The 116,011-nt window shown below is 48.4% G+C and overlaps 6 protein-coding genes across 12 annotated transcripts; all 6 read left to right on the top strand.

Annotated features, from left to right (window-relative positions):
- The first annotated feature begins 1,678 nt into the window (after positions 1-1,678).
- On the top strand, positions 1,679-36,264 carry LOC144735489 (uncharacterized). Its single transcript, XM_078617889.1, has 10 exons — positions 1,679-2,475; positions 2,802-2,942; positions 3,795-5,345; positions 6,239-6,289; positions 16,137-16,479; positions 17,086-17,664; positions 27,929-28,072; positions 28,568-28,680; positions 30,130-30,273; positions 31,121-36,264. The coding sequence occupies exons 1-10, from the start codon at positions 2,346-2,348 to the stop codon at positions 32,623-32,625; spliced, it is 4,701 nt and encodes a 1,566-aa protein (XP_078474015.1). The 5' UTR covers positions 1,679-2,345; the 3' UTR covers positions 32,626-36,264.
- LOC144735543 (uncharacterized) lies at positions 5,353-18,099 on the top strand. Of its 3 annotated transcripts, none has more exons than XM_078617970.1 (5): positions 5,353-7,541; positions 8,680-8,785; positions 10,944-11,027; positions 11,463-11,600; positions 13,071-18,099. In XM_078617970.1, the coding sequence occupies exons 1-5, from the start codon at positions 7,431-7,433 to the stop codon at positions 14,147-14,149; spliced, it is 1,518 nt and encodes a 505-aa protein (XP_078474096.1). In that variant the 5' UTR covers positions 5,353-7,430; the 3' UTR covers positions 14,150-18,099. The 3 variants fall into 3 exon arrangements, with proteins under 3 accessions (XP_078474096.1, XP_078474097.1, XP_078474098.1); XM_078617972.1 differs by lacking the exon at positions 5,353-7,541 and adding an exon at positions 7,548-7,743; XM_078617971.1 differs by lacking the exon at positions 10,944-11,027.
- Positions 36,265-38,733: 2,469 nt separating the features above from the next.
- On the top strand, positions 38,734-53,807 carry LOC144735564 (uncharacterized). The gene is made up of 4 exons (XM_078618006.1): positions 38,734-39,263; positions 40,418-40,555; positions 41,780-43,023; positions 52,438-53,807. The coding sequence occupies exons 1-4, from the start codon at positions 39,101-39,103 to the stop codon at positions 53,050-53,052; spliced, it is 2,160 nt and encodes a 719-aa protein (XP_078474132.1). The 5' UTR covers positions 38,734-39,100; the 3' UTR covers positions 53,053-53,807.
- A 3,352-nt stretch (positions 53,808-57,159) lies between these two features.
- LOC144735526 (zinc finger MYM-type protein 1-like) lies at positions 57,160-74,383 on the top strand. Of its 5 annotated transcripts, none has more exons than XM_078617935.1 (5): positions 57,160-57,284; positions 58,652-58,763; positions 59,803-59,937; positions 62,113-62,247; positions 69,972-74,383. In XM_078617935.1, exons 2-5 carry the CDS (start codon positions 58,652-58,654, stop codon positions 71,066-71,068), a joined length of 1,479 nt encoding a protein of 492 aa, XP_078474061.1. In that variant the 5' UTR covers positions 57,160-57,284; the 3' UTR covers positions 71,069-74,383. The 5 variants fall into 5 exon arrangements, with proteins under 5 accessions (XP_078474061.1, XP_078474062.1, XP_078474058.1 ...); XM_078617936.1 differs by having other exon boundaries at positions 57,173-57,284; positions 59,827-59,937; XM_078617932.1 differs by lacking the exon at positions 69,972-74,383 and adding an exon at positions 64,424-69,248 and having other exon boundaries at positions 57,173-57,284.
- Positions 74,384-77,253: 2,870 nt separating this feature from the next.
- LOC144735488 (uncharacterized) lies at positions 77,254-90,073 on the top strand. The gene is made up of 8 exons (XM_078617888.1): positions 77,254-80,064; positions 81,043-81,180; positions 81,879-83,422; positions 85,101-85,214; positions 86,750-86,861; positions 87,674-87,760; positions 88,459-88,593; positions 89,223-90,073. Exons 1-8 carry the CDS (start codon positions 79,959-79,961, stop codon positions 90,071-90,073), a joined length of 3,087 nt encoding a protein of 1,028 aa, XP_078474014.1. The 5' UTR covers positions 77,254-79,958.
- A 153-nt stretch (positions 90,074-90,226) lies between these two features.
- On the top strand, positions 90,227-114,699 carry LOC144735562 (uncharacterized). Its single transcript, XM_078618003.1, has 5 exons — positions 90,227-92,503; positions 93,170-93,284; positions 93,772-93,954; positions 96,184-97,070; positions 110,015-114,699. The coding sequence occupies exons 1-5, from the start codon at positions 92,273-92,275 to the stop codon at positions 110,687-110,689; spliced, it is 2,091 nt and encodes a 696-aa protein (XP_078474129.1). The 5' UTR covers positions 90,227-92,272; the 3' UTR covers positions 110,690-114,699.
- Positions 114,700-116,011: the final 1,312 nt, after the last annotated feature.

Raw genomic sequence — 116,011 nt, 5'->3', positions numbered from 1 at the left:
AAACATATTCTTGGTTCTCTCGGTAAAGTCACGTAGAAGGGAAATAATAAAATAATATAAATACAAATGTATATTATTTTATTATTTCCCTTCTACGTGACTTTACCGAAAGAACCAATAATATGAATCCCTGCAGTTACTAAAGCATTAAATCAAAATAAAAAAACATGTTTACCAGGTAAAGCCGACTGGCCCTCACAAATGAGAGCTTCAACGAAGTGCCAACTTCTCATCACCATCATCCTGTGGAAAGGTTTATCAGCGGCCAAATAACTCGAAACACCGTGACGTTGAATCTAAATGTGGCGGGGGGGGGACGCAGACTCCAAATCTACAGCAGCAGGCATCGTAAGGGTCGGGATCGCACCCACGACCTCGTGCGTACCAGGCGAGGTAGTTAACATCTCCTAACCACCGTGATGATGATGAGAGAGACGCAGACTCCAAATCTACAGCAGCAGGCGTCAGGGTCGGGATCGAACCCACGACCTCCTGCATACCAGGCGAGGTAGTCGACATCTCCTGTCTCGAAGTTCGTCTTGTCCCGCATCTCGCCGCGCTGCTGCGTGGTCACTGCTGCTGCGTTGGAGCGACCTCGCAGTTTGGTGGTGAAATTCACTCAAGACGCAAGGTGAATTCACACTCACACCGCCATTCACCCTCTCTCTCTGTGTGTCTCTCTCGCACCGTGTTCACTGTTGTCACGAGAGGTGAATTTAGACTCGCACTGCGATTCACGCGCTCTTGCATTGCGCTCACTTCTGTTACAAGAGGTGAATTCACATTCGCACAGTGATTCACTCTCGTGCCGTGTTCACTGTTGTTACAAGAGGTGAATTCACATTCGTACAGTGATTCACTCTCGTACTGTGTTCATCGTTGCTACAAGAGGTGAATTCTCATTCACACAGTGATTCACTCTCGTACCGTGTTCACTGTTACAAGAGGTGAATTCACATTCGTACAGTGATTCACTCTCGTACCATGTTCACTGTTGTTACAAGATGTGAATTCACATTCACATGCGATCCACTCCCTCGCACCGTGTTCAGTTAGCTACAAGAGGTGAATTCACATTCACACAGTGATTCACTCTCGTACTGTGTTCACTGTTGTTACAAGAGGTGAATTCACATTCGCATTGCGATCCACTCAGTTTTCTTCATTGCATGGCCCGCCCGGGGCCACTGGCAGCCCCCCCCCCTCCCGACAATACAAAGACAAAGATCCCCCGTGTAGCCTGTAACAATGTTGGGCCAAGTGCTGTTAGCGAGCACCTACGAAGGCCAGAACGGGACACGAGGGGGTGGGTGGCCAGCACCACGCCCGGCCGCCTTTGTCTCCCCAGTGGCGATGTTTACTACACACCGCACCAGGCACTCGTTTGAGGCTGAGCCGACCTATGGGAGGCTCGAGACTGGTTACAATAATTGTTACCGGTGTTGGCCGTGAGCGGGAATCAAACTCGGCTCGCCAGGCTCACAGCGCAACGCACTAACTGCTACACCACCGCTCCCTGACAATACAACAACAACAACCGCCATTCACCACTAAGTGGCGGTGACGTGACACCACGACGCTTGTGCCAGGCTAGGTGCACGTTGAGGCCACGTGAAGTGTCGAACGCCCGCCGGCAGGAGGTCAAGGGGCAGACCCAGCAGGTACCATGGGTCGACTGACTGAGATGACTGGCCGATGCACCACCTGTGCCCCCTACTGTGTCTGACACATACGCGTTAGATGCGTTACTGGCAGAACGCGCGTATCTCATAATCGCGTATATCAAAGGCAATTTTCCCATCAGAAATAATGATAAAGGAGGGGGTTAGGGGATTCCACTCACACTCGCAGAAAAAAATTATCCTCTTATATCAATACAATATATGTACACACAATATAATCCTTCAACATTTTTAATAAATCATGTAAACTCTACTATACTTCCTGTAAAATACAGATAAAGAAATGCAGTATTACTTGCTTGTAACCCACGCCGCACTGGCTGCTGGCAACGCCGTTGGGGTCGCGGTGCCAGGCGAGGGTGGTGGACGTCGCGCTGCGGATGACGTCGTTCCGAAAACTGTCTCGTGCGTGTCAATAAAAGGGTCTAAATACAAAGCGCGCTTTATTCCAAAGTGACAAAAGCGCGTAAACCGAGGATTGCCTGAACAACACCCCCCCATCATCATCATCGTCGTGCTTCTGTCAAACCCCCCAACAGTTTCAAATCATGTGTGGCGACACCCTGACTCACGCACCGCAGATGAGGATGCAGTCTTCTTATCGGCAACGGTGGCACACCACCACCACCTCCTCTGAACAACTAGCGACGGACACCGCTCTCGATGTCCGTTGCCCCTCAGATGAATCCTCACCCCGACGTGGCGTTCATCAAGCAAGAGCACGACGACGGCGCGTGTCCTGGGACGTGGCCCGACTTGACGGTAAAGCGCGAAGACGTCGTCGATGCTGCCGGTGAGATGGACGGAGCCGCCTCTGTGTGTCTCTGAACCCCGTCCCCAGTGAGATGGACGGAGCCGCCTTCTGTGTGTCCCTGAGAGTTGGTTAAGTAATCTACGTCACCTTGCGTCGCGTGCGATAAATACACGAACCCTTGTCTTGGCTTTCACGAAAACCTCACTCCAGTCTCAATGTACGTACGTGTGTGCACATTGATCTTCTGTCGCACCATCGTACGTAGCCGACCACACTAATCGAAGGTGCGGGGGGAAGGACAACAAACTAAAGCGGTTCTAAAGAAATTCGTTTTCAATGGAGCTTTTTTTTTTCCCAAATCACAGTTCAGGATGTTAAGATCGTCAAAGCTGAGGGACCCACTGTGATGATGCCAGAGGAGACGGGGAGCCCCCACGGAGGATGCCCGGCCACTGCAGATCGGAACTTCATCGAGGTGGAGTTGCTGGAGGAAGATGTTGGTCAAGGTGAGTTCCACTATGGTTGCAGAGAAAAATGCAATGTTTTCCTGCTGAATCATTAATCAGCATCTCCGTCATGCTACGGTGAATGAGGTGGACGAACAATTTGTGTTCTGGAGGTTCTGACGTATTGAGACGGGTGATATGATATTATAATGGAAGAAGCAGCAAATAAGTAAACTATTAATTATTTGAAAAAGCAGAAACAATTTTTTTTTTACCAAATGTAAGGCCCACTGAGCTGTGTAGCTCTTGTTTCAGAAGCCACCTGGCCACAAATGATAGCTCAACGGAGGTGGCTTATGACGTGGAAATTTATAGCAGCCAAATAGTCTCTAAATGCTTGACGTTGATTCTAAACGTGGAGGGAAAAACCGCAGGACCCGAAGAAAAATCCACGCGACCACGAGGAGAGAGAGACACGCAAACTCCAAATATACAGCAGGCGTCAGGGTCAGGATTGAACCCACGGCTTTCTATATGCCAGGTGAGGTAGTTAACATCTCATAAGCCACCATGCCACCCTTCTTCTATCCCACAAGCTGAAGAAGACCGCCACCTTCGTTTAGTTGACAAACCCTGCCCTAGTGCATTAACTGAAGATGCAGCCCAAAAACAGACGGCTCTCGTCTAGTTAGATACCCAATGGAGGCTCCGTCTCTGCGCTGTCTGTTGCATGGTCGATTTTGTGCCTGCTAATCAAGCCTTCGTAGTGACATCCACCAGCACTGCCATCGTGCTCCCAGTGATATCACCGCGGTGATGTTGATTTTAAAAATACCGGAGTTGTGCCACACACACCACGGACTGTTTTGCCGCGTCACGCTTTTGCATTATTACATTTTTTTTCGTGTGCAGCAGATGAAGGAAGTTCAACCGGACTACTTTGCAGAGCGTGCCAGACGGATCGTGGCCGACGGTTAAGAAGGAAGGTGGATGAGGCACAAGGCATCGGCCAGGTCCTGCGAGGCTGCGTGCGGTGCGGGAACAAGCTCGGAGGCTCTGCGCCACGCACGAACAGGGGGAAACGGAGCGGAGAGAAGCCGCGCCCGAGTGTGCCACGCGGGAAGGATTCCGCATTGGCGGAGGAGTCAAGAGGGCTCGAAGCGACGGACGCTGTTGGCGATAAACCGCACGTCTGCAAGGAGTGCGGGAAGGGGTTTTCAAAACATTCCACTTTAAACATGCACTCCAGAACGCACGCCAGCAAGAATCTGCACGTGTGCACGGAGTGCGGGAAGAGGTTTTCAAAGAGTTCCAGTTTAGAGACTCACTCGAGGACGCACACGGGCGAGAAGCCGCACACGTGCCAAGAGTGCGGGAAGGGGTTTTCAAAGCGTTCCAATTTAGAGACGCATTCGAGGACGCACACGGGCGAGAAGCCGCACACGTGCCAAGAGTGCGGGAAGAAGTTCTCGAAGCGCTCCAATTTAGAGGCTCACTCTCGGACGCACACCGGTGATAAGCCATACGTTTGCAAGGAGTGCGGGAAGAGGTACATACAGCGTTCCAGTTTGGAGATGCATTCGAGGACACACACCGGCGAAAAGCTCTACCTGTGCAAGGAGTGTGGGAAGAGGTTCCCGCAGCGCTCTCATTTGGAAATGCACTCCAGAACGCACACCGGCGAGAAGCCGTACGTGTGCAGGGAGTGCGGGAAGGCGTTTTCGCAACGCTGCGCCTTAAACACCCATTCCAGGACACACACGGGTGAGAGGCCGCACGTGTGCAGGGAGTGCGGCAAGGGGTTTGCGGCGCGCACCTACCTGAACAAGCATTCCAGAACGCACACGGGCGAGAAGCCGAACGTGTGCAAGGAGTGCGGGAAGGGCTTCGCGCAGCCCTCCGACCTGAAGACCCACTCGCGGATACACAGCGGGGAGAAGCCGCACGCGTGCAAGGAGTGTGGCAAGAGGTTCACCCAGCGCTCCAACCTGGAGACGCACGCCAGGACGCACACCGGCGAGAAACCGTACGCGTGCGACGAGTGCGGCAAGAGGTTTTCGCAGCGCTCCAATTTGGAGAAACACTCGAGGACGCACACGGGCGAGAAGCCGTACATGTGCGAGGAGTGCGGAAAGAAGTTCACGCAGCGCTCCAATTTGGAGAAACACTCCAGGACGCACACGGGCGAGAAGCCGCACGTGTGCAAGGAGTGCGGGAAGGCATTTTCGCAGAGTTACAATCTAGAGACCCATTCTAGGACGCACACCGGCGAGAAGCCGTACGCGTGCAGGGAGTGCGAGAAAAGGTTTACGGAGCGTTCAAATTTAGAGAAGCATTCCAGAACGCACGCCGGTGGGAAGCCGCACGTGTGCAAGCAGTGTGGGAAGGGGTTTGCAGCACTTAATGAGTTAAATAAGCATTGTAGAACACACGCGAGGGAGAATCCACATTTACTAAAGGAATGTGAGAACTGAATTGAAGGCATTTTAGAACGCACCCTAAGGGAGAAGCAAAACGTGTCCAAGGATTGTGGAGAGGGTTTTGCATAGTATGCGCATTTAGACTTATTAAGCAGTCCCCCTCCTTAACCCCCTTCCATTCCTCTCTCAAAGCCTCACCTATTCTCCATCGTTCATTCCCTTCCTCTTTCCCGCCTCTCCCCTCTAGCCCCTTTCGTGATCCTCCTGAAGCACCCCTCCATCGCTGCTGTTACGCAGTTGTAAATACCCTCATAGTACTTCCCCCGAGTGCCAACAACATCCATTCTGCGTCGCCATTTCATTCGGCTATGTCAAAGAGAGCGCCTTGATTGAAGGCGCTGCCTCTATGAAGATACAATTAGATTAGAATTGGCGAGGTGCCACACAGTCGTACAAGGAGAGTTGGAAAGAGTATTTTGTGTGTGTCAATCCCGGTTAAAAGACGAAAACCAGAACACGCATTGTGCAAAGGATTGTGGGACGCGGTTTTCATTGGACGATATTGTGAACAGCCATTCTATAGAACACACTGTTGTAGCGTTTTCTTTTTTAATGTAAAGCGACGTTGATTGTTTTTGAATGCTCTTTTATTTCTGACTGCGGACACGACAGTGCTGTAACGTTTTTTTCACAGGATATAACAAACAAAAAACTATAAACATCAATTTGAAGATCATTCCAAAGCGCATGGTCTGATGCATGTATGCTTAGCGTAAAAAAATGTATTTCACACCTGAATTGTTACATTCCGAATTAATGTTATTGTTAATGGCTGCCTATCATCAAATCATATACTTGTGAAAAAGTCTACAAAACATGCATAAATGTCTTCTCCATAATCTAACGTTTTCTCTGTGATATGCCTTACATATGTAGTGACGCACTCAGAGACACTGGGAGTAGAAGGCACTCCACAGCTCACAAGAGGTAACTACGACTCTCAGTCAGGACAGCTGGCAGACTGCCTGACTGACAATGCCGAGAAGGTGAAGACATCGACGACGACGAAGACCCTAGCAGCACAACAGGATCCCAGTCCAAGCAACAGCCCCGAGCCTTCGCCCGGGGTCCCCTTTTATTCTCCTAGCGTCGCCTCGCTCCGCCCTGGCCACGTCCCCTTTATCGAACCTACTCGCGGGCTCCCGGGCTTACTACCTCACTTGCCCCCTCTACATCCCTCTCTCTGACTTATCACATGACCTGCCGACAGACGGGGCTGCTGCAACTGCAGATCCCTTTCTCTGCCAGCAACCCGCGCTATACTACGTAGTGACCCATTCCATGTCACTACACATATTTGACCATTGCATTTCCCTCCCGATCTGAAACCACGTTGATTTTCCGCAGTTTATTTTCTTTCATGCCAGCCGTGGATTTGTCAACCGCAGTTTCATGTTATTTCACGGTTTTGTTGTTTGTATAACAATTTACTAACCGTGGCCTGGCAAATTTGAGTATCCACGAGTAAAGCATGGGTTTAATGAAGTCACGTGATGAAGGCAACGCGTCATATGCATTTCAGCTTGACGTCATTGTATCGCGTGACGTTGTTGCAAATTTCACCGGTGTGTTGGAGAGCCAAGCCACAACATTTACAATCTGAGTACGACGTTTCGCTAGTAATTACAACTAGCTTCATCAGCCGACAGCCAGATTTGTGGAGAAGTCCACCCGTTTCGTTCCTTATATAGAGGCGTAGATGTGGTGACCACACTTCTGCGCTCTTTTAATATGTATACATGTTTTTTTTTATCCATAATAGAGGTATTTTGGGTTAGATCGCGTAAATATATAAATGTGTCGTTAGAACCCGAAACCACCCGACGCAGCCAACGAGTCAGGGTTGTCGCGTCAACAGAACGTGGCCATTTTGGGTGCTCCCACCGCTGAACTTGGCACACCCACGTGACCCGCTCCAGGTCACGCCCACATGGCGGCCGGCACCGCCCCCTCGTTGGATCAGGGCTTCGTGGACTCCAATCGGATTCCTTGAGCAGGTCGGGCCAGGGATGGGCTCGTTTCGTTTTATTGCGTCTCGCGCTGCATCTTGTCGCTTGCTGGACGGTGAATGGGGGGCGGGGCTACAAGAAACACGAGGACAGAGAGACAGAGACGTGGAGAGAGACACAAACACAGATACGTGGAGAGACATAGACGTGGAGAGACACAACACGGGGTGGTGAGTCATTCAACTCGCCCTTAACAGGGCGTGAGGAAGTATGGTCAAATAACTTTAGCACTACCTCTGCAAGGCGTGGTTTGACACCCAGGCGGCTTGTAGAGCCGCAAAGGCTGAGCATTACAACTAACAAGAACACGTTTAAGAATCACAATGTCAGTTGTCCTTCCCCCACGTCTCTAGCGCGGTTTGGCTACGTACGGTGTGAAAGAAGTTCAATATACTACACTATACACTTAAGATGTACACTACATACACTACATTCTGCACTATGCTACACACTACACTCTACAGTACTATACACTACATTATACACTATAATACATACCACTACTATACACCACGTTTTACACTATACACTACATACTACACTACAATACACACGACACTATTATACACTACATTCTACACTATATACTACACTATACACTACAATACACACTACACTACATAATCTGTACGCTACACTACAATACAATATACTACACTATTATACTCTACACTACTATACTATACACTACACCATTTCCTCAATGGAATTTATTTAGAACTGATATTTGTGTTTAATTTGTCGTCCTTCCCCCGTGCCTCCGATTGGCATGGTTGGCTACGTACGGCCCGAAAGAAATGCAACATACACTACACTATACACTACACTATACACTCTACAGTACTATACACAGTTTTTCTCCTGCTTTTCATCACTGTTGGGTCACTTCCTCCTCACAGCCACCACCAACACCGGTGTGACGATTATCTGCACCGGTCCTGGGCCTCCTCCCCTAGGTCGACTCAGCCTCAAATGAGTACCTGGTGCGGTGTGCAGTAAACATCGCCACTGAGGGAGACACAGGCGGCCGGGCGTGGTGCTGGCCACCCACCCCGTCGTGTGCAGTGCCGGCCTTCATAGGTGCTCGCTAACTGCACTTGACCCACCAGTTCGTTGTAGGCTACTCGGGGGATCTTTGTCTTCGTGCGTGTCCCCATAATTTCCACGCGCTTCAGGGGGTGACTGCTTATCCACGATCTATCCCATGGGAATTTAGAGTTTTCCACGGAGAGATTCCGGCGCCGGGGACAACAGGGGCGGCTGTCAATGGGTAATCAAACTCTTCTGCGCTTCTCCGCTCTTCCTCAGATGGATTCACACTTCGAATTGCCGTTCGTCAAGCAGGAAAAGGAAGAGCATCCAAACCCAGGAGTGGCTCCTGACCTGACGGTGGATTGTGAAATTGCTTACGCTGGTGAGATTCTGCCTTCAAAACATCGGCTGTAAACCAATTATTATTTTTTTGTACGTAACTGTCACGGCGCTATTTGACAATGCAGCGAAACGGGCATTTAACCCCGAATGCAACTCTCGAAATACTCGAACGCTGTTCCAGGGATCTGCTCTGCATGCCTCGTGCATTCAATTAATGTTTACGTGTTTGCACAAGAGGGCACTGATACATCTAATGCACTGAGATGTATTGTATGGGCGACACCATGGCGAGATGTTAACTGCCTGATATACAGGAGGTCATAGGTTCGTCTGTATATTTGGTGTTTGCGTGTGTCTGTCTCCCCATGGTCGCGTGGATTTTTCTCTGGGTCCCTCCGGTTTTTCCCCTCCACATTTAGAATCAACGTCATGCGTTTAGAGTATATGTCGGAGAGTAAACCCACGACAACATTTACAATTCCAGTACCGTGAGTAGTGGGCCCAAGTTGCTGAGGAGATGGAATCTGTCTTCTCGGCCACGGTCATGCCCTTCCTGTTCCATCCTGGGTTTAATCAGGCTGGATTGTCTGAGGAGCTCACAAATCCTTGAAAGATCTGGACACATTCCTATCAGTGAGTTCCTCTGGCAGGCAAGGCTGCATTGACTGGGTCATGTAACCCACATGCCTAGCCACCGCATGCCCAAGCAGCTTCTGTTTGCCCACATAGAGGGGGACAAATGGGCATGACACGGGCTGGAGAAGAGATGGACTGATGCGGTACAGGAGGATCTGGAGTTGAGTGGACTTGCCAAAGATTGATACCAGCAGTGTTAAAATCTGCCACTATGGAGGAGGCTTGTGAAGGACATTACTGGGCAGTCGGAGGCAGTCACCCTCCAACAACAACTGAGGGCAGAGGAGCGAAGCTCACAACAATGAGTGGAGTGCCGGGCGGATAAAATACAGTAAGTTGGCAAAGTCGGGGGTACAGCTGATGCATCTATTAGTCATCTCAGTCAGCCAACCCATGGCACCTGATGGGTCTATCCTGAGACCTCCTGTCAGCAAACCTTCGACACTTCACATGGTCTCAACGTGCACCTGGCCTGGCACAGGCACAATAGTGAGGTTACCGTCACTCAGTGGCGAATGGCGAGTATTGGTATTGGTGTGTGTGCGTGCATGTGAACGGGAGCGGTAGTGTAGTGGTTAGCGTGCTGCACTACGAACCCGGCGACCCGAGTTCGTTTCCCACTCACTGCCAACACCGTTGACGATTATCTGAACCGGTACCTGGGCCTCCCCAAGGTCGAATCAGCCTCAGATGAGTACCTGGTACGGTGTGTAAACATCGCCAATAGGGAGACAAAGGCGGTCGGACGTGGTGTTGGCCACCCACCCCCTGGTCTGCTTTTTTTGGCTTCATCGGTGCTCGCTAACAGCGAGTTCAAGTTTCAAGTTCAAGTTCATTTGTTAGGTATAGCCCTGTGAACCATTCAGCTCTTGAATCGGGTGCAACCGCAAAAAACAAAATAACAAAACATGAACAAGAAAACATCTTAAAGTGACTATGTGACTGTGCAAACAGAAAATTCAAGAAAAGACAACAAAATTTTGCAGAAAAAGCACCGTACACCACCAACGCTGTGTGCAAAAGTCCCAGTGGGATGCAAGTAAAACAACAACAACCACAAGACAACTTCGATTAAGGCCTTAAGTATAACTCCGTACTACAACAAACAATAAATACATGGCCAAACCAAAAAACTTCGAAATCACCAAAATAAAGCCATAAAAGCAATGAAGCAGTGATCATAGGAACTGTGACCGAATTTTCACAATAAACGACATAAATAACATGTACCACCAAACCCTGCAGCCATAGCTGGCTGCATGCGTCACTCCACAACAGCAGGAGCATCAGTCGGAGTATCAAACATTTGCAATGCACCATTAATATCAGCACACTAAATCAAAACACAGGTCATACTTTGCAGCGATCATCCAGAGCGAAACATTTTATTTTAGGCCAATGAATGGCAGTGGCAGTTTGGGGTGTACAACTCCTCTAGAGCAGTTTTGAGTGAAGATCTCATAGGTAGTGATTCAAGTTGCAGTTTATTGGCGATAGCATTCCAGACCCATTTACCCAAGAGTCTGTTAAGGCTACACATGGATCTTTGTACTCATGCACAGGAGTAGTCGTGAAGCAAGAGGATGAAAGGAGCCCGGGCGCTGAGACACTGAGGATGGAGGTGAAAACCGAACCGGAGGAAGACGGTAAGACCCCTTCCTACAGGCAGGGAGATGCCAGAATCAGAGGCAAAACTCAGGCAAGTTTGTACGTACGTGTGTATGTATGTTGAATTTCTTTCGCACCGTTTGTAGCCAACCGTGCTAATTGGAGGTGCGGGGGCAGTGTTGAGTCAATGGGCAGTGTTGAGTCTATTGGTAGTGTTGAGTCAATGGGCAGTGTTGAGTCTATGGGCAGTGTTGGGTCTATGGGCAGTGTTGAATCTATGGAGAGTGTTAGTTTTTGGACAGTGTTGAGTCTACAGGCATGCACTCTCCTACCTCTCCCCTTTCATCTCTACTCCCCTCCACGCACTCTCCTACCTCTCCCCCGTCACTTACTCCCCTCCACGCACTCTCCGACCTCTCCCCCCCTCATCTCACTATACTCCCCACCATGCTCTCCCATTTTCAAAATCACAGCTCCAGATGTGAAGTTTGTTAAAGTCGAAGGAGCTGGCGAGAGCCAGCCGGAGGAGACGGGCGATTGCCGTAGACTTGCGGATGCTCCGGACCAGAACTTCATCGAGGTGGAGTTATCGGTGGAGGACACGAGTGAAGGTGAGAGTCCCCATCACCGACCATACGTCGTAGTCGTGCTACTTCTGGAAATTGCGGCGTGAGCAGAAGAAAAAGAACCACAATCACTCGCTGATCTCATCAAGGAGCATTCACCATCATCACCACGCCATCTCCGGTCATCCTCGCAGCAGCAGGGGCTTTTGGCTGGCCATGGAACAAAGATGGTGGTCACCGCATCATCAAGCAGCGCTTTCAGATGCACTCCTGCGGCCATCTGGGATGGTCTTCCTTCCGATATAAGGAAGCCACTTGGAGGAGCTATGATGCACTTTTAAATCATAATGTAGTTTGAAAACGAATTTCTTTAGAACTGCTTTTTAGTTTAGTGTGTTGTCTTTCCCCCACGCCACCGATTAGCACACTTGGCTGCGTACGGTGCGAAAGAAGTGCAACGTACATACACACTGGTGCCATCCCTTCTGGACATTGTACCTAAGTGGTCGTCGAACCCGAACTCAAATTACATTGCCCGTGAAAGCCTACGCGTACAGTGAACAAACCATACAATCTTGATTTGAAGCTTTCGTGACTGCAGGAATTCATACTCTTTGGTTCTTTTGGTAAAGTCACGTAGATAGAAAAATAACTAACAGATCACGACGTTTCGATAGCAACACAAGCCATCGTCTTCAGATGAAACAATACAGCAGGCGGACTGCTGAGGCAGGAGGAAATATAGCGAGAGAGCTACTGCAACCAGACGTTATACGTTTGTGGTGGGTACAACCCAAGGGTAAGTGGGCGGGGCTAGGGATAAAATTTGCAAGTAAATGTAAGATCGCAGAGCTAGCATACCTCGGCTAATCCGAGGGGGGGAGGGAGGGGAGGGGGAGGGGCTGCCGTAACGGGCGAGAGGGTGGGGGTGAAATTTTCAGAGGGAACAAGGTGAGAGAGAGAAAAAAGATATCAAACTTAGCAAATTTAGAAATGTAAAACTCAGAGAGACGGCCAACACAACAGTTAAAACTATATCTGGTTGATCAACGTCCTTCCAAAGATTGCTACATTTTGCATCCATCTTCTCGGTTGAAGTCATGTCCCCTCAGATTAGCCGTGGTATACTAGCTCTGCGATTTTACATTTACTTGCAAATTCCATCCCTAGTCTCGCCCACTTACCCTTGGGTTGTACCCACCACAAACGTATATAACTTATGGTTGCAGTAGCTCTCTCGCTACGTTTCCTCCTGCCTCAGCAGTCCGCCTGCTGTATTGTTTCCCCTGAAGACGATGGCTTGTGTTGCTATCGAAACGTTGTGATCTATTAGTTATTTTTCTATCTACGTGACTTTACAGAAAGAACCACAGAGTATGAACTCCTGCAGTCACGAAAGCTTTAAGCCATACAATGTTACCGGTGACCACATCTCACATTCATCGTAGGTTTTTTTTCCCGCACATCGGTTAAATCGAGCCGTTTGCACCGTTTTGTTAAACACGCGCGCTACAGCGGACGAAGTGATGGCGACGACAGAACTGCTGTGCGAGGAGTGCGGCAAGGGCAGAGGCCGCAGAACAACGACGGACAAAGCGCAACACAGCGACGATGCCGATGACAGGAACGACGACGACGACGACAAGATCGCGCGAGCCTGTGCGCGTTGCGGGAAGGCGCTCGAAGGCGCCGCGACCGCAGCCGCCACCACCGATCGGAGGAAGCCGCACGCTTGCCAGGAGTGCGGCAAGGAGTTCGCGACGCTCTCGAATTTGAGCACGCACGCGCGGACCCACACGGGCATGTGGCCGCACGCCTGCGCCGACTGCGGCAAGGGCTTCGCGCACCTCTCCAACCTGGAGAAGCACGCCAAGGCGCACGCGGGCGGGAGGCCGCACGCTTGCGCCGAGTGCGGCCGGGCGTTCGCCCACCGCTACAACCTCGAGCTGCACTCTGCGTCGCACGCGGCGGAGAGGAGGAGGCCGCACGCGTGTCCTGAGTGCGGCCGGGCGTTCGCTCGCCCCTCCGAATTGGAGGCGCATGCGAAGAGGCACGCAGCCGAGAGGCCGTACGCGTGCGAGGAGTGCGGCAAGGGGTTCGCGCAGAGCTACCACCTGGAGGAGCACCGCGCGTCGCACACGGGCGAGAAGCCGCACGCGTGCCTGGTGTGTGGCCGGGGATTCGTGCGGCGCTACCACCTGGACGAGCACGCGAGGACGCACACGGGCGAGTGGCCACACGCGTGCGACCAGTGCGGCCGCGGTTTCGCCCACCGCTCCGGCCTGGAGAGGCATGTGAAGGCGCACGCGAGGGCGAGGGCAGGCGTGTGGCCGCACGCCTGCGGGGAGTGCGGGAAGGGGTTCGCGCAGCTGTCCGGCCTGGAGAGGCACGCGCGGACGCACACGGGCGAGAGGCCGCACGTGTGCGAGGAGTGCGGCGCGGGCTTCACGCAGCGCTCCAGCTTGAAGGCGCACTACGGGACGCACACGGGCGAGAGGCCGCACGCGTGCCGGGAGTGCGGAAAGGCGTTCAGCAGGATGTCGGCTTTGAATAGGCATTCGGCGACGCACTCGAGGATGAAAACCTTGCTCTAGAGCAGGGCGGTCCTTCACCTTTACTGCAAGCCTTGCGCCCCTTTGGTTCTCAATCGTAAAAAATGTACAATGCTAATAAATACATAGGGTTTGATTAAACAAATTAGTTGTGCTCACGTGTGGCCGTGCTTAATTTGTGTTTTCGATTATTTACCTTCTGAAGAAAAATAACAGCTATGTCTCGCACCCCCAAAAAGGGCATCTCGTACCCACAGGGGGTGCGTGCACCCCAGGTTAAGCACTTTTGCTCTAGAGCAAGAGGGGGTCGGCCAACTTTTCAAAGAAGAAAGAGAAGAAGGAGGAGAAACATTTTTTTTGTAATTTTCCTTTGACCAAAATAGTTCCAAGAGCCGCATCACACACGCTGCAGAGCTACTTTTCACGCGTACGCAGCGGCGGGTATACAGCAGAAACAACATCTCATTCTGCGTTAATAAACAAATAAGTAATATTTTAAAAAAACTTTTTTAAAAATACGCTTTAATGAAATGTACCGTACGAGTAATAGCAGAATTCCACGACTCCAGGAAGTGGCGCCGAAGCTTACCATAACGTAAGGGACCGTGGTCAATTACAGCCAATGTCAGTTGAGCGTGGACAATTAGACCCAATCCGAAACATAAAAAAAATGTTTAAAAATATATTTTTTTATGATATAATATAGTATTTTCATCAGTAACATAAGTATACCAAGTTTTCAGTCGATACCACATTGGGAAGTGGGTTAAAATGGAGTTACAAGATTTGAGGATACAACAACAACAGAGTGAGTTCATAGAAAGCGTGTAATAAAAATAGGTTATGGAATTAACCTGCGTCATTTAGGGTTTTGTTCCACCCTTAGTTCTTCCTTAGCAATGCAGTTTGTGACCGTCGTACAATTTCTTGTAGTCACCAAGACATTTTACAGTAAAATAGAGGTTCACGTACATCCAAGTACGTCATCATACCAGGGGGAAAGGGGTTAATTGTGAGGTACAGGAACTCTACTTAAGAACATTTGACTTACGAACTTTCAGAGATACAAACAAATCTGTCCGTTTTTCATGCAGATGTAACATGACGAACCAGTGGCATATACATCTAAAGAACATGAAGAACCAGTAGCATCTACATCTGCAGCACATGAAAAACCAGTGGCATCTAAACGAGACTATACAACTTTTACAGGTAGGAACAACAGTTCCACACTGCCCACCAGGGATTATTTGTCTGTCGTGCATAGCCCTGCCCTCGATTTGTATTTCATAGAGCGCTTCGGGCGGGCTCAGCACCACGTGACGCGCCGCCCCACGCAGCTTAAGCCGCGTGACACGGATCGCACGAATGCGCTGTCCAACCAAGTTCCTACCTGCCCACTCCGAAGGAACGTGTTAAAGCCATTCCCCGTGTTGTTCCCTATAATACATTCATCGTGTTATATCCAATTTCCGTTATGAAAACAACATGCATTATTGGGCACAGACTGTAACGAAGTGTCGTGTTTTGTCCTCTCAAACCTCAGTCGATTTCCCAAACCACGACCCGTCGAGTGCACTAACCTGTTTCCATCTGTACGGGGATATAACGTGCCCTCATACACGTGAGTTTTCTCCTGGTAACCGCCAGAGAAAGAGTCCTGCAACTCAATGTGTTCATAAAGGTTTTTGGGTTAGGTCGCTTTAAGTATAAATGTGTCGTAACCCTCCATCACACGACACAGGTGGTAATTGTCACGTAAATAACGCGCCAATTAGTTACTAGCATAGTGTAGTATACTACTGCAGCCCACAGTTTGTGTGTTGCAGAGTAAATCCACAACATTTACAATTTGAAGACGACGTTTCGCTGGTAATTGCATCCAGCATCATTGGGCGAATTGCCAGAATAGTGAAGCCATCCACCTGCTTCTGGCCTTAAATAGAGCAAGACGACGACTTGGTACCACCCTCCTTATCCCTCCTCTTCCCCCCATATCCCTCTCTCCTCCCTCCGCCACCACCATCAGGACATCGCTGGACCATGGGTCAAACTTTGCCGCACTTTCCCTGCAGCGCCGCACTGCAGCCTCCTCTTCATCTGCCTCCTGAGTTCCTGGTCTCTGAGGCCGTAGACGAGCGGAATGACCATTCGGGAGGTCACGAAGAGCACCGAGTAGAGCAAGATCCTGCAGAGAGCGAATATCTTCGCGTTGCTCGTCACGAAGCTGAGGAGCAGCAGGAAGATCTCGTTGCCCAGCGCGCTGAGGTAGAGGACCAGCTGGAGACCATGGAGAGCCACCGTGTTGCGTGCCCTGCACGCGGAGTTCAAATCTCCTTCACCACCACCACCTGTTTGGGATTCCGAGTGAGGTGCCGCTGGGTTAGACTCCAGCTCGTTCAGAATGCAGCTGCTAGAGTGCTTATGCACACCACATCACGTTTGTGGGCACATCATCATCATCATCACACGCCCACTCTCTTGTCTCTCTGCACTGACTACCAGTCAAGTATGGAGTGGCCGACTATAAGATTCATCTGCTGCTGACTATAAGACTCTCAATGGCTTAGCCCAACGAGGTCACTGAGGTCTTTGGATCGCCTTCTCAGTATTCCAAGGTCAGGGTTTTGGTCCTGGTGTGATTGGGATTTTGCCACTTTTCAACTCCCAGACTGCTAAGAAGACAATCAGAATCGTGAGCTGTACTCAAGTCTATCTTTAAAACTCACCTCTTGAAACTCGCCTTTACCCCCCTATAGTTCTGGCTGTTTTCCCTGCAGGTTTTGTTTATTTCCTACTTCCCGCACCTCCGATTAGCACGGTTGGCTACGTATGGTGCGAAATAAGTTCAACCACATGTACATTTCCTTACACGGTGGTGCATTGGTGGGATCTACGGCACACACGCGCCGCTTCACAAATTTAAATTGTTATTTAAAAATTATTATTACCTCCGCCACCTCCTCCTCTGCCTCCAGACGCTGCACTCTTCCTGGCCGCCCTCACGATCTGCGTGTAAGTGAAGAGCATCACGGCGACGCTCATCACGAACACGACGCTATTCACCAGCTCCCGGAGCGTGATCAGCGCCGTCCGGTGGTGGAGCAGCATGTCGATCTGATTCGGCATGCATACCGACGTCTGGCTGAGGCTCGGCTCGTCGGAGCCTTCGCCGGAGAAGGCCAGGACGGCCTGCAACAGCGGGCACATGCTCACCACAGACCAGACGCAGGCGATGGCGCGGAGGGTGGCACGGGGACCGAACCAGCTGTGGTAGCGCAGCGGGTGGCAGACAGCCACATAGCGCTCGACGGACATGGCGGTGACGAAAATCGCGCCAGCGTGGTTGAGCACCGATGCGAGTATGATGTACATGTAGCAGGGCATGAAGGCAATGGTCACCCGGCGCCACACGAGGGTGGCCATCACGTTGGAGTTGAGGAGGAAGCAGCTGTCACACGCGAGGAGGTTGACGAAGAGGACGTAGCGCGAGCTCTCGCGGAGGGTGGCGCTGCTCAGGACGGTGGCAAGGGTGACGATGAGGAAGGCAACGGACGGTAGCGTCATGAGAATGTCGAATATCTGGACGAATGTGATGACGACGACGAACGCGTAATCGGCAGTGGTGGTGGCAGCGGCGGAGGCGTTGACGCCTGTGACGTTGCTCCACGTTGAATTGATTGGGTCGCTTGCATTCATCAGACGCTGCTGCATCTCGGAGGTGGTTGGATTCGAGTGGCTCAGAGGTGGAGAGCTCCGGAGTTGGCACTGCTAAAAATCGTCAGGGAGTTTCTTTTTTTTGTATCGCCCAACCACGGCGATCGCACCGATGTCACGGGTATGGTGAGCTGATGGCCTCAGCTCCGGTCACCAATGACTGCGCAGCAGCGAAAACAGCAACAAACACCGCATTAATTGTTTTTTCTGTGCTGAGTTTTCTTTTATCCCTCCTAAATTCGAGCTCTGGATTAAAATTAACCACATCAATTTCACCTCGACGGTTTTAGTGGTGGTCAGTGCGACGTTTAAAAAAAAAACCCACTTAATTGGCCGGGCACTGACCTGGCTTTCTTTGCAGCCGCCTTCCCCCCCCCCACTTTCCCTTCCCTTCCTCGGAATCAAAAGCTGCACAGGGGGGTGATGGGTCAACTTCCAGGATGCGAATTTGGAGAGAGCTTCGGGAAGGTAACCAACCACCACTCCCTCACTTCGGGCCTCGACTACATGGGACTGGAGTATGTGGGGATGGGGGGTAAGTACAACACCTCGCCTTGCTGCAGAGGGGACTAAAGCCAAAAAACTCCCCCAAATCTCAAGACCCACAGCATGTGGAGCCACCACCTACAACAACATTCAGAAAGCTGACTAACTGCAGCCCAGCTAGTGGGACACAACGCAGGAGGAAGCGGTAGTTGGCTCTCCCCTCCTTAACATCATCAGACTCCACAATTAGTGTTACTCCACGACCACGGTTCTCAGTAATAGGCTCGGTTACAGTACAACACTTATTAGCTAGGCCTTCCGCACTCTGTAAAAACATTTGCCAACCATCCCCTCCATAGGGGACTGCGTGACTCTCCACCCACACATAGTGACACAGATGCATAGAAATCTATGGAGTGGAAGATGGCAGCCTTCACGCGGCCCACTCTGTTAAGTAATAAATCACGACGAATGCCATCGATGCGGCGACTGAGTATATATCGATCATCGACTTCCCGGTCTCCTGAGCAACGACAACGTGCACAGATAAGCCCTGGGACAAGGATCCCCCAAATGAACATTGAGGGACTCTCCCGTGTGATGAGCAAGTATCTCGCGACCATAATGAAAACCCTTAACATTGATGTCATGGCGCTCCAAGAAACCCACGTCTTGGATGACCCCTGCATGCCGGTCGCTACCACATCCACGGATATAACCTCACGACGAGCCACTACCACACGAAATATGGCATGGCCATATGCGAAAAGAACACCATCGGAGAACTCTACGTCTTCCCACCAACTGAAAAAGAAGCCACCTACACCACCAGCATCAAAATAGGGGAGCTGAACATCACCAAACGTGTACAAAGCCTTTAGTTAAAATAGCCAAAGCCAGCGCTCCCGAGTGCACCAATCCCAATTCTATACGTTGGTGACTTTAACAGCCACCATACTATGTGTGGCTATGCAGTAGATGAGGCCAACGGAAAATACCTCGCTGATTGGATGTCCGCTGAAGATCTGCACCTGGTTTTAAATCCCAAGCAGCAATCAACTTTCCACTCTGCTCACTAGCAACACAACTGCGACCCGAGGCGATGGTTATTGCAATCCCCAAACTGGGTGAGCCAACCGACGACTCGGAAAGCTATAGGCCAATATCACTCCTATGCGTGACCTATACACCACTGGAATGCAGCATCCTCTGGAGAATCAGGCCTGTCGGTGAATTAGTGATCCCTTAATAACAAGCGCAGAATTCCGGCCTAGTCGCAGCTGCTGAGGCCAAGTTTTGGCTCTGGCGACACACATTGAGGCCGGACTCCAGAAACAATCCAAGACCGGCGCAGACTTTGTGAACTTATCATCATTCTATAAGAGTCTGGATTAAGGGGCTTGATGTTGAAGCTGGCAAGGACCATTCCCTGCCTCGAAACAATCCACCTGATATGGACGATGGCTGAGCAATAAGCGACTGCGTGTCTATATGGGTGACAAAGCCAGCTCAACCCGGTTCCTCAACAATGGATTGCCACAAGGTTCAGTAACTTGCGCCAATGCTCTTCAATATCTACACGAGCGGCATGCCAGCAACCGGGCCATGCACATGTTTTATATTCCGCTTTCAGCGACATCGCATCTGTGGGGCCCGACGTCCACCCCACCGTCCTCGCTGGGCAGGTGGGGCGTGAGTGACGGGGCCCCCCATGCTAACGTCCTCTCTGAGGGACATGCTCGTGCTGCTGGCATTGGAGCTACACGGGGTTAAAACACACGCCCGCACACACCGCGGCCCCGCTAACAAAAGGGGCTGCGAGCGCACTCACACCTGCGCAATTACTTCACTCGCGCAAACGTGGTAGCGATCCCGCGAACAGCACCCTGCGTTCACTCTCGCAGCACGTTCCCCCACCGCTACACACAAATCGCAGACACCACACCGCCAATGCTCTGTGCTGACCTTTATTCTCGGCGCCAACCAGAATCCCTTAAAGTAAGGTGCCCAGTCGGCACTACCCGGTGGGAATATCTTGCGAGAAAAGCCTAGCCTACTGCTGCCTACATTCTCAGTCACTCAAACGTCCTACCATGTACCTCGTAGCTGTACTCACGGCGTCACACGGACGCTGTGAGAGGCGGAGGGAAGAGGACGAGAAAGCCTTGCCTATCACTGCCTCGTAGCGGCACTCGCTGGCATCACATGGATGCTGCGAACGCCTGAAGAAGGCAGGACGGCAGCGGGGTCTTGGCAGCCAAGATGTTGAAGATCAACTGTTTGAACGGCCCCCGGTCTCCCCTTTTATCCCCTTGACTTCAAAAGCCCGGGGTCACGTCGTACCGCGCGGCCTTTCTCCACTTTTTTGCCCTTACATGGATCGCCGTGTTCGGTGCTTCTGCGATCGTTTGTCAGTCCTTCCGTAACTGAAGAATACATTACTCGCCCTCGTTAATCCGGAATAACACCCGACTGTCGAATACACACCCTGCGAGTGTGTCTTCGGTACGAGGGTCGGGGGGGGGTGGTCGTGGCGCTGTGCTCTCCTGATATCATCGTCTGCCTTTCTCGCTTTTTCCACCCCAGCTTCTCCCGATGTCGTGAATGACTCAGAGTGGCTGGCGCGGTAAACATTTTTACGACCCTACACTATTAAGCCAACTCAGGGGCACCGCGATGTGAATTGTCCTGCGAGGGTTGGCCAATCCCCTGGCACCGGGAAACCGTGGTACTTTCCTTATAGGGATCCTTCGGATTAAAACCCGTTGTGCCAAGCAATCCCACGCCAGGAGACTGCGTGTGTGCGCTGCGTGTGTGTACTCAGTGTGGGGGTCGGGGGTGGGGGTCGTGGCGCTTGTGGAGTGGCTTCGAAGCCATGGCATCACAAATCCATTCTGAGCCGAGATCTAAACACCATGGGGGAATATTTCTGGATATGGAGACTCAAGCCAAATCTCCACGAAACAATTAACTCAATTTCATCTTGATAATAGGAGCACCAAGCACACTCTGAAAGTGACTTTCTGCGGCAACACTACTGTGCGATACGACTGCACTCCAACCTATCTCAGAGTGAAGTCGGACCGTATGCTAACCTTCCACGACCACCTGAAAAAGATAGCCGCCAAGACCAAAAAAAGGGTCAACCTAGCCCAGCAACTGGTAAGCACAAGCTGAGGAGCATCATCACCCAGTGCTACGGACGTCAACGGTGGCCCTTGTGTACTCTATAGCCGAGTACTGTGCACCAATACGGACCAGAAATATTCACACCTGACTTGATGTCCAACTGAGCACTGCAATGCGGTGGTGTATCACTGACATTATCAAGTTGACCCCAACACCCTGGGCTGCCCATGCTGTCACCACACCTCTACCCACCCATCTGCCGCAACGCTGCCGGAAGTCCTTCAAATCGAGGAAAACAGTCGCCATTTCCCATTCACCAGGACCTCCATAACATCCCTCATCATTGCTTGAGGTCACGCCAGGCCCCTTTTGCAACCATGTACTTAACCTTCAACAATGCGTGTTCAATCCTGATGAAGCTTGGAAAGCTGAATGGGGTTCCAAAGAACTCACAAACACCTTGTTGCAAAAGACGCAATGCAAACGATCCCTGGTTTTGATCTTCCGATAAACTCATGGTCTACTCTAAATCGCATCTACTGCACAAACCATGGCAGCAGATACGGATACCTGATGCACAAATGGAAAATTTAAAAACCCCAGAAGTAGTGGTGCGACTGTGGTCATCCAGAACAGAGCAAACAGCGTATAACGACGCAATGCCCCGATCCACAAATACGAAGGAGGCATCAGAGTGATGATACACTACTCTGCGGCACCTGACGCTGTTGTCTGGTTTGACCACCTAAACGTGAAATTGTAGTTGCTGCTCTGAGTCTACATCAGCCATGCGGAAGGATAAGATAGAGACCCAAAGAGATACACAGAGACACAAATATATACACAGAGACATACAGATACGTTAAAGACACAAGCCACAATTGTGTGATTGTGGCCATGTAACCCAAACGATGAACTGTATGATAAACCCAGTGTAGCCTGCGCTCCTTCAACGGAGGAGCGCAGGCTACACTGACACAGCAGACGCAAAGACATAGAGACCCAGGGACACAAAGAGACCCACTGACTCACATAGGAGTCACAAAGACTAACAAAGAGACCCAGTGACACAGAGACCCGCCGACTCACATAGGAGACACAAAGACTCCCATAGAAGATCACTGACTCACATAGGGGATGCAAATAGTCACACAGAGAACCACTAATTCGCATAGAGACCCCTGACACACATAGAGACCCACTGACTCACATAGAGACCCACTGACTCAGACGCGAAGACTCACACAGATACTCACATAGAGGCCCACTGACTCACATAGAGACCCACTGACTCACATGGGAGCACACAAATACTCACATAGAGACTCACACAAAGATCCACTCAGTCATGAGATGCAACGACTCACATATAGACCCATTGACTCGCATAGGAGACGCAAAGACCCACATATGAGACCCCTGTCTCTCATAGAGACCCACCGACTCACACAGAGACCCACTGACTCGCATAGAAGATTCAAAGACTCACAGAAATTCACATAGAGACCCACTGACTCACATAGAGACCCACTGACTCAAATGGGAGCACACAAATACTCACATAGAGACTCACACAAAGATCTACTCAGTCATGAGATGCAAAGACTCACATATAGACCCACTGACTCGCATAGGAGACACAAAGACTCACATATGAGAGCCCTGTCTCTCATAGAGACCCACCGACTCACACAGAGACCCACTGACTCGCATAGAAGATGCAAAGACTCACACAGAGACTCACATAGAGACCCACTGACTCAAATGGAAGAACGCAAATAAATAGAAACTCACTGACTCACACAGAGATCCACTCACTCACGAGATGCAATGACTCACATAGAGATCCGCCGACTCAAATATAGACCCACTCACTCACATAGGAGACACAACGCCTCATATAGAGACCCACTGACTCACGTCGGAGAACACAAAGACTCCCATAGAGACTCACTGACTCACACAGAGATCCACTCACTCATGAGATGCAAAGACTCACATAGAGACCCTTGGACTCAAATAGAGTCCCACTCACATACGAGACACAAAGCCTCACATAGAATCCCACTCACATAGGAGACACACGGACTCACGTAAAAACGCTTAGACTCACAGAAACACATTGACTCAAATAAGGATCCAAAGACGCGCACAGATAGATACAGACTGACACGGAATGCATAGACTCACATAGGAGAACACAAAGTATCATATAGAGACCCACTAACTCACCTGGAAGATGCAAAGACTCACACAGAGATTCACATAGAGACCTACTGACTCACATAGGAGACCCCTGCCTCACGTAGAGACCCACCGACTCACATAGAGATCCACTCACTCACATGGAGACCCACTCACTCACAGAGACCCACTCACATAGAGACCCACCGACTCACATAGAGACCCACTCACTCACATAGGAGACACAAAGTCTCACATAGAGACCCATTCACTCACATAGAGACCCACTGACTCACGTAGAAGATGCAAAGACTCACACAGAGACTCACATAGAGACCCACTGACTCACACAGATACACACAGACTCGCATATAAACGCATAGACTCACAGAGATACATTGACTCAAATAAAGATCCAAAGACGCGCACAGATAGATACAGACTCATAGAGAACACATAGACTCACATAGGAGAACACACAGCCTCATAGAGACCCACTGACTCACATAGAAGATGCAAAGACTCATACAGAGACTCACATAGAGACCCACCGACTCACATAGAGACCCACTGACTCGCATAGAAGATGCAAACACTCACACAGAGGCTAACATAGAGACCCACTGACTCACATAGAGACCCACTGACTCACATATGAGACACAAGACTCACACAGAGACGCACTGACTAACAAAGGAGACCACTGCCTCACATAGAGACCCAATGACTCACATAGGAGACCCACTGACTTACATAGAGACCCACTGACTCACATAGAGACCCACCGACTCAAATGGGAGAACACAGATACATAGAAACTCACTGACTCAATCAGAGATCAACTCACTCATGAGATGCAACGACTTCCATAGAGACCTACCGACTCAAATAGAGACCCACTCACTCACATAGGAGAACACAAAGACTCACATAGAGACTCACTGACTCACACAGAGACCCGCTGACTCACACAGGGACCCGCTGACTCACATAGGAGACGCAAATACTCGCATAGGAGACGCAAATACTCGCATAGAGATCCCTTGACTCAGATAGGAAATGCATTGACTCGCATAGAGAACCACAGACTGACATCGGTGATAAAAAATACATAGAGACCCACAGACTCACATAGAAACGCATAGACTCACATAGATACATTGACTAACATTAGGACCCAGAGACTCACGTAGAAACGCATAGTCTCACATAGATACATTGACTAACAGTAGGACCCAGAGACTCACATAGACACGCATAGACTCACAGATACATTGACTAACAGTAGGACCCAGAGACTCACGTAGACACGCATAGACTCACATAGATACATTGACTAACAGTAGGACTCAGAGACTCACATAGACACGCATAGACTCACATTGAGACCCACTGACTCACACAGACACACACAAAACTCGCATAGAAATGCATAAACTCACATTTAGACCTATGACAATTTTTTATATATATAAATAGATCTCTCTTTCTCTACCGCTTCTGTACAACGTTGCATTCAGATGCAATATGGATCCAAACTGTGTTGTAAATGCACACCGCATATACTCACATACGATATCTGCTCTTATATATACAACACAGTGATGCAGGGGGGGGGGCGAGGCGTGCGTGTGTGATGGGTGGAAATTTGTGGGGAGCGGTGGTGCAGCGGTTAGCACGCTGCACTCACGGCCAACACCCAGTGACGATTATCTGAACTGGTCCTGGGCTTCCCCTAGGTCGTCTCACCCTCAAATGAGTATCTGGCGCGGTGTGTAAACATCGCCACTGGGGAGACAAAGGCGGCCGGGCGTGGTGTTGGCCACCCACCCCCTCGTGTGCCGTGCAGGTCGTCCTTCATAGGTGCTACTCGCTTACAGCACTTGCCCCTTACAGTCTGTTAAGGCTATGCGGGGGATCTTTGTCTTTGGACGCCTGTGCGAGGAGCCTACCCCATCCACGTGCGTGCTTTGGGGGACATTGTGATCCCACGTGGGCAACGAGTGGATGTCACGCAATTCCTAACGCCACCTCGACGAGTCCGCCCCTAAGTGAGCTCATCGCGTGCAAGTTTATCGCAGCCAAACACTCGAAACGCATTGTTGATTCTGAACTAAGCTGAATTGAAAAGTGTTTTTACACGCTTTTATTTAACTCACTCTGTCTGTTGTTGTCATATCCTCAAATATCGTAACTCAATTTTAACCCACTTCCCAATGTCGTATCGACTACAAACTTGGTATACTTATATATTACTGATGACAAGACTATATTCTATCATAAAAAAAAAATAAACATTCATTTTTATATGTTATGTTTCGGCTTGGGTCGAATTGTCCACACTCAACTCACGTTGGCTGTGGCAAGCTTCGGGGCCACTTCCTGGAGTCGTGGAGTTCTGCCATTACTACTACGGTACATTTCATTAAAGCGTCTTATAAAAAAGTATTTTTTATATTTGTTTCATTTTTTATTTGACCAGGTAAGGCGCCAATGAGCTATGTAGCTTATTGTTTTCTGAAGTGACCTGGCCATGACAAATGATAGGTCAACGAAGTGGCTTATCATGATCATCATCACCGTCATCACATGGACATTTAAGGCAGCAGCCTAATACTCTAAATGTGTGATGTTTATTCTAAGTGTGGAGGGGATACAAAACCGGAGGACCACGTGACCACGAGGAGAGACGCAAACTTCAAATATACAACAGGCGTCATGGTCGGTATCGACCTGACGACCTCCTGTGTATACCAGGCGAGGTTCCTACATACAGGATATAATCAGTATCGGTTAAGCGTCTCTGACATGGCCATTGTGACTCTACCATAGACACACAGACCCAGGGCTTGAACCCAGGATATCATCAGTACAGGCTCAGTGTCTCTGACATGGCCATTGCTACTCTACCAGAGACACACAGACCCAGGGCTTGAACCTAGGATATAATCGGTATCGGTTAAGTGCCTCTGACATGCCCATGATGATGATGATTATATATTTGGAGAGATACAAACAGTGGCTAGGAATAGGCTGTTGTTATTCTAAACAACACGACACACACGGTGGCGTGAAGTTTCGATACCCGTGGGGATAGAGGTGATACCTTGAATAATCTTCCGCTTGCTATTTATACATTTGTATCCACAAACAGTTGCCGCTTAGCGACACAAATCACGGGGATTATTTTTTAACGGAGACTAGGATTACGGAAAATCACAAAGCAAACCAGAAGTAGCAACATAATTTGTTCATATTTATAAGACGTTAGGAGGTTACATATTTCACGGATAGACAGTTTTAAACTGTTTTAATTTAATTTGACCAGGTAAAGCCACACTGAGCTGCTCTTTTTCAGAAGCGACCAGGCTTTCACAAATGATAGCTTAACCAAGTGGGCTTATCAATGCCGTAATTATAATAAATATTGGGTCGAACACATCCCCGCCAATATTCAAATATGCTCAAGATGTCACCCCCAATATTTTGCTATTAAAAAAAACTATTTGCTAAACCTTAGCCGCAATATCTGGACTTCATATAAATCAATGCATACATTTATGTTTATATGATTGTGGTTATGGTTGTACTTTATGAATCCCTTTACATACAATGAAACAAGAAATGGTAAAAAAAAGATACAAACAGAGCAATGTAATACAACACACTCTTAGACATTATTGTAAAAAAAATCTATCCCATGCGTTAGGGAATTTTAAAAATATTTTAGGCAGGAAATGAGTTTTCAAATTTAGATATTGTTTCTGGGTTGGGACCCCCAGACACCCTGCAAGATTTGGTCCCCTCAACGTTGACTCCATGGCTATGGCCTTGGGGCTTATTATCATCATCATAATCACGTGGAAATTACAGCAGCAGTCAAACACTCTAAACGCATTGATGTTGATTCTAAATGTGAAGGGGGGCAATCTGGAGGAGGACCCAGAGAAAAATCCACTCGACCACCGGTACAGAGATACCCAAACTCCAATTGTACAGCAGGCGTCAGGGTCGGATTCGAACCCACGACATCCTGCATACCAGGCGAGGTAATTAACATGCAACCTCCAAATCTACAGCAGCAGGCATCGTCTGGAGGGCGGTTGGGGTGGGAGGGAGGAGGGTTGGGGTGTGAGGGGAAGGGGATTGGAGTGGGAGGGGAGGGCGGTTGGGGTCGGAGGAAGGGGGGTTGGGGTTGGAGGGGAGGGGTGGTCGGGGTGGGAGGGGCGGGGCGGTCGGGGTGGGAGGGGAGAGGAGGGGCGGTCGGGGGTGGGAGGGGAGGGGAGGGGCGGTCGGGGGTGGGAGGGGAGGGGCGGTTGGGGGTGTCCCAACCTCGGGCGCGTCGTTTTGTTTTGCGTCTGTGCCGACATCGAGTCGCCGTCCCTTCGCGGCTTCTTTGCCTCTGTCACCACCACCGCCGCCGCTGCTGCCGCTGCCACTTGCCGAGAGGTCAATTCGCTATTCGCCATCAATGCCAATTTCTCTCTCTGGGCCCTCGCTGGCCTCAACATCATTCGTCTTGTTGTTGTTGGTGTTAGCCTGCGTGTAGTGGTGGTGGTGGTGGCACTGCGTGCGGTGTGTAAAAATAATCGCCACTGGGGAGACAAAGACGGCCGGGCGTGGTGGTGCTGGTGGCCACCCCCCCACACATCACCTCGTGTTGCCACATCTGCCGGACGTCATAGCCACTTGCCCCTGCAGTCTTGTTAAAGGCTACACGGGGGTGGCTTCCTTTCGAAATGCTTCATTGGCTTCACGCAAAGCCACCCAACTTGCATGCAATGCATCCAAATCGATGAATTCTGCCGTCGAAATAATGGCTTTCTACCTTTTTTGCGTGCAATTAAAAGTGTGCCCATTGAAACAAACTTGCTTGAGATGTGTGCTCATCTATTTTGGTGTCTTAATTTATATTATTTCCTCCCCGCCCTCCACTTCCTCCAGAATGGCTTCACAGATTGACTTGACGAACATCAAACAGGAATACGAAGAAGATGCGAGCCTTGGGATTTGGCCGGATTTGATGGTGAAGGATGAAGACACTGAGGCTGCTGCTGGTGAGGCTGCCCTACCTTGCCCCAAATGCCTGCACGCCTTCTTGTGATTGACATGGGACCGTCTCCCATGTCTTGATTTTCACGACCAATGAGAAGACCCCGCCGGGAAGAGGGTTTTTGACATCTAAGTTAATTTCCTTTAACATCTTCTTGGTTCTTTCGGTAAAGTCACGTAGAAGGGAAATGATAAAATAATAAAAATATAACATAATAAAATACAATTCTCACGACGTTTCGGCCACAACGCAAGCAGCCGTCCTCAGGTGAAGAACAGGTCTGTCGGAGAGACAGCATCTGAATGAACACCACCAAGCTTGGCAGCGTATATTTAAGCTGGGTTAGAGGAGGAAGGGCGCCTTGACAAATGAATTTGCATATCAACAGAGAAATTTAGCATATTTATGGAAATGCAGATATGGAATGAGTCACTACTTGTGGAATGCGTAGGAGGGGGGTGGGGTCTCAAAGTCATATTATGCCCGTGCATTATGTAGGATTAGCAGCAACAAAGGGAGGAGTAGGGGTAACAATAATAAAAGGAAGGAATTTTAATAGTAAGGAGCTGCCACGCTATTTACACTATAATAAGGCAGCAGACATCGCGGCTGTCACGATTTTCACCTGAAGACGATGGCTTGTGCTGCTATCGAAACGTCGTGATTTATTTTGTTTTGTTTCTACCTACGTGACTTTACCGAAAGAACCAAAGAGTATGGATTCCTGCAGTCACGAAAGCTTCAAATCAAGATCCAAGTAGTAGCTCCGTTCTGGACCAGGATAAGGGGCTCAGGTGTTGAGATCAAAGGAGCCCAGTTCTCGACCAGGACAAGGGGCTCGGGTTCTGTGAACCCCCAAGGAGGGTTTTGAGATCAAAGGAGCCCAGTTCTGGACTCTGAACCTCCGCTTGGGACAATCTGTGAAAAAAACCTTTACAGCTCATTGGATTCCTCCTCCGGGATGAATACATGTTCTGATTGAGGTCGGGGCACCACGGTGTCCTGGAGATGTTAACTTCCTCGCCTGGTATGCAGGAGATCGTGGGTTCGTCCCGACCCTGACGCCTGCTGCTGTAAATTTGTAACGTTCCGATCCCATGCCCCTTCTGGACATCTGTGTAAAAGAGCTTTGTAGCTCATCGGATTCCTCCAGTATAAATACATATTCTGACTCTTGATATTTGGAGTTTGCATGTCTCTCTCTCCGTGGTCGCGTGGATTTTTCGGTTTTTCCCCTCCACATTTATAATCAATTTACACGCATTTAGAGTATTTGGTTGCTCTAAATTTCCACGCAATGATGATGTTGATGAGCAAATTCGTTGAGCTGCCATTTGTGATAGCCAGGTCGCTTAAATCATCTTTTTTGTATGTGTGTGTGTATATTAGAATTGCCGTTCAAATCGGAAACGATTGTGTACTTTGTATTTTTGTCCTCTTTCCAAAATTGCAGTTCAGGATTTGAAGATGATTAAACCGGAGGTGGCCAGTGGGAGGCCAGAGGAGACGGGGAGTCCCTACCGGGGTTGCCCGGCCACCGCCGATCAGAACTTCATCGAGGTGGAGTTGTCCGAGGAGGACGTTGGTAGCGAAGAAGGTAAGAGGTCGTCGCATTAGCGGAGAAAGCCATTCGCATCCCCAGGAATGACGCCGATTGGAGAGCTTGGAATTGGACGGCCGATCGGTGTAAGGGGTTTGTGTCGCGTTAACAAAACATGGCCAATTAATTCACTATTTCAGCACGAACCGGTTGTTGTGTGCTGGTGAGTAAAACCCACAACAGCGTTTCCAATGCGAGTAACCGTGACGTTTCGCCGGTCGGCGGCGGATTTGACGACTCCTCCTGGAACTCTACTGGGCAGCACGTCCCACTGGGCAAAGACCCCAGGACCGGCTCAGGACACGCTGGCGGGACGATGTCGCTCGGCTGGCCTGAGAATGCGTGGGAATTCCCCAGGAAAAGCTGGAGTCTGTGTATAGTAGTGTATAGTGTAGTAGTGTATAGTAGTGTAGTTTATAGTAGTGTATAGTGTAGTGTATAGTGTAGTAGTGTATAGTAGTGTAGAGCTAGAGTCTGTCTCCAGGAAAGGGAGGTCTGGACCGCCCTACTCGACATACTGCCGCCGCGACCCTCATCAGGACATTCGGATTGAGAAATAAACGAATTTGGAATCTTTGTCCTGGAGGAATCCGGTGATGAGCCTATGGAGCAAATTTTTTTCCTCGAGCGTAATGCATTAAAAAATCTGGTAGATACCTCAACCGAGGCTCTTGTCTTCCACATTGACCGTCTGATTCAGTTTGAAACGTTGCGAACGGAGAGACACGCACGCGCGCGCGGATGATCCACCGAACCTTGCTGTAATTTTTTGTGTGCCGCACCTTAAAACCCCGCGTTCTTTTGCGTTTTGTTTTATGTGTTTGTGTCGGCACCCGCGCTGCAGACGAGGGAAGCGGCCCGGGGCTTCTGTGCGCAGACTGCGGGAGGGGCCTCGGCGGGCGACCGACGACGAGGGCGGGCCGAGGGAAACGACGCGTCGTCGGCCAGACGCTGCGACGCTGCACGCGCTGCGGGAAGAAACTCGGGGCCTGTGCCCCGGGCAGGAGGAAGCGCAGCAGGAAGAAGCCGTGCCCCGCTGGGGCACCTCCGGACGCTCCCGCGCCGGCGGCTAAGCCCGCCCGCCGTAGGGTCGTGGCGAATGCGAGCGGCGAGATGCCGCACGTGTGCAAGGAGTGCGGCAAGGGCTTCGTGCAGCTCTCCGTGCTGAAGAACCACTCGCGGACGCACACGGGCGAGAAGCCATTCGCGTGCGGCGAGTGCGGCAAGGCGTTCACGCAGCGCTCCAACCTGGCGACGCACTGCCGGGAGCACACGGGCGAGAAGCCGCACGCGTGCGCCGAGTGCGGCAAGCGGTTCTCGCACTTCTCCCAGCTGGACAAGCACTCGAGGACGCACACGGGCGAGAAGCCGTTTGTGTGCGGAGAGTGCGGTCGGGGATTCACGCAGCGCTACAGCCTGGAGATGCACCGCAAGACGCACACGGGCGAGAGGCCTCACGCTTGCGCCGAGTGCGGCAAGCGTTTCCCGGCGCGCGCCGACTTGAACAAGCACGCGCGGACGCACACGGGTGAGAGGCCGCATGCGTGCGCCGAGTGCGGAAAGGGCTTCCTGAAGCCGTCGGACCTGAGGGCGCACGCGAGGACGCACACGGGCGAGAAGCCGTACGCGTGCGCCGAGTGCTCCAAGAGGTTCTCGAAGCGCTCCCACCTGGAGACGCACTCGCGGACGCACAGCGGCGAGAGATCGTACACGTGCAGGGAGTGCGGCGAGAGGTTCCCCCAGCTGTCCGACCTGAGGGCGCACGCCGCGTCGCACACGGGCGAGAAGCCGCACGTCTGCGCCGAGTGCGGCAAGGGCTTCTCCCAGCCGTCCGCCCTGAGCGCGCATTCCAGGACGCACACGGGCGAGAGGGCGTTCATGTGCGAGGAGTGCGGCAAGGGCTTCTCGTATTCGTCCAACCTGAAGAAGCACTCGAGGATACACACGGGCGAGAAGCCGTACGCGTGCGCAGATTGCGGGAAGGCCTTCTCGCTGCGCTGCGCCCTCAACACGCACCGCAGGACCCACACGGGCGAGAGGTTCATGTGCAGCGAGTGCGGCAAGGGCTTCCTCTACTCGTCCACCCTCAAGAAGCACGCGCGCACCCACACGGGCGAGCGGCCGCACGCCTGCGCCGAGTGCGGCAAGCGCTTCGCGCAGCGCTTCGACCTGGAGCGGCACGCGGGCACGCACACGGGCAAGAAGCCGCACGCCTGCACCGAATGCGGCAAGGCCTTCACGACGCGCAACTCTCTCGGCAAGCACTCCCGGAGGCACGCGGCCGGGAACGGCACCGGGAACACGGCCGAGAACGCGGCCGAGAACGCGGTTGAGAACGCGCTCGTCTGAAGGGATGCGAGGGGTGGGGCCGTGGGGGTGGAGGGAAAAGGGATTCGCGCGATGCGGTGATGCGATGATGCGAACGTGAGGCGGAAAATAAGATAACCCGACCTCGCTGAGAATCCACGCGCGTGGAGTGAGCCTCGGGGAAGCGTTTCTGACGGAAACGATTTCTCTAATTAGCCATTGAAATCTAAATAGTTTTCTTTGGATTATTATTATTCTATTGTTTACCTGTGAAATAATCTTCGCCGAGTCTCAATAGCCATTTTCAAGGAGGGTCGTCGTGCCAAGTTTTTTCGCAGTATCATTTTTCGCCATTCTTGATGTTTTTGCCAATGTTTTAGCACACATGCGATTCGCTTTTCTTGCGCCGTGTTCACCGTCGCCACAAGAGGTTAATTCACATTCACACTGCGATTCGCTTCTCTTGTGCCGTGTTCACCGTTGTTACAAAGAGGTTCAACATGCATGCGTACGTACGTACAATATCGGTTACATTGTACTTTTTTTTTCGCTGCGGGAGGAAACCTCAGACGAACCTGTAATAATCATCTTAATTTTATGTAGCGTCATTCATGCAATTGCATCCCGCAACACTGCACATCATTAAGCTCCAACCGGCTCATAATTTTTTGGCCACTCCACCACCCCTCCTGTGAAGGGTCTCCTTAAATCCGGTGAAAAGTTGGGATTGTGTTCTGGGCCATGGAGACCGAACGCATTTATTTATTTGAATTTATTTTCTCTGTGATGATCATTCTCTTGTTACGTGCATTTTTTGTAATCGTTATTCACGTATTCATCTTTACTTTTTGATTTGCTAAGTAAGTGGGGTTTCTTTTTTGTAGTATCTGTATAAGGGACTGGGTAATTGATGTGCTGCATTGTGGGATGGAAATTACATGAATTACGCTATGTTAAATGAAATTATTATTGTTATCAATTAGCCAGTCCCTTACACAGATGGTAAACGGATGATAAAAAAACCCCACTACCTAGCAAATCAACAAACTAAAAGATGAATGAAAAAATAACGAGACTGCAAAAAAAATGCACACAACAAGAAAATTATTAGAGAAAAATAAATCAAAATAAATAAATCCGTTCGGTCTCCATACCTTGGACCACAATCCCGACATTTCGCCGAATTACGTACAAATTCCACTCACGCCCCAATCGGAAGTCGAACCCAGGCCCCCCTTTCTCGCCGTGAGGCCGCGAGCGTTGCCACCGCACTGCCATTCGACGCTGCCGCTAAACGATTTCGCGTCTTCTTCCTTTAGACCGCACCGCACACTCCACTTGAATCAAACTGCACCGGCCCGGAGCGGGTATTTACAAATCTCATCGATGTGGATTTGAAAGTAATTTCTTAAGAGCGCCGTCGGATGCGTGTACTCCCGCCGTGAGCACGAGGAATTGATTTAGTACCTGAATCGTTACACGCGCAGTAGAATACCTCCTCTCAGCAACGGTAATTGGTTCCCACGAATCCGGTCGTGGAGTGATTTGGTCGTTAAGCGAGTATATAGGAAATACGCGATTAAAGGCTTCAATTGGTTCCAATAGCATCGAAAGTTACCCCTTTTTCACCCCAAAAAAAGCATTTTATAATATTTAAACAATGAATATTAATACACAAAGATACTAACAACATTACAAATATATAATATTAAAAGAAGCACGCTGAATCAATGCATTCATTCATATTTACTGTACCTACCAACAGCCCGTCGTTAACAGTGGAATGGTCGGTAAGCGAACACATTGGGCTCTATGGAAGCACATCGTTACGCGATGAGTAGTGAGGGGCCATCCATTGAGTAGGTAACACAAAAATCTGTCAAAACTTGACCCCTCCCCACCTCCCTGTACGCACGCGGACTTTTTACACCCCCTCCCCCCACTTGCGTACGTTCGCTTGACCCACCCCCCCCCCTGAATCCTATAGAACGGCCGATATTGAATCCACGCAGAAATTATCAAGGATTAATAATATTAACGTGTTTAAGCAAACGGATAGTCCACCGCCGGACTGTTTAACTCATTTGAAGGCCAATGTAGACAAATTATTATCGAGGCTTCACCCCCCCCCCCCCCCGTTTCCTATGCGCACATTGTCAGTAGACCCCCCATACGCAAGCGTACGCATGTGGTTTAACCCCCCCCCCCTCCATGCGTACGTACTAAATGGATGGCCCCTTAGCAGAGGTGGACGTTAAGAGGGGTTCTACTGGATACGGTTATACAAAAGGGGCTCTTGTGTTTTTGACATTTAATGTCTATGACGACTCGTGCATAATCGAATCTCGTCACGTCTAAAAAACAAAAGATGTTTTGGATTTTGCCACTGAGCTACGTAAAGTAGCTCTTTTCCTAGAAGCGACCTGGCCATCACAAATGATGGCAGCACAACCAAGTGGCTGATCGTCGTGTGGACATTTATAGCTAAGTAGGCGAAACGCGTGATGTTGAATCTAAATGCGGAGGGGGAAAACCCGGAGGAGCCGGAGAAAAATTCACGCGATAACAGCGAGAGAGACATGCAAACTCCAAATATGCAGGCGTCGGGATTGAACCCATAACCTCCTCCATACCAGGCGAGGGAGTTCACATCTAGCTACCTTGGCGCCATCTCAGAAGCTAAGCAGCCTTTGAGCCTGGAGAGTGCTTGGATGGGTGACCACCACACACAATCGGTTGTCGTGAAACTGCGGACAGCAATGGACCAGTACAATACTGAAACATCCATTTTTGGACTGTTATTTCTATGCTCCCGCATTATTCTTGATGACGTATGGTCTATTAATCCCGATTTGGATGATGTGGTTAGACCTTCGCACAGCAGTGAGTTCGGGTTAGAGCTGTACGTGTACAGTGGTTGGTGAAGTTTGTTTTTCAGCTTTGACTCGTCACACGTTAATTTTGCATTTAGCTTAAATCTCGTATCCAGCAAAGCAAATGATGAGTTCCAAAAAACCTTAACTTCAAGAGAGTTCCGCTTGAACTGTTGATCCAATTTTTGTTTGAGAAAATTGGCAGTGTGGATTTCCCAGAGAGGATGTGTGTGCTCTTCACATATCTGGACATCTGTGAAAAGATGCTTTATAGCTCATCGGATTCCTCCAGTACAGGGACTCGTCTACTTACAAACGAGTTAGGTTCCAGAGGTCTGGTCATAAAGTCAATTTATTCGTAAGTTCAACTTTATGTCTGCCGATTCCAAACGTGTTGTACGGCATGTACAATGAGCATGGGGAATGGCTTTAAAAGTAGTATAATCTTCTGTAGATGTAGATGCCACTGGTTCTTCACGTTCTGCAGATGTAGATGCCACTGGTTCTTCACGTTCTGCAGATGTAGATACCACTGAATCTGCACGTTCTGCAGATGTAGATGCCACTGGTTCTTCACGTTCTGCAGATGTAGATTCCACTGAATCTTCACGTTCTGCAGATGTAGATGCCACTGAATCTTCACGTTCTGCAGATGTAGATGCCACCACCGCCATCTACTGCGCGGCGGTTGAACTTCTGACTCTCGGTCCGACGTAGGCAACTGGACATACGGACGGGTTTGTTCGTATCTCTGAAGGTTCGCAAACCAGAGGAGTCACTGTATAAATAAATCTTCTGATTCACAATATCTACGTGCTCGTAATTTTCACTGACATTCGACGAAAATGATTCATTGGTTTGTCTAATTTGAAGCTTAACACTGATGCAACACTTGGCGTGCCAAAACCCCCTAGTTCATCCAGAATACAGCCATTAGATTCGTTTTTGTTTTCAAGTCACGTAGAGTTTATTACACTGTCTGCATAGGAAACATTGCGTAGACTCTCAACTAAATGCATCGCTGACTTCATTGTCTATAAAGTATCATTCCAAAATCCCATTCATTAATTTACTCCGATAGTGGACTCGGTTCATGCGTTTCATTTCTTAAGTTTTTTTAGTCATCTGGACGAGGATTGGGCAAAACCTTCGCCCAACTTTTCACCCAAGAAACTGGTAGAGCAGCACAACCCTAACATTAAAACTAACAAAAACAACGCATTTACGAATCGCAATTAAGAGAGCGTTAACGAACGTACTGTCCCATTTAAACGAATAATTAAAAGGAGAAAAAAAAGTGTTTGAACTTAAATCAATGGTCCTCATACGATCTGAATACTGTTGTTCCAATGGCCCCAGCAGGGCTATTATAATTTCACCTAAAACACCGTGAGCCATCAACTGAACACCGCTGCTACATTCGCAATTTCTGTTATCCCTCACTACGCCTCCCTCCTCCATGTGCTCAGTCAAGTTTCCGCTCCTTTTTCCTTTCCTGGCTCCCCCCCATTGGAATCAACTCCCACTCCACATCGAACAGGGCGACTTCACTCACCATTTTTGGTTCCTCCCTTAATACTCATGTTTATTTCAAATAGCGTATCCCTCTACTACTTCCTGCCCTCACCCTTAAAACCTCTTAACCATCCTTCCTTCCTTCCTCACCTCTCCCTTCCCCAATCATCAACCTCCCTTTCCATCACTTCCTCACCTCGCCACCCCTCTCTTTCAGAATCATCACCCTCCCTTAGGGGCCGTCCATAAATGACGTCATGCGATTTTGGACGACTTTTGACCACCCCCCCCCCCTTCGTCACACGGCGTCACAATATGACGTCACAAAGCTCTGCCCCCCCACCCCCCCAAAATAAAACATGCTTCAAATCTCTTTAAACTATTGTCATTGTAGTGCGTATTTAATGTGGCGTTGCACTCTGATGTTGTAGGAGAAAACATTTATTAAAACGTCTATTTAATTAAGTAGGGTGGTCGTGGGTTAACGACACACTTTATATTTACGCGCTCTAACTCCGAAAAAAAACTCCTTATCATGAATCCTTCGTCTTGTTCGAATTACTATATTTGTTGTCACTTTCAAGCACTGTCATTCTATTTCCGTTTTGGCAACGTGCTGTGAAATTGGTTCCTAACAGGCCACAGACCGGTACCGGTCCGCGGCCTGGGGGTTGGGGACCCCTGCACTTCACCATACACTACACTATACACTACATTATATACTACACTATACACTAGTGCTGTACTAGTATACTACACCATACATTACACTATACACTACATTGTATACACCATACACTACACTATACACTACACCATACACTACACACTACTCTATACACTACACTATACACTAGTGCTGTACTAGTATACTACACCATACACTACACTATACACTACACTATACACTACATTATATACTACACTATACACTAGTGCTGTACTAGTATACTACACCATACACTACACTATACACTACATTATATACTACACTATACACTAGACTATACACTAGTGCTGTACTAGTATACTACACTATACACTACACCATACACTACGCGATACACTACACTATACACTACACCATACACTATACTATATACTACACTGTACACTAGTGATGTACTAGTATACTACACTATACACTACACCATACACTACAATATACACTACACCATACACAACACTATACACTACTCTATACACTACACTATACACTAGTGCTGTACTAGTATACTACACTAGACACTACACTATACACTACACTATACACGAGTGCTGTACTAATGACGAATTAGCACGTTCTGTATACGTGACAACCATTACTAGTTGGCTGTGTCGGGTGATGCCGCCACCACCCGACACATTCATATATTTACGTGATCTAATCCAAAAAAAGAAAACCTCTATTATAAACTTTTTTATTTGTCCATGTAAGGCGCCAACTAAGCTGCGATACAGATTTCTTTTTTTTTTCCAGAAGCAAACCTATCACAAACGATAGTCCCTCAACGAAGTTGGCAGCTCATCATCCTCATCTATCCAGGCTAAAAAAAAAATGCAATCCTCATCCTCTTCTGAGATGCAGATGAGGATTACATTCGGGACGAGATCTCGTTCCCAGTGCGTCGTCTTGTTCAGCATCGTGCCGTCTTGTGCTGCTATTCGAGCGTCGTCTTGTGCCGCATCTCGTCGCTGCAAGCTGCTGATGCGTGGAGCTTCGTAGGTGGAGGTGAAATTCGCTCAAGACGCGAGGTGAATTCACATTCACGTTGTGATTCACACTCTCGCACCGTGTTCACTGTTGTTAGAAGAGGCGAATTCACATCACACTGATTCACTCACACCGTGTCCACTGTTACGAGGCGAATTCACATTCACGTTGTGATTCACTCTCTTGTATCGTGTCCACCGTTGTTACAAGAGGTTAATTCATATTCACGTTGTGATTCACTCTCGCACCGTGTTCACCGTTACGAGAGGTGGATTCATGTTGCAATTCACTTTCGCACCGTGTCCACTGTTGTTAGAAGAGGTGAATTCACATTCACGCTGCGATTCACTCTCTTGCACCATCTTCACCGTTACGAGAGGTGAAGTCACATTCACGTTGTGATTCACTCTCCCGCATGTCCACGCATGTCACGTCGAAACGCGTTACTTTCGCTTCTCAGATGGCCTCTCACGTGGAATCAATGGCGTTAACATTCATCAAACAAGAAAATGAAGATGATTTGAGTTTTGGGACGTTGCCAGCTTTGACAGTCAAATATGAAGAGGACGCCGATGCTGGTAAGATCAGCGGATCTGGATGTGTGTGTGTCTTGGCCACGTTGGAGATGTTAACTATCTCGCCTGGTATGCAGGAGGTTGTGGGTTCGATCCCGACCCCTGACAATGCCTTCTGTATATTTGGAGTTTGCATACGAACTACCTCGCCTGGTATGCAGGAGGCCATAGGTTCTATCCCAACCCTGACGATGCCTTCGGTATATTTGGAGTTTGCATGTTTGGAGTTTGATGTTAATTACCTCGCCTGGTATGCAGGAGGCCATAGGTTCTATCCCAACCCTGACGATGCCTTCGGTATTTTTGGAGTTTGCATGTTTGAAGTTTGATGTTAATTACCTCGCCTGGTATGAAGGAGGTTGTGGGTTCGATCCCGACCCCTGACAATGCCCGTTGTATATTTGGAGTTTGCGTGTCTCTCTCCCCCCGTAGTCGCGTGGATTTTTCACCGGGTCCCTCCGGTTTTTCCCTCCACACTTAGGAATCAACGTCACGTGTTCAGAAAATCCGGCTGTTGTAAATGTCCACATGATAAGCCACTTCGTTGAGCTATCATTTGTGATAGCCAGGTCGCTTCTGAAAAAGAGATACGCAGCAGCTCCGTGGGGCCTTATCTGGCTAAAAAAAAGTTTAGTTTTTTATAAAAGTTTTGCTGGCTGGCTGGCTGGGAGGAAGGGATGGACTGGCAGTCGCGTCTTAAGGACATGCTGATTCCTCGTTCCGTTGTTTTTTTGGTTACCCGGAGAACTCGTGCATATGAGAGTCACCCTCACCTCTCTTGAGGTCTTACCCGCTTAACCAAAACAAATTGAACTTATAAGACTCAAACCGGTTCACCAGGAAAAGGAAACATTGTTGTTATTCGTGTCGAGCGGTCGAAACACTCAAAACCGTTGATTTTTTTGGACGGCGTCGTTTGCATCTGCGTTGGATCTCCCGCCATTGAACGACGGCGATGTTCTCTTGAGGTCTCACCCGCTTAACCAAAACAAATTGAGCTTATCAGACTCAAACCGGTTCACCAGGCAAAAGAAACATTGTTGTTATTCGTGTCGAGCGGTCGAAACACTCAAAGTCGTTGATTTTTTGGACGGCGTCGTTTGCATCTGCGTTGGATCTCCCACCATTGAGCGACGGCGATGTTTTCTAAACTCCAGCTTGGCACGTGAACCTCGTTAAAGCTGAAGGAGTTGTTGAGATGCCGGAGGAGATGGGGAGCTGCCACGAAGGATACCCGGCCACCGCAGACCGGAACTTCATCGAGGTGGAATTGTCAGAGGAGGACATCGGTCAAGGTGAGTTCCCACTTTGATCACGGATAATATAAAAAAGGTAATGTCTTCTTGTATCACCAATCATAGCTCAGTGGTGCTGCAATACACCCAAAGTAATAATCTATAAAACTATGTAACTATTTTTATTCAACCGGGTTAGGGCCCACTGAGGTGTTAGCTTCTTTTTCATAAGCGACGTGGCTATCGCAAATGATAGCTCAATGAAGTGGCATATCGCGTGAAAGTTTAGAGCAGCTGAATGCGCTAAACGCGTGATGTTGATTCTAAATGTGGAGGGAAAAACTGGAGGACCCAGAGAAAAATCCACACGACCTCGGGGGGGAGAGAGAGAGAGACGCAAACTCCAAATATACAGAAGGCTACGGGGTCGGGATCGAACACACGACCTCCTGTATACCAGGCGACGTAGTTAACTTGCAAACTTCAAACATGCAAAGAACAAATATACAGCAGGCGTCGTCAAGGTCAGGATCGTTACATCACGTGACCACCAGTGCCATCCACCGTGTATGTGCACGTGACACTATGACGTCTGGCGTAACGTTATCCCCCAGCATGCACTTGTATGTCGTCAAGCTAGAGAATTCGGTTGAAAAACTCTGCGCGGATGTATTCACCTTTTCCCGTTCCGATGACGTACGTGTGTACATCATCAAAACGAAACCGTAAGAAAAACAAATCAAATAATTTTATCGGTACACTGAGGTTCCCACCACAAGGCCACGCGGGAGGGTCGTTTGGCACAGTTTTGCCGCCGGCTATCGGAGAGTTGCGGCGGTCATGTCGCTACGGTTCTCTGCGGTGAGTTACGACGTCTTTATAAAAATAACGGCGCTGCTGCTGCTGCTGCTACTACGCCGCTCAATAAAATTAACGCTGAGCCGCTCGCACGTACCAAGATTCGGCAGTGCACGGGACACCCACCCACCCCGCAAATTGCAGACAACATCGAAACGGAGAAATGGTTAAATGGAAGATTCTGCCAAAAACACAAATAGCTCTCATCTAGCAAATACCAAGCCAAGGATTCATCTGTCTTTTGGCCTGCCCTTAATTTATGCTTACTTTTGGCAGCTCCACCGACTGTAGTCATCCGTTGACGTCACCGCAGCGACGTTTTTAAAAAAAAAAATCGGGAGCCATACCACAATCCACTTGACATGCTTCGTTGCCGCTATACCTTGAACCTTGAACACCCTCGTTGTGTTTGACACCGGGCGGCAGACGAGGGACGCGCGCCGGAGCTGCTGTGCGCAGACTGCGGGAGGGGCCTCGGCGGGCGACCGACGACGAGGTCGGGCCGAGGGAAACGACGCGTCGTCGTCGGCCAGACGCTGCGACGCTGCGCGCGCTGCGGGAAGAAGGTCGGGGACGGGAAGGAGCGCAGCAGGAAGAAGCCGTGCCCCGGCGGAGCGCCTCGGAAGGCTCCCGCGCCGGCGGCTAAGTCGGGCCGCCACAAAGTGACGAACGCTAGCGGCGAGAAGCCGCACGTGTGCAAGCAGTGCGGGAAGGGCTTCGTGCAGCTCTGCATTTTGAAGACTCACTCGCGGACGCACACGGGCGAGAAGCCGTTCGCGTGCGGCGAGTGCGGCAAAGCGTTCGCGCAGCGCTCCAACCTGGCGACGCACTGCCGTGAGCACACGGGCGAGAAGCCGCACGCGTGCGCCGAGTGCGGCAAGCGGTTCTCGCACTTCTCCCAGCTGGACAAGCACTCGAGGACGCACACGGGCGAGAGGCCGTTCGCGTGCCAGGAGTGTGGAAAGGGGTTCACGCAGAGTTACAGCCTGGAGATGCACCGCAGGGCTCACACCGGGGAGAAGCCGCACGCTTGCGCCGAGTGCGGGAAGCGGTTCACGGCGCGCGCCGAGTTAAACAAGCACGCGCGGACGCACACCGGCGAGAAGCCGCACGCGTGCAAAGAGTGCGGGAAGGGCTTTTTGAAATCGTCGGATTTAAAGACGCATCTGAGGACGCACACGGGCGAAAGGCCGCACGCCTGCGACGAGTGCGGGAAGGGGTTTTCGAAGCGTTCCCATTTAGAAATTCACTCGAGGACGCACACGGGCGAGAGGCCGTACGCGTGCGACGAGTGCGGGAAGAGGTTCTCCAACCGCTCCCATTTGGTGACTCACTCGAGGACGCACACGGGCGAGAGGCCGCACGTGTGCAAGGAGTGCGGCAAGGGGTTTGTAGCGCGCACCGATTTAAACAAGCACTCCAGGACGCACACGGGCGCCAAGCCGCACGTGTGCGCCGAGTGCGGGAAGGGGTTTTCGCAGCGCTGCGCTTTGAGTACGCACTCTAGGACGCACACGGGCGTGAAGTCGTACGTGTGCGAGGAGTGCGGGAAGGAATTTTCATATTCTTCCACTTTGAAGAAACACTCGAGGACGCACACGGGCGAGAAGCCGCACGTGTGCGGGGACTGCGGGAGGACCTTCGCTCAGCGGTCCGATCTCGAGAGGCACGCGGGCACGCACGCTCGTCAAAATTCGCGCGCGTGTACGTAGGGTGGGAAGGGGTCTCTGCAAAACGTTCTACCTACAGGTGTGCATTCTCGAAGGCACGCTCGTGAGAAGTTGTGCGAGGGTTGATAACAAAAAAAAGTAACGGGGAGACTGCTCCTTTTATTGAGACGAAAACTGAAGGACGACCTTGCTACTATATTAGGGGCCGTCCATAAATGACGTCACGCGATTTTGGACGATTTTTGACCCCCCCCCCTTCGTCACACGGCGTCACAAAGTCAGACCCCCCCCTCAAATATGACGTCACAAAGCTCTGCCCCCCCCCCCCCACAAAAATAATAAAACATGCTTAAAATTGCTTTAAACTATTGTCATTTTAGTGCGTATTTAATGTGGCGCTGCACTCTGATGTTGTAAGAGAAAACATTTATTGAAAAGTCTATTTAATTAAGTAGAAGGTGTTGTCTATATTTTTTTTAAGTGACCTCACATTTCTTAAACCCCCCCTTTCGTCACTCATCGTCACAAATGTCTGACCCCCCCCAGGTGCGTGACGTCATTTATGGACGGCCCCTTAATACATTTTATAACGCAGTGTTCTGCACGCTCCACGTGGGTTGACGGCACATGTATAGTTACGCGATCTAACCCAACAAAATAAATATCTTTATTATCAATAATATTGTTCGCGAAAGTCTAACTACTTACTGCCACGTGTTGAACTGACGACGAAGGAGGTGATGACATCTGCCATGGCCTGTTCTGCAGCGGTTTAGGGACTTGACTCCTGTTTCCAAGGCGCTTTACAGAAAATGTAAAATTGTACGGAAGATGATGATGATGATGGTGGTTGAGATAAGAAAGAGTAGTGGGGTTTAAATTTCGATTTAAAGCTTTCGTGACTGCAGGGATTCATATTCTTGGTTCTTTTGGTAAAGTCACGTAGAAGGAAAATAATTTAATAATAAAACGATTAAATCCTCACGACGTTTCGATTGCAACACAAGCAATCATCATCATCAGGTGTGAAAACCACAGCAAGAAAATTTGAAGGAATAGTAGTGGGGTTATTTAAAGTGGTGGTGGTGCAGTTATGGTGACAGGGGAGCGGTGGTGTAGCGGTTAGCGCGCTGCGCTAAGAAACCCACCGACCCGAATATTTGAACCTGTATTGGGCCTCCCCTAGGTCGATTCAGCCTCAAATGAGTTACGTGGTGCGGTGTGTAAACATCGCCACTGGGGAGACGAAGGCGGCCGGGCGTGGTGCTGGCCACCCACCCTCTCGTGTGCCGTGCCGGCCTTCATAGGTGCTCGCTAGCGGCACTTGCCCCAACATTCTGTTAGGGTTTCGATTTAAAGCTTTCGTGACTGCAGGGATTCATCTTCTTGGTTCTTTCGGTAAAGTCACGTAGAATGGAAATTAAAAAAAACATAATAAAATAATTCTCACGATGTTTCGGCCACAACGCAAGCAGCCGTCCTCAGTTGAAGAACAGGTCTGTCTTACGGTGACACGTGAGAGTGGTTAAGGAGGGAAAGTCAAGGAAAGGATTTTGACCATTCTCCCTTCCAATTAATATCAGAGACTTCTCCGAGCCCACCCCAGGATCTTTCTTTAAATTTCAGTTTCATGTATTAGGTGTAACCCTGTGAGCCATGCGACTCTTGACTCGGGTGCAACCGCAACAAAACAAAAACATGAACAGGAAACATCTCAAAAGTGACTATACGTAAACAGAAAAATCCTGGGAAAAACAGCAAAGTCTTCCAGAAAAAACACCGCATTTCAACGCTGTGTGCAAAAATCCCAGTGGGATGCAAGTCAAACAATAACAACCATAAGACAATGTAGATTAAAGTTATCAGGCTAACTCTGTACTACAACAAACAAACATGGCTAAACCAAAACGTTTTCAAAATCACCAAAATAAAGCTATAAAAACAATGTAACAGTGATCATAGGAATTTACGAACACGACATGAGCTGCGGTGGCTATGAGATGTTAACTACCTCGCCTGGTATACAGGAGGTCGTGAGTATTTGGCTGCTGCTATACATGTCCATGATTACGATCAGCTACTTCGTTTAGCTGCCATTTACGATAGGCAGGCTTGCTTCTGAAAAAGAATTACATAGCTCAGTGGGGCCTTACCTGGTAAAATAGAAAAAAATGCATCATACTATTAAAGTATGTTTTTTGTTTGCATTCTGACCACAAGTATTGTGGTTAATGCAGACATGATTCCTTGTAAAAGGTTTCAGTTTGGTGTTTTAACATCTTAACACAACTGTTCTGTTGCCAGAAAAAAGGGAAAAACCTATTCTCATAAAAAATATAGTTTAGTTTATATGACCCGGAGCTCAGGTCCTACCTAGTAAGACTGACGGGACTCAAGTACCCTGGATGGTAACCAGATTCACTTGAGTGTGCAAGGCAAATGTGGGTTGGAGTAAGGATTCTGGTGTTCATAAGTTTGCATCTTTGGGTTTGAGGCCTATTCTAGGGAACGTTCTGCTAAGAAGACTACCAGAGTCATTCGGAGCTATTTTAAATCCCGTCTGGCCTTCATCCCCTAGTCCTGAGTGGGTCAGTGGTTGAGTGAGCAAGTGAATGGTTGAATGAGCCAGTGAGTGGGTGAGTAGGTGGCGTGGGTGAGTTGATGAGTGAGTGGGTCAGTGGTTGAGTGAGAAAGTGAGTGGGTGAGTAGGTGGGGCGGGTGAGTTGATGAGTGAGTGGGTCAGTGTTTCATTGAGCAAGTGAATGGTTGAATTAGCCAGTGAGTGGGTGAGTAGGTGGCGTGCGTGAGTTGATGAGTGAGTGGGTCAGTGGTTCAGTGAGCAAGTGAGTGAATGAGCAAGTGATTGGGTGAGTAGGTGGGGTGGGTGAGTTGATGTGTGAGTGGGTCAGTGACCAAGCGAGTGGTTGAATGAGCAAGTGAGTGGGTGAGTAGGTGGGGTGGGTGAGTGGTTGAATGAGCAAATCAGTGGGTGCGTGAGTGGGTGATTGAGTGAGTGGGTGGGTGAGTAAGTGGGGTGGATGAGTGGATGAGTGGTTCAGTGAGCAAGTGAGTAGGTGAGTGGTTGAGTGAGTGGGTGAGTGAGGGGATAAATTGACGCCGTATCGCCCAATAGCTGGAGCCGTGTGACCTGCAGGCACTGTCTATCCAATGCTTTCCATGCGCGGTGGCGCGTTGGTGGTGCGATCTACGGATGAAATGCGCACACTTCGCAAAAGTTAATTCTCATGACTTATTTTTTTTAAAGTCAATTCTCATGACTGTTGTATTTTTTTTGTATCATGACTTATTATTAAAGTCGGTTCCATTTGTGTTGCACCTTGTGCAGTGGCTCTGAACTTGGGTTGCACCTCCCCCTGGCAGGGCGAGATATGCCAGAGATTCTTTTTTCTTCAACGTTTTTACTTAACTTGATTCCTCTGTTTGTCATGGTCAAATCTTGTAATCAAAATTTCGTCCACTTCCCGTTGTCCAATCAATTACACATTTTGCACACGTACTCAGATCCGGTGACAATGCATGCCTGCATCAAAATAAATTAATTCGCTACTTTAAAGCAATTTACATTTTGTATGGACGTCTTATTATTTATATATATTTGTGTGTAGGTCAAAAACGCCGCGGTCCCTAAACTGTGGAATCAGCTCGCACAAGAAGCAGGGGCCATTTACGCACTTCTCGACCGTGAGTTAAACTAAGTTGTTAATAAAACCGTTCTCACGACGTTTCACCTTTTTTCTAATTTTCTTGCCGTGGATTTCACACCTGATGATGATTGCTTGTGTTGCAGTCGAAACGTCGTGAGAATTTTTATTGTCTAATATTTTTATTATTTTATTATGATTTCCCTTCTACGTGACTTTACCGAAAGAACCAAGAATATTAATCCCTGCAGTCACGAAAGCCAAAATTGTACATTATTATTTTTTTGTTACAATTAAAAACCGAAGGGGTGCAAGACTGCAGCGAATGTTAATAAGAACCGCTGGCCCGATGGGATTGAGGAATTGGCAACCGCCGCTACCTCCACCACGGCGTCTTCAGATTCGTCTTGTCCCGCATCTCGTCGTCTTGTCCCGCATCTCGCCGTCTTGTCCCGCATCTCACCGTCTTGTCCCGCATCTTGTCGTCTTGTCCCGCATCTCGCCGCTCTGCTGCTGGGTTGGAGCGTCCGGCAGTTTGGTGGTGAAATTCACTGAAGACGCGAGGTGAATTCACACTCACACCGCCATTCACTCGCTCTCTCTCTGTGTGTGTCTCTCTCTCTCACCCTGTTCATTGTTACGAAAGTTGAATTCACATTGGCACCGCGATTCACTCTCACTTGTTAGAAGAGTTGAATTCACATCGACACTGCGATTCATTCTCACTGGTTAGAAGAGATGAATTCACATTCACATCGCGATTCACTCTCGCACTGCGATTCACTCTCGCGCCGTTCACTGTTACAGCAGGTGAATTGACACCGCGATTCACTCTCGCACCGTGTTCACCGTTGTCACAAGACGTGAATTCACATTCACACTGACATTCACTCTCTCGCATTGCGCTCACCTTTGTCACAAGACATGAATTCACACTGCCATTCACTCTCTCGCACCGTGTTCACTGTTGTCACAAGACGTGAATTCACATGTACAGCCCTGGGTATGCAGGTAATTTGTTTTTGCTGTGTACTTGCTCACATCTAATGTAACGTTGAGATGTTTGTTGTTGTCGTCGTTGTTGTGTGCTCCCCACAGATGGCTTCACATCCCGAGTTGCCTTTCGTGAAGCAGGAAAATGAAGAAGACATCTTCGGCCTCGAGATGTGGTCAAATTTGATGGTGAAATATGAAGAGGAGGACGTCGATGACGGTGAGATCGGCGGATCTGGCTGTGCGTGTGTGTCTCAGCCACGGTGGCGAGGAGACGTTAACTACCTCGCCTGGTATGCAAGAGGTCGTGGGTTTCATCCTGACATCTAACGATGCCTGGTGTATAATTGGAGTTTGCGTCTCTCTATTTCATCATCACCACGATGGCTAGGAGATGTTAACTACCTCGCCTGGTATGCAGGAGGTCGTGGGTTTCATCCTGACATCTAACGATGCCTGGTGTATAATTGGAGTTTGCGTCTCTCTATTTCATCATCACTACGGTGGCTAGGAGATGTTAACTACCTCGCCTGGTATGCAGGAGGTCGTGGGTTTCATCCTGACACCTGACGATGCCTGGTGTATAATTGGAGTCTGTGTCTCTCTATTTCATCATCACCACGGTGGCTAGGAGATGTTAACTACCTCGCCTGGTATGCAGGAGGTCGTGGGTTTCATCCTGACACCTAACGATGCCTGGTGTATAATTGGAGTTTGCGTCTCTCTATTTCATCATCACCACGGTGGCTAGGAGATGTTAACTACCTCGCCTGGTATGCAGGAGGTCGTGGGTTTCATCCTGACTCCTGACAATGATTGGTGTATAATTGGAGTTTGCATCTCTCTATTTCATCATCACCACGGTGGCTAGGAGATGTTAACTACCTCGCCTGGTATGCAGGAGGTCGTGGGTTTCATCCTGACTCCTGACAATGATTGGTGTATAATTGGAGTTTGCGTCTCTCTATTTCATCATCATAATCATCATCACGGTGGCTAGGAGATGTTAACTACCTCGCCTGGTATGCAGGAGGTCGTGGGTTTCATCCTGACACCTAACAGTGCCTGGTGTATAATTGGAGTTTGCGTCTCTCTATTTCATCATCATAATCATCATCACGGTGGCTAGGAGATGTTAACTACCTCGCCTGGTATGCAGGAGGTCGTGGGTTTGATCCTGAGCCCTGACGATGCCTGGTGTATAATTGGAGTCTGCGTTTCTCTATTTCATCATCATCACCGTGGCTATGATATTTTAACTACCTCGCCTGGTGTGCCGGTCGTGGGTTCCATTCCGACCCTGACGATGCCTGCTGCTGCTGTATATTTGGAATTTGCATCTTTCTCCGTGTTGGTCGCGTGGATTTTTCTCCGGATCCCTCCAGTTTCCCCCCCCCCCCACCACATTTAGAATCAACGTCACTCGTTCAGAGTTATTTGGCTTCTGCTATAAATTTCCACACGATGATGGTTGAGCTATCATTTGTGATCTAAAGAAGAGCTACATGAAAGCTCATTTTGGGGCCTGATTGGCAAACTAGAAACAACCCAGTTCTGAATTTGTATTTTCATAAAAAATGTATCAACTATTTTTTTTATTTTAACCCAAAAATTAACAATGGTCTTTACTTTTAGTTTTTTTTTCAGTAAAGTCACGTAGGTATAAAATAAATTAAAATGAAAACAAGCAAATTAAATCACGACGTTTCGGAAGCAGCACAAGCCTCCGTCTTCTGGTGGAACCGCCACAGCAAAATTACTGTAGCGAAAACATGAAATCTAGAAACGATGGTCTTGCCGGCACGCACCACTTTTAACACGGCCGCCGTGAATGAAATCAACTGCCGATTCCATTTGAATTGAAAGCCCAATGAGACCACAATTTTGTGATCCCCCGGCATCACATCCTGGTGTCATTGGGGTCTCGCCTGGCTTCAACGCGAAATAAACTAGAATTTTACGAGACTCAAACATTATTTTCAAAAGTAAGTGGTAAAGTAAAAAAAGCAGCATCATTCTTGTAAGTACAGGAGATCATCGATTATCCGGCGGCTTCGGGGGGAGGGGGCGCTGGATAATCACTAAATTATTATTTAATAATAGTAATAGTTGACGATTATAAGGCACAATTCATTCAAGGATCTCAGTGCGCCGTGCACTAAGTTAGGAAATATAAATAGTGTTAAGTCCAGAGTCCACTGGCTCATACATGGGAAGTGTAGGTCAGGCGAAACAGGTCTGAGTTTTTAGAGAAGACCTAAACAAGGTTGAGTGACCTCGCCTGTCTGACCACGGGTGGCAGGGCGTTCGGTAGTCTTGGCGCGGCTCATGCAAAGGCTCAGTCGTCCGAGGTAGAGAGTGAAATTCTCGGCACTTGGAGCAGATTTAAATTAGCGGATCGGTTGAGGTCGTGACAGCGCGTGCGAGTAAAATCGGATGTTGAATGTAAAATGGTACAAGGCCGTTTAAGGCCCTTGTACATTAGCAGCAACACTTTAAATTGGACCCTAAATTTAATTTGCGAGCGAATGTAGAGATTTTATTATCTGGGTAACGTGGTCACGGAATGAGGTTTGCGTGAGCATCCTGGCAGCCGGCTGCGTTCTGGACCAGCTGCAGTCGACCCAAGACCTTGGTCGGAACCCTGAGTAACAGAGTAGCTTACTTAAAATAGTTTTATTTTGCACGTTCTTGTATGACAAGGTTTGTAGGTGTTATGCATTTTAAATTGAAATTAGTATACATAAACGTACAAATAGACACGAAATAAATATCCGACTTTAAAAAGTTACTGTTTAATGTACTGTACTTAACACTCCAATCTCGAAGACTCTGCATCATGGGGTAATGTATATACGTGCAGTATTTTCATTGTCTAAGTTGTATGCAGTGTATAATGTACCGTATATAATATTTAACACTAAAATCAAGCGTAGCTACTTTTTTTGTCACGGACATGGTGCCGATCGCCGGACTAGTTGCAGCTTTTGGCGTGCTTTTGCCTGTTTCGCCGGATTAGCCCGGGACTGCAGCTGGATAACGTTGGAGGCAGCTGGATAATCGATGATCAACTGTATTAGATCTCCTATCTAGCATTAACATTTGTACTTTTTAAATTGTATTTATCAATTAACAGCTCAAGATGCTAAGATCATTAAAGCCGAGGGTCCCACTTTGATGCCAAAGGAGACGGGGAGTTCCCACGGATGTCCGGCCACTGCAGATCGAAACTTCATCGAGGTGGAATTGTTGGCGGAGGACATTGGTCAAGGTGAGTTCCCACTTTGATTACGCCTTAAAAAAAAAGTAATGTCTTTTTGTTGTATCACCGTTCATAGCTCAGCAGTGCTGCAATACACCCACAGTAATACACTATCAAACTATTTTTTATTTACTAGGTAAGGCTCACTGAGCTGCTGTGTAGCTGTCTTTCATAAGCGAACCTGGCCATCGCAAACGATAGCTCAACGAAGTGGCTGGACGCGTATAGGGACTCTACTTATGAACGAGTTAGGTTTAGAGTTCTGTTCGTAAGTCAATTTGTTCGTAAGTCCAACTTTACTCCCGTCAATTCCAAACATGTTGTATGGTATGTACACTAAACACGGAGAATGGCTTTAAAAGTTGCATGATCTCCTGTAAATGTAGATGCAACTGGTTCTTGATGTTCTGAAGATGTAGATGCCACCACCACCATCTATTGCGCGGCGGTTGAACTTACAACTCTCGGTCCAAACAGGCAACTGGACTTATGGACAGGTTTGTTCGTATCTCTGAAAGTCTGTTAGTCGAATGTTCATAAGTAGAGGAGTCCCTGTCATGCTTTCCCCCTTACAACAGATGAGTTGTCTCACTGGACATTCGGTATCTGCTAATGTGTGCGCACCATATGTAGCAGACCTCGCTAATCGGAGGTGCTTTACCTGACTTCAAGGAAGACGCAGCCCCAAAAACACAAGTAGCTCTTATCTAGTGTATACCCAATCAAAGCTTTTGTCTATACAAGTCGGAAAGTTTGTAACTGATAAACACGACTTCATGGTGAACTTTCAGCACAGCACAGTGGAGAGGAGATGTTAACTACCTCGCCTGGTATACAGAAAGTCGTGGGTTCAATCCCAACCCTTAACGCCTGCTGCTGTATATTTGCCGTTTGCGGTGTCTCTTTCCCCCTGGTCGTGTAGATTTTTATGCGGGTCCTCCGGTTTTTCAACGTCACACGTTTAGAGTATTTGGCTGCTTGCATTTCCACATAAGCCACTTCGTTGAGATACCATTTGTGATGGCCAGGTCGCTTCTGAAAAAGAACTACGTAGCAGATTAGTGGGGTCTTACCCGGTAAAATACAAAAATAAAAGTAGTTTAGCATCACCGCTATAGAGTGCTTTTCAGTGCCATCACTGCAGCGATCATGTTATATATATAAAGTTACCTGAGCCTCACCCTGCAAAAACTGACGAGTGTGTTTTTCTTTCCTCCGCTTTTGCACGTGTGGTCATTCCGAAAAAAAACGCGTGCCGTGCTAGACGAAGGACGAATGACGGGGATGCTGCCGTACGCCAAGTGGCGCGAGCAGGAAGACCTCGGCAGGCGAAGGAGAGCGACGGTGGACGAACCCGGAAGGACGACGCTCCAAGGCCCCGCGCTGCACACCAACGTCAAGGGACGGGGCGGGCGGAAGCCGCGCCCGGGGGCAGATGGGAGGCCGCACGCATGCGACAAGCGTGGCGAGGGCTTCTCCCAGCACTCCAAATTGAAGATACACTCCAGGACGCACACGGGCGAGCGGCCGTACGGGTGCGACGAGTGCGACAAGGGGTTCACCCAGCTCTCCAAATTGGAGTTGCACTCCAGGACGCACACGGGCGAGAGGCCGTACGCGTGCGACGAGTGCGGCAAGAAGTTCACGCAGCGTTGCAACTTGGAGACGCACTCCAGAACGCACACTGGCGAGAGGCCGCACATGTGCGACAAGTGCGGCAAGAGGTTCACGCAGCGCTCCAGCTTGGAGATTCACTCGAGGACGCACACGGGCGAGAGGCCGCACGTGTGCGGGGAGTGCGGCAAGGGATTTGCGGCCCGCACCTACCTGATCAGACACTCGCGGACGCACACGGGTGAGAGACCGCACGCGTGCGCCGAGTGCGGGAAGGCGTTCGCGCAGCTCTCCGACTTGAATGCCCACTCGCGGACGCACACGGGCGAGAGGCCGCACACGTGCAAGGAGTGCGGCAAGAGGTTCACGCAGCGCTCCAACTTGGAGACGCACTCCAGAACGCACACTGGCGAGCGGCCGCACGCGTGCGAAGACTGTGGGAAGAGGTTCACGCAGCGCTCCAATCTCCAAATGCATTCTAGAACGCACTGGCGATGATGCTGCGGCTCATGAGAGGTGTGCAGGAAGAGGTTGTCACAGCATTGGACATGTAGCCGGTCCGCCCTGTGCGAGATGCCCTTTCTGGGGGTGCAAGAGATGGCCAGATTTTTTTCGGAAGGTAAATCATCGAAACAAATTAAGCAAGGGCACGTAGGTACAACTACCACGTTGTACTAATTACCTTGGTGTGGACGAATCCGTTTTAAAGATGATGCATATATTATCAGAGCATGTTCTCTGCATGTTCACAAGTATGTGTGGTTTAATGCAGACAGGATTCCTTGAAAAATGATTCTGTTTGGTGTTTTAACATCTTAACACCTGTTGTATTACCAGAAGGGGTAAAATCTATTGTTATACAACTGCCTTGTTTCATGAAACGTATGTATTTATTAACATAAATGTTTTTTCTATTGAGAACCAAAAGGGTGCAAGGCTGCAGTAAATGTTAAGAACCACTGGTCTAGAAGCATTCCACAGCATCCCAAAGCCGTGTGCGACGGTGCTACCCCGAGGCCAGCCGTATTACAAACCACTGATTATTCATACTGGCGCTGTGACGTACTTCCATTCTCTCGATCGCATTACTATATCCAAATCGCAATCTGCGTTATATAAAAAAAAAAATGTGTTCCGTGTGTGACCCGTGCCCACTGTGCCTTGATCTTTTCTGGCCATGACCGTTATCAAGGACACACGGGTGGGGGGGGTGGCGATCTTCAATTATTAATGAAATAAAAGTTTTGGTAGCACTCCTGCGTCGTTTTCGTTGTTGCTTCCCTCTGCGACAGGACTCTCGGTCTCTGGCTCCCAACACCGGCCACGTGCACACACACAACAAGGACTTTCAGAGGGGGGGGGGGGGGGGGTTGGTGACGTGGTTGCAAAACGGCATCTGTTTATTCGTATGTCTCCCAACACACACACAAGGTACCGCCAATGGACCCTGTAATAGCAACGTTGCTGGCGTCACGATTGGACCCCTCGATACGGTTCTCCCTCTCGTCAAGATCCCTAGTCCAGTGGTCACGTGACTCTGTAATCGACGTTTCTGGCGTCACAATTGTCCCGGGCCTCCCTCTTCCAAGATCCCTTGTCCAGTGGTCACGTGACGCTTGTAATATCGGTGTTGCTGGCGTTACGATTGGCCCCTCGATACGAGCCTCCCTACATTAAAGATCCCTTGTCCGGTGGTCACGTGGCTCTGACAATCGCGTCACGTGCCCGCCTAACGTGCGTTTGACGAAGGATCGTGGCCCTAACGCACCAACCCAGCTATCCCAAGCCAACCATGACCCAGCAACCATTTATTGGTAACACAACCACACTGTCCATGATGAGAGCTTTTTTGGGTTAGATCGCGTAAAGGAAAATGTGCTGTTAAAGATGCCGCCACCCAGAGGCGTAGCTAGGATATTTTGCGCCCGGGGATGAACTATAAAATTGGCGCCCCCCCCGCCCCGTTTAATCACATTTTCCTATTACATCGAATAAGGAATAACAATTTTAATTTTAATGAAACATTGTATTTAAAGAAGCAAATTTATAGAAATTATATTACATGGCTCACTCAGTCACTGTCGTAGACTGGTTGACATAGTCTACAAAAGATAATTTTTTCTTGATTTCACTGTCGCAAACTGGTCAATCACGTAATCAAAATCTGTTTTTTCCAATGTTTCTCTTTCAACGCTAAGTAAGAGCAAGATCGCTGAGACGATCTTGTCCCATTGAAGCACGCAAATACGACAAAATAAGTTTCAATTTGCTGAACGACCGCTCACAGCTTGCAATTGAAACTGCTATTGTTAATAAAATTTGCAGTGAAATTCGCAAATTCGGAAATATGTCGTCTCCATAAAACACTAAAACCAAGAAGATCCAAAGGAGTTTCTGGTAGAACTTCATTCCGGTTACTGAGCAGCATTTTGCAATCTCCAATTTCTGTGAAAAGTTCGTGGCCATTGATGTCGGTGTCATAGAAATTTCCAAAATCTTTGCAATTTCGACGAATTGCATCGACATCTGTGTCGGATAGAAGAGTTTTGACGTCCAGCAGAAATCCAAATTTTGTGTTCAGGTCTTTTAGTCGTAAAAACCGTGTTGACATCTGTTGAAGTCGATAAAATACGCTCTTCATAACGTCCTGCATCTCTTGCCAGTTCTCCTGGCATCATCCGACGTCGCCTAATTCTTCTGTCCACATCGATCCCCCAGGCTGTGCATCTTGTTTTGGCGTTTTCTACAGCAACTTGGCTGAAATCATCACGAAGCTTGACAAATTCATGCTCCAAAGATTCAAGATCAGTTGCTGCTTCCTTGAAATTCATAGTAGGATCCTGTAAGCACTTCTGAACACGATCAATTTTTCCAAGAATGACATTCCAGAAATGTAATAAAACTATGAAGTTAAAATGTAATACACATGCCTGTAACTGTTCTGCATCACTTCTGGTTTCAGGCGTCATAGTTACATCCTCTGATAATTTGTCTAGCAGCCGTACTAGTTCATCCAGTGCTTCACAGATAGCTTTAACAGTTTCTAATCGTGCACGCCAGCGTGTTTCAGGCCGTCGTAGTTTCCGCCACCAAAAAACAGGCCAGTGACTAAGGCTGAAAGACTGCGCCTGTCTGTTGTTTGGGACGTTCTTCCATGTAAGTTCTTAATAGGCGCGCGTACCAAAATGTAATTACATGACATGTAGGCTGTGTGTGGCGGGATATATAAACTTTTAGGTTCAGGTGTAGATTTGTGCAGTAGTTTCAGGCTGCCGCGCCCGCCGCAATAAGTTATAATGTAACAAACTTAATTTGGAGCTTTCGTGACTGCAGGAATTATTCTTTGGTTCTTTCGGTAAAGTCACGTATAAAGATAAAATAATAAATTAAATTAAATACTAGCATACGACGTTTCGATTGCAACACAAGCAATCATCATCAGGTATAAATTAAATAGAAACACAAATCTAGTATACTTAGAAATGTAATGTAATACAACAGAGAGTCGGATAACATAACAGTCAACACCCTATCTGGTTGATTACCGAAAGAACCAAAGAATTATAATGTAACGTTGTAAGCCTCATTTTGGCGCCCCTTTACCTTGGCGCCCGGGGACAAATGTACCCCCCCTAGCTACGCCTCTGCCGCCACCCGACACAGACAATTAGTAAGGAGTTTGTCACGTAAACAAAACGTAGCCAATTTGTTATTAGTCCAGCTCACAGGTGTGTTTTGGAGAGTAAACCCACGACATTTACAATTTGAGTACGTTTGGCCAGTAATTACAACCAGCATCATCAGGTGACAGCCAGATTTGGGGAGAAATTGTTTCAGTCTTAAATAGAGGGATAAATGTGATGACAACACTTGTGAGTTAATCAGGTGCGAAGGTTAGAGGGTGGGGGGTTAATGTATGCATATTAATTACAACGGATATCTAATTACTGGTTGGCTTATTTATAGGGTAATCAACATACATTTACGGGACAGAGTCTTATTTATTGGCTGTGTCGGGTGGTGGCGGGTTTATTGACACGTTTATATTAACGCGATATAACCCAAAAACCTCTTATGGATATTGGTTTGCGAAAGCCTACGTGTTTAACAGCCACATTGGTTACACCTATAATAACATTCACCGCGTTATATATATGTCCAATTCGCGTTAACTAAACACGAGGCGTTAGAGAGTTAAGTGTTCATTTACTTCATTTATTCCATATATTTATTCCATGTATTTATTGTGTTTCTTGTTTTTTTGTATTATTTTATGCATGTAATTACTGTAAACTTAGTGTAAAATGCTTTATAATGAGAGATTTCTTGTGTCTGGAACCAATTAATGTCATATACATTCATTCTTATGGGGAAAATTAATTCGGTGTTAGAACAAATCGGTGTTCGAATGGCCTTCTGGAACGAATTAAGTTCGATCTCCGAGGTACCACTGTATACGAAGACTGACCGTACTGGCAATCCCCCCCCCCCATCGCTGTGCGCTGTGCAAAGCTCCTCCCCCTCAAGCACTCAGCTCCGTCTAGTCGTCTTGTGCCGCATCTCGTCGCTGTCCGTTGGAGCCTTCGCGTCATTGACCACGCCCCCTCGTCATTGACCACGCCCTCTTCTTCTTTTTCCTTTCACATCGGTGGCGACTGCCTCTGCTCGCTGAGTCCGCGGGTTAATCTTCAAAGACGATCGCAAGACGCCCGGGTTAGCCTCTCCTGGAGGTGAATTTTATTCACGGGTCGACGTTAGCATGCTCGCCAACCCATAGGGTTCATCCCGCCCGTGTTCTTGTACAGTGAAAATTTCAGTTTTCGGGTCCATAACGGCATTACAGCCGTTTCAAATATACGGGCACACGACAAACACGAAAATGTGTCCATTTGTGTTTCTCGCCTTGTGATGGGACTTTGCAGGATGAACGTTGAGATTTATTAGGGGCACGGGGTGACCAATGAGGTTTGAATTGGTCTGCAATAAGGTAGGGCACTGATAAGGGGTTGACAGGTTTGTAATGGTGAGTGTACTAGTGGTGAGTACTAGTGGTGAGTGTAGTAGTGAGTGTAGTGGTGAGTGTAGTAGTGCTGAGTGTACTGGTGGTGAGTGTAGTGGTGATTGTTGTGGTGAGTGTAGTGGTGAGTGTACTAGTGGTGAGTGTAGTGGTGAGTGTACTGGTGAGTGTACTGGTGGTGAGTGTACTGGTGGTGGTGAGTGTACTAGTGGTGAGTGTACTAGTGGTGAGTGTAGTAGTGATTATACAATTGTGTTTCTCCCTTGTGATGGGGGCTTTGTAGGATTAACTTTGAGATTTATAAGAGGCATGGGGTGACCAATAAGGTGTGAATTGGTCTGTTATAAGATAGGCACTGATAAGGGGTTGACAGGTTTGTTTTTATCATCATGTGTGTGTTACGGTGCAGCAGTGCTGTGTGGTGTGTTATTTTAGATTTGAAGCTTTCGTGACTGCAAGGAGTCATACTCTTATGTTTTTTCGGTAAAGTCGCGTAGGTAAAAAAAATAAACACGTGTCTTGAATAGCGCTCACACGCTACAGTAATTTTACTGGAGCAGTTACACCTGATGACGGAGGCTTGTCTTGCTTCCGAAACGTCGTGATTTAATTTAGTTATTTTCATTTTTTTTTTACCTACGTGACTTTACCGGAAAAAACCTAAGAGTGTGTGTTATTTTGTATTTTATCAGCTAAGGCCCCCCCCCCCCCCACCGAGCTGCTATGTAGTAACTAATTTTTCACAAGTGACCCTAGCAGCAACCAAATCACTCTAAACGCGTGTGCTGGTGTGGGGAGTGGTAGTGCACAACCCAATATCGCCACTGGGGAGAGAAAGGCGGCTGGGTGTGGTGCTGGCCACCCATCCCCTTCGTGTGCCGTGCCGGCCACCCATCCCCTTCGTGTGCCGTGCCGGCCTTTAGAGGCGCTGCTACTCGCTAACAGCACTTGCTCCAACAGTCTATTACAGGCTATACATAAGGGGGGGGGGGGGGGAGATCTTTTTTTTTTATCATTTTGATACTGGATAAAAGGGTCCCGTAGTTAATAGGACATTTTTTCTTGTCTGCGCTTTCTCAGATGGATCCTCGAATCGACTTGCCATTCATCAAACAAGAACACGAAGACGACGCGAGTTTTGGCGTGCACTACGATTGTCTGGTCAAACACGAAGATGCTCTCCGTGCCGCTGGTGAGATCGGCAGGAGATGCCTCAATCTCCGAAACCACGATGCCTCATTTCTTCAGCCAATGTTCCAGCGGTTGGCAGTCTTAAGAACGTAATAAATAGAGTGGTTGTTACTGTGGTAACTTTACAATACTTCTCATATGTTTTCAATTTACGTAGTATTTATCGTCTTAACAAGTAGCGGGCTTTTACGACCAATATTCACCACGAAGGTTTGCATGGGGTTAGATCGCGTAAAATGTGTCGTTAAATCCGCCACCACCACCCGACATGGCCAATCAGTAAGGGGTTTGTAACGTAAACAAAACGTGGCCAGTTAGTTACTAGTTCAGCACGAACCGGTTGCGTGTTGGAGAGTAAAACCCACTACAACATAATTGATCAATCAGGGGTATGGGGGTCATACCGTTTTGACAACAAACATAATACAGCGACTTGATAGGAGTGCAAAGTATAGGAAAGGTAAACAAAAAATATATACAAATAAAACTAAACTACTTTTTTTATCTGACCAGGTAAAGCCCACTGAGGTATTACCTTATTTTTCAGAAGTGACCTGGCTATCACAAATGATGAGCTTAACAAAGTGGCATATCATGTGGAAATGCATAGCAGCAAATTAATTTGATTCCCAAGCGGTCCTGTTTGACTTTATAGCTGCTCAACCCAAGCTATAAGTGCGCTGATACGTGCATTGTCTTTGTACTGTTCGCCTTTTGGTGGTCTCTGGTCTGACACTGGTGAGACTAGGCCATGTGGTGTAGGCCAATCAGTTTCAAGGACAATGCATGTATTATTATTATCATCAGAGCATGCTTTGCGTGCATGTTCACCACAAATACGTGTGGTTAATGCAGACATGATTCCTTGCAAAAGGTATCTCTTTGGTGTTTTAACATCTTAACACCTGTTTTATATTGCCAGAAAGGGTAAAACCTATTTTTATATTTCATACAATTGGACTACCTTATAATTATAAATTACACGTAGATTAGACCCGCCGTCTATCATAAACAGTGTTTGCCATTTCAAAAAATTACAGGCCGGGATGTGAATATTGCTTCAGGTGAAGAAGCCGGCGACGGACCAGAAGAGACGGGAGATTCCTACGGACATCTGTCCGCTCCTGGCCCGATCTTCATCAAGGCGGAGTTCTTTGAGGAAGATATTGGTCAAGGTGGGTTCCCACTTTGATCACGGATTTAAAAAAAATTTACCCGTAAAAACAAAGTTTTTCACTATAAATCCTTTATATGCGTGGCGGCTAGAGTCCTCTCGTCCTCTGGCTTGAGATGGCTGCCACCTATGGGTCAGATGATTGCCTGCCACCATTAAGCAATTGGTAATTAAATATAAAAAAAAAATCCTAAAAAGTGTAAAATTTTGGAAAAATGTTTTCACTAAAATACATTGTCACGCACAACGAGTCTGTGTGCAAAATGTCAGCTCGAGTGGATCACGGGAAGTGGGTTAAAAAACGACCGAAAGATTTGCACGGTCGTAAGCGCGCAAGCAAGCAAGTGAACTTAATATAAAGGATTTAAAATGGAATGCCTTCTTGTTTTAATGCCAGATATAGCCTGATCGTGCTGTATGTACGTATATACGTATGTGCGTGGAACTTCTTCCTCATCGTGCGTAGGCAACCATGCTCATCGGAGTGTATAGTGTAGTATATATTGTATAATGTAGTATATCGTAGTGTAGTGTATAGTGTAGGTGACGCTTAGTCTCTTGTCTGCTTTCACATGCTCACTTTTATCGGCGTCACCTTATATATTCATCAGCCAGGTCACTCCCGTGTTATTGTGGGTCGAGTCTAGCAAGAGCAATCGAGACCCTTCATCTGAGGCGATTCAATAGGGTTGGTTTGTCTTTAATTTTTAGACGAGCCACTATGCCAGTTTTCACGCAGTAGCGTATCTCTAGAACACAACAGTGCACACTCAATATCTTTCAGAATAACCCCCCTTTATCCCGACACTCACACCGAAGCCTACGCATTCCCGAACACTCGCACACCCTTTAATAAGGAACTTTTCACCTTCGAGATGGCAGTTACCACCCACTTTGGCCTGCAATCACAAACAACCCCGACTCCAGGTGAAGCTCGATCCCACGTGTTGTGGACCACCACCGGCCCGACACTGTCGCCAGAGCGGAGGAAGTGAGCCAGCGCCTCATGGCTCCTTCCCACCATAGGGTGGCGTCAGAGGCAGCCTCCTTGTGCTTCTCTCCTCTCCCCTTCTGCTGAAGTTCCTTTGCCCATCCCTACTCCCCACCGGGCGTCCACCGAAATTCACACAGGGACTGTTAATGCAGAGACCCTGGTGCAATTTAAAAATATATATTTAAATATCAGCGCTCTAACCGTACAGTCCATAGTCCTGCTGAGCTGCTACTTACAAAATCTTGGATTTTCTGTTTGCACATAGTCACATAGTCACTTTAAGATGTTTTCTTGTTCATGTTTTTTGTTTGTTGCGGTTGCACCCGATTCAAGAGCCGAATGGCTCACAGGGCTATACCTAATAAATGAACTTTGAACTTTGAACAGCCTGAAGCTTGACCGTTTCCTTGGACCGCTCCTCTCTCCACTGCTGGCTGGAGCTCGAGAGCAGAGATGCTCATACCTGTCAACCGCTTATCAGTGCCTACCCAATTACAGACCAATTCAGACCTTTATTGGTCACCGCCGTGCCCCTTATAAATCTCCACGTTCATCCTACAAAGTCCCATCACAACGGAGAAACAATGAAATAGACAATCACCACGTGTACACTCACCACTCACACACTCACCACTACATTCACCACTAGTACACTCACCACTAGTACACTCACCACTACACATGATAATAACATACCTGTCAACCCCTTATTAGTGCCTACCTTATTACAGAGTAATTCAGACCTTATTCGTCACCCCGTGCCCTTATACATCTCAAAGTTAATCCTACAAAGTCCCATCACAAGGGAGAAACACAAACAAATAGACAATTTTTTTTTGCCCGTATTGAAACGGCTGTACGCCGTATAGACCTGAAAACTAAATTTCCCTGTACAAGAATACGGGGTAAACCGTATGGCTTAATAGGTATGGTATAGGGAAAGGGGGTTGGGGAAAAGCAGGGTTCTGGGAGGCAGGGAGGAGATATAGAACCACGTGCACGGAGTAGCGACACGACTGCCGCCACTCTACGATAGCCGGCACAAAAACTGTGTCACACGCCCTCGCACGTGGTCTCGTGGTGGGAGCCTCAGTGTACCAAAAAGGTGACTTTAGTAGAGTTTTTCTTCCGAATAGGAAAGGGTTAAACCTCTCGATATCACGCTGTTCTTCTTCTTGACAGATCAAGATCTGAAGAATGTTAAAGTTGAGGGAAGCGGTGAGAAGCCAGAGGAGACGGGGCGTTCCCAAGGATGTCTTGCCACCGCAGACCAGAACTTCATCGAGGTAGAATTGGAGGAAGAGGACATCGGTCAAGGTGAGTAACCATTGATTCAAAAGTGCCGTAGAACCCTTCCTAACGACCACCCCTGTTGACGACTAATCACTTTAAAAAACGGGCCTCCATAGAGCCCAATGTGTAGTGTATAGTAGTGTAGTATATAGTGTAGTGCAGAGGTTGGCCGTCAGGGCCAGCAAAGGCTTCTCTGCTGGCCTAGAGATTGTCAGAAATGATATTCTTGGGTCTTTCGGTAAAGTGACGTACAGTGAGGGAAAAATTATTTGATCCCGTGCTGATTTTGTACGTTTGCCCACTGACAAAGAAATGTTCAGTCTATAATTTTTATGGTAGGTTTATTTGAACAGTGAGAGACAGAATAACAACAAAAAAATCCAGAAAAACGCATGTCAAAAATGTTATCAATTGATTTGCATTTTAGTGAGGGAAATAAGTATTTGACCCCCTCTCAATCAATCAGATTCCAAACTCTCCACCATGGCCAAGACCAAAGAACTCTCCAAGGATGTCAGGGACAAGATTGTAGATCTACACAAGGCTGGAATGGTCTACAAGACCATCGCCAAGCAGCTTGGCGAGAAGGTGACAACAGTTGGTGCGATTATTCGCAAATAGAAGAAACACAAAGGAACTGTCAATCTCCCTCGGTCTGGGGCTCCATGCAAGATCTCACCTCGTGGTGTTGCAATGATCATGAGAACAGTGAGGAATCAGCCCAGAACTACACGGGAGGATCTTGTCAATGATTTCAAGGCAGCTGGGACCATAGTCACCAAGAAAACCGTTGGTAACACACTACGCCGTGAAGGACTGAAATCCTGCAGCGCCCGCAAGGTCCCCCTGCTCAAGAAAGCACATATACATGCCCGTCTGAAGTTTGCCAATGAACATCTGAATGATTCAGAGGACAACTGGGTGAAAGTGTTGTGGTCAGATGAGACGAAAATGGAACTCTTTGTCATCAACTCAACTCGCCGTGTTTGGAGGAGGAGGAATGCTGCCTATGACCCCAAGAACACCATCCCCACCGTAAAAACATGGAGGTGGAAACATTATGCTTTGGGGGTGTTTTTCTGCTAAGGGGACAGGACAACTTCACCGCATCAAAGGGACGATGGATGGGGCCATGTACCGTCAAATCAGGGCATTGAAAATGGGTCGTGGATGGGTATGTCAGCATGACAATGACCTAAAACACATGGCCAAAGAAACAAAGGAGTGCCTCAAGAAGAAGTACATTAAGGTCCTGGAGTGGCCTAGCCAGTCTCCAGACCTTAATCCCATAGAAAATCTGTGGAGGGAGCTGAAGGTTCGAGTTGCCAAACGTCAGCCTCGAAACCTTAATGACTTGGAGAAGATCTGCAAAGAGTGGGACAAAATCCCTCCTGAGATGTGTGCAAACCTGGTGGTCAACTACAAGAAACGTCTGACCTCTGTGATTGCCAACAACGGTTTGCCACCAAGTACTAAGTCATGTTTTGCAGAGGGGTCAAATACTTATTTCTCTCATTAAAATGTAAATCAATTTATAACATTTTTGACATGCGTTTTTCTGGATTTTGTTGTTGTTATTCTGTCTCTCACTGTTCAAATAAACCTACCATAAAAATTATAGACTGAACATTTCTTTGTCAGTGGGCAAACGTACAAAATCAGCAGGGGATCAAATACTTTTTTCCCTCACTGAATATATTTTACAAAGTTCATTCCTATCGGTCTTTTAACATCACTTCATTGCTACTCTCTCCCTCAGTTGCGCTGCTTCCAGTGCAGCTCGTATAAATTAGAGCTTTTATCCAATCAGATTTTCCACCTGTGCTGTCTCCGGGTGAAAAATCTACCCCTGAGGCCTTCAGAATTTCGAGTGAATCCCCTCTGCTGTTGAAGCAAATAGGGACGATGTTGTTACTTGTCATATTCTTTAACCAATCAGATTTCGAGTTTGCCAGGTTGGGCGTATTCTTTGACACCCTGGACCCTTCTAGTTTGCTTAGCCACCTACGTTAACATTTTTCGTGTGGCGTGATCGGAGGGCCAGTTAGTAAACTGAATTAAAACTAGCTAGCACGTAACGTAACATCATCTAAGATTTGAACTTTCTTTTGTGACGTTTAGATTTTTAGATGTAGTGCTTTAGATTTTTTGTTGAGATTTTTACTTAGCCCTGTTGTTTTTTAACGCACAATGGCTGAAGGAGGAGAAGAAAAGGATTTGGTGGCGGATTTACTGGCAAAGCCTTTTTCGAGTTGGACCTTCCAAGAAAAGCTGGAAATTGTGAGGAAGGGTCGACCAACCCCGCCGCTAGCATCCCTGTCCCAGCCAGGGAAAGGATTTGTACGGCACTTTCAATCGAGCAACTACGAAAGGTACACCTGGCTTACAGCATCGAAGGAACATTGCAAATTGTATTGCTGGGAATGCCTGTTATTTGCAACTGACCGATATGGTGTTTGGAGCCACGCTGGGTTTGCAAACCTGAATTGCTTAACCAAGGCAGCAACGAGACACCAAAGCACGGCAGGACACTTGCAAGCAACGGTGCTATTGAAAACGTTCGGAGACACCCGAGTGGATCTACAACTCAACGAACAAATGCGAAGAGAAACGGAGCTCCACAACGAAAAAGTCAAGAAAAACAGAGAAATACTGAAAAGACTGATCGATTGTGTCATCTTTCTGGGTAAACAAGAACTCTCATTTAGGGGACACGATGAAGGCAAGGAGTCCACAAATAGGGGTAACTATGTCGAGCTTATTTCCTTTCTGGCCGAGCATGACAAAGACTTGCATTACCACCTTTCCACTAACAAAGTGTTTACTGGGACTTCAGGCAAAATACAAAACGACCTGATTAGTGCTATAACTGAAGTGATGGGAGAGGAGATAAAAAGGGAGATCAATAAAGCACCTTTTGTCACAGTTATGGTGGACGAAACTACAGATGTGAGTACTGCAGCCCAGCTGGCACTGGTGCTCCGTTATGTGACAGACACTGGTGTCAAGGAGAGGTTTGTCAGATTTGACGATGTTACGAGTGGCAAGCGGGCTGATGACATTGCTGCTCTCATTATCCGATTCTTGGAGGAACACGAATGCCTGGATAAAGTTGTGGCACAGTGCTTTGATGGCGCTGCCGTCATGGCATCTGGACTAAATGGGGTGCAGGATAAAGTTAAGGTGAGGGCTCCTATGGCTTTATTTATACATTGCTATGCACGTGGACTTAATTTAGTACTGACTCAAGGGGCATCAAAGCTTAGAGAATGTAGGATCTTTTTTGCGCATCTCAATGGCCTAGCTGCGTTTTTTTCCAGATCCCCTCAGCGCACGCAGCTGCTTGACGATATCTGCCAGCGGCGTTTTCCTCTTGTGGCACCAACAAGGTGGCAATATGGTTGTAGATTGGTCAGCACAGTCTTTGAGAAGAGAGAAGCCCTAAAGGAGCTATTTGAGCACATATTGGAACACCATGATGAGTACGATGAAGATTCTGTGCGCTGTGCTGACGGATACAATGCACATCTGGATGATTTTGAGTTTTGTTTTATGCTTTCCACTTTTCACGTGATTTTTGAGTATTCGGATGTGCTTTTTGGAATACTGCAGAACAAAACACTCGATGTACAATTCTGCCTGGCGAGAATGGATGAGTTTTGTGACACCATTGAGAGGGAGAGAGGGCAATTTGGTGAGATTTATGAATCTACACTGCGCGAAGCAGGTGCGCCAAGCACACGGAGAGGCCAAGCGCAGGGGGACATTCGCGCAAGGTACCAGAAACTCCACAGCAACATTTTGGACAACATCCTTGCCCAGATACGGAATCGGTTTAAAGACCACGACAAAGTCATGTTTCTCTCCCTCCTCGACCCTCAGCAGTTTCAGACATACCGGAAAAAATTCCCGGATGCGGCCTTCTCCAGCTTAACACAGAGCCACGGAACTTTCTTCGACCTGCTCCGGCTTAAAACAGAACTGACTGTAATGTATGCCATGACAGATTTTGAAGGAAAAAGTCCTGCTGACCTTCTCGCTTTCCTTCAGCAGAAAGATCTATGCGGTAGCATGCGTCAACTTTACACATTGGCATGTTTGGCGGTGACCATCCCAGTATCCACTGCCTCTGTCGAGCAGACATTTCCGGCCCTAAAACGCATTCAAACGTATTCAAGAAATAAGACTGAGCAGGCTCGACTGTCGGCACTGGCTTCCATGGCAATCGAGAAGGACCTTTTATTGGAACTGAAACGCACCGATGTACTGTACAACCGTGTCATTGAACTGTTTATAAAGAAAGAAAGGAGGATGGACTTTGTCTTCAAATGATGAGTAGCTTTGGTAAGTTTGATGGATTTTTATGGATCTTTACGAGCCAGGTCCGGCACCACGAGGGGTCTTAAGGGGGCTTAGTATTTTTGTATTTAGTTGTATTTTTTGTCCCCTCTGTTTAAGCGTTATGTATCTATAGAAAAATAGCAAAGACAACAAAATTATTGGCCGAGACAGTGCTGTTTGTTGTGTGTAGGTGCCGCGATGTCCATAGTACGGAAACGGAGCGGAGGAGATCGATAGACAGACAGACTTCATCCTGGCACCGGGCCTGTTACTAGCTATTTATTATTATTGCTTGCTTTAGAGCGTTGTTGCTGGTGTGAATGATGTTCAGATTCAATGGCCTGGCTGTGCCTTTGAGTGTGCATGGTGCCATGTGCGTTTAGGCCCAGCAGCTTGGCTGGAATCTGTGGGGAAGCCTGTTGAATCCTATTCATATTCTTAGGTTTTTTCGGTAAAGTCACGTAGGTAAAAAATTAAAATTAATAAAAGTAAAATAATTTGTTGAATCCTGATTGTTTTATTTGTATTTTACGGAATTTTTGCTTGCTTGGTGGTCGTATGAGTAAATGTTGTTGTGAGTTTGTACTTGTTGTTGTGGGTTTGTACTTGTTTCTTTGGTAATGACATTGATTTGGGCTATGCGATGTCTTTGTGATTCAGCATCCTGTCATACTGTGTAATAGTGGTACATCCTTGATGGTTTCAGTCACCATCTATTCATGTTTTCTGCAATTAGTGTATTGTAACTCTCACGTGTTAAATCACTTTAGTCCACTCGATAAAGGTTACAGTCACTGTGAATATGGGGTGGTTACGTCGAATGGCAATAGCCTATAGGCCGAGTGTAATGGTGAGGTTATTCAAAGGCAGTTTAATTGCGGCAGGATAGCACTGAAGGCCTAGGTGTAAAATACACGGCAGAGGTCGCAAACGGGTTTTGATTCCTTACCCGTACCCGTACCCGGCCGCACCAGGGTCGCAAACGGGTACCCTACCCGATAGCCGGCCGGGTACGGATAGCCGGATATCGGGTAGGGTACAGGTATCGGGTACCCGATTGCGACCTCTGGGATGAAGCCATGTTGCAGGCGCGGGTGGGTTGATTCTAGGAACTTGAATTGTGAGAAGAGACGACATTGGGAAATGAGTAACAAACGGTTACTCACCAGTGACTCACGGCCTTCTCACTCATTGGTTGTGGTGAGTCACGTGCGGCTACCCGTACCCGGCCGCACCAGAGTCGCAAACGGCTACCCGTACCCAGCCGGGTACGGGTAGCCAGGTATCGGGTAGGGTACGGGTATCGGGTACCCGATTGCGACCTCTGATACACGGCCTGCCACTGGTGTGGTGTATAGTAGTATAGTGTATAGTAGTGTATAGTAAAACTCCTCTTAACGACCACCCCTGTTAACAACTAATCATTTAACGACGGACCTCTATAGAGCCCAATGTGTTCGCTTACCATTAATTCTCCTGTTAACGACGGGCTGTTGTATGTACAGTAAACATGAATGCATATGTAGTATAGAATCGGTTACGGAGCAGCATAGCGTTAGCTGTTGGCTAGGAGGTGGATCTGCAGCTTGCAGCAGCCCTGACTGATATTTTTGACTTATGATGGGGTCGTCGTAACGCATCTCCATCGTACGTAGAGGACTACCTGTAGTTTGCTGTCTCGGTTTAGCGCTGTCAGTGTCAGACAGCTAGTGTTGTGAATAGGCTAGCAACTTACATAGAGTTGTATCTAAACGAGAGGGAGAAGAGTGTGTACCAGCGTAGGGTGTGTATTGTTCAAAGGGTGCTCGATTTAATAAAATAACTGCCTCCAAGGACGTGCGTCTCCAAGTCAGTCACTATACATTGATTATTCCCGTTTCTTTTAATATTACGTGTTTATAATCTTGTTTGTATATCTATTAATATCCATTGTTTAAAATGTACGTTTTGTGGGTGAAAAATGATAACGTTCGATGGTATCGGAAAGAATTAAGCATTTAACGTGTATTTCCTATACTTGTGTAGTGACATCGAATCGGTCACTACGTAGCATAGCGCTGGCTGCTGGCAGGGAAAGGGATCTGCAGAGTGAAGCAGTCCTGATTGACAGCAGGCCACGTGATCAAACCGAGAGGGATCTAGGGTAAAGGTTACGGAGGGGACGCGTCGAGAGCCCACTCGTCGATTCCAGAAGGGGGGCGTGGCCGAGGTGGAGCGAGGCCACGCTAACAGGATAAAAGGGGACCTCGAGCGGGATATCGGGGCCGTCGTTGCAGTGGGATCCCTTCGTCGCTGTCGCCTTCGTCGCTATCGTCGTCCACTGGATAATTGCGCTGCTAGCAGTAGTTGGCTGTCTTAGCTCAGCGCCGTCAGTGTCAGATGGCCAGCGTTGTGTTGTAGGCTAGCAACCAGTATATAGTTGCATTTAAGCGAGAGATAGAGCGTTGTGTAACAGCAGAGAGTGTGTAACAGTTTGCTCGGTGTTTAATTAAAGAATTGCCACCAAGAAGTTATGTCTCCTAGTCAGTCACTGCACTCGCTTAATGACCGGTTTCACGGAACCAATTACCATCATTAAGAGAGGTTTATTTTCGGTTATATCGTGTATGTATGTACGTTGAACTTCTTTAGCACTGTACGTAGCCAACCGTGCTACTAGAAGGTGCGGGGGGGGGGGGCAACAAACTAAACACAAAAAGCAGTTCTAAAACAATGAGTTTCTCAATCTCGATGATTATTTAAAAGTGCATTGCTCCCAATGGCTTCCTAATATCGGAAGGAAGAGCGTTCAGACGGCCCCAAAAGCGTCATTTGAAAGTGCCGTACGATACGGTGACCGTCTTTTTTCGTTGGCCAGCCAAAAGTATAGTGTAGTGTATAGTGTCGGGTCTAGTGTAGTGACTAATGTAGTGTATAGTATAGTGGAGTTTTAATCGCATCTGAAAGCGACGCGCAATGCGGTGGCCGTCTTTGTTCGATGGCCAGCCAAAAGCCACTGCGAGTATGATCAGAGTTCACGTGATGGTTAATGTACGTTAAACTTCTTTCGCACCATACATAGCCAGCTGTGCTAATCAGAGGTGCAACAAACACAAAAACATGTAGGTCTAAAATGTTGGTTAACGATTGACCCTCCGCCATCCGACAGAGGTAAACAAATCAAAGTTGCCATGTGGCCCGATATGCCAGTTTGATTTTTGGTTTGTCTGCAAAGTGGAATGTTGAAAGGCAGGCGAACATTTTTCCATCTTTTTTGTTGTCGTTGTTGTACAGCCGTAGTGTTGACCGCAGCGAGGTTGATCCGTAATATACCAGGATGGCACGCGTGACTGAGTTTTTTAATTATTTTTCTTTTATATTTTACCCTGTACCTTGTCTGTCGGTTTTGAAACAAACGTGCTGCCTAGACGACGAGAGTGCGACGGGACCACCCTGCGCAGAGTGTGCGAGGGAGCCGGGTGGACGACTCCCGACGGAGGGGCACGGGGAGAGGCGCACCGGCGGGATGCTGCGAGGCTGTTCGCGGTGCAGCGGGTGGCGGCAGTCGCTCGGGGCCTCCGCATTCGCCGTCGACAGGAAGAAGCCGCACGAGTGCGGGGAGTGCGGCAAGGGCTTCGCGAGGCCCTTCGACCTGAAGAACCATGCGCGGATACACAGCGGCGAGAGGCCGCACGCCTGTGCCGAGTGCGGCAAGGCGTTCGCGCAGCGCTCCAACCTGGAGACGCACGCGAGGACGCACAGCGGCGAGAGGCCGCACGCCTGCGCCGAGTGCGGCAAGGGGTTCTCGACGCGCTCCAACCTTGAGACGCACGCGAGGATACACAGCGGCGAGAGGATGCACGCGTGCCGCGAGTGCGGCAAGGGGTTCACGCAGCGGACCAACCTGGAGACGCACCTGAGGACGCACACCCGCGAGAGGCCGCACGTGTGCTGGGAGTGCGGGAAGGGGTTTACGGCGCGCACCTCGCTGAACAAGCACTATAGAACGCACACCGGCGAGAAGCCAAACGTGTGTCCCGAGTGCGGCAAGTGCTTTGCGCAGCCGTGCGATTTGAAAATCCACTCGAGGACGCACACCGGCGAGAAGCCGTACGTGTGCAGGGAGTGCGGGAAGAAGTTCTCGCAGCGTTGCAATCTGGAGACGCATTCCAGGACGCACACGGGCGAGAAGCCGTACTTGTGCAACGAGTGCGGGAAGAGGTTCTCAAAGAATTCCAATCTGGAGACTCACTCGAGGACGCACACCGGCGAGAAGCCGTACGTGTGCAAGGAGTGCGGGAAGAGGTTTACGCAGCGTTCTAATTTAGAGACACACTCTAAAACGCACACAAGTGAAAAGCCGCACGTGTGCAGCGAGTGTGGGAAAGAGTTTAGGTTGCGCACCGGCTTGAAAAGACACTCGAGAACGCACACCGGCGAGAAGCCGCACGTTTGCACTGAGTGCGGCAAGGCGTTTTCACGTTGTTCCACTTTGAAAAAACACGCCAGAACGCACACAGGCTAGACGCCGCACGTGTGCAAGGAGTGCTTGGAAGGATTTCCAAATCATTCTCACTTAAATCGGCATTCTGTGAAACACACTTCCGCGAGAAGCCACACATCTGAAGGGAGAGGAGGAAGGGGTTTGTACAATGTTGCGATTTTTGACAGTCATTCTAGATCCATACAGGGGTTTCTTGTATATATTCAGTCTTGAAAAATAAAAAATAAAAATTTCTGAAATGAAAATTTAATGTGTAATTGAACGAATTTATGCTAATTTATGTAATTATGCAAAGTATGCATTTATACTAATTAGGCCCTGTTTCGTTGCCAATGGTTATTACCGATGGTGATAATAAAATTAAAGTGTAATTGTATGAAGTTATGCAAGTGTATGTAATGATGCTAATTAGGCTTGGCTTTGTTGTCTAAGGTTGTATTATCAATCGGGATAATACAATGATTCTCACTTTAACTTTTACTTATTATGTTTTCGTGTGTTTGTCAGGTCTCAAAATTCAGATCTCACCACAGGAAACAGTTCTTATTATTAAGATTATGCATGAACTTAGGAAGGCACCACTCAGACTCTTCTGTGTTAAGCAACTTTAATATCTAAAAACACTTATGCTCGGAATTGTCAACAGAGTACTCCTCGAGACGTCCTATTCATTGATCCGTACAAATAACCCTCTGGTTACGTTTGTTAACTGAGCACAAAACAATCTGCTAATCCCTCAGAGTAAAGCGAGCATACACGGGGATGGGAAAAAGTCAATAAAATGTATGTGACAATATTCATACAAACGGTAATAAAGAAACATGTGTCTAAAGCAAAAGTAGTCGTCAATTAATTCATTGGTAAGATTATGCAATTATCTAAAACGAATTACTAAAATTCTTCTAAACGACTGTAGTCATGTAACTCAACGGGCAGTAATGCTTTTCACGATAAGCTAATATTTAACGCACCACCTTGGAATGGCACCCCTTTTCGAAACACAAAGATAACTTTTTGGAACAATCTTATTAGTCCCGATATGCGTGTTGTGTGTGTGAATTGGCGGCTTATGCGGTACAGCGTTCCTTGTACTGAAAATACCTCAGGATCCCAGCAGGGCCGTTGGAACGGCGTGTATTGAACACAGCGCTCTTGCCTGCGCCGACACTCTTCCTCTTGGCTGTGCCAGCTCTCTCCACTGCTGGTTGGTAGTTGAGTTGGCGCGATGATGCCGTCGTCGGATAGCGCTCGCAGCTGGTCGCCGTTCCTCACTCTTGTCTTGGTTCCCAGCTGGTGCTTGTCGGTGTGTGTGTGGGTCGAACCCACGGCGCTCTCGCCAGTGCTGACACTCTTGGCGGCTGGTCAGGCTCTTTCCACTGCTTCGTGCTCTCCGCCCTTCCAAGAGGGCTCCTGCTGTGAGCTGCTCGTCGCTGGCTGGATCACTCATTCTCAAAACTCGTAAATTGCATTAGCACATTTTTAGCTTCTCACAACTCTTACAGCGTAGCATAATACAGCTTATCGGAGTCCTCGACTCAGCAAGCGACTCAACATAAGGGTAGATCTTCTTGGTTCTTTCGGTAAAGTCACGTAGAAGGGAAATAATAAAATAATAAAAATAAAACTATCAAATAATTTTCACGACGTTTCGGCCACAACGCAAGCAGCCGTCCTCAGGTGGAGAACAGGTCTGTCGGGAAGACAGCGTCTGAATGAGAATACATCGAAATATAAGGGTATAAGGGTAGATGTTGAATAACACTTTCAGTGATACTCTGTCGGTCCATGCCGAACTCGGCTCTGGAGCCTGCCCCTCGCAGCACTGAGTTGCCTGTTTTGTGTCCTTGCTTAAATGTGGAATTCTCCCCCCTCTGCGCTTCTCTCGCGAAAAACAGAATCCCTCTGTCTTGTTCTCCTCCCGTGGCCACAGCCGCCTGGTTGCCCCCCCCCCCTTTTTGACCTTTGGCTGCTTTCCATCACCATGTTATGTTTTGGTCCCCCCCCTCTGCCCTCGTGGTGTTTGCTATCTCAAGGGGAGGCCCTCCCTTCATACGTAATTTATTGCTACCATGTGCTGTGTCAAATTGTTGGAAGACAAAGGCGGTTTGGAGGCTCTGGTCCTATGGAATACATTATCTTGGTCGTGTATGTTTGACCTATTTCGCCTTATATCTCTTTTGAATTACCTTAGGTGTAATACTTCATAATTATTATTTGGTTTATGTTTAACCAAAATTTGTGATGTACCATATTTGTTACCTCACGTATTCCGAGGGTTTTATTAAACTTTGTTCATCGTGTGTGTCGCCAGGGATCTGTGCTTCTTATTCCAGTTATATTTTGATATTCTGGGTTTGACGATATAGCTAAGTTTTGACTTAAGTTTTCGTGACTGCCAGAATTCATATTCTTTGGTTCTTTCTGTAAAGTCATGTAGATAGAAAGATACAATAAGAAGAAAAATATATTAGGTGAATAAGAGTAATAATATAAGTACTAATAAAAGCCACTAAGTAGACTGCAGTCTGGTTCTTAATCTGAGAGTGTACTGGCAGTCTATAATGTCGATTTATTCTTGTCACTAAGTCTAGAACTTTTACCGTTGTAAAAAAAACCGCAAGTTGTAATGTCCGTTTGCCCTGTGGCTCTCGCCGTCCGTGGAGAGCCGTCTGGGGGTGGTGTAAAGGCTGTGTCAGCAAGTTTCGATGCGTGACCAGGCTGTTTCTCCAGATGCCAGTGGGTCTGGAGGATTGTTTGTGAAACTTATCCAAAACGTCCGTGGAGGTCGTGTCCCATGGTCCCCCGCCCGGTGGAGATTTCCCAGATTGTCATTAAACTCCATTTACCCGGGGGTTTTATTATTGAATGGCTTTTTTTTTTACCTTCCTCCAGTCGCTTTTATGTGGTAAGGCAGCTGGAGTGTGAGGGGTGGGGGTGTGTCTCAACCTTTCATACCCCATGCTCACCTCGATCGATTATAAAAAAAAAGGCAGAATCATTCTTAATATAAATTTTTGGAAAAAGGCCTATATATACAACAGGTTCCTATACCCGTCCAACTCACTACTTACCCACCTGAGTAGCCAGGTAGGTTTCTGGGACCCATGTCCAGTCGGACTGTATTTGAAAAAAAAAGCAGTGGTGGGTTGACGACTTGTAGTATAGATCCTTGCCAAGAAACAGGGTAATCTTAAGCATTGTGGAAGTCACTGTAGCAAAAAAAGATAGATTTCAGAAAAGCCTACATTTGTGTGAAGGTGCAATCTTACCGGGTGATGGTGCAGTTGGGCAAATGGACGCGGAGTCACGGAAAGACGTTGAGACACACACACACCGATAAATAGAAAGAGACACACAGGCATAAATATACTTACTAGACATGGAGACATACAAACGGAGACACAACAACAATAACAACCGCCATTCGCCACTAAGTAGCGATAACATCACCTCGGCACATGTGCCAGCCTATGTGCACTTTAAAGCCACGTGAAATGTCAAAGGCTCGCTGACAGGATGTCATTGGATAGACCCAGGTGCCATGGGTTGACTGAGATGACTGGCCGATGCACCACCTTTGCCCCCTACTGTGCAAACTTGCTGTGTTTTAGCCGCCCGGTGCACTGCTCATTGTTGTGAGCGTCGCTCCTTTACCCTCCATTATTGCTGGAGGGCGACTGCATCCAACTTCCCAGTAGCGTCCTCAATCAGCCTCCTCCAGAGGCCAATCTTGACACCGCTGGTACCAGCCATTGACAAGTCCACTCAGCTCCATATTATCTTGTATGCAGCCGATGGAAAGATAATGCCGCTCGACTTATTTGGAGTGAAACATCTGCTGTCAAACCAGAGCTGGTCATGAGCACACTGCCCAGGTATGAAAACCCTAACACTACAACTGCCTCGCCAATGGAGCGTTGAGGAGGTGGAGTGTTTGATGACACAGAATACCCAGGCAGATGCTTAGTTTTGGTGGGGCTGATGGTAAGGCCCCACCTCTTAGAGGCACGCTCCAGGCTCAAAAGCAGTGCCTCCAACTCCTCATTTGAGTGAGCATCAATCACCAGATCATGAGCACACATAACATGGTTGACAAAATGGGAGCCATCCCTCAACCGGACCCAGGCATTGATTAGTCTCCCACTGTATCTGCACCAGAAGGAGATTCCTCCGGTACAGCCATGGAAGGCTTCTCGAACTACGTGGTCGAAAAAAATGTTAAATAATGTGGGAGCCAGAGGACATCCCTGTCGCACCCCAAGGTGAACAGGGAATGGCTCTGACTCCCGGCCACGGCCCAAGCCCACCATCATGAAGGTCCTTAATGATTGTTAGCAGAGAATTGGGGACTGAAAGCAGGAAGAACATCCCCGAGCCCAGGCCTATTGATGGTATCATAGACCTTTATCAGGTCAATAAAGGAGAGGTGTAGGTCCTGTTGGAATTCCCTACACCTCTGTTGCAGCAGAGACACATACAGATATGGAGACATACGGAGACAAACACGGACACCTACCTTCACTCGAGACGCAGACAAGACTACACTCGCATACTGATTCCCAGGAATTGACAGAGTAGGGAGCTCTGGTCTGGCTCGCTGAAAAGTCCCAACTTGCTGCAAAAACGAAACAATATAATTAAAATGTATCATGCGAATTCTATCCTAGGATCCCAATGCGCAATGCATGGGATGCAGGAAACAAAAAAACAGAACCAGTGGGCAACCAACCAAACTTAAGAGGGAAGGTCCAGTTTAAAGAGATGAGTTTTCAAAGCAAACTTAAATATATTTACCAAACTGAAATATATCGACCGACTTTGCCCTGAATTCAAGTGGCAAGGCGTTCCATAGCTTGGGTGCCACACTAACAAAAGCCCAATCACAACGAGAACGCAACCTCGACCTGGGAGTGCTGAGCATTTGGAGATCAGAAGATCTTAAGGACCTTGATGGAATGTATAAATGTATTAGGGGCCGTCCATAAATGACGTCACGCGATTTTGGACGATTTTTGACCCCCCCCCCCCTTCGTCACACGGCGTCACAAAAAGTCAGACCCCCCCTCAAATATGACGGCACAAAACTGCCCCCCCCCCCCCACAAAAAATATAAAACATGCTTCAAATCGCTTTAAACTATTGTCATTGTAGTGCGTATTTAATGTTGTGCTGCACTCTGATGTTGTAGGAGAAAACATTTATTAAATAGTATATTTAATTAAGTAGAACGTGTTGTCTATATTTATTTAAAGTTGCGCATTTTAATGTGACGTCACATTTCTCAACCCCCCCCCCCTCCCCATCGTCACAAATATCTGACCCCCCCCCCCCCCCCCGGTGCGTGACGTCATTTATGGACGGCCCTCTTAGTTCCTGCAAGTAATGTGGGGTGAACACTTTTAAAGCCTTATAGGTTAATAGCAGTATCTTAAAATCCACTCGGAATTTGACAGGTAGCCAATGAAGGAGATGATAATAAATCATAAAAAAATACATATCGAAACCACGTAAGTTATAAAGCGTATTTAAAATGAATGTTAATACATTGTGCTCGTGTGTTTCATATAAAAGATATTCAAAACAATAAATCGGCGCCGGTACTGCTCGTGTGGCTGTGGTGCTCCTCTTGTCAGCGTTGAGGTTTGTTGTTGATAACCCTCCGAGAAAATGAAACAAAAAAACACTGAACAATGAACATAGGAAGAGACATCAACATCGGAGGACGAATGTGGGGGGGGGAGATAATGTGGAACAATGCATTGGGGCACAGTACAATGTAACAATGCAATGTATGCGGCACAATGCATTGACACAATGCATTGTGGCGCAATGGAATGTGACAGCGACATTTTACGATGTTACTTTTAATATGAATTTATGTAGCAGTCACACTGCTTTGTAAAAAAAAACATTTATTATTAAAGGGCCTGTCTGTGAATTGGTAGTTTACTATTTCTGTGACCGTTCACGTGCCAAATAAAAGACAACCCACACACACCCACGGTCATCAGATAACATTTCTTAAAACAAGATTCATTCCCATCTGGCCCCGTGATGATGGCAATGTGCAGTCTCCGTATTATCTCTTTGGGCTACGTGCTATAAAGAAGGGCCGTTGCCCGAAACGTCGCCGATTATATAAATATTTCTTTTAATCCTCTGAAGGCCTTTTAGTGGCGTTTTTTGACGAATGTGTTCAGCTTGTTTTGTTCTTCGATGCAATTGACATTCGCCTTGTCCCGCATCTCGTCGCTCTGCTGCGTGGTCGCTGCTGCTGTTGCTGCGTTGGAGCGTCCCGTAGGTTGGTGGTGAAATTCAATCAAGACGAGAGGTGAATTCACACTCACACCGCCATTCACTCTTGCAGTGTCCACCGGTGCTACAAGAGGTGAATTCACATTCACTCTTGCACTGCGTCCACTGCTGTTACAAGAGATGAATTCACGTTCACATTGCGATTCACTCTCTCAAGCTGTGTTCACCATCACCACTTCCATCGTCGTCAAATCATCAAATGTAATAAAAAAAAACACATTGTTCTTCATAATGTATTATTTATTGATTGTTATTTGTTGATTATCGACATTGTTATTATTTATTGATTGTCAGCATTATCATTAAACAATTCCCATTTGTCCCCCCTACGATAAGCATTGTAACCTTATCGTGGTGGTAGGGTTTGTGTGTTCCAATAACCCTCAGAGTTATATCGCCTGGAGTCTTGTACTCCTGGTTAGGGTCTCCCTTGGCGAACAGCTCTGGGGGGCGGTTCCAGACAAATAACGGTCCGAAAAAAGCCCCTCGTGAATGGTTCAAATAGACAAAAAATTAACCCGTAAAAACAAAGTTTTTAACTCTAAATCCTTTATATGCGTGGCGGCTAGAGTCCTCTCGTCCTCTGGCTTGAGATGGCTGCCACCTATGGGTCAGATGATTGTCTGCCAGCATTAAGCAATTGGTAATTAAATATTTAAAAATTTTCCCTAAAAAGTGTAACATTTTGGAAAAAACATTTTCACGAAAATTAATTGTCACGCACAACGAGTCTGTGTGGAAAATGTCAGCTCGATTGGATCACAGGAAGTGGGTTAAAAAACGACCGAAAGATTTGCACGGTCGTAAGCAAGCAAGCACGCAAGCACGCAAGCAAGCGAACTTAATATAAAGGATTTAAAAATCAGAGAACCTCGCCCGGACAAGGTATACCCTGACTACCCCCGTGGAGCCATGCCTGGAGGTGGTGTTTGCCGGCAAAGCGCCTGGTGGCCGGTTGAACCCACGGAACCCGGTCGGACCCAGCCTGAAATGACTACGTGGCACCGTCCTGTGGGCCCACCATCCGCAGGACAAAGGGTGCGGGGCGGGTATGATGCCAGTATGGTAGGAAGACGGATGGTCTCAGACGGACTGGACCTTGGCGATGGACACTAGCTATTGGGACGTGGAATGTCACATCACTGGGTGGGGGGGGGGGAAGGAGCCAGAACTGGTGGAGGAGGTGGAAAGGATTCAACTAGATATAGTCGGTCTCACAGGAACCAAACTTCTCGTTCGGGGGTGTTCCCTCTCCTAATCTGGTGTAACCCCTGGTGAGAGGCCCGGTGGACATTGCACATTGGGCCGTGGCCGGGAGTCAGAGCCATTCCCTGTTCACCTTGGGGTGCGACAGGGATGTCCTCTGGCTCCCACATTGTTTAACATTTTTTTCGACCACGTAGTTCGAGAAGCCTTCCATGGCTGTACCGGAGGAATCTCCTTCTGGTGCAGATACAGTGGGAGACTGATCAATGCCTGGGTGCGGTTGAGGGATGGCTCCCATTTTGTCAACCATGTTATGTGTGTTGTGGGGATACTCACAAGCTCCCGGCTGGGTGCTGTTCAGTTGGAGTTTTTCCCAGCGGATGAGAGGGTCGCCTCAGTGAGACAGAAATGAAAACTCTTCTTGACTGCTGTCTGTGCATATGCACCAAATGGCAGTTCAGAGTATTCGGCCTTCGTGGAGACAGTGGGTGCAATGCTCGACAGAGTGCTGCCTACCAACTCCATAGTCTTGCTGGGCGAATTCAATGCTCACGTGGGAAACCTTGCACATACCTGGAGAGGTGTGATTGGGAGGAATGCCCCCCCCCCACTGATCTGAACCCAAACAGTGAGATGTTATTGTAATTCTACGCTAGTCATGGAATGTCAATAACCAAACCCGTGTTCAAATACAAGGATGCTCATAAGTGTACTTGGTACCAGAGCACCTTCGGCCGAAGGTCAATGATTGACTTTATAGCAGAGGTCACAAACGGGTTTTGATTCCTTACCCGTACCCGTACCCGGCCGCACCAGGGTCGCAAACGGGTACCCGTACCCTACCCGATACCCGTCCGGGTACGGGTAGCCGGCTATCGGGTAGGGTACGTGTATCGGGTACCCGATTGCGACCTCTGGGATGAAGCCATGTTGCAGGCGCGGGTGGGTTGATTCTAGGAACTTGAATTGTGAGAAGAGACAAGACGTTGGGAAATGAGTGACGAACGGTTACTCACCAGTGATTCACGGCCTTCTCACTCATTGGTTGGGGTGAGTCACGACACAAGAGGCGTCGCCAGGGTCGAGATCCAACCCACGACCTGCGTACCAGGCGTGGTAGTTAACATCTAGCCACTGTGATGATGATGAGAGAGAGATGCAGACTCCATGTATACAGCAGGCGTCGTCAGGAACGGGATCAAAAACACGACCTCCTGTATATCAGGCAAGATAGTTAACATCTCCCAGCGGTCACGGCGCCCCTTTGTCAGAAAGAGCCCGCGAACAGCACTTGTACCAAGAAGCTATGTAAGGTAATTGTTGTATCATTGTGTTTGTTTTATAAGCGTACACACCTAATTGGATATCTAAACATTGTTTCACTTCTCAGATGGCGTCTCGCGTTGAATTGCCATTCATCAAGCAAGAGAACGAAGACAATTTGAGTGCTGGGCTGTGTTCGGATTTGACGGTGAAATATGAAGACGTCGATGCCGGTGAGCTTAAATCTACCGCGACATATTCAACATTAGAACCCCTTCTTAAGGACGTTAATTGGTTCCACGAAACCGGTCGTGAAGTGATTTGGTCGTCAAGCGAGTATAGGAAAAATACGTTAAAAGCTCAATTCATTCCGATAGTATCGAAAGTTACCCTTTTTTCACCCAAAAAATATACTTTGTAATGTTTAAACAATGGCTATTAATACATAAAGATACTAAACGTTGTATGCACATAATATTAAAAGAAGCATTGTTAATCAATGCATTAATTCATATTTACTGTACCTACAACAGCCCGTTGTTAACAGGGGAATGGTCAGTAAACGAACACATTGGCCTCTATGGAGGCCCGTCGTTAACCGATTACCGTAGTCGTGAACAGGGGTGGTCGTTAAGAGGGGTTCTACCGTACTTTCAATTGAAATGTCAAAATTAAATGGCTAAACTATACCCTTTGGTTCTTTCATACCTACATTACATCTCCCCAATAAGATGTTTATTTGGCAAAACTAGGCAAGAAACATGCCTTAAGAGTTGTGGGAGATGTGTGTTGAACCGTTCTCTTTGATTGACTTGCTTTTGGTGTGTTAGTTTTTTGTCCTTCCCCCCGCACCTCCGATTAGCACGGTTGGCTATGGACAGTGCAAAAGAAGTTGAACATACATACCTACATTACATCTCCCCAATAATATTTTTTTGTGTGTGTGTTAGATCGCGTGAATATAAATGTGTCGTTACCCCGGTGTGTTGAAGTAGTAACTCATCAGCACATTTTGTTTACATGACAAACCTTACTAATTGGCTGTTGTTGGGTGCTGGGGGGTTTAACAACACATTTATATTTATGCGATCTAACCCAAAACACCTCTTATGGATAATGTTGGCCGGAAAAGCCCTACTACTACTATGTGTTAATTAGACCTTCCATCTATCATTAACGATTGTGGGGTTTTTTTCCCTTCTAAATTACAGTTCGGGATATGAATATTGTTAAAGATGAAGGGGTTGGTAAGAGGTCCGAGGAGATGGAGAGTTCCCACGAAGGATGTCCGGCCACTGCAGACAAGAACTTCATCGAGGTGGAATTGTTGGAGGAGGATATTGGTCAAGGTGGGTTCCCACTTTGATCACGGATAAAACATTTAATAGCTTCCGGTTTTATCGCCAGACATAGCCCGATCATGCTGTACGTATGTACGTGTGTTGAACTTGTTTTGCACCGTACGTAGCCAACCATGCTCATCGGAGCTGTGGTGGATGGACAACAAACTACACACAACAAGCAGTTCTAAAGAAATTAGTTTTAGTATAGTGGTCTAGTGTATAGTAGTCTCTTGTATCGTGTATACTGTAGTGTATAGTATAATGTATAGTGTAATATGTAGTGTATAGTGTAGAATGTAGTATATAGTAGTGTATAGTGTAGTGTATAGTGTGTAGTGTAGTGTATAGTGTAGTATGTAGTCTATAGCGTAGTGTGTATTGTAGTGTATAGTGTAATGTATGTTTGTTGAACTTGTTTGGCACTGTATGTAGCCATCCTTGCTAATCGGAGGTGCGGCATCACACATTGGCTCACCGTTCTACAAAGCTAATATAGCCCTTACCTATTAGATACCCAATCGAGGCTTTGTCTCTTGGACCCGTTGAAATGTTGTCGATGAGAATCAAGCTTTCACAATGACATTCAACCTCGATGCTAAAACACCTGACTCAACGTGACGCACACCGCCCGTATTTGCTCTCTTGCCGTACTTTAGAGCCCCTAAAGTGTTGCGTTCATTTAGTTTTTTGAAAATGTGCGACAGATGATGGGCGCCCGACGCGACTGCTCTGCACAGAGTGCGGGAAGCAGTTTTGCAGCCAGCTAGGAACGCCGACGGCGGACAAAGCAAAACGCGCCAGGCGGGCGCTCCGAGGCTGCGCGCAGTGCGCAAAGACGCTCCAGGCCTGCGCGCCGAGCAACGGGAGGAAAAAACGACGAACCGGAGAGAAGCCGTGCACGGTCGCGACACGCAACGAGGATTCTGCGCCAGTGGATCGGCCAGGAGGGCGTTACGCGGCGGATGCTGTTGGCAGGAAGCCGCACGTTTGCAAGGAGTGTGGGAAAGGGTTTTCAAAGCTTTCCGTCTTGGCGAAGCATTCCAGGACGCACACGGGCGAGAAGCCGCATGTGTGCGCAGAGTGCGGGATGGGGTTTTCGCAGCGTTTCCACTTGGGGAGACATTCTAGAACGCACACGGGCGAGAAGCCCCACGTGTGCTCGGAGTGCGGGAAGGGGTTTTCTCAGCGTTCCAATTTGGAGACGCACTCTCGAACGCACACTGGTCAGAAGCCACACTTGTGCAAGGTGTGCGGCAAGGGGTTTTCACATTGTTCCACTTTAAAGAAACACTCTAGAACGCACACTGGCGAGAAGCCGCACGTGTGCAAGGAGTGCGGGAAAGGATTTACCCAGCGTTGCACTTTAATTACCCACTCTAGAACGCACACTGGCGAGAGGCCGTACGCGTGCAAGGAGTGTGGGAAGAGGTTTACGCAGCGTTTCAATCTAGAGATTCATTCTAGAACGCACACGGGTGAGAAGCCGCACGTGTGCAAGGAGTGCGGGAAGGGGTTTACAGCACGCACCGATTTAAATAAACATTCTAGAACACACACCGGCTTGAAGCCACACATGTGCACAGAGTGCGGGGAGAGGTTTTCAAAGCCATCCACTTTAGAGGCACATTCCAGAACACACACCGGCGAGAAACCATACATGTGCGATGAGTGCGGAAAGAGGTTCGCGCAGCGCTACAATTTAGATATGCATTCTAGGACGCACACGGGCGAGAAGCCATACTTGTGCAAAGAGTGTGGGAAGAGGTTTTCACAACGTTCCACTTTAGACACACATTCTCGAACGCACACGGGCGAGAAGCCTTACATGTGCGTGGAGTGTGGGAAGAGGTTTACGCAGCGCTACAATTTGGAGATGCATTCTAGAACGCACACGGGCGAGAGGCCGCACCTGTGCAAGGAGTGTGGGAAGGGGTTCTCGCAGCGCTCTACTTTAGAGAAACATTCTGTAACGCACACTGGTAAGAAGCCTTACATGTGCGTGGAGTGTGGGAAGAGGTTTACGCAGCGCTACAATTTAGAGATGCATTCTAGAACGCACACGGGTGAAAAGCCGCACGTGTGCGAGGAGTGTGGAAAGGGTTTTGCACAGCGTTCCACTTTGGAGAAACATTCTATAACGCATACCGGCGAGAGACCACACTTATGCAAGGGGTGTGGGAAGGGGTTTACAACGCGTGCTTATTTAAATAAGCATTCTAGAATGCACTCTGCTGAGAAGCTGGTCATCTGAAAGAGCAGTGTGGGAATATGGGTTCACGCAATGTTGAAATTTTGGAGTGCCAGCCCTCACACAAACCTCGTTGATGTCAAAATTAACATTGCTCTTCATATCATCAATGGCACCCTGAAGTTCGCTTAACTCCTGTGGCTTCCTGTGTTGGCGAACATCGCTCCTCATTGCATCAGGGCCATTTGAAATTTACCAACAGATTTTCGTCAGTTGAGACCATACATAGCAATCATTGACCCTGACTGGCAGACCAATGCCTCAGGTCGCTTTCGCAAGTGAAACATATCCTGGTGTCTTGAGTTCTCACCCGGTTAAGCAAAATAGAGTGGCCCCTCGGTTAGAACGTGTTTAATCCGTTCCACGAAAACTACTGTTAACCGATAACTGTTGATCAAATATAAAAATTACACGCTATAAGTAAAAAATCACCGAGTTTGCAAGAGGAGCTGTTTCCACGACCAAATTAGAAAAGTTTAATGTAAACAAAGCCAGTCGAGGTCTAAACGGCTCAGTAATTGGCATCGCTGATTGGTTGAGAGCATGGCTCAGCCTCAATTACGAGCGCTCGGATTGGCCGAAAATTGGCGCCCGCGTGCATAACGTAAACGTACCGTTAGTCAACATTTTAAAGTTAGTTGAAACCGTGGGGTTCCTATGGCAGATGAAACATTAACGAAAAAAACGTTAACTGATGTCACTGTTAACCGAGGGACTACTGTAAACTTGAAACTAGTCGCTTGGATGGGTGATCACCATTCATTGACCGGCAGTCATCATACTCTGGGGCTGCAAGGTAACACAGGGCAAGGCAGCATAATCTATTGGTGTACTGTACTTATATGTCCCCCGCATCTATGCTCCTTGCCCCTTTACCTGCACTGGCCATCGTTGGCGAAATATGGTCAAACAAACCCCTCGTCTGATAGACAACGTGGGGGTGCTCTCATCAACCAGTGGACTGACAAAAAGGGGCTGTGCATGCCTTTGTTTTAACATCTCTGGGTCTTCAAATCCGGTACTGAGCATTCCAGTTTTATATAGTAGTAGATGTTCCTTGTAATACGTATGCCATTTGTTTCAATTCCATATTGCTTTTAGAACTGATGGTAATTGTCCTTGTTTTGTAGTATATCATCCCTTGTGTGGTAATCTATGAAATGTATACAGTTATTTGCTGTACACAGTTAATTCCTTTATTGTATTGACTGATTAAAAGGTGGTCTGTTGAGAATTACTTACCAAACTCTGCTTGTTCTGTTGATTAGTCGTTATCAAGTGCATCACTTAGTTATTCGTGTTATACGAGTTTGATTAAAACAAAAATGCGTAAGTCCACGATGCTGTATATGAGGCTGAAATGACCAGGCATCATTAAATATTTGGCCCGTGGCCGGACCTGCTGTGTAACAATGTTTGTGCTGCCCGGTGCACTTCTTTGATTCTATTGATTGCATTTCCCAAAGCCCACAAGAGACATGTCTGGGGCCAGGCGCCCGTTGAGGCGATTGTCGCTTGTGGCTCCAAATCGGAGTGAAAGGCGACACCGCATCCAGACTCCACCCACCTCTTTTATGACGTCACCACATCGTCATCATCATCTCCCCGCATCGCGCTGTCTTGTCCCCGCATCTCGTCGCCCTGCTGCGTGCTCGCTGCTGAGTGACCCCGGGTGTAGCAGCGGTTGTGGACTCGACGTCGCTACCGGGGGAGACAAAGACGGCCGGGCGTGGGGGTGCTGGCCACACACCCCCCACATCCCCTCGCGTGCCGCAGCTGCCGGCCTTCACAGGTACTGCTACTCGCTAACAGCACTTGCCCCAACAGTCTGTTACAGGCTACACGGGGGATCTTTGTCTTTGTGTATTCATATGTGCAGCTACTCGCTAACAGCACTTGCCCCTACAGTCTGTTAGAGGCTACACGGGGGATCTTTGTGTGTTCACAGGTACTGCTACTCGCTAACAGCACTTGCCCCTACAGTCTGCTTGAGGCTACACGGGGGACCTTTGTGTGTTCATAGACGCTGCTGATACTCGCTAACAGCACTTGCCCCAACAGTCTGTTACAGGCTACACGGGGGACCTTTGTCTTTGTGTGTTCATAAGCGCTGCTACTCGCTAACAGCTCTTGCCCCAACAGTCTGTTACAGGCTACACGGGGGATCTTTGTCTTGTTGGTTGATTCTGACTCGGCCATGAATGATTCACTGCCAGTATCCAAACATCAGCAATGGGCAAGGTGGCTGGGAGATGTTAACTACCTCGCCTGGTATGCAGAAGGTCGTGGGTTCGATCCCGAACCTGACGATGCCTGCTGCTGTATATTTGTAGTTTGCGTGCCTCTCTCCCGGTGATCGCGTGGATTTTTCTCCGGGTCCTTCGGTTTCCCCCCCCCCCCTCCACATTTAGAATCAACTTCACGCGGTTCAAGTTGTTTGGCCGATGCTATAAATGTCCACACGACGATGATGAAGCCAAATCGTTGAGCTAGCATTTGTGATAGCCAGGTTTGCGTCTGAAAAAGAGCTGCAACGTTGCTCAGTGGGGCCTTGGTCAAGTAAACACATTCCTGCGGAGGGAGCTGGTAGGAACATTGGGTTGCTCGGTCAATGGCCAGGGTCAACGGCGGCGTGGTGTATTCCGCAAATATGACCGACTGTGAGGGCGGGCACAAGCCGGCGTGAGTAGGTTAAACGTTGAGTTGTATAAGGGCCCCACCCAGCCCCACCCTCCCCACCCAGCCCCTTCCCACCCTCCCCTCCCCACCCCACCGAGCCCCTCCCTACCCACCCAGCCCCTCCCTGCACGACGGACACAATAATCCCCTGTGGGCTGGTGTAACCAGGAGGTTCCTGCCAGTAACATTTATTTAATTTAGGTTCCAGCCATACCATCCTCTCGCTTGACTTGCCTTGATAAGCGCTTGCCAATATCCATATGATTTTCCATATTTTGTCTGTGTATGCACATTCAATGTGCATATGGGGAATGGTGGTGTAGCGATTAGCGCTCTCCCCTGCGAACCCAGCGACCTGAGTTCGATTCCCGCTCACGGCTAACACCAGTGACGAATATTGTATCTGAACCGGTCCTGGGCCTCCCCTTAGTCGACTCAGCCTCAAATGCGTACCTGGTGCGGTGTGTAAACATCAACCGTTGGGGCAACAAAGGCAGTCGGGCGTGGTGCTGGCCACCCACCCTCTCGTGTGCCAAAACGCCGGCCTTCATAGGTGCTGCTACTCGCAAACAGCACTTGCCCCAAGTCTGTTCAAGGCTACACGGGGGATCTTTGTCTTTTATTTGCACATTGGATAATATGTCGTAGTGTCAATTTGTTTCCGCTCAGATGGCTTCACACCTTGTTCCATTACCAATCATCAAACAAGAAAACGAAGAAAATCCTGGCTTGACGGGCCGATGTGAAGATACGCATGCCGGTGAGGTCAATGAAAGAATCTCTCCTGATTCGTTGCGTTTGAATCGACGCTCGAGCAGCAATCGCATGTGCATATGATGTGTATGTACACACGTACGTTGAACTCCTTTCGCACCGTACGTAGCCAACCATGCCAATCGGGGGCATGGGGGAAAGACAACAAACTAAACACAACAAGCAGTTCGAAAGAATTGAGGGTTCAATTTAGTATAGTGGTGTAGTGTATAGTGTAGTGTATATTGTAGTGTAGAGTGTATGTATGTTGAACTTCTTTTGCACCGTATGTAGCCAATCGTGCCAATCGGAGGCGCGGGGGAAGGACAACAAACTAAACACCACAAGCAGTTCTAAAGAAATTAGTTTTCAATTTAGATTTAAAAGTGCGTGCATAGTACAAGTGGCTTCCTGATATCGGAAAGAGGAGCATTCCAGACGGCCACAGAAGCGCATCTGAAAACGCGCGATGCGGTGACGGTTTTTGTTCGATGTGAGTTCGCCTGATGATGGTTTTATTGCTCCTTGACGAGATCAGCAAGGTATTGTGGTTCATTTCTTGTACCAAGCACTTTGCGTGCAATGAGTGCAACCTTGTAACGTATTCGTTCGGCAACCGGAAGCCAATGCAGCTCAGCGAGCACCGGACGGACACAGTCGGATCTTGCAGTACCCGTCACGACACGTGCTAAAGAATGTTGTACACGCTGCAGCTTGATAATGTTTTTGCCAGACATCCCGTAGAGTAGTGAGTTGCCTCAGCAGTTTTTTAAAGCTACACGGGGGATCTTTGTCTTTTGTTGTTGTTGTTGTGTACAGGAGCAGTCGTGAAGCAAGAAGATGATGAAGGGAGTCTGGGCACTGAGATAATGAGGATTGTGGTGAAATCCGAGGTCAATGGAGATGGTAAGATCCCCATCTAGAAATCAGATTCTGTATTTATACTGCAGGAGGAATCCGATGAGCTATGAAGCTCTTTTTCGCAGATGTCCAGTTGGGACACGGGGTCAGAACATTACAACAACACAACACACAAACACGATAGGAGTGCAAAGTATAGGGAAGGTACACAAATCACTTCAATATACAAATAAAACTAAACTCCTTTTTTTATCTTACCAGGTAAATTCCACTGAGCTATTAACTTCTTTTTCAGAAGTGACTTGGCTATGACAAATGATAGCTCAACAAAGCGGCTCTTCGCGTGGAAATTTATAGCAGCAAAATAATCTCAATGCATGTTTCTAAATGTGGGGGGGGGAAAACCCGGAGGAACCCGGAGACAAATCCACGCGACCATGGGGAGAGAGACACGCAAACTCCAAATATACAGCAGCAGGCGTCAGGGTCGAATCGAATCCCCGACCCCCTGCATACCAGGCGAGGAAGATAACATCTCCTAGCTGCCACGGTGCCCCTTAAGTACACAGGCAGAGCAAAATCTGGAATGAAATCGCCCAAACTAAGGCAAGATATCAATAATGTCTTAAGAGTCGAAGGAGAGACGTCTCTAGCCGGATAGTTTGGCCTGCCTCATTCTCCAATGGATCTTCACAGGCCGTGTTTTCAATGGTAACGTTTGGTGCGTTTTTTTAAAATCCCAGCTCCAGATGTGAAGACTGTTGAAGTGGAAGGAGCCGGTGGGAGGCCCGGGGAGACAGGCAGCCGCCGTGGATGTCCGCTCACTCCAGACCAGAACTTCATCGAGGTTGCCCTATCAGAGGAGGACGTTGGTGACGGTGAGTCTCCTTTGATCACATCATGGGACGTTATTTTTTTTCGTCTATGCTTCCTGATGGAATTTTTTTTTTAGCGATGCCACTTTTAACTCATCATCTGAATTGAAAACGAATTTCTTTCTAACTGCTTGGCACAGTTGGCTACATATTATGCGCCAGAAGCTCAACGTACGTACATACATACAAACGTCATACTCAATTGTAAATGTTGTGAGGTTGCTTTTTATTTTATTTTACCCACGGAGCTATGTAGCTCTTTTTCAGAAGCGACCTGGCTATCACAAATGATGGCTCAACAAAGTACCTTGTACCGTGTGTTGAACTTCTTTCGCACCGTATGTAGCCAACCGTGCTAATCGGAGGTGCGGGGGAAAGACAGCAAACTAAAACAACAACAAGCAGTTCTAAAGAAATTAGTTTTCAATTCAGATGATGATTTAAAAGTGGCATAGCTCCCAGTGGCGGCTTCCTAATATTAGAAGGAAGAGCGTTCCAGACGGCCGCAGAAGTGCGTCCTAAAGCGCTTCGCAATGCGGCGACCGCCGCCCTTTGCCCGACGGCCATCCGAAAACGCCACCCGTGCCTTGACCGTCGGCGCGATGCCTTTGCCCTTTGTCGAAACGCCACAGCGGACGAGTCGACGGCGTTGAAGGAACTGCTGTGCGCGGAGTGCGGCAAGGGCGGAGGCCGCAGAACGACGGCGGGCAAAGCGCAACGCGGCGACGACAACGACGACAAGACCCCGCGAGCCTGCGCGCGTTGTGGAAAGGCGCTCGAAGGCGCCGCAACCGCGACCGCCGCGGCCCATCGGAGGAAGCACAGGTGCCAGGAGTGCGGCCTGGTGTTCGCGACGCGCTACGCTTTGGACACCCACTCGGTGTCGCACACGGGCGCGTGGCCGCACGCGTGCGCCGGGTGCGGCAAGGGCTTCGCGCAGCGCTCGGAGCTGAAGAAGCACGCGCGGACGCACACGGGCGAGAGGCCGCACGCTTGCGACGAGTGCGGCCGGGCGTTCGCGAGGCCCTCCGACCTGAGGGCCCACACGCGGACGCACACGGGCGAGAGGCCGCACGCGTGCACCGAGTGCGGCCGACGCTTCGCGCAGCGCTCCGACCTGGGCAAGCACTTGAGGACGCACACGGGCGAGAGGCCGCACGCTTGCGCCGAGTGTGGGAGGGCGTTCGCACGCTCCTCGGACCTCGGGGTGCACTCGAGGACGCACACGGGCGAGAATCTGTACGCGTGCGGCGAGTGCGGCCGGCGCTTCGCCCGGCGCTCCCACCTGGATGCGCACTCGGCGCTGCACTCGGGCCTGAAGCCGCACGTCTGCGGCGAGTGCGGGAGGGGGTTCGCGCGCCTCGCCCATCTGGAGGCGCACTCGGCGCTGCACACGGGCGAGAAGCGGCACGTGTGCGGGGAGTGCGGCAAGGGATTCACGCGGTCGTACACCCTGAAGAAACATTCGGCGGTGCACTCATGATGGCGGGTCTTTTTTTTGTTTTTGGAGTTGTGCCGAGAGAACACGTACGGCGTGAAAGAAGTTCTACGTACGAAGATTGGCGGGTAGCCGCACGCGTGTGCCAGCAAGGGGGTGCCACGGTGGCTAGGAGATGTTGACTACCTCGCCTGGTACGCAGGAGGTACGTGGGTTCGATCCCGACCCTGACAACGCCTGTTGTATATTTGGAGTCCGCGTGTACTCGCTCTCTCTCTCCCCGTGGTCGCGTGGAATTTTCTCCGGGTCCTCCGGTTTTTCCCTCCGTGTTTTGCTGCAATACATTTCTACGGGATCATGATATCAGCCGCTTCGTTGAGCTGCTATCATTTGTGATAGCCAGGTCGCTTCTGAAAGAGAGATACATAGCTCAGTAGGTCCTTACCTGGTAAAATAAAAAATAGTTTTAGTTTAGTTTCTGTGGGAAGGGCCTTTACACGATCATCTGATTTGAAAGAGTAAATCAATAACACGCACTCTGAAGTGTAAACCCTCTCAAATTAATTCATCCGTCTGGATATAAAAGCAACGGCGAATGGTTTTCACACTTTCGTACAATCACATCATGTATATAATAATAACAAAAAAAATAAACACTTAAAACGTCTTCGATTTCTCCTCGAGACCACGTGCACAGCGACACCACCCCAGTTTACATCTGGGGGGCGCGGCGATGCGTTGCTGAAAGGTGCGACGACGAAAATCGAAACGACGTCCATCACAGTGACTCACAGAGTAGTAATAGTAGTAAGTACGGTGGTGGTGGTGATGATGATAGTTGAGAGGCGATGGATAACGAGACAGGATGGGACAATGCTGCCAGCGACGTGTGTGTGTGGGGAGCGGTAGTGTTGCGGTTAGCGCTGCGCTGCACTACGAACCCAGCGACCCGAGTTCGATTTCCACTCATGACCAACACCGGTAACGATTATTTGAACTGGTCCTGGGACCTCCCCTCGGTCGACTCAGCATCCAATGAGTATCTGTCGCCACTGGGGAGACAAAGGCGGCTGGGCGTGGTGTTGGCCACCTACCCCCTCGTGTGCTGTGTCGGTCTTCATAGGTTCTGCTACTAGCCAACAACACTTGCCCCAACAGTCTGTTAAGGCTACACGGGGGGATCTTTGTCTTGTTGGTTGATTTTTTAACTCGGCCTTGAACGAGGTACTGGCAGTCTATACATCAGCAATGGGGAAATTACAGCGGCCAGGGTGTGGTGTGAGGGTGCCGCGGTGGCTGGGAGAATGTTGATTACCTCGTCTGGTATGAAGGAGGTCGTGGGTTCTATCCCAGTGCTCTCGTGGATTTTTCTCCAGGTCCTTTTGGGTACAGCGGTTCCCTCGGTTTAACGATTCCATCGATTGACGATGTTTTGATTAATGATCTGCCCTCCCATAGGGTGCCTTCCCCCCCACCCATTGTGCCATTAACGATGAATTTTCGATTAACACACGGTTTTTACGACATCACGCGGACCCGAAAAATTTCGGCCAATCGGAGCGCTCCGAAGTGGACTTGCCAGGCCTCGGCCATTCAGCGGCGCGTCCCTTTTCCATGGAAGCAGCTCGTACGAATACTTTGTGGGTTTTTTTTATTTTACTTAAAAGTTAAATGAGATCGGCCCCTAAAGTGAAGAAAAGACAATAAATTGAGGAAAATAATTAGTTAAGCAATTGCCTTAAATTGTTTCACCCCAACGCCTCCATCAACCCCCATCTATCTTCTTTTTTTACGATCAGAGGAAACAAGAAGATGCTCGGTGTAGTCGGCACTTTGCTTCGTTCATCATTTCGGTTTTTTTCAATGCTTTGCTTTACGTGCCCCCCCCCCCCTTTTTAAATGAAAGATTTAACATCTATATTCTTAGCCTAAGGTAAGAATTTTTATTTCATGCTCCATGTATCCACTATTTATCCGTGTTTCTATCCACATCCGTGCTTTAATATGTTCGCATAACGTTCGTTTTTATAACAAAACAAAAATGCGTGTTTAGATATTCTAAACCGTGTTTTTAGGGTGGAAAATGTCAACTTCCCATCGTCGTGGAACAAATTAATCCCTTTAACGTGTACTTCCTACATTCCATTTAACAAAAACCGTCCCCACCGAGGTTATTAACTTACTGGAGGACGGAACTCCCCCCCCCGCTTCTCCACTGGAGCTAAAACTGATGGCAAAACTGAAATGCCACTCCGACGTCGAGTGGCTGTGGAGAGTTGGCAACGGCCGCGGCGTCTCCACATTCGTCTTGCGCCGCATCTCACCGTCTTGTCCCGTGTCTGTCCGTCTTGTCCAGCCGTCTTGTGCCGCATCTCGTCGTCTTGTGCCGCGTCTCGCCGTCTTGCCCCGCATCTCGTCGCTCTGCTGCGTTGGAGCGACCCGCAGGTTGGTGGTGAAATTCACTCAAGACGCGAGGTGAATTCACACTCACACCGCCATTCACTTTCTGTCTGTCTCTCACACCCTGTCCACTGTTGTCACGAGAGGTGAATTCACACTCACACCGCCATTCACTCTCTCCGTGTCTCTTGCACCGTGTCCACTGTTGTCACGAGAGGTGAATTTAGACTCGCACTGCGATTCACTCTCTTGCATTGCGCTCACTTTTTTTTACAAGAGGTGAATTCACATTCACATTGCGATCCACTCTGTCTCTCGCACCGTGTCCACTGCTATCACGAGAGGTGAATTCACACTCACATCGCCATTCACTCTCTCTCTGTCTCTCGCACCGTGTTCACTGCTATAACGAGAGCTGAATTCACACTCACACCGCCACTCACTCTCCGCGTGTCTCTCTCGCACTGTGCTCACGAGAGGTGAATTCACACTCACACCACCATTCACTCTCGCAGTGTGTCCACCGTTGCTACAAGAGGTGAATTCACACTCACACTGCGATTCACTCTCTCTGTGTGTGTCTCTCACGCCGTACTCACTGTTGTCACAAAAGGCTAATGAAACATTCACAACGTTGGTACAAGAAGCGGCTTCACATTCACCCTCTCGAGGTTAATCGTTCAACCCGACCGCGTTCGACGTTTTAAATGCCCCCCTCCAACCCGTCTCCGATTCCCGCAGATGGCGTCGCGCGCGGAGTTTCCGATCGGCAAAGAAGAAGACGAAGACGCGGGTAGTCAAAGTCCCAAGCTCCGTCCCGACTTCACGGTGCGATGTGACGACGCTGACGACGCCGGTGAGATCAGTTGGCTGGACATCGATACACTACACTATACACTACACACTATACACTACATTATACACTACACTATACACTACACTATACACTACACTATACACTACACTACACACTACTATACACTACTATACACTACTATACACATTACACTATACACTACACTATACACTACTATACACTACACTGCTATACACTAGACTATAGTGTAGTCGTATGTATACTGAATTTCTTTTCCGTTGTACCTAGCCAATCGTGCTAATCGGAGGTGCACTGTTGAGTCTGGGGCACTGTTGAGTCTATGGTGCAATGTTGAGTCTATGGGGCAGTGTTGAGTCTGGGGCACTGTTGAGTCTATGGGCAGTGTTGAGTCTATGGGCAGTGTTGAGTCTGAGTCTGGGGCACTGTTGAGTCAATGGGTAGTGTTGAGTCCATGGACAGTACGCGAGTCGCCGTGTCAGCCGCGGCGCGCTGTCAAAATCCACAGCCGGTGATGGGAGTCGTTTCGGCGATGCCAAAGAAGAAGGGGCGACCGAGAGGCTGTGGGAGTCGGGGAGCTACCGTGGACAGGCGGCAACATCGGAGCGGAAGCCGTTCAGGGTGGAGGTGTGGGCGGAAGACGTCAAGAAGTTTGTTGAGGTGCAGTTGCTGGATGAGGACACGGGTCAAGGTGAGTCCCCCTGTGATCGCGTCGCGTGGGCAGAAACGCAACACGTGTGCGTGTGTCGTGTGTAGTGTGTGTTAGTATAGTGGTGTAGTGTTTCGACCGGCTCCAGTTTAACAGCAGAGGTCTCACTCCGAATAAGTTGAGCAGCATTATCTTTTCATCGGCTGCGTAACGCGTCGCTCTACACGAACCTTCAGGTCTTCTCGGCCACGGTCATTCTCTCCCTTCTCTATGCTTGCGAAACGTGGATCCCCCCTAATGGAGCATCTTCACTGGTTAGAAACATTTAGGCTGGCCTGCCCACGATCCATCCTGGGTTTAACCAGGCTGGATTGTGTGAGCGAATGAAGAGACAAGACGACCTGAGTGTAATGTGATCACATAATGGTTTACGTGGTGTCAGCACTCTAGCAGCTGCATTCTGAACAAGCTGGAGTCTGCACAGTACCAACCAGTGAGGCGTTGCAGCAATCGAGTCAGAATAACACAAAAGCATGGACCAATCTCTCCCAAGTCACCAGGTGACAGGAAGCGATGCATTTTGGTAATATTTCTTAGGTGGAAAAGGGAAATTTTTACCACCTTAGATATGTCTCTGAAAGGATAATTACTGGTCAAACTGAACACCAGGATTTTAGAAAGATGCAGAGGGGAGCTGATGATTATGGCTTCGGTCTTGTCGGTATTGAGTAGCAAAAAGTTTTCGCAAAACCATGAATTCGCTACTGTTAGTGATGCAGACAGTGCAGAAAAAGCTGTTGCATAGTACGGTCCTAACCGGATATAAATTTGAGTGCCATCTGCATAGCAATGGTAGTGTAGTGAGTTCTATTCAGACACACGCCAAGACTTGGAGGCAACACGTTAATTTATTGAACAACACAATTTCCACTGGATAACTACTTGGGTGTTGACCACCACGGGCTAACACATAACCACTCAATAGCGAGACTATATTCGGCGGGGAGCACCACGGCTGTTTCACAGCCACTCGACGGGGCGTCTACCCGCTCGGATCCAGACAGCCACGCGCCGTCAGGTCCACGCCGAAGCCCGAAGATCGTAGACGTAGCCCGCTGAATCCATACCCCGAGACGAGCCCCGAGCATACGCATGACTCATCTTTTATCGGCCCTAGCCTGGCCAGGCTCGGCCCTTGGCCACGCCCCCTATCCAGATCTTTCTGGTCGAGTCGGGGCTCTGGTCATGCGGCCCGTCACATGCCCCCTGGCCCCCCCCCGTTATCCCCTCGTCCGGTCATGTGCCCTGCCCGAGTTCACCTGGAGTACCATGTCCTCACATTAGCTGCCAGTGCTATTCAGTGGCCTAAAATAAAATGTTTCACTCCGGATGATCGCTGCAAAGTATGACCTGTGTTTTGATTTAGTGTGCTGCTCTTAAAGGTGCATTGAAAAATTATAATACTCCGATTGATGCTCCTGCTGTTGTGGAGTGACTCATGCAGCCAGCTATGGCTGCAGGGTTTTGGTGATACATGTTGTTTGTCGTTTATTGTGAAAATTCCGTTACAGTTCCTATGATCACTGTTTCATTGCTTTTATGGCTTTATTTTGGTGATTTCGAAAAGTTTTTTGGTTTGGCCATGTTTGTTTGTTGTAGTACGAAGTAAGACTGATGGCCGTAATCTAAGTTGTCTTGTGGTGGTTGTTGTTGTTGTTGTTTGACTTGAATCCCACTGGGATTTTTGCACACAACGTTGGTGTACGGTGTTTTTTCTGCAATATTTTGCAGTCTTTTCCTGGATTTTCTGTTTGCACTTAGTCACATATTCACTTTAAGATGTTTTCTTGTTCATGTTTTTGTTTTTTGTTTGTTGCGGTTGCACCCTATTCAAGAGCCGAATGGCTCACAGGGCTACACCTAATAAATGAACTTGAACTTGAACACGGCCTCTCCCCACTGGCACTCAGACCATGCCCCCTAGGGGCCCAACCCCTCACTTATACACGCCAGTGCTCGGGAGAGGTCCCGCACCTGCAGTACCTCATTTCTACCAGTGCAACGCTATAAACACACTATGTACGCCACTACAGTAGGATAAGCCAAGATGTCGGAGCAGAATACCCAATGGTGCAATGCCCTTCCCGCACGTAGAAATAACCCACAGTGCAATTAGCGATTGTGGATAGCCACAAAACCGGCTCGCCATTCTATTTAACCTTTCAACCAAAAAATAATATATTTTGTGTTTTTTGCAATATCTGCGGACAGACGCGGCCGACGAAACGCAACTGCCGTGCGACGAATGCGGCAGGGGCTTCGGCAAGCGCTTGCAGACGCACGCGGGCGACGCGAATCGCGACGTAGGCTGTGCCGGCAGCGACGGCAGCGGCAGCAGTCAAATCCCTCCGGCCTGCACGCGGTGCGGGAAGTCTCCGGGCACAGGCACGAGTCTCGGCCGGAGGCCGGAGAGCCGCCCGCAACCAACAGCCGGGAGCTCGCGCAGACGGCAACGCGACAGGCCTCGGCGCGTCCGCTACGACGCCGCCGACGCGACGGACGCCGACCGGCCCAAGCACGTGTGCGCCGAGTGCGGCAAGGGCTTCCCCTACCGCTACGGCCTGAAGCGCCACGCCAGGTCGCACACGGGCGAGAGGCCGCACGCGTGCGCCGACTGCGGCAAGCGCTACTCGGAGCTCTCGGCCCTCAAAAAGCACTCGATAGTGCACACGGGCGAGCGGCCGCACGCCTGCGCCTCGTGCGGTAAGGCGTTCTCGCGCCGCTCCGACCTGGAGACGCACGCGCGCATGCACACGGGCGAGAGGCCGTACGCGTGCGGCGAGTGCGGCAAGGGCTTCGCGCAGCGCTTCCACCTGGAGACGCACTCGCGAACGCACACCGGCGAGAGGCCGTACGCGTGCAGGGAGTGCGGCAAGGGCTTCGCGCAGAGCTCCCACCTGAAGGTGCACCTGGCGACGCACACGGGCGAGAGGACACACGTCTGCACGGAGTGCGGGAAGGGCTTCTGCCAGCGCTCTGACCTCAAGAAGCACTCGACGATGCACACGGGCGATAGGCCATACGCGTGCGGGCAGTGCGGCAGGCGCTTCTCGCACCCGTCGCACCTGAAGAAGCATTCGCAGGTGCACTCCGGCGAGGTTGAGGAGGTTGAGTACACGTGCCACGATTGTGGGGAAGGGTTTTTGCGGATCGACGCTCTGAAGAAACATTTTTTCCGGACACACATAGGCGAGTAGGAACGCCTTTTTTGAATGCACGGTTTGCACTCGGGCGGGGCAAGGCGATTGATGGATATGCGGAGACTGCAGGTGAAATATCACGGGCGGGTGGTTTTCGAGCGACGTTTCTTTTTGCTTGAGTCAATTTGCCATTTTATTTTTCTTCACCGGGGTAACGGATCACCGGCTTGAGTAAAATGTGTGTCGTAAAGCCCTCCGAAATCCCGTTCGGATGACGTCTGGCAAGTTTTAGCATTGTGGGTGGTGTCCCGTTCACCGGCGAATCTGGGAACGTGCGAGCGGCTCATAGTTACATTTATTTATAGAGGCGTAGTAGCAGCAGCAGCACCGTTGTTTTTATAAAGACGTCGTCACTCACCGCAGAGAACCGTAGCGACACGACCGCCGCCACTCTACGATAGCCGGCGGCAAAGCTGTGCCACACGACCCTCCCGCGTGGCCTTGTGGTGGGAGCCTCGGTGCACCAATAAAGTTATTTGATTTTAGTTTTTCTTCCGATTCCATTCCGATGGCGTAAACACACAACACGTACGTATTGGCCTAATGAATTACTTGAAATAAATACGTACGCTTTGCCGCCAGCTATCGTAGAGTGGCGGCGGTCGTGTCGCTACAGTTCTCTGCGGTGAGTGACGACGTCTTTATAAAAAACAACGGCGCTGCTGCCCGTTACGCCTCTAGATAAAATTAACGCTGAGCTGCTCCCGCGTTCCGAGATTCAGCAGTGAATGGGACACCACTCACACACCACCCTGCGACTTGCCAGACATCCCACCCTCGTTTTGATCGACAACTTTTTGTTATAGCTGCACGTGTCCGTCGTTTAATTGTCGCCAAATAAAGTTTCCTCCCCAAAAAACACGAAAGAGAATGACGGTCGTGATTTGATGACGACGACGATGTTGATGATAATAATAATGACATCTATAAAGCGGCTTAATCAAGGCTCTCAAAACGCTGTACAGGACACAGCAGCAGCTGCAAACATCTCCTAGCCACCGTGGCGTCCACAATCAGCACTGCTGGATATCTGTGAAAAAAGAGCTTTTTTTTAGCTCATGATTCGTTTTGGTGCAATTTATTCATTTGTTTATTAATTTTAAAAAAATTCCCTTAGCATAGACAGAAAGGCATTAGCACACCGAAGATGATAGCGGAGAGCAAGCAGTACAAGCAAACAATCCCCGCGTTTAGTACTAAAACGCAAAAAGAAGATTGACAACTGAGAAAGCCTTGGAACCGTCACGAGAAAAGACGCAAGAAAGGATGAGCAGGAATCGCTGGAAAAAAAGTCAAATGTGGCGACATTGAATGCCACGCTAAGAGAATACAGTAGACAGACTCTCGATTATCCGCGCGTGTAGCTTATCTGATTTGGCGGATTAAATTCGCAGCTGAGATTGACGTAAATTTATAACTCGTGGATTTTCCCCTTAAACCCGAATTCATAATCTATAAACGGCCATGCATTGTTATTCTTGGAAATGTTTGTTACAAGTCAAACGGTGCTTAAACCGAATAAATATGTTGCTCCGGTCGCCTCTACATTACAGTAGTTGCTATATCTTTACAACAGTGGGTGGTGGAGTTTGATGGATGTTGATTGGCGTGGCTCTGCTGCTGTCATCCACTTAGCAGGCCGAGTCTTCTGCTGGCTGGGAGCCAGGAAAGTGTCATCACTGAGCACACACATCATCGATAGGTCGATCGTTATCACTGGCGGAGCCAGTGGGGGGGGGTAGGGTGCACTTGCTCCCCCAATGGTCCGATCGAAATTAGGGATTTCGATCGGATCGTTGGGGTTTATTAGTAATAAATCGGCATTTTGCGACCCCCCACTGCCACAGTGTAGCATATTATTACGTGCCAGGGACTCATGAGATGATAGGACAATAGTCTGAGTCCATAATTGGCAATAATTAACGGCAAAGCGGTTACAAGTGACTCTCAGAATGATGCACAGTTGCATATACAGCACACGACTTCCCTGAATGCATCAACACCTTCAACGAGCGCGATGCCGATCACACAACGCGGTTCAAATTCGACCCTCGATCGATGGCTGCGCCATCGCCGCACACGTGTCGAATATAAAGCAAGGGACAAGTCATTATTATTAACAACTATCATTTTTCATTGCTGGAGGGGTTGCCCCCCCCCCCTACATGAAAATCCTGGCTCCGCCATTGATCGTTAGCATTCGTTCCGGAATGATCCGCGGAAAAAAATAATTTTTTTTTTGGATTATCTGCAATTTTGAATTATCCGCGGCCGTCCTGCCCGTCATTTGCCGCGGATAATCGAGAACGGGGAGGTGTACAAACTGGTCGCGAGCACACACATGGGACGGCGAGATCTTGCTAATGGACAAAGAGACAATCCCATGCACAGCCCCTACCAGGAAAAATGAAAACCACCCTCGTCATCATCACGATCCATGGGCAGATAGCCCCGTAGTCGTAGGTGTCCGCTGCGACTTGTCCTCGTCTCTGTCATGAAGTGCCAATATGCTGAAGTAGCGGTACATCACAGTAGTGTATCGTGTAGTGTATAGTGTCGTGTTTACCAGTGTTTAGTGTATAGCAGTGTATAGTGTAGGGTATAGTAGTGTATAGTTTCGTGTATAATATAATATATAGTGTATTCTATAATGTAATATATAGTATTGGGTACAGTAATTCATAGAGTTGTGTAGGGTATAGTAGTATATAGTGTATAGTCGTGTAGTGTATAGTAGTGTATAGTGTAGTGTATAGTAGTATATAGTGTAGTGTATAGTGGAGTGTATCGTGGAGTGTATAGCAGTGTATCGTGGAGTGTATAGCAGTGTATAGTGTAGGGTATAGTAGTGTATAGTGTAGTGTATAGTGGAGTGTATCGTGGAGTGTATAGCAGTGTATAGTGTAGGGTATAGTAGTGTATATTTTCGTGTATAATGTAATATTTAGTGTATTTTTCGATTTAAAGCTTTCGTGACTGCAGGGATTCATCTTCTTGGTTCTTTCGGTGAAGTCACGTAGAAGGGAAATAATAAAATAATAAAAATAAAACATAAAATACAATTTTCACGACGTCGTGTCGTCTATATTTATTTAAAGTTGCGCATTTTGATGTGACGTCACATTTCTCACCCCCCCCCCTCGTCACATATCGTCACAAATGTTTTACCCCCCCGCCTCCCCTAGGTGCGTGACGTCATTTATGGATGGCCCCATAGGGAGGCGACTGACTTTTGTTGAGCGACTGTGGCGTGGGCCCTCTCTTGGTGGACGGCCAGCCAAAAGCCACTGCCGCTGAGTCTGCTGCTGCTGTTAGCCAGGATGACGACCTCTCTCTAGAGGAGTTTTACACCCCTAGCTGCCACTGCTATTCAGTGGCCTAAAATAAAATAAAATGTTTCGCTCTGGATGACCGCTGCAAAGTATGATCCGTGTCTTGATTTAGTGTGCTGATCTTAAAGGTGCATTGAAATTTTTTGATACTCCGACTGATGCTCCTGCTGTTGTGGAGTGACTCATGCAGCCAGCTATGACTGCAGGGTTTGGTGGTACATGTTGTTTAGGTCGTTTATTGTGAAAATTCGGTCACAGTTCCTGTGATCACTGTTACATTGATTGTATGGCTTTATTTTGGTGATTTCGAAAAATGTTTTTTTGGTTTGGCCATGTTTGTTTGTTGGAGTACGGAGTTAGACTGATGGCCTTAATCTAAGTTGTCTTGTGGTTGTTTGACTTGCATCCCACCGGGATTTTTGCACACAGCGTTGGTGTACGGTGCTTTTTATACAACATTTTGCTGTCTTTTCTTGGATTTTCTGTTTGCACATAGTCGCATAGTCACTTTAAGATGTTTTCTTGTTCATGTTTTTGTTTTTTATTTGTTGCGGTTGCACCCGATTCATGAGCCGAATGGCTCACAGGGCTATACCTAATAAATGAAACTGAGGAGTTGTCCTGACGATGTTTGGTGGCTTCCTTGGCAGATTCACCCAGCGTATGTGCTCGCATCTCGTCTTCTGTGACCGCACTTGTGCCGCATCTTGTCGCTCGCTGCGGGGTGAATGGGTTGAGTGGGGGGGGGTCACCACACAGCGGAGACAGCGAGACACGGAGACACAGCGACCGTGGGGACACGGAGACAAAGACACAGACAGAGAGAGACACAGACAGAGACAGGACCAGATAGCGAGAGACACACAGAGAGACGGTCAGAGACAGATAGACAGAGACGACAAGAGACAGAGAGAGGGTAAGAGACAGAGACACGCAGCGAGGTAAGATGTGTTTATAGGGAGTAACACAAATATATACAGAGACAGACACAAAGATATAGACACAGCCACACATATACACAGACAGGGATACAGAGATAACGACACAGAGAGACAGATAAAGATACAGACAGACAGAGACAGAGAGACCGACACAGTAACATAGACAGATATAGACAGACAGTCATACACAGACGCAGGTATACAGAGACAGACCGATACAGACGGACACAACGAGACAGAGACACGAGATAAAGATATAGAGAGACGGAGGTTACTTCTAGAGCTACAGATAGACACATACCACAGAGATAAAGACACAGACAGAGACACAGACACATACCACAGAGATACAGACAGAGACACACAGACACTTACCACAGAGATAAAGACACAGACAAAGACACACAGACACGTATACACATATACAGACTCGGTGACAGAGAGACATACGACTTGATACAGAGAGACGGAGAAACATTCGGACATTCTGAGAGATTCAGAGACAGACACAGAGACAGACACCCAGATGTAGATGTGGTTGCTGCTGTACATTTCCACGTGATAAGTTGATGATAGGCAGCCCACTTCTTTGAGGTGCTATCATCTGTGATGGCCAGGGCCGACTCTGAAAAAACGGGGCTACGCAGGAGCGCAGTGGGGCCTTGTTACACTTGGTAAAATATAAAAAAAATAGAAACGTAGTTAAGTTTTAATGAACAAAGAGACGTGTCGACTTGAAGAGACAAGAGATTACACCGACACAGAACGGACACGGCCATCGATTAGCACAGGTGGCTATGCATACAGTGCGAAAGAAGTTCATCGTTACCTAGATAAAGGGAGAGAGACACAAATACATGCAGAGAGACAGGGACGGACAGACTTGGGAAGATACACAGAGATAGCCAACCGGCTACATACGGTGCGAACGAAGTTCAGCATAGTACATCGATAAAGGGAGAGAGAGATAGAATCATACATGCAGAGAGACAGACAACCAGAGGTGGAGACAGACTGGGAAAGATAGACAGAGATGGACATACAGATGGGGACACAGACACAGAGAGTGACTGAGGAGCACTTGTAGCGGAGGGCAAAGTGAGCGTGGATGTTGTTGTTGTTGATCTTGGCCCTGGGACCGGCCGACTAGGCCGGGCAAACCCGCAGCCATGCCCTTGTGACGTCACAATAGAATTAGCATATCAGTCCGTGACGTACGGCCCAGCGTCGTGCGGTGACCGAGTGTCAGGGTCGGCCTCGTTTCAACCAGGTGAGGAACTTCTTCTGTCTGTCTCTCCCGTACGGCTTCTGATGTTAGACAGTGCAGAGCGACACAGCTACAATGCCATCGACAGGAGCAGTAGCGGACTAGTGAGTCGTCATCATCGTCGTCATCGTTGTCGTCATCATCGTCATCATCGTCGATGTGACGATGTCTCCTTGGTATTTGTGTATTGGGGGCATTGCGTCGCTACGCGGTGTGAACGGGCTTTGGTCTGGATGACCACAGCCACACACTGGCCGATGATGCTGCTGCTGATGATTAATTGCAATAGAAGACTCGGAGAGGCCTTCATCCAGCAGTGGATATACCCTGGCTGATGCTGCTGCTGCTGATGAGATTCTTCTACCATATGGCTGCCGATGATGATGCTGATGTGGACACTGCAGAACAACAGCTACAATGTCATCAACATTCAGGTGGTGGTCCAGCCCAGCGGATAACCGCGTCAGCAGGAGCAGTAGCGGAGTAGTGAATCATCATCGCTGTGATGATGTCGCCTTTTTCGTATTTGTGTATCGGGGCATTGCATCGTAATGGGTTGTCTCTGTTCTGGATGACCACAGTCATGGCATCACCACTACTGGAGAGAGTTTTTAATTTCCATTTGTGTATCGTCGACGAGGATAGAATCCCATTTGCACGAGTGAGTGAGTGAATGTTTGAGCGGATGAGTGAGTGGGTGAGCGAGTGGGCATCAGTGAAGCGAGATGATTTGTGAGTTTAATTTGTTTAACCCAGTGCGGACTCAAATATGGTCTAATTTTGCAAGAGTGGGTGGGTGGGTGAGTGTGTGAATGATTGGGTGAGTGAATGAGCCGGGTGGTTGAGGTGGTGAGTGGCTATTATGATTGAATGAGTTCAAGTTTAATTCGTTTCATCAGGGTGAGCACTCAGAGCGAGTGACCTAGTTCAAGCCGCTGCCTCGACAATTCCCATTCAGTTGACTTTTCTGGCTTGAGTTGACAGCAGCCACTGGGGGAGACAAAGACGGCCGGGCGTGGTGCTGGCCACCCCACCCCCTCGTGTGCCGTGCCGGCCTTCATAGACGCCGCTACTTGGTAACATCACTTTTCCCATACAGTCTGTTACAGGCTATACGGGGGATCTTTGTCTTTTTTTCCCTTTGTAAATCAAATGGGGCACCACAGTGGAGAGATGTTAACTACCTCGCCTGGTATACAGGAGGTCGTGGGTTCAATTCTGACCCTGACGCCTGCTGTATATTTGAAGTTTTCGTGTCTCTCTCTCCCCGTGGTCGCGTGGATTTTTCTCCGGGTCCTCCGGTTTTTCTCCTCCACATTTAGAATCAACGTCATGTATTTAGGAGTATTTGGCTGCCGCTTTAAATTTCCACGCGATGATGATAATGATAAGCCGCTTGGTTGAGCAGCTATCATTTGTGATGGCCAGGTCGCTTCTGTAAGAGAGCTACGGAGCAGCTCAGTGCGGGCCTTACCTGGTAAAAAAAACAAATATAACATCGTGGGTTGTTTTTGATCCTCAGATGGATTTAGACGTGAAGTTGCCGTTCATCAAACAAGAAAATGAAGACTATCCAAGCCCCGTGACGGGTCCGGACCCGACGGTGAAACGTGGATTTACTGCCGCCGGTGAGAGACGTCCCCAACAAACGGTGGCGTGAACAAAAAAAATAAACAAGTATAACCCGTAAAAACAAAGTTTTTCACTATAAATCCTTTATATGCATGGCGGCTAGAGTCCTCTCGTCCTCTGGCTTGAGATGGCTGCCACCTATGGGTCAGATGATTGCATTGCACCATTAAGCAATTGGTAATTAAATATAATATTTTGTCCTAAAAAGTGTAAAATTTTGGAAAAAAAATTTCACGAACATTAATTGTCACGCACAACGAGTCTGTGTGGAAAGTGTCAGCTCGATTGGATCACGGGAAGTGGGTTAAAAAACGACCGAAAGATTTGCACGGTCGTAAGCAAGCAAGCGAACTTAATATAAAGGATTTAAAAAGCGCAGAATCAAAGCGTCGCAGCGCCAAGGTTCTGGTCTTGTGCATGAGAGGCACAGAGCGGTTGTTTGACACGTGGTTGAAGACTTTCGCGACAAATATTATCCATCTCATGGGACCTCCCTTGCCAGTATCAAACTATAAGAATAGGTTTTACCCTTTATGGAAATTAAACTGTTGTGTTAAGATGTTAAAACACCAAACATAAACCTTTTGCAAGGAATCGTGTCTGCAGTAATCACACATATACTTGTGGTGAACATGCAAAACATAAACATGCTTGGGTGGTATTTGCATTGTTTCTTAAACTGATTGGTCCACACCAGAGACAGCTTTCTTTCGAGACTAGGCTCTCTAAAGAATGAAAGATAATACACATAATACCGCGCTAACCACTACACTCACCACTACACTCACCACTACAAACCTGTCAACCCCTTATCAGTGCTGTACCTTATTACAGACCAATTCAGACCTTATTGGTCACCCTGTGCCCTTATAAATCTCAACGTTCATCCTGCAAAGTCCTATCACAAGGAGAGAAACACAAACAAATAGACACAAAATGTGCCCGTATTGAAACGGCTGTATGCCGTATGGACCTAAAAACTAAATTTCCCTGTACAAGAATATGGCTAAACCATATGTGTTGACAGGTATGTATACGTTACCCGCCGGTTCCTCCCTCCTCCCCTCGTTTTTTTAAATTTCCGAACGCATTTCTGGTTCTTGAAAGATGCCGACGATGAAAAAGTGCTTCCAATTTTGATTTCATATTTCCACCACAGCCGAACATCTGAAGGATGTTAAAGTTGAAAGAAACACCGAGACACCAGTGGAGGACGAGGAGGAGGATGAGAGGGGAGACACCCGCGGATATCCGGCCGTGCCCGGCAAGAAGTTGGTGAAGATGGAGGTGTGGTCGGAAGATGTCAAGAAATTCATCGTTGTCAAGTTGCTGGAGGAGGACATTAGTCAAGGTGAGTTTCACCGTTGAGTGTGGAGTTTGGAACGTACTTACGTATGTGTGTATGTACATGTGTGTGTGTGTTGAACTTCTTTCACACCGTACTACGTAGCCAACTGTGCTAATCGGATGTGTGGGAGGATGACAAACTAAACACAAAAAGTAGTTATAAAGAAATGAGTTTTCAATCGAGATTATTTAAAAGTGCATAGCTCAGTGAGCATTATACTGCCATTAATCACATCTGGGTTGTGCTACTGCTGGAGGCATATCATGAGTCTATGGATCTCTGTGTGATGAGTCTATGGGTCTCAGTGTGAGTCTATGGGTCTCCGTTTCAGTCTATGGGTCTCTGTATGAGTCTATGGGTCTCTGTGTGAGTCTATGGGTCTCTGTGTTGCGAGTCTATGGGTCTCTGTGTGGTCAGGCTATGAGTCTCTGAGTCTATTGGTCTTTGTGTCACGAGTCTATTGGTCTCAGTGTGAGTATGGATCTCTAAGCGATGGGTAATCACACTCTGAGCTTTGCAATGGCCTCGCTTATCCGTCGTTCTGCACGTATCGAAGATGGAGGAAACATTGCAGGGTAAGTGTAGCTCACACTAACTCTACCCCTAACCCTCACTAACCCTACCCCTGATCTATAATCGTAGGCGCCACGGTGGCTAGGAGATGTTAACTACCTCGCCTGGTATTCAGAAGGTCGTGGGTTCGATCCCGACCCTGATGCCTTCTGTACATTCGGAGTTTGCGTGTTCTCTCTCTCTGTCTCTCCCCGTGGTCGCGACGATTTTTCTCCGGATCCTCCGGTTCCTCCGGTTTTTCCCCTCCACATTTAGAATCAACATCACACATCCAGAGTATTTGGCTGCTGCTATACATTTCACGTGATGATGATGATAAGCGACTTGGTTGAGCTATCATTTGTGATGGCCAGGGTCGCTTCTGAAAAAGAGCTACATAACTCAGTGGGGGAGGCTTTACCTGGTAGAAATAAGAAATAGTTTCGTTTATAATTTGGAAAACCCTTCTCCTGACCCGCACCTTTGATTATAATCAACGGTTGGCTACGTACGGTAGTGAAAGAAGGTCAACGTACGCGCTTGCGTCCATTGAGCAGTCTGGACTCCGTCGAAGGTTAGTGGGTTTGCGTTTCTCAAAAAATGTTTCGCAGCCGCCGTTCCGAACGCCGCCGCTCGAGTCGAGGAACCTCGCGGGAGAGCGGAGACGAGGTGGGGCCCCCGTGGGCGTGATGACGAAGCTCGGGATCGCAACTTCATCGAGGTGGAGCTGTCCGAGGAGGACACGGGCCAAGGTGAGAGAGAGAGGACAGAGAGAGAGGAGAGAGAGAAGGCGTGTTTACCTGTCCCCTCCACCTTTCTTTGATCGCATCGCACACAGCAGCAGCAGCGGCAGAAGCAGCAAACGCGACGTGTTCAATAATAATGGAGAAAGAGTCTCGATTATTCTGCGCTAATGAATCATCAGAATCAGAATATGTATCTTGCAGGAGGAATTTGATGATCTATAAAGCTCTTTGTTCCCAAATGTCCAGGAGGGGCACAGGATAAGAACGTTACAACAACAAACACAGTTACAAAAACACGATAGGAGTGCAAAGTATAAGAAAGGTAAACAAATCAACCAAACTGCAAACAAATACAACACTAAACCATCCCCATCCTACCATCGCCATCCTACTTGGCTATCACAAATGATAGCTCAACAAAGTGGCTTATCATTTGGAGATTTATAGCCCCAAAATAATCTAAAGAATCTAAAAATCGCGGATAATCCAAAAATATACATTGTCCCCAAAAAGGCTTCTATTTGGTGTTTGAACGTCTTTACACCAGTTTTAATGCCAGAAAGAGAAATACAACTTTAATCGTGGCAAAAAAGTCCTATTTTGTAGCTGATCTCACCCCGAGCTATAAATGCCCTTATAGTGCATTGTCTTTGCGCTGTTCGCCTTTTGGCGTTGTCTGGTCTGACACTGCTCGTGAGACTAGGCCCTAAAGAAGGCTGTCTCTGGTGTAGACCAATCAGTTTAAAAGACAATGCCTGTTTGTATTATCAGAGCGTGTTTGTTCGCATGTTCACGACAAGCACTGCGTGTGGTTAATGCAGTAACTTGATTCCCTGCAAAAGGTTTCGATTTCGTGTTTGGACATTTTGACGACCTCCTGTTTTATTGCCAGAAAGGTTAAAAGACCTCTTCTTATTTTTTCAATTCTGAGTTCGAAAAAATGAGAATAGAAATCTTTGGTTCTTTCGGTAAAGTCATGTGACTTTACCGAAAGAACCAAAGAGTATGGATTCCTGCAGTCACGAAAGCTTCAAATAAAAAATGAGAATAGGTTTTACCCTAAATCTTGACTTAAAGCTTTCGTGACTGCAGGAATACATATTCTATGAGTCTTTTACCGGTAAAGCCACGTAGATATAAAAATAATAAAAATATCACGACGTTTCGATCGCAACACAAGCAATCGTCTTCAGGTGAAAAAATACAGCGAGAGAGCTTGATGAAGAAAGATGTTATATAGGCCTGATGGATGCAGCCCAAGGGTAAGTGGGCGGGGCTAGAAATGGAATTTGCATATAAATGTAAGAACGGAGGGCGCCCTCTACAGCTTTGTGTTGTGATATTTTTGTTAATTTGATATCTAGGTGGCTTTACCGAAAGACCCATACAATAGGTTTTACCCTTTTTTGCCTATTCTTATTTATTCTTTATTTTTTATTCTTGTTTTTTCCATACTTTGATACTGGCAAAAAAGGTCCCAAATTCTGAGTCCGTAGCTTTAAGATAAAAAAAAATCAACGTTGTTGTCTGATTTGGATTACTTTGTCATAATAATTATAATTATTCACGTTTATCACAGTTCTTCACTTTATTGGAATTTTAATATTGTTATTAATCGGCTTGTTTTTTTATATTTTGCTCAGATTTTTATCTCAACTTGTGAGCGTAGTTTTATTTTTTCACGTAAGGCACTTTGAGACGCTTCAACATGAAAGGCCGCTTTAAACATTTTTGGAGGTTGCTTTTTTATTATCACTACTACTACTACAAATCCAGTTGTGCTACCCTATGACTGGTGAATAAATTCCCACACGGAAATCGTACGTGTGTACGTACAGGCGACCCCCGCACCTACTTGCGACCTAATGTTGGCAAAATGTGAAGAAAATTTACGAAAAAGTGAAGATCGTTGAGAAAGAGATGCTGTGCTCGCTATAAGCACAACTGTCGGGCTAAGCAGCGCCATCAGGCTCGGCGTCGGTAGCAGTCGTTAGGCGGTTGTAGATATGAGTTTTGGTTGCTACTGTCGTAAGTTGAGCCGTCATTCGTCGGGGGTCACCTGTATGTACGTTGAACTTTTTTCGCACCGTACCTAGCCAACCGTACATATGTATGTAGAAGTTTTTTTTAGCGTACATAGCCAACCGTACGTATATATATTTAAATTATTTTGCATTGTATGTAACCAACCGTACATATGTACGTGTAACTTTTGCACCATCGTACGTAGCCAACCATGCTAATCAGAGGTGTGGGAAAAGTGACAACGAACTAAACACAAAAAGCAGTTGTAAAGAAATTAGTTTGTCAGTCTAGATGATCTTGATTTGAAGCTTTCGTGACTGCAGGAATCCATACTCTTTGGTTCTTTCGGTAAAGTCACGTAGGTATAAAAATAAAATAAATCACGACGTTTCGATCACAACACAAGCGACTGTCATCAGAACCAGTTCTCTTGCTGTATCTGTTCCAAGTCTAGATGATGATTTAAAAGCGCATAGCTCCCGGTAGCTTCCTAATATCGGAAGGAAGAGCATTCCAGACGGTGGTGCGCTGAAGTAGTGCACTAGCCAGCAGATTTTCGTTTACGTGACAAACCTCACTAATTGGCCAAGTCGGGTGGTGGCTGTGGCGGGTTTAACGACACATTCATATTTACGCGATCTAACCCAAACAACAACAACAAAAATACCTTCATTCTGTTGCACCGCGATAAAATGACGGTGTCGCTTCTGACAGCAATTGTTGAAATGTTTCCCCCGTTAATCTAGCGGCGTGGTTTCTTATTAAAATAAATGTTTTTTTATTTTTTTTACAGCGGCCGAGCCAAAACAAATGCAGGTCCTGTGCGGGGAGTGCACGGCAGCAACAGCAAAGGAGGACGTCCGTTTCTCGGCGTCCGACCGAGCGGAGAGGATCGGCCAGACCGGCGATCGGGCGTCGGCGGGAGCCTGCGAGCGGTGCGGCAAGACGATGATCGGCGCCCCGGCGCCGCCCGCGGCCCCCGCCGGCGCGGGGGGCAAGAAGCCGCACTCGTGCGCCGAGTGCGGCAAGCGCTTCCGCACGCGCTACAACCTGAACACGCACTCGCTGATGCACACGGGCGAGTACACGCACGTGTGTCCCGAGTGCGGCAAGGGCTTCGCCACGCGCTTCACGCTCAAGAAGCACTCGCGCATCCACACGGGCGACTGGCCGCACGCGTGCGACGAGTGCGGCAAGGGCTTCGCGACGCGCTTCGACCTCGCCAAGCACTCGCGCACGCACACTGGCGAGCGGCCGCACGCGTGCCCCGACTGCGGCAAGCGCTTCGCCCACCGCTACAACCTGGAGGCGCACTCAGCGTCGCACACGGGCGAGTGGCCGCATGTCTGCGCCGAGTGCGGAAAGGGCTTCACGCAGCGCTCCGACCTGGAGACGCACGCGCGCACGCACACGGGCGAGCGGCCGCACGCGTGCGGGGAGTGCGGCAAGGGCTTCGCCAAACGCTCGCACCTGGAGGCGCACTCGGCGTCGCACACGGGCGCGTGGCCGCACGTCTGCGCCGAGTGCGGCAAGGGCTTCGCCAAGCGCTCCGACTTCGAGAGGCACACGCGGTCGCACACGGGGGAGAAGCCGCACGTGTGCGTCGAGTGCGGCAAGGGGTTCACGCGGATCTCCGCGCTCAAGAAACATTTCGTGGTGCACACCCTCGAGTGAACTTGGAACCGAACTGAACTACGTACATTTTTTTTTCTTCACCAGGTGTGAGGCCCCAATAGCTTATTTTTCAGAAGTGGCCTGGCCATCACGAACGGTAGCTCGGCGAAGGGTGACTGATGTCATCGTCGTCGTCGCATGGAAATTCATAGCAGCAGCAGCAGCAGCCAAATACTCTTAAACACGTGATGTCGATTCTAAATGTGGGAGAGAAAAACCGGAGGTCCCAGAGAAAAATCCACGCGACCACGGGAAGCGAGAAAGAGAGACACAAACTCCAAATATATAGCAGGCGTCAGGGTCGGGATCAAACCCACGACCTCCTGCATACCGGGCGAGGGAGGTAACATCTGTCCATTCAGCTTGGAGAGCTGAATGGAGTTCAAAAGAATTCACAAACAGACACCGCCTTGTTGTGAACGACCCAACGCAGAAGATTCCCTGGGGTTTGATCTTCCACGAAGCTGCTCATGGTCCCACCTTAAACCGCATCAGGCACTGCACAAATCATGGCAGCAGTTGTGGATGATAGCTGATGATGCACAAATGGAAAATCAGAAACTCTCTCCGGTAGTGGCAGTGCCATGACTGCGGTCATCCAGAACAGAGACCGTACACAATGCGTAACGACGCAATGACCCAATACACAAATACGAAGGAGGAGACATCATCACAGCGATGACGACGACGATTCACTACTGCGCTACTCCACTACTGCTCTTGCTGACGCGGTTGTCTGGGCTTGACCACCACCTGAATGTGACATTCTACATCAGCAGCCGTACGAAAGCAGAAACTCCTAGATACCCATAAAGATCCAGACCCATACAAACGCACAGAGACTCGGAGACCCATAGAGACTCGCAGAGACTCGTAGGCACCCACGGAGACTCGCAGAGATCCGTGGAGACTCGGACCCAGAGACTCTTGTAGGCCCAGGCTCATAGAGACCCATAGAGATCCATAGACTCATAGAGAACCGTAGAAACGCATAGACCCATAGACTAATAGAGACATCGCAGCGATACACTCCTCCGCTGGCTCTTCACACGATTGTCTGCTGGCTTGACCGCCACCTGAATGTTATATTTGCAGCTGTTGCTTTGCATCTAGATCTGTAGCCGTACGGAAGAAGAAGAAGACGGCCGTAGCGCCCAGTCACGTGAATCGAGCATCGGGCCTCACCGTGGTTTCTCTGCTCAGTATCAGTAGCAGCAGCAGGAGAGGAAACTGAACTGAACTATTTTTATGTTACCAGGTGTAAGGTCCCACTGAGCTGCTATGTAGCTTTCTTTGAGAAGCGACCTGGCTATGACAAATGATAGCTCAACGAATCAGCTTATCATCATCATCATCATCACGTGGAAATGTATAGCAGCAGCCAAATTCTCTAAACGCGCGGTGACATTGAGGAGGGGAGAAAGCGGAGGGCCTGAAGGAAGATCCACGTGACCACGGAGAGAGAGAGAGAGACAGACTCCAAATATACAGCAGCGGGCGTCAGGGTCGGGATCGAACCCACAACCTCCTGCATGCCAGGCGAGGGAGTTAACATCTCACAACGGCCGCTATTAGGCACTAAGCGGCAGGTGACGTCACTCACGGCACTTGTGCCAGGCTAGGTGCACCACTTTGCGGCCGTCGATAATGTGCTCGTGTGTGTGTGTGCGCGTTGTGCTTATTTCGCACCACCGTACCTAGGCAGTGCGGCGGAAGGACAACAAACTCAACACTCAAAGCAATTCTGAAGAAATGAGTTTGTCAATCGAGGTAATGATTTCAAAGTGCATCATAGCTCCCAGTGGCTTCCTAATATCGGAAGGAAGAGCATTCCAGACGGCCGCGGAAGTGCATCTGAAAGCGCCGCGCGATGCCAGTGATCGTCTTGGTTCGACGGCCAGCCAGAAGCTGCTGATGCTGCTGCTACTATAGAGGATGACCCGAATTGAGGTGACGATTGTTTATAGCTCCTTGACGAAAGAGGAATAGCAACCGTGGCAGTAGCGATAGTCAAAGGGAAGCGACTGACGGGCGACTGGAGAGTGGGCCCTCTTTGTTCGACGGCCAGCCAAAAGCCGCTGTCGCTGCCGCTGCTGCTAGCGAGGATGATGGCGACCACCGGAGTTGGCGTTGCGCGGGGTTTAACGCTCACCTGACGGGATCAGCGAAGCGGTCGGATGGAAGAGTTTGAGGCGGCGTGAACGCTCCGTTTATTTTTTGTTTGCAGCACAAACGATCTTGAACCTTTTTTTGTTTGTTTTAATCTCCGTTCAGCAGAGTGGAGGAATCCGATGGGCCACGAAGCTCTGTCATCATCGATGTCCAGCGATCATTGGCGGCCCACCCCCACCCTCCCTCCCCCTGGGGGAGTCAGGTCACGGTTGACGTGGGACCACGTGTGAGCGATGTTGATCTTTCACCAAAGACGACGAAGACAAAGATATTCCCCCTCTATCCCGTGTCGCCTCTAATGGACTGTTGGGGGCAAGTGGCTCTTAGTAGCGAGTAGCAGCGCCTACACACAAAGACAAAGATCCCCCATGTAGCCTGTAACAGACTGTTGGGGCAAGTGTTATGAAGGCCGGAATGGCACAATAGGGGGTGGGTGGCCAGCATCACGCCCGACCGCCTTTGTCTACCCACTGGCGATGTTTACTACACACCGCACCAATTACTCATTTGGAGGCAGCGTAGCGCTAACTGTTACACCACCACTCCCCACCACCACCATCACCACCACACCTGGGCACCTTCGTCTCCCCCCGGTAGAGATATAAGCCAACGCATGGCTCACAGAGGCGGGTAACGATACCGGGTCCCACTCGAGGCGTTGTCGTGGTCTGGGCCGTCGCACGACATCGCAGACGAGTCAGTTGGGGTTGATTTATTTGTATTTCCCATGCGGTGCCTGTAGAACCTATAATGATCGTGTTGGGCACGTGGTAGGGCTGTCGCCACCAATATCCATAACAGATGTTTTGGGTTCCATCGCGTAAATATAAATGTGTCGTTGAACCCCGCCACCACCACCCGATACGGCCATTTACGCGATCTTACCCAAAGACCTCTATGACGAATGATCGGGTTATAGGTTGTATAATGGTAAACGAAAATTGTAAAAAATCCAATTACGTATGTTCACAATAATTCCGTGTACACATAATGTCACTCGCGCGTACTGCGAGCGTAATAATACAGCAGTCGATTCCCAATATCCTCATTATGTATGGGCGAGTATTGTTTAGTTTTTCAACGGATAAGAAAAAGTATATAATTTACGGTGATTGGCGACCAGCTACTTTGTGGGATGAAGGCCTTCCTAGGGGTATTGTCAGTCATCGGAGTTTGGGCCATACTTCAAACAGCAGCTCAAGGCTCACCTGTCCAGGCTCTCACCTGTCCAGTCTCTCACTTGGTTCAGGATCTGACCTGGTTCAGGATCTGACCTGGTTCAGGATCACCTGGTTCAGGATCTCACCTGGTTCAGTCTCTCACCTGTCCAGTATCCCACCTGTCCAGGCTGTCACCTGTCCAGGTCTTCTTGGAGCTCTGGCTCCACGCCTCCGAGTTTTCAATCGAAGGTCGGTGCGTCCGATTTGCGAAATATGCACGCGTTTCCGAATCATGTTCATGATTATGAAAAATAAGAATAGGGTTTTGCCATTTCTGGCAATGAAACAGGCGTTAAGATGTTCAAACACCAAATAGATTATACCTTTTGCAAGGAATCATCAAGTCTGCATTAACCACACGTACTTGTGGTGGACATGCAAACAAGCATGCTCTGATAATATACTGTACTTGTATTGTCTTTGAAACCGATTGGCCAACACCAGATAGGCATCTATGTGGTGCTTGAACATATTAACACAACTCCTGTTTCATTGCTAGAAAGGGTAAAAACCCTGTTCTTATTTTTCATACTCTGCTACAGTCAAAAAAGTTATCCCCATGATACGTTTTTATGATTTATTATGACTATTGTGATTAAACTTCACCTTGTTATCGAGTATTGCTGTCTGGGAAAGCTTCGTTACGATCGATTCGTTTTGCCTTGCATGGTATGGTATGGAAAGCGTGCGCAGCATTTGATCCCAGCGGAAACCTCGGTGAATCTCTTTTGTAAGAATAACAAAAATAAATTAAAGTTCAGCCGATCCAAGCCTGGCTGTCTACCCCAGTGGGTTTTCAACTGGGGCTATGCTGACCCCCCATTGGTGGGGGAGGGGAGTGGGTACACGTGGCAATGCCCCAAGTGGGGTAGATTTATAAATGTGTGTGCGTGTGACATTACATCATCGGTGAATGGTCGCGTTGTATGAATCCGCCGATGTAAAGTAACCACGATGCCACTGAGATCCGATGTAGAACGACGTTTAAAAGACCTTTCTAAAACTCGCCGATCGTAAACAATGTGGGTCTACAAGAGTAGCTGACGAGCGCACACAATTTACAACGCGCACGCAAAGCGTCCGTTGAGTTTTTTTTTGTATTCGCTTGCAGTTACTTAGCAGCTAAGCTAGGGTGCATATACCTCACAAAATAAACAATTGGTTAAAATATTAACCCATAATAGAGATTTATTTGGGTTAGATCGCGTGAATATAAATGTGTCGTTAAACCCGCCACCACCATCCGTCACGTAAACAAAACGGGGCCAATTCGTTACTAGTGTAGTGACATAGCATCGGTCACATAGCAGCATAGTGCTGGCTGCTAGCAGGGAAGGGGATCTGCAGCTTACAGCAGCCGTGAATGAAAGCAGGTCACGTGATATATCAGAGAGGGATGTAGGGGAAAGGTTACGGAAGGGGCGCATCGAGAGCCCGCTGGAAGGTTCTAGAAGGGAAGGCGGGCGTGGCCGGGGGCGGAGCCAGGCCACGCTGACAGTATAAGAGGGGCCTACGGGAGGGGACCTCGGGGCTGTCGTTTGGAGTGGGATCCCCGTCGTGCTGCTGGAGTCTTCACCGTTGTACCCAGGCAGTCTACCAGCTGTCCTGACTGGGCCCGTAGTCACCAAGTGTGAACTGTTAAGGCCGTTTAATAAAAAGTGTCCCTGAGTCAGTCACTACACTAGTACAGCACACTGGTGTGTTGGAGAGTAGGGGGTTTACTGTTCAACACACAACCGGCTAGTGCTGTACTAGTAACTAATTAGCCACGTTTTGTTTACGTGACTGAGCCCTTACTAATGGGCTGTTGCGGGTGGTGGCGGCGGGTTTAACGACACAACATTTATATTTATGCGATCTAACCCCCTAAAAACCCCTCTTATGGATAATATCGGTCACGAAAGGCCCTACTGTGCTACGTGTTAAACTG

Source organism: Lampetra planeri, chromosome 55 (genome assembly GCF_965212315.1).
Source record: "Lampetra planeri chromosome 55, kcLamPlan1.2.h2, whole genome shotgun sequence".
In the NCBI taxonomy this organism is placed as follows: domain Eukaryota; kingdom Metazoa; phylum Chordata; class Hyperoartia; order Petromyzontiformes; family Petromyzontidae; genus Lampetra; species Lampetra planeri.
Note: the sequence above shows the minus strand (reverse complement) of the source record. Positions and strands in the feature narration are given on the sequence as shown.

Bases quoted from the DNA above. Each gene is read 5' to 3' on its own strand.
- LOC144735489 (XM_078617889.1), top strand. From the start codon at position 2,346: ATGTCCGTTGCCCCTCAGATGAATCCTCACCCCGACGTGGCGTTCATC. The intron at 5,346-6,238 runs GTGAGAACTGAA...TTACATATGTAG, and splicing joins TCCACATTTACTAAAGGAAT to TGACGCACTCAGAGACACTG. The intron at 6,290-16,136 runs GTAACTACGACT...CACCACCATCAG, and splicing joins CACTCCACAGCTCACAAGAG to GACATCGCTGGACCATGGGT.
- LOC144735543 (XM_078617970.1), top strand. From the start codon at position 7,431: ATGGGGGGCGGGGCTACAAGAAACACGAGGACAGAGAGACAGAGACGT. The intron at 7,542-8,679 runs GTGAGTCATTCA...GCTCTTCCTCAG, and splicing joins GAGAGACACAACACGGGGTG to ATGGATTCACACTTCGAATT. The intron at 8,786-10,943 runs GTGAGATTCTGC...ACTCATGCACAG, and splicing joins TTGTGAAATTGCTTACGCTG to GAGTAGTCGTGAAGCAAGAG.
- LOC144735564 (XM_078618006.1), top strand. From the start codon at position 39,101: ATGTCCACGCATGTCACGTCGAAACGCGTTACTTTCGCTTCTCAGATG. The intron at 39,264-40,417 runs GTAAGATCAGCG...TCTAAACTCCAG, and splicing joins TGAAGAGGACGCCGATGCTG to CTTGGCACGTGAACCTCGTT. The intron at 40,556-41,779 runs GTGAGTTCCCAC...ACCGGGCGGCAG, and splicing joins AGAGGAGGACATCGGTCAAG to ACGAGGGACGCGCGCCGGAG.
- LOC144735526 (XM_078617932.1), top strand. From the start codon at position 58,652: ATGGATCCTCGAATCGACTTGCCATTCATCAAACAAGAACACGAAGAC. The intron at 58,764-59,802 runs GTGAGATCGGCA...AAAAAATTACAG, and splicing joins AGATGCTCTCCGTGCCGCTG to GCCGGGATGTGAATATTGCT. The intron at 59,938-62,112 runs GTGGGTTCCCAC...TCTTCTTGACAG, and splicing joins TGAGGAAGATATTGGTCAAG to ATCAAGATCTGAAGAATGTT.
- LOC144735488 (XM_078617888.1), top strand. From the start codon at position 79,959: ATGGCGTCTCGCGTTGAATTGCCATTCATCAAGCAAGAGAACGAAGAC. The intron at 83,423-85,100 runs TGAAAGAGCAGT...CCCCGGGTGTAG, and splicing joins CTGCTGAGAAGCTGGTCATC to CAGCGGTTGTGGACTCGACG. The intron at 86,862-87,673 runs GTGAGGTCAATG...TGTTGTGTACAG, and splicing joins ATGTGAAGATACGCATGCCG to GAGCAGTCGTGAAGCAAGAA.
- LOC144735562 (XM_078618003.1), top strand. From the start codon at position 92,273: ATGCCACTCCGACGTCGAGTGGCTGTGGAGAGTTGGCAACGGCCGCGG. The intron at 93,955-96,183 runs GTGAGTCCCCCT...ATCTGCGGACAG, and splicing joins GGATGAGGACACGGGTCAAG to ACGCGGCCGACGAAACGCAA. The intron at 97,071-110,014 runs GTTGAGGAGGTT...GCGGGGGGCAAG, and splicing joins CGCAGGTGCACTCCGGCGAG to AAGCCGCACTCGTGCGCCGA.